At 41.9% G+C, this 144179-nt stretch overlaps 2 protein-coding genes and 1 long non-coding RNA gene across 3 annotated transcripts; 1 reads left to right on the top strand and 2 right to left on the bottom strand.

The window, feature by feature from the left end:
* Positions 1-10442: 10442 nt before the first annotated feature.
* On the bottom strand, positions 10443-66783 carry LOC121444297. The gene is made up of 7 exons (XR_005973776.1): positions 66718-66783; positions 63713-63801; positions 62361-62432; positions 14294-14379; positions 12341-12507; positions 11046-11093; positions 10443-10716 (listed from the first exon to the last, which is right to left on the bottom strand). It is a non-coding gene; the product is annotated as an uncharacterized LOC121444297 (long non-coding RNA).
* Positions 66784-66890: 107 nt separating this feature from the next.
* Mageh1 (MAGE family member H1) lies at positions 66891-68310 on the top strand. Its single transcript, XM_041646128.1, has one exon. It carries the CDS (start codon positions 67151-67153, stop codon positions 67802-67804), a length of 654 nt encoding a protein of 217 aa, XP_041502062.1. The 5' UTR covers positions 66891-67150; the 3' UTR covers positions 67805-68310.
* Positions 68311-91744: 23434 nt separating this feature from the next.
* Positions 91745-95162, bottom strand: Usp51 (ubiquitin specific peptidase 51). Its single transcript, XM_041646141.1, has 2 exons — positions 95112-95162; positions 91745-94382 (listed from the first exon to the last, which is right to left on the bottom strand). Exon 2 carries the CDS (start codon positions 94364-94366, stop codon positions 92267-92269), a length of 2100 nt encoding a protein of 699 aa, XP_041502075.1. The 5' UTR covers positions 94367-94382; positions 95112-95162; the 3' UTR covers positions 91745-92266.
* Positions 95163-144179: the final 49017 nt, after the last annotated feature.

The raw sequence follows: 144179 nt of genomic DNA on the forward strand, positions 1-144179 counted from the left end.
ATATTTTGGCAGCACAATTGGCCTTAATGGGAAAGAAAAGGACATGAAGTTGGATGAGAAGGGAAGGATGGATGGGTCTGAGAAGAGCTGGGGGAGGGAGGATGAATATGATCAAACACATTGTGGGAAATTCTCAAAGACCTAATAAAATGTGTTTCAAATATTTGTAAAAGGCCTTAAGCTCACCCAGATACAGGCCTTAAACGTACAGTGCTCCTACGGTAGCCTCCAGAATAGCTGGGATTGTAACCCTATACAGTCAGCACAACCAGGACTGGCTTTTTTTTTTTTTTTTTCAAGACAGGGTTTCTCAGACAGCCCTGGCTGTCCTGGAACTCACTTTGTAGACCAGGCTGATCTGAAATTCAGAGATCCACCTGCCTCTGTCTCCCAAGTGCTGGGATTAAAGGTGTGTGCCACCATCGCCTGGCTTGGTTTATTTCTTGTCCTTGTTGTTACTTCCTTTCTTTTTTGCTTCAGATTCAGTATTTGTTTTACTTAAACATGAATCAGTACACACAATATTAGGTTTCATTGTGACATTTTCAAGCAAAATTAGCATTTGTTGAGTCTCCCTTCTGTCTTCTTTTGCATCCTCCAGTTTTTCCCACTGTGCACTTCCACCCATTACACAGATGGCTTTCTTTCTGCTTTCATGGCACATGCGTCCTGTTGACCTCCTTATCATCCTCAACATGTTCCCAATCCTGTCATCTCCTTGCTCGTTTCATAGCCTATACCCACCCACACTCAGCCCCACTCCTACTATCCATAGAGATATTATATTCCAGGATCCATGTATGACAGACAACACGTGATTTTTCATCTTTCTAGGGCTTGGTTGCGTAGCTTAATACAGTACTTTTGACATCTATCCATTCTTACGCAAAAAGTTATTATTTAATTTTTCCTTACAGTTAAATAAATAAGTATACAGCTAAATTATATCTGTATGTATGTATGTATGTATGTATTCATCTGTTTATAGCTATCTAGAGCAACAATAAACATTATTGTGCTGTATTCTCTTTTCTTCATAGTAGCCTTTCTGAGTGGGGTGACAGACAAGCCCAAAGTAGTTTTAATGTACATTTTCCTGATGGCTCAAGACGTTGAACACTTTTTTACTTTGGTCATTTGTGTTTCTTCCTTTGAGAATTACTTCTTATCAGGAGCCTATTTTTCAACCAGCAGTTTGGGGATTTGGGTGCTTAATGGTTGGTGCTTTATGTTTTCTAGATATTTATTCCCTTTGTGAAGTAAATATTTTCTTCCGTGCTGTGGGCTGTGCCGTCATTTTGTGACTGGCTGGGTTCCTTTGCTGTGGAGAACATTCTTCTTTTATGTCTTTTCATTTGGTCATTCTCAGGGCTAATTGCAATGCTGTTGGAGTCCTGCTCAGAAAGTTGCAGCCTGTACCTAAACCTCCGAGTGTTTCCCTAGGTCTGCCTCTAGCAGTTTCAGTGTTTTCATTTGGAAATGAAAGCCTTTGACCCATTTTGAGTTTATTTTTATGAAGGCACAGATCTAATTTCTTTCTTCTACCGATAGATACTCAGCTTTGCCAACACCCAGAAAAACGAATTCCACATGTTCTCACTTGTTTGTGGATCCTAGCTTTGAGTCTTTAGATGGGAGCATAGAACCACGGATGACAGCAGAGGTCGGGAAAGTGCCAGTGGACTATGGAAGGTGGGTGAGGAGCGCTGGAGCAGGATGCAAATGATGGGAAGTGGGAACTGGGGATGGGGACGGGAGATCAGTACAGAAGGAAGAGGGAGGAGAGAAAAAGAACACAAAGGGTGGTTGAAAAAGCCATAAGGAATCACATTATTTTTTATTTACCTAGAATTACATTCACATAATACAATCTATAGTTTTTTTTTTGTTTTTTGTTTTTTGTTTTTTTTTTTTTTTGGTTTTTCGAGACAAGGTTTCTCTGTGGTTTTGGAGCCTGTCCTGGAACTAGCTCTTGTAGACCAGGCTGGTCTCGAACTCACAGAGATCCGCCTGCCTCTGCCTCCCGAGTGCTGGGATTAAAGGCGTGCGCCACCACAGCCCGGCCCAACCTATAGTTTTGTGCGAATGACAGTTTTACCTACATGTATTTCTGCACACCATATGCCTGCCTGATGCTGCAGACCAGAAAAGGGTGTCAGATTCTCTGGAGTTGGAGTCACAGATTATTGTGAGCTGCCATGTGGGTGCTGGGCATCAGATGTGCACCTCTGGAAGAACAGCCAGTATTCTTAAGTGCAAAGCCATTCCTCCCACCCCGCATTTTACACAGTTTCAAATGCTTACTCAGTTTTCTGGTCCTATGTGTTTCTGTAAACTCTTATGTAAATTCTAGATTGCTCATATAGGTATTTTTGTCCATGGATAGCCATTATATTGGTGATCAGGGTTGAAATCTGATAATTTTGCTGATAGTATTCTTTCATCGACTCGTAATTAGAATAGCTTTATACATGTGTATTTAAGTCAGGAAATGTGCTTCTTCCCATTTTTTCTTGTTTAATATTTCAAGATCACTTGTGATTCCATATCCATTTTAGGATGAATATTTTAAGATGTTATAAGGATCTTGGTGGTAATTCCATGAATATGTTATTTGCTTTGGGTAATACAGAGTCTTCCAATCCATGAAAATATGATGATGTTTTTCCATCTATGTCTGTTTTTCATTATTTTTAGTCACTGTTTGAGTGCTTGCTTCTGTGTACATTTCTTTGATCTCTTTTGGAAAAATTATTCCTAAATTATTTTTTGTTTTTGATGACATTGTCAATTGTTTTTGTTAGCTTGTTTTAGAGGCAGAGCCTCACTGTACAGCTCATGCTGTCCTAGACGTCATTGTGTAATTCTGGATGATCGCATTTTGTGATTTTTTTTTTATGCCTAAGCCTCATGGTACTGTGATTACAGGCATGTCCTCCATACTCAGCTTGCAAATGGAGGTGTGCTGGCAATGAGCACAGAGCTGCAACTGGCTTTTGCAGGCAGATATTTTGCTCATGACTTTGCTGTATTGCAGTATTTGTTCTAATATGTATTTTGTGGAATCTTCAGGATTTTATACTTAGAAAGTCATGCCATACATAAGCATATCATTTAATTTTTCAGTTTGAATGCTCTCTCATTAGATGTGTTTTCTAATTAGTCCAAATTGCTCTATATGAGCAATCTAGAATCTGGATAAGAGCTTACAGAAACACATAGGACCAGAACACTAAGCAAGCATTTGAAACTGTGTAAAATGCGGGGTGGGAGGAAAGGCTCTGCACTTAAGAATACTGGCTGTTCTTCCAGAGCTGCACATTTGATGCCCAGACTGATGTTACATACAAGTGGTGAAAGTAGGCATCCCTGCTTTGTTTCTCATGTTTCAAAGAAAGCTTGTCGCCTTTAGCCTTTGAGCATTAAGTTATATCTAGGTTTTTCATACGTGACTTTACTATGTAAGTAGCAGTAATAGTTGCTCACTGACCTTTTATTACAAAAACGTGTTGACTTTTATAAAGTATTTTCTGCATTAAGGCTTTGATTCTCCATTCCATTGATATGATGGTATAATTACTAAGTTTGTGTTTTATTTGACTGACCAAAGGGTGACAATATATTTGGCTAGCCTCATTCTGGATGTGTTTTTTTTTTTTTTTTTTTTGAGTATCTTTCTGGGTGAGATTAACTTTCGGATTAAGGACTAAATCCACTGAATAAAACTAAAGGCAGGACAAGTAAGACTCTGTCTTCTGGCTTACTGTCTTCACTGGTTCAGGCCTTCAAAGTTGGACTGAAGCTATGCCATCACCAATTTTCCTGAATCCCCAGCTTACTCATCACTGATCCTCTTTCTCCATAATTATGTGGCTTTATTCCTTATAACAAATCTTGCTCTTTCCTTTCCTCCCATCTTTCCCTCCCCCCCCCCCCCGATAGATATTTACCATTGGTTCTTATCATCTTAGGGACCCTGGTTTAGCTAGATACAATATATCACACTGTTTGGCTTTCATGAGTCATGAAAGAGAATATAAAACAAGTAGGCTTATTTGGCTTATTTGCTTATTTTTAGTTTCAACTCTGCCATAGGTTGTGTGTGTGTGTGTGTGTGTGTGTGTGTGTGTGTGTGTGTGTGTATTAGATAAGATCATAAAATTACAGTTGGTAGTGAAAGTACAGAACCCTGAGTGGAACTCCATGGCTTCAGAATGACTATTCTAATTGGATAAAGGTTCCACAAGATGCATAGTTTGGGACTGGACAAGTGTTTGTTTGAATAGTTTCTGTAATCTATCTGATGTTTTCCTAGGTGAGTTAATTATAGTAAAGTGACTTTAAGGGTCAAAACACTAAATCCTGCATTTTCAAAACAATAAAAATTAAATGGTTATGAAAATGGAGTCATAAGATTAATGACAAGCGATACTATACAACAAAATGAATGTAATTACTGCCACTGAACTTTGCGATAAAATGTGGCTTTAGTTTTAATTCAACATAATGTGTATGCTATACCTGTAATGGTTTAGAAAAAGAAAATTCTTAAAAGAATAACTACAGCCTTTCACGTATAATTAGGAGTTTTCTCTACATTTGTTTTTGTAAAGCACATAGATTTATTCCTCATACATTCAGTACTTGCTTTAATTTGTGTTTGGTTAGTTTTTCATTAGATGTTTTGATTTATTTTCATTTCTTTTTGTGCATAATCTAAATACTTTTATTTGTGTGTACGTGAAAACTTGCACGTGGAGTCAGTGAGTGCCACAAGGTGCCTTTCTTTGATCCCTTTGCACCACTGTCTTTTGAGATATGGTCTCACTGGAGATGAAGTTCATGGATTTGGTAAGAACGGCTGGCCATTGAACTTTAGAAATCCGCTTGTCTCCACCCCTTCTTTTTCCTGTCCCCCAGTTCCGGGGTTAGAGGCACTTTTTACATGGACACTGGAGATTCAAAGTCTCAGGTCCTCATGTTCGCACGATAAGCCCTCTAACGACTGAGCTATCTCTTCAGCCTTCTAGCTATTTTCTCTGTTAGCATAGGGATTGCATATAATAACCTGAGGTTATCGTAGACATGCTTTAATTAATTTGATCTCAACTTCAGTCTTATTATATTTCACATTGTTGATATAGACTGTATGTTTCCACCCATAATCTGTGCCCCATTGATCTGCAAATTGTATATTATCCAGTAACAAAGATTTATAATTATTTTTATATGTGTTTTCACTGCAATAGAAAATAAGAAGTGAAGTTAAAAACCAACATTACAATAATACCAATTTATATATTTGTCTCTACATTTACCAAAGTAATTCTTTTTTTTTAAGATTTATTTATCATCTATACAGTGTTCTGTCTGCATGTCTGTATTCCAGAAGAGGGCACCAGATCTCATTACAGATGGTTGTGAGCCACCATGTGGTTGCTGGGACTTGAACTCAGGACCTCCGAAAGAGCAGCCAGTGCTCTTAATTCTGAGCCATTTCTCCAGCCCCCACAGGTGTTCTTAATCTTCAAGTAGGTTTGGATTACAATGAAACAGCCTTTCATTCCATTGTTAAGCTTTCCCTTCACCATTTTTTAGGGTAGGCCTTGTGGCAATTAACTTCCCTAGCTTTCATTTATTTGAAAATATTCGTTTCTCTCTCATTATAAAAAGGGCCATTTTCAGTGATTTTAGAGTTCTTATTTTATTTCTTTTGAAAATCTCTTTCAGTGTTCAGTGTTCTCTCTCTCTCTCTCTCTCTGTGTGTTTGCACAGTTGCATGTGTGTGTGTATGTGTGATATTCTTTGCTTTCTGGTCTGTAAAGTTTCTTGCTGACAAACTGATAGTGTCAATTGAGTATCACTTTAATGTAATGAATATGTTTTTTTTTTGCTTTGAATTTTTCTCTTTCACTTTGTCTATCAACTATTTAAATAGAAGATGTCTCAACATGAGTGTCTGCTTTTCTTATTTGAGCTCACTGAGATTCTTGAGTGTTCAGATTCAGGTTTCTGTACAACTCTGGGGCATTTTTTGTCATTGTTTCTTTAGACAATCTTTCCCCTCTCCTCTGGAACCACCACAGTGTATACATGGGTCTACTTGATTATAGTCCATATATTCCTTCAAATTTGTCCACTTTCTCCATTTATTTATTTTTTTTGTTTCTTCTTTGACTCAATTTCAGATGCCTTGTTTTCAGGTTTCATTCTATTCCTTCTATCTGCTCAATTAAATTGCTTACTATCTCTTGAATTGCTGACTCAATGCCACAATACAGTTACTGTATGTTCAGGTCCCGGAATTTCTAGTGCTTTTATCATTTTTTGTTACTTTTTATAATTTTTATTTTTCTTCATTGATAAGCTCATTTTATCTTATTTTAATGAAAACCTTAGTAGTTTGGGCTTCTTTTTAGCCCTTTGAATATATTTAAGACACTGTGGGGGTGGTTAAGAACACTTGAGTCTCTTTCAGAGGACTAAAGTTTGGTTCCCTGCTCTTCTTGTTAGTACACAACTGCCTCAAACTCCATCTCCAGGAGATCTGATGAACTCCTAGAGCACCTACACTTGTGTGCTCATGTGCACACACACACACACACACACACACACACACACAAAGAGCTAAAAAGAAAATAAATCCTGACAAGGAAGATTGTTGTCTTAAGGTCTCAGACTAAGCCAGGCATTGTAGAATGAGCTTGAATGACCTGCACTCAAGAGTCTGAGGCATGAGAACTGTAAGTTTGAAATCATCCATCCCGGGTTATATAATACAGAAAAATATCTTGTATCAAAACCAAACCAAAGCAAAAAACCCCAATAGCTGGGAGTGGTACACATGCCTTTAATCCCAACACTTGAGAGGCAGAGGCAGGCAGATAGTTTGAGGCCAGCCTGGACTACAGAGCAAGTTCCAGGACAGCCAGAACTGTGACTCAGAGAAACCCTATCTGTAAAAACCAAAAAACTAAAACCAAAATCAAAACAAAATGAAAAACAAAGAACTGTTTAACTTGTTACTCCTTGGCCTATGTTCCTCTGTGGATGGTGTATAACTTTATTTTCTTTCTTTCTCTGAATGTGATAGATTTTAAAAAAAACTGTTGTTTTGTACACTTTATAGGGTTCTCTATTGACAAAAATTATGAATTTTAAAAACCAAACATTTCTTGCAGTTTTTTTCTTTTTAAATTGGTCTTGTGCCAAAATAGCCCTTCATCAGTTAATTGATTATATTCTGTATTCTTTCATCAGACTGTGGAAGAAGTCTGAAGTTTGTCATTATTTGTTTTTAGAACATGCATCTCTCAGTAGTGTTTTGTGTGGCTTGTATACACGCACACACACACACACACACACACACACACACACACACACACACACACACGCCTTCTTCAGTGCAGTCTCACTGGGTATACTAACCACACATCAGATTTCAGGGTATGTTCGGTAGTAGATGGCCAAAATAAAATGAACTTCATACTAATTTTGTAGACATTTGATCTCATAATACTTTGAACTTTTTTTTGTTTCACTGGTCTCTTGTTTGTGTATTTTGGTTTATGATTTTTTTTCTTGTGTGCCAGTTCCCTATTTCTGTTTGTTTTTTAGAGAGAAAGGAATCGGTGAGTGTGTGTGTGTGTGGGTATGGAGGATCTGGAAGGAGCTCGTGGAGGACAAAAGCATAATCAAAATATACCGTATGAAAGAATATTTTCAATAAAAACGGCAAAAATATCTACTCTACACACCGTGTGTGCATGTGTGCACTCTTTTAAATGTCTTAACTCTTGCAGAATTTTATTCTACACTGTATTTACACTTTTACCTTCATCTATAAACTGCGGCCCCATTTGTCTAAAAACGACTATTTCTCTGCGGCTGTCCTAGGCAGCGTCTACTGCATCTCTCCCCCTAAGCTCAGATGAGGTGAACTAATGGCCAGTCCTTCAGGAACCCCTTGGACAAGGTGGGCTGCTCCAACCAAGGTCTTTTAAACTCAGCCCTGTAATTGGTTGAGGGGAATGCGAAACTGTTCCTCCATCTGCGTGTTGTAAATGCTAGGAAGCAAATCCAGGTCCTCACCAAGAGCAGCCATTGCTCTTAACCACTGAACCATCCCCACCCACTCACCAGAAAGTTTTGTCATTTGATTTCTGACTGGGGTGAGATACAATCTTAATGTCGCTTCCATTTGCATCTCCCTTTTGAGTAAATACGTAAGTACTTTTCTGCACACTTACTGGCCATTGGCACCTTCTTCTGGAAAGCGTCTGCTGTCTGCATAGCTCACACTCACAGCGTTTAGTTCACACACACAGGTATTGACTGGATTAGCTGCTCTTCCAGTGTCTACTTTCTGCTGATACTAACACTGAAATTTTCTTTACTTCTTAGAAAATTGTGTTTAATCATTTGGTTCATCTGTTCAACTCACATTTGTTTTCAGTTGGTACTTTGTTTTTTATTTTTCTTTTCAACTATCTCTACTCTAACCACTGTTTTCTTTCTCATAGTAGTTATTTTCCCAGCACATTAATTCTTTTCCTTAGTTTGCTTTTTGTTCTAATAAAGATTATTGCCTGGATTGCTTTCCCTTTCTTTAAGGGAAATATTTATAAGTATAAATTTCCCCTTACCTCTCTTTTGGTAGCATCTTTTGGGGTTAGCATGGTGTATTTTTATTCATCTCAATATTTTCTGCTTTACTTCCTCATTTCTTCTGATTTGTTGCTCATTTAACCTAGTCTAGCCACCATGCTTTGTAGTAGTGACCTCTAGGCTACGGGCAGGGTCCCAAACCCAGGGTTCTGACTTAGTTTCATCATTTCCTCCTGTGCCATAGCCAACATCTAGGAAGGAACACAAGGAACCCTTTATGCTGCCCCCATCACCCCACTCCACAGGCTGATTTTCTACATCCCCCTCCAGTGTCTAGCCTGATAAACCACTGACTCCCAATCTTTAACACCATATAAACTGGGCATGGCTTTATCTCAGAACCCAGAAGATAGAAGGGGGGGGGGAGGGGATCAGAAGTTCAAGGTCATCCTCAGCCACATAGCAAGTTTTAGGCCAGCCTGAGATAGATGAGACCTTGTCTCAATTTCGTTTACTAGATTATTATTTGGCCAAGTTAGTGGTCTTATGAAGTTTTCTAATAAATCTCTTTAGTCAGACTGTAGAAACCATTTAAGAAAAAAGTTTAAACAGAATTATAGTAGTTATTTTCATATTCAATTTGTCATACGCATTATATTGACATACAATTTGACTTTGATGCAAACTGATACATTTCAGTGAATATTCCGAAATATCCTCCATCTTCTCCCGTGCATCTATACACACTGGGAAGGGCTTGCCCCTCTTTCAAGTAGGAAATGAAGAATGTTTGAGGAGGTGGTTAAAAGCTTCTTAAGGGACTGATTAAACTAAAACATGATGATCCTGAGCGCATGAAAAACTGGTGAGAGGGTTCAGCTGAAGCAGTAAGACTTGTGTTTATAAATGTAACGTACCATAAAAAAAATAAATGTAACGTACCAAAACTTCGTGAATTTGAAAGACATCGGGGAGGGGCATATGCGAAAGTTTGAAGGGAAGGAAGGGAAGGGGAAAGTGTTTTAATTACAGTATAATCTCAAAAATAAATAACAATTACACAAAGAAAAAAGACAGATCATCATTCTTTGGCTTACACGATGATGGCAGACTTTAATGGGATGAGTGAATTAAAAGTGTACACGATGGAATCATACAAAGATGGGAGAGGGTAGGCTACAAGGGTGGTCAGTATGCATTATGTACATTTGGACAATTACTAAAGAACAAATTTGGTAAAAATATTTGGAAATAGAAAGTATATTTTGTTGTGAAGAAAAAGAGAAAGAGGACAGCTATTGCTGGGCCTAAAACGTTGTGGAAGAGCATTGGTATTGGTTTGCAGCAAGAGTTTGGAAAACGTTGGCCAACCAAACTCAAGAAAGCCTATAATGCTGCAAGTGACTTCAGGGGTGACTCTGTGATGGTTCAATGGATTAGAATGCTGACCAATAACAGCCAGGCTGATGAGATTTCAGATAAAGATGAGCAATCTGACAGAAATTGTTCTACAGGCCACTCATGTTCCACTGTGGCCACTAATCTGGAGGCATCTTGTCCATTTCAGATATTTCTGTGGGAAGCCTAACTTAAAATTGACAGACTAGTTTATCTGCTAGAGGAAACTACAAAATATATTGCAGCATGTGGGTTTTACTGTCTGCTTCTAGTAGGACTGCCAGAGTCAGGGCAAAGACAATTCAGGGGGGAACGGTATTAAGACGTGTGGTTTACTGAAAAAATAAGCACAAATGAAGTATCAGTCTAAGAGGATGTCTTAGTTCCTTTTCTTGTGGCTCTGATAAAACACCCTGACAAAAGCAACTTCTGGGAGAAAGCATTTATTTTGGCAAACAGTGTGAAGGGACAGTCTCCTGTGGCAGGAATGCGGGTGGCAGGAACTTGTCTACACGTTACATCTGCAGTCAGGAAGCAGATTACGATGAGCTTGGGTGTGCAGCTGCCTCTTTCCTTCTTGAGCGGTTCAGGACACAAGGTCAGGGAATGGCACCATCACGATGAGGCTGGTTCTTCTCACCTCGGTTAACTTAACCACAGTACTCCCTCCCAGGCCTGCCCAGAGGCTTGTCTCTTAGTTGGTTCCAGATACTGTCAAATTGATAATCAACACTAACATCATAGATGGTACAGTTGTAATCATTAGTGCCATTGAAAGTTAAAAGTAAAAATAAATCAGCTTGGAAATTTAGAATACAGACTTCTGTACATTTAAATAACAGGTCACATGTTAGGAAAATCATTTGAGGAAACACAAATTAGATTCTGTGAGACACAGTTTGAGGTTAGTTCTTCATAATAACAGAAAGCAAGTGTTTTGCAATCACAATAGGAAATATTCCTCGAAAGTGTCTCAGGAATTAGTAGGTAAAAAAGGTACAAATTTAATTTTTTTTAAAAAAGAAATTATTTAGAATTACCTGGGGTGGAACTTTTTAGCTCACAAGATTGTCTTCTTCCTGGTTTTTCTTTGATAAAAAAATAACATAATTTGAAAACTGACTGTTGTTGAAGCATGCTTATTTGTCTGCATAACAATAAAATAGCTTTTATTCTGTAAAAAGTTGATACACTTATACAATCTCTATTGATCCTATCCTCTTAGGAATGATGGTTCTAAGAGTGTGAAAAACTGGCGTGAAGGTTCAGCTGAAGCAGCAAAACTTGTGCTTGTAAATGTATCATGCCAAAACTGTGTGAGTCTCTCCGGGGATTGGAGCAAAGCATTGTCAGAAGTACAAGGACATAGAGTGCTTGCTAATCTTTCATAAAAGATATTTCCATAGCCTTAGATATTGATGAATGATTAAGTAATAAGAAAAGTAACCTAGGATCAATTAATTGTCTGTTTTAAGGGGGATGGCCTCAAAGAAAATTAGATAAGAATGAACTAAAGACCATTTTCTGTAATGCGTAACTTCTGTATGAATTTATCCATAATTTACTCGATTGGGGAGGACACAGCAGGGAAAGTAGACAACATATTCACAATAAACAAGATGTGAAAACAATTTAAATATCTGGTGGATTAATGGATAAAGAAAATAAGGCAGGCACAGAAAGACAAATGTCACATAATATCACACATATGTAGACCCTAAAATAGTTGATCATATAGAAGGTGGTTATGAAGAGGTTACGGTGGTGAATGGTTGTGAGGTTGGTCAAGGGATACAAAATTTCAGTATTAAAATAGGGTGAGTAAGTTCATGAGATCAGCTATGCTATACAGTGTCTATAATTAACAATACATTATGTTCTTGAAAACACTAAGACAGTAAATGTTAGGTGTTCCTATTACAGAACGGCTAAATATAGGAAGTAATAAATACTAATTACTTAGAGTTAGTCATTTTATTATATATGTGTGAAATATAATGCATGTTTCAAAACATGCTGTACACATAAATGTAAAATTTTTAATTGTGGATTTGAAAAAATAAATGTGATTAAAGTGGCATGAGAATACCTAATTCCTGTGAAGGAGTATATTCTTATACTAATTATTAGCAGCTTAAAAGCAATGCATATTTATTACCTCACTTAATTTAAATCAGGCATCCAGGCAAGCCTTAATGGGTTCCTCTTCATCAAAGCTTTATCAGATACTAGTAAATTCATGACCAGATAATAAAACGTGATGTTTTTAGAAAGATTCAATTCGATGCAACCTGCTAGAGCCTCAGTTAGTTGTTGATTTTTGTCTAGACGATACCTGCATTTCCTTCTGAAGATGTGGGCCTCTCTATAGGACACAACATGGCAAAGTTCTTCGTCGGAATGAGCAAATGCGAGACCAGAAGTCTGATCGTGGCAGAAGGCACAGTCATATGATAATCTTGGAACTGGCATTTCATTATTTTTGACATTAGAAGCAAGTCACTAGGTCAAGCATTTATTGAAAGGGAGAAAAATTTATAGAATATCACTAACATGAAGTAGAATCCTTGAGAATGAACAAAGACATAAACACCATTGATTGGCCTACTTTCCAGAGCTTCACAGTGAAATGAAATATTAGATCTGTCCTAGATGAGTAATGATTGAGAAAATTCTACATTGGTACTTTGTCAGAAGTACTGGTACTAAAGCGTACTACTATGTTATCAATGAAAGAAGGCATTATCTGGAGATAGAACTATGTCTTCTCATGAATAAAACATTTACAAAAGGATAGAAGTCTCTTAATATATCAATTCTGATTGCTCTCTTCTGGAGTGAATCAACCTTAACACAGAAACAGAGAATCTTCTCCTGTCCCATGTCATGAAGTAGACTCCAACTTGAATATTCTAAGTATATAAGTGATACATCATTCAACTCAGAGACTACTTATATCCCCACAACAAATGATACTATGACAGGAAGGAACGTTGCTTCTCATAGTCATAGCATTTAAGTAGTGTCTTCTGAAATCTGTGTAGCATCTTTACTCAAAAAAAATTTTAGCAACTGTGCCAGGGACAGGGTCACAATGTGTCAGATAATAATAACATTTTATTGTGGATATATAAAAATTACCCGGAGCTGCAGGTAATTAAATGTAAAACAAACATTAATCAAAAATTAGGAATAAATGGGTAAATTAACTCGAGGCTGGAATAGCCTTTTGGGAACTTTGAAAACCATATATTAATTGTACAAAGCAACGAGCTTCACTCTGACATTGTCATCTACAAAAGTATATAGAATCTTAGAAAGCCAAAAACTCTAAATGAGTCGATAATCACGATTCATGTATTTTGCGGTAAATTTGAAAACATTTACACTGATGACATTTTAAAATAAAATCCCATTCTTTGTTAAGGTAAAATTATGTCATTTGCAGGGAAGTGGATGCAAGCGAAGTTATCATATGACATGAGTTTACTCAGACTCAGAAGGACAAATGTCACATTTTAAAAGTGTTTCTGTATCTAGATTTTATCTAGAAACATGACATAATGTATGTATATGTGATATTAAATTAGAAAGGGAACTGATGATGAATAAGAGGGACTGAAGGGAATAGGCAGGGCCAGAAAGGGGAATGGCATTGGATTAGGGAGAACACGGTTAAAGTCCATTTTATTGATTGGTTCGTCTCTGAAGCACTTGCTTTGCAAACATGGGGACCTGAGTTTGATTCCCCAAATTCACCATTAAAAAAAAGTATGGAAGCATGTGCTTGTAATCCTAGTGCTGGAGAGGCAGAGGCAGGAGGATTCTGGGCCTTTCCAGCCAGCCATTCTAGCTAATTTGTGAGCTTCAGGCCAATGAGAGAGCCTGTTACAAATGTGGTGGGTAACATTCTTGAGAATGACACCTGAGATTGTACTATGGTCTCCACATGCACATGGACATACAGACTCACACATGTGTGCAAAAGTATACACGCATATATAAACACACATGCACACAAATATGCACACAAGCATAAAAAGTACAATATCAAATAAACAAATGACAACATATCCTGGTATGGATGTGGGGAAAAGAAAACAACTTATACACTGCTTGGGGGAGTGCAAGCTGGCATGACCACTATGGAAATCAGTGAGGGGGTTCTCAAAAAATAGAAAATAGATCTACTACGTCATCCAGTTATACCACTCCTGGATTACTCAAAGGATCCTATATCCTATTACAGAGATACGCATTCATCTATATTCACTGCTGCTTTACTCACAATAGCCAGGAAATGGAAACAGCCACGACATCCATCAATTGATGATTTGATAATGAAAATGTGGTACACAATGGAATATTATTCAGCTGTTAAAAGAATGAAATTAACAAGTAAATGGATGGAGCTGAAAATAACCATTCTGAATGAGGCAACCCAGACACAGAAAGATAAACATGGCATGCTTCTTATCATTTCTAGATATTAGCTTTGAACGTTTAGATAGTGGTAGTTCATTTGGAATACCCACAGAGGTCAGGAATTTAGTAAGGAGTTATTAGGAGGAGGGTCTTTCAAGAGAAGGGGGTTAGAACACAGTGCTATAAAAAGTTAAAGATATATAATGGAACAAGAAGCATTACACTGCAGTGGAACATGGAAGGGGAGGGCAGATGATAGAATATGAGGAGGGATAGCTGACATGAAATGCCTTGTGAAAAAGCCATAAGGAAATCTATCATCATACAAGTATTATAAGATATAGCCATACAGATATATAAAGTCTTGTTAGAATTTTCCTACAATAGAGGTACAATACCCCAAAGAGACATCTCATGTTAGCAAACAAATCCCCAACACCAGGAATAGGTTACCTCTTTTTAAGTTGTTGGCCAATGGGGGTCACATAGTCCTCCCCCCAGAATAACAGACAATTCCAGTACTCTTGACTACCCTCCAGAACTTGCTGATTACGACCTGACTGTTACAGACACTGCACATTTGAGTCCCCAAACATGGAGAAATCACGGTGGTACTCACCTGGAACCTTCATCCCTATTGGCTGACTTTGATGGCGCTGGAAGGTGCTATGCCTACTGCTAGAAGAGAAAAGTAAACCCACAGTACCAGCCATCTGTGAAGCTACGAGGACTGGTCTAACCAGATATGACCTCTGGTGTGATGGTGGCGCAAATGTTAGGAGAGGATCTAAGTCCTGTTCCATGAAATGCTATCCATACCTGTCACCATTAAAAAGGCCAAAATCCTGAGTTAGATATGTCCTAGGGGAGAACCCCATACTATTATTCTGCTAAATGGACAATTCTTAGTGACTTTTCTTTCTTTTTTTTTTTTTTTTTGCTATTCCCATAGAGCAGAGCTTCTCTCAGCTCTCATCAGGGAAGCTTCTCCTTACAGTAGATGGCAGTTAACACAGACTCCCAGCTAGCCAGTGTGCAGAGAATAAGAGACTGTGTGGTGCTAAGCACTAAAGGGGTTTACATATTACACACACACACACACACACACACACACACACACACACACACACAAACGGCCAAGGCTCAGGGATCTTTGTGGAAGCAGCGGAAGGAATCGCCAGAGGTGGTTGATAACATCTGTTTTCCAGATACAACAGAGCAGTTGTACATACGGACTTACAACAATTGTGACCGACTGACTACTGCACAAGCTCCAGCCAAACAAAATTCTAGGACAAAGATGGGAAGGTGGGCACAAAATCCCACCAGTAGCTGAGGCGAGAGAGTCAGTTCTCTTGAATGAAGCAAGGTTGACCACATACCACTGTAGACCACACTCTGGAGACTAGCTAGGCTGCGCAGACTGACCTCGATGGAGAAAGATGAAGAAGAAAGAGAAGGAGGAGGAGAAGACTTCTCAAAATTGAGTGGGAAGGGATGGGATAGTTAAAGAGTGGTTATAGGAGGAGTTGGGGGCGGGTTAGGGTGAAATTGTCCAAACTACATTGTACAAAATTCTCAGATAATTATTAAAACTATTGTTTAAACAAGTACATTATATATTTGCATGCAAATGTCCTTATGGAGCTCAGTGGATGTGGAGTGTGTAAGAACACTCTCTCTGGAAGCATGAGTCCCCAAGTTCTAATATCACACAAATATACACATGGCCCTCACACCTGGAGCAGTAGCATTGAGGGACAGAAACAGGTGGGTCCCAGGAGCTTGCTAGCTAGCCACCTTAGATGAAACTGCATGTTGCTGGTTCAGTGAGAGACCCTGTCTTAAAAAATAAGGATGATCTAAAGGTCTTCCTCTGGCTTCCCCTCATGCATTCATGGGCATTTGTTCCTACCCTCATGTGGATGCACTGCACAAATGTACCCAGTCTCTCTCTCTCTCTCTCTCTCTCTCTCTCTCTCTCTCTCTCTCTCTCTCTCTCTCTCTCTCTCACACACACACACACACACACACACACAAACTTCATGAAACTCCATGCTGTGTACAATGAATATACACCAATAAAACATTAAATCTACTAAATATTAAAATTGAGCCTGGGGATATAGCTAAGTACTTCCCTAACATGCATGAAGCTCTGGGTTTGATCCCCAGCAACACAATGCGCAATAACAAAAATGACAACAATACCTCCCCCCTGCAAATGGCTGTGGTAGCCCTGCCTGTAATGCCATCACTAGGAGTGGAGGCAGGAGGATCAGAAGTTCAAGGTTGTCTTCAGATATATATTTTACAAAGTCAGCCCGGGATACATGAGAAGAAAGACAATGAGCAGAATATACATAATAAACTAAAATTAGTCCAAACCAAATGGGAAAAAATACATAAATCATTCCAAGAAACTGAAATGGTGGAAACCCTGTAAGTCTTATTAAAATTAGGAATGTTGTTCTCTGACAAAGATGTGCTGCCAATGACTAGCAAACTAACTACAAGGATTATCTATTGATTATATACTGGATGTATTGATCAAATAAGTTCATTCTAAACTGTATTTAAAAAAATTCCTAGTAATTAGTTTTGCCCGAAACACAGCAAAATCTATTCATTTTGTCCTATACCTGGAGACTGCATTCTTCTCAATACTTTATGTTGCACTCCTGCATTCATAGACACAAAAACACACATATTCACATGCACATACACACATGCACACATGAATATATATGTAAAATAGATTTTCACGAAATCTTTGCAAATTAAAAGCATAGAAGAGAAAGTTGTACACTACCCCTATACATACCATTCAAGCACCACACCTCAGCAGACTCTGGAAAGTAAACCTGAAGCTTACAGAGATACTGCTTTAAGAAGAAGTATGAAATTGTAAATACAAAATTATATATGTCAGTTAATTTTTATTCACAATGAAACTCATAATAATGCTTTACTTTTTTTTTCATTAAAAAAATTGAACTGGATGTGGTGGTGCATGCTTTTAATCCCAGCACTCAGGAGGCAGAGGCAGGTGGATCTCTGGCAGTTCAAGGCCAGCCTGATCTACAGCAAGTTCCAGAAGAGTGAGAACTACATAGTGAGATCCTGTCTCAAAAAATAGTAATTGAAATACAATTACATCACTTCCCCCTTCCCTTTCCTTCCTTTAACCCTTCCTATGTCTCCTCCTTCCAGTCTCTTCCATGTCCTCTCTTCACTCCCTCTCAAATAGATTGACTCTTTTTCTTTGAGTATTATTGTTACATATATATGCATAAATATATAAATATATGCATAAATATATAATATACCTTGCTGGCTAAAAACCAACATAAAATGTTAGAAAATCTACAAAAATACATATTAAATACATTTTCTGAAATCTCTTACTTTGTACTTGTGTGCTATTGCTCTTTGTTTCATATAAAAATTGCATAATATCAAATATCATTAACTTTTAGTTATTGATAATTGAGATATACAAATAATGAAAATTCATATTTGAGTACATGCTATAAATTAGGCACTACAATAAATTCTTTTCAATCAATTTCTATTTTTAAAAATACAAAAAATATAGCTCATGCATAATTAGTTTCAGAATCAGCTAGTAATATGACAGCCAAATCTAGGTAAAACGCCTGAATATCTACTCAGTCGCAAGTAACCATGCAACATAGAAAGTTGCATACAAAAAGCAGAATAATATTTTTGTGTAATTGAATAGTCTATGATATATAAAGAGGACATTCAACTTAACGTCATTTTTATTACATTACCTACTTTTCTTTTTGTTCATTCTTCTCTCATACAACACATCTTGACCACAGCCTCCTCTCCATCTACCCCTCCCAGTTGCTCCCACCTTCCCACTCCCCCAGTCACTTGCTCCTCTGTTTCCCTTAGAAAAGACCAGTTTTATTTTCTTTATAAATTAGTATACTTTGCTTAATTTTTGTTGTGTTTTGTTTTTGTTTTTCAAGACCAGGTTTCTCTGTGTGGATCTCTGTTCTGAATCTCACACTGTAGAGCTGACTTCCAACTCTCAGAGATCCATTTTCCTCTGTCTCCAGATGTACTGGAATTAAAGGCGCACACCACCAAGGCCTGACACTTTTCCTTAACTGTTTTTGTGACAGGGTTTTTCTGTAGCTTTGGAGCCTGTCCTGGAACTAGCTCTTGGTAGACCAGGCTGTCCTTGAACTCACAGAGATCCGCCTGCCTCTGCCTCTTGAGTACTGGGATTAAAGGTGTGTGCCACCACCGCCCAACTTTCTTAACTTTTAAATTATAAACTTGGTACTGGTATCATTTGGAATTCTTTTCTTTTTTCTTTTGGCGGGGGAGTGAGGAGTATCGAGACAGGGTTTCTCTGTGTAGCTTTGGAGCCTGTCCTGAAACTCACTCTGTAGAGCAGGCTGGCTTTGAACTCCCAGAGATCCATCTGCCTCTGCCTCCCGAGTGCTGGGATTAAAGGTATGAGCCACCACCGCTTGACTGGAATGTTTATACACATATGTTATTATACTTTGTGTTTTTTTTAAAAAAAGATTTATTTATTTATTATGAACACAATGCTCCTCTGCATGTATGCATGCCTGCAGGCCAGAAGGGAGCACCAGATCTCATTACAGATGGTTGTGAGCTACCATGTGGTTGTTGGGAATTGAACTCAAGCCCTTTGGAAGAACAGCCAGTGCTCTTAACAACTGAGGCGCCCTTCCAGACCCTGTACTTTGCTCTTGTTCACTGTTTCCTTAACTATCCTCTCCCATTCCTCTCGTTCTCCATGGTTAGTGGTCCTTTTCTTTCCCCAAGTCCCTTCTCCTTTCATGGCATATGCATTTCATTTCCCTTACCCTTTTAGGGTTCATTTTTACCTCCATGCCCCCATGCACAATTTGTAATCTTGGTGGTGTAATATGAGATAGATATGCAGTATCTGTCTTTTTGAGGCTGATATATTTCATTCAATATGATTTCTAATTTTTTCCTTATTCTTGAAAATGCCAGGATTTATTTAATTTTTCTTTATAGCTGAAACATTTTCTAGAGGTGCATATACTACATTTTCTTTAACCACAGAACAGTGGATAGACACCTAGGATGATTGGTATTCTTAGCTATTGTAAATAGAGTGGCAAAAAATGGATATGAAAATATCTTTGGATATATGCCCAGGAGTAGTGTAGCAGGGTAATATGATAGTTCTATTTCCAGATTTCTAAAGAATACTTTTTATGTGTATGAGTGCTTTGCCTGCAAATATATCAGAGCCCAGAAGAGGACATCAGCTCTCCCGAAACTGGAGTTACAGACAGTTGTGAGCTGCCATATGGGTGCTTAGGATTGAATCCTGGTCCACTAGAAGAGAAACCAGTGAGTGCTCTTAACTGGTGAGCCATCTCTCCAGCCTCTAATTTCTAGCTATTGAAAAACCCTTTCCACTTGCACTGGCATTGAGTATGGCTTCCTCTTTTTTCCACACCCACACTAGCATCTGTTGTTTTTTGTTTTCTTGAGATCTTCTGACTGGGATGAAATGAAATCCCTAAAGCAGTTCTAATTGGCTAAATTTTTTTATTGATACGTTTTAATTTCTAAAATTAAAATATATTTGATGGAGGAAGGTCATTGGCTAATAAAGGCACTGCCCTGGCCCATTTTATTGGTTAGAGGATAGGTGGGAGGAGTAAACAGATCAAAATGCTGGGAGGAAGAGGAAGTGAGCTCAGAGACTCTACCGCTTTCCTCTCGGGAGCAGACGCCTCAGAGAGAGACACCATGCCCCGCTCCCGGGATGAAGCTCCGACCCAGGATGGACTAGGCTAGAATCTTCCCGGTAAGACCGGTTCTCACAGATTATTAGAAATGGGCTAAATTAATATGTGAGAATTAGCCTAGAAGAGAATGGGCCAGGCAGTGTTTAAAAGAATACAGTGTCCGTGTAATTATTTCGGGGCATAAGCTAGCCGAGCAGGCAGCCGGGGTGCTGGGGACACAGCCCCGCCACCCTTATTACTTCATATGGCGCCCAACGTGATGGACTAAACCCACTTAAAAAACCTGAGAAGGCTTAAAAATAAGGGAGAGAGAGTTTAACACAGATTTTTGCTGTTTGTTGGTGGCATGCTGTAGAGAGATTTCCTGATTCGGCAACAGTAGCAGAAAAAACGCTGTGTCATTTTAAAGCGCGACTTCCTGGGGCTGTGCCGCCATTGTGATCTCTGTCTGGCTCCTGTGGGAGACAGAGCTTTTGAATAGAGCATTTGGAGTAAAGTGCTACGATTTGTTTGATGGCAACTAGACTCGCTGTGTTCTCTGGTCTGCTCTGCTTGCCAGAGGCAAGCAAGCGCCTCATCTAAGAGAGGCTTCCTGACTCAGCTTTAGCTGCAAAGCCTGCAGCTCATTAAGAGGTTCTGCCACGAAACACTTAAATGGTGTTGACGAAAAGCTGAACGCATGCTTTTCGGTTTTCAGTCGTAGCAGGAAAAAAGCTGCACCGTTTAAAAATGCCGGCTTTCTGGGCTGTCCTGCCAGGACAAACTCTGACTCTTTTACGCAGGCGGTTTGTGCGGTTTGCAAGCACAGGCTGCTGAAGCTCGCTTGCTGGCTACAGCCAGTACCTCAGCCATGAGGCTGGAAAGCTAAGGAATGGGCTGGATCCAGCCGGCAAAGCCACGCCTTTAATCCTACTGAGATTGCTTGGTAAATTAAAGATTCATGTGGTCAGAAAAAGAGAGATATACAGTAAAGAGAGATTCAAAGGCAGAGAAAATTTCTGAATGGTTTAAAGTGTGTTAAAAATATATGCAGACTAAAAGTTGAAGTTCTTAAAGTAACAAAAAAAAAAGGAAGAGAGTTGTGTGTGGTACACACCTTTAATCCCAACACTTGGTAGGCAGGGGGAGATAGACCTCTGTGACTTCAAGGTGTGGTAGCACACGCCTTTAATCCCAATGCCTGGGAGGCAGAGACAGGCGGATCTCTAAGAGTTCAAAGACAGCCTGGTCTACAGAGTTACTTCAGGTCAAAGATACAGAGAACCTGTCTCAAAAAGCAAAAAGTTAAAAGTAAAAATAAACGAAATAGAGGTTAAAACAAAGCTGTACAAAGATGGAAAATACACAGAAAATTTTGATACTGTATGCTATTGTGCTCTCTTTAAATTGTTTGAATGCTGAGGAAAGAGTAAAAGCTACTAAAAGATATTTATTTATAAATGCTGCTAAACTAATCCGACATAGATATTTTGATGCCTTGACTTTGAAATTTGGATCTAAGGACATGATGCTTTGGAAAGGAGTTTCTTATTTTGTTTTCACAGAGGATGAGACGCTGTTCATTTCTTCTATTCCGATTTGGTATGATGGACCACGTCCTCCTGAAGGGTTGCAGTGAACATCTTCAGAAAATTGCTTCGCTCAACTGCCAACTGAGATGAAACTAGCACACAGGTTATACCATGAAAGACCTAATTAACGACGCCCCCATTCAGCAGGAAGCAGTTTGGAGAGAAATAACTGCGCCCATATTCCCAAATATTGTTTATAAATGTTCTTTTACATTTAAAGGGGGATATGATAGAGATATGAATAATTTACATTGATATGGATTTTGTTTTAGTGATTTAAGGTCAATTTTGTTATATGTATATGTGTTTCTGATCTTGATTAAGGAACTGTGATTGTGTAGTTCATTTAAAAATTTAATGTATAATTAGAAATATAGATTGTTAATAGATAATCATAATAGTCAAGTTTGTAGTCATGTTAGTTAAGATTTTCTAGATGTACATAGATATATTTTAGATAGGCATTCTTCATATTTTTCAAAGATTATAGAATATGGCATTTTAAATGTTTTAATAATTTAGGACTTTTCATGACAATGAGACACTCTGCTCCTGGCAGCACCAATCTACTTCAAGAGGAAGATGGGCATCGAAGAGGATCCTTATGGAGTTTGATAGCCATTTGGGCAAGAAACTGCTCTTGCCTGGACTATTGCATAAACTGGACACAGAGAACCCGCAGAGAGAGGACTACTGAACTTGCCTAAGGTGAGATGATCTTTCGGGGTTCCTGATTCATGAAAGAGTCTGCGAGACATTCTGCAGGACACAACAGATAGAGACTGAACTGACTTTGAATTTTCCTGCTTTATGGAAATGTCTGCTGGATACCATGGGCCTGAAGGCTGAAGATGGATGCCCCAACGGTACAAAAGAACTTTGGGTGACTGTCCAGGCAGCGAGATGTCTTTGTCATTTCTAGAGTTTGAAGTTTCTTAGTTCTTGTTTACTTAGGTAATATATCTTTCTGGAGTCTTTGATGGAGTTAAGAATAATTAGTTATAGTTATAATTTTCCTTAGTTATGATAAAGATTATTGTAACTTTTACTTGATAACTGTTTTGTTATATGTAATTTTGCTATGTTAAAGCCTTTTTTTTGTTTAAACCGAAAAAGGGGAAATGATGGAGGAAGGTCATTGGCTAATAAAGGCACTGCCCTGGCCCATTTTATTGGTTAGAGGATAGGTGGGAGGAGTAAACAGAACAAAATGCTGGGAGGAAGAGGAAGTGAGCTCAGAGACTCGACCGCTTTCCTCTCGGGAGCAGACGCCTCAGAGAGAGACACCATGCCCCGCTCCCGGGATGAAGCTCCGACCCAGGATGGACTAGGCTAGAATCTTCCCGGTAAGACCGGTTCTCACAGATTATTAGAAATGGGCTAAATTAATATGTGAGAATTAGCCTAGAAGAGAATGGGCCAGGCAGTGTTTAAAAGAATACAGTGTCCGTGTAATTATTTCGGGGCATAAGCTAGCCGAGCAGGCAGCCGGGGTGCTGGGGACGCAGCCCCGCCGCCCTTATTACTTCATATATTTCCATAATTCCCCCTTTCCTTTCTACCCATGACACCTCAGCAATACAGATACCTAACCAAGACCTGAACAAGGACAATACTAGTAGATATATATATATATATATATATATATATATATATATATATATATATATACTGAAGAGTAAAGGGGAAATCTCACAGGCTTCCACTCCTAGACAAAGAACTAAAACAGCCAATGGCTGCTGAGGGAGGGAGAATTAGTCTTCCCTAGGGATGAGCCTCTTAAGTAGTCAGCCCTGAAATAATATACATTGAGAACTTTAAATTATTAATTATGGATGCTGAAAAACACTGTTTAGGCAGTTCTATCATCAACAGAAAAGAATGTATCTCCCAGTTCTATTTAACTGTGTTGCATGTGTAATTGGTGAAGAATCTCAGCACATAAGAATACATGTAATACATTAATTATAACATTCGGGTTAAACTATACCCTGCTTTTAAACAGGGAGTTCTTTCTTTCTTTCTTTCTTTCTTTCTTTCTTTCTTTCTTTCTTTATCTATCTATCTATCTATCTATCTATCTATCTATCTATCTATCTATCTATCTATCTATCTATCTATCTAAGGATTTCTGCCTCCTCCCCGCCACCGCCTCCCATTTCCCACCCCTTCCCCCGATCAAGTCCCCCTCTCTTATCATCTCGAAGAGTAATCAGGGTTCCCTGACCTGTGGGAAGTCCAAGGACCACCCACCTCCATCCAGGTCTGGTAAGGTGAGCATCCAAACTGCCTAGGCTCCCCCAAAGCCAGTACGTGCAGTAGGATCAAAACCCCACTGCCATTGTTCTTGAGTTTTCAGTAGTTCTCATTGTCCGCTATGTTCAGCTAGTCCGGTTTTATCCCATGCTTTTTCAGACCCAGGCCAGCTGGCCTTGGTGAGTTCCCGATAGAACATCCCCATTGTCTCAGTGTGTGGGTGCACCCCTCCCGGTCCTGAGTTCCTTGCTCGTGCTCCCTCTCCTTCTGCTCCTGATTTGGACCTTGAGATTTCTGTCCGGTGCTCCAATGTGGGTCTCTGTCTCTGTCTCATTTCATCGCCTGATGAAGGTTAATATTCAGGAGGATGACTATATGTTTGTCTTTGGATTCACCTTCTTATTTAGCTTCTCTAGGAACGTGAATTATAAGCTCAATGTTAAACAGGGAGTTCTAATTGGCTAACTCTTAAAAACTTTTTCAAATACTTTTTGATATTTTACTTCTTTTGAGAACTGTCAATTCAGTTCATTAATCCATTCAACAGTTGATAATTTGATTGTGTGTGTGTGTGTTTAATTCTCTAGTTTCTAAAAATGTATTCTACTAATCCCCTATTAGGGGTATTTGGATTGTAATTTTAGCTATTAATCCCATATCTGATATATTTCCCCCTAATGTCTTTCATGGCAAGTTAATTATGTATATATAGGAAAGCTACTGATAAGCATGCTTTGGTTTTGTATAGTGCTCATTTGCTGAAAGTAGTTGTCTGGTCCAAATTTTGTGACTGAGTCTTTAGGGTCTTTTAAGTACAGGATCATATCTTCTTTGGATATGCATAGTTTGACATCTCCATTTCCTATTTCTGTACCTTTTATTTCTTTTCTTATTATTTTTTGTTGTAGCTAAACCATCACAACCATATTCAATATAGTAAAGAGAGTGGACACCCTCGGCTCATTCTTGCCTTTAGAGGAAATACTTTCAGTTTCTCCCTATTTAGCACAGTATTTGCTATAAGTTTGTCATAGACAGTCTTTATTATGTTGAGATGTGTTTCTTGTATTTCATGGCTTTTGAAGGCTCTTGTTATAGAACAATGCTGAACTTTGTCAGTCTTGGTCTATTGACATGATCATGTAATTTCTCTCCTTGAGTCCATTTATGTACTGTGTTAAATTTATTGTTTGCATACATTGAGCCTACCATACAGCTCTGCGATGAAACCAACTTGGTCATGGGTTATCCTACCATAACCATGTTAATGAAGTCATGAATTCAATTTGCTAGGAGTTTATTGAGAATTTTGATTCTTGTGTTCACTGCTATTTGGAATTGGTATATAGCTTTCATTTTCTTATCTTTCTCTGGTTTTGAGTGCAGAGCAATACTGAGTTTACAGAGTGTGTTCCGTGTGTGCCTTCTGCTTCTACTATGTGAAGTAGTCTGAGGAATGTTGGTAATTAACTCCCTAAAGGTTTGAACGAAGTGGTACTTGGGCTGGCCACGGGTTTTTTTTTTTTTCCCCTAAGAAAACATTCAGTACTTCATTATCACAGTATTGTTTCATTTTCTGTTGCTGTGATGAAACAGCGATCAGAAACAATGTGGGGAGGACAGAGTTATTCCATCTTACAGCTTGCAGTCCATCATGAAGGGAAGTTGAAGCAGGAACTCAAGGCAGGAGCCTGGAGGGAGGAACTGAGCAGAAGCCACAGAGGAACACTGCTAACTGGCTGCCTCTCCATGGTTTGTTCAGCCTGCTTTTTTCTACAACCTAGAAGCACCTCCCCAGGAGTGGTACTGCCCATAATGTTCTGGGTTCTCCCACACCAAGGACTAATTAAGAAAATGTACCAGAGGCAGTTAAAATAAAGAAACAAACAAAACAAATAGGTAAAATAGGAAGAAAAAAAGCTAACAAATGTATTGGACAAATTTCTTTCTCAAACCTCAAAACTTGTCTACTGCCAATTATATGACCAATGGAGGAGAGTCAGTTGAATGTGTGAGCTTTTGTCTTTGCTATGGATTATGCTGCAGTTGAGCCTGTGATGTATGCACATTACAGCTATCTTCATCTCATATAGTTTCCCTTCTTTACATACCAGGGGTCAGTACCGCCCATCCTTAGCTCTCCAGTGTGTGGGCTAGGCAGGTTCTCTGACCCTCTCAAAGTTTCCTACATCATGTCTTCTTGTGTGGCTACTGTTCTGTCTGGGGGCACTGTCTCCTAAGTGTGTTGGAAATGTGAAAAGCAACCACAACAACTGAGATGATTTTTTTTTATGGGCCGAGGAGCTGGTTTCATAATTCAATATCTCCTAAGTACAAATACCCTGTTGCAGCATGTCCTCAGAGTTGTCAGACTCTGTTATCAGTGAAGAGTAGACACATGGCTCAAGAAGATGATGCACTTGCTGACCTCAGACTCAGGGCTACCGAATGGTCACTGTGTTTTTTTCAGTTTATGAGATCTGCTCCAGGCCACTGGGAGCAAGGCTACATACTTCACTGTTTAAGCTAAGCCACCTGCACCTTTGCATGATAATATTGGGCCCCCTGTCCCCCACTTCTCACAGCTACCACTCAGGTCTGTGTCATGCCCTGGGGTTTCCTGACTTGTGGTTGTTCCCTGTTCTCAGTACTGACCTCCCCCCCCCCGACTGGGGCGGGGAGCTCATTCTTAAATGATGGATTCTTTCTCAAGGTGGTATCTCAGCACTGTTGTATAGACTGGCAAAATGAGATCTCTATCCTTTGCTAACTCATCTGCTGGAGGAAACACTGTGTCACCAAACTCTCAGCATGACTTGAGGCTCCTGAGCTCTGTGGACTTGCTTCAAGCACAGTCCTGCCAATGGATGTGCACCAGGCTCATCTGCTTGCCTTCCAGAGCATCTGTTTCCTTTCTCCAGTTTGGCGAGTAGCCCAGCTGGAGTTGCATTCTGTTTGCCTTGCTGGGTTGCCCACCCTTTTCTCTGTGTTCTTTGGCTACCCTAATATTACCTCTGTGAGTTTCTGAAGCTCACCCACTTTGTGGAATAAAATCCTTTCTTATTCAGGCTTGTCCTTAGCCAGGCCATGCAGAATCAGGTTTTGGCCCTCCTTATTACTCCAAAGTCTAATAGCATTGTAATTGTATATGAAAAGTAAAAGGATTAAATGCTATATCATGTGAACATTTCTATTTGAAATCATTTATGGTGTGTTTGAGGAGTGATTTACATTGCTTTCAGTGGCAATGGTTTTGAGAAATAGTGAGATCGGTTAAGTTATAAGCCTGTAGAAATTAGATATACAGATAGCAAGAAAACACTATTCCTGTGCTAAAATACACACATACACAATCAAGAGAGACAGACACAGAAAGAGAGAGAGAGAGAGAGGGAGAGAGAGAGAGGGAGAGAGGGAGAGAGGGAGAGAGAGAGAGAGAGAGAGAGAGAGAGAGAGAGAGAGAGAGAGAGGTGTAAAAACAATCTCATTTGGTTAAGTAGATCCAAGAATTTGGAATGAGAAATGGCAGTTTGAGGAAGTGATAAAAGAAAATGAGAAATTAAAAAATGGCCTGATATTGTTGTTGAGACCAAAATTTCTGAATATATGCCTCACCCTTATTAGTCTCTGAATGAATAAATGTCTCTGCCTTACAAGAATATCCTAAAAAGGCTAAAGAAACCAGGCATGCTGGCGCAGGTGGATCTCTGTGAGTTGGAGGCTAGCCTGGTCTATAGAGTGGGTTTCAGGACAGCCAAGGATTCACAGAGAAACCCTCTCTCAAAAAGTGAAAAAAAAAAAAGCCTAAAGAAAGTCACCTTTGGCCGGGCGGTGGTGGCGCACGCCTTTAATCCCAGCACTCGGGAGGCAGAGGCAGGCGGATCTCTGTGAGTTCGAGTCGAGGCCAGCCTGGTCTGGAAGAGCTAGTTCCAGGACAGGAACCAAAAAAGAAAAAAAAGAAAGTCACCTTTACCATTCTCCTGAAGTCATTATTTAGGGACATGTGATATCTCAATTTCATCTGGACAAAAAGACAATAAATTCTGGGATGCCCATCAGTCGGAGGCAAATTCTACAGCTGTCCTTCAGTTTCACCATGCATCCGGTACGGGGACTCCTGAGTGCCAACCAAGTCTTTCTGTGAACAGTGTTAGGCTTAACTACTTCTCTGTTAGGATTAATTATTAACTAAACATGTTAAGTTTACTATTTTTCTCCAGGAAGCTGTGAATTTGTGACATAAATCACCAAAGAGCTATTGTCACTAGAAAAAGTAAAGATTCCTGTGCTCCTCTGCCTTGCCTGTTTCACATAGTCAGCCTCTAGTGTAGAAATGGCTTGTTGTTGCCTTCCTGAAGCTTTAGGAGCTTCAACACTCAAGCCTCAGCTCAGTGCAGAGAATTATGGATTCTAGAGGTTCTGCCTATATCACTTTTCTTTCTCATTTCTCTTCTCATTTTAGTTTCTTTGTGTGTGTGTGTGTGTGCATGTGTGTATGTGTGTGTGTAAGGTGGGACATGATCTCATTCTGTAGTCATGGCTGCCCTGGAGCTTACTATGCAAACCGAGTAATCTTGAGGTCAGAGAGAGCCTCCTCTCTTCTGGGTTAAAGGTGTGTGCTACTGTTAACATCATGCCCTATTCATATTTTCAAAGCAGTGTAATTCACGGCCTAGCCATAGATGAATGAGAAATGCCAAAATAGAACAACCAAATCAATGATGTGCACACAAGCCAGCATGAACTAAATTTTTATATTGACATCCCCCAAGTTGTTTTGATAGACTCAGTCAGCTTACAGAGTAGTTCTGAACATGGAAGGAATAATGGCATGTAAGAATTATAAAATCTAAAATGTTCTCACTTCATCTTGCCCAAAACAGCAGCATTTGGTAGGAGACAGAGTGGTAGACTACGCTAATAACCCTGGGATTGTCCCTGTGGTAAGATATGTAGTACCTATGTGATGAAGGTGCTTGTAAATTTATATTTGTCATGAGTTAAGATAATTTGGGTCCAATTAGGACACTAAAGGGCCTTTTCAGTTGCTTATTTGGATTTTGATTTTCATGGTTGTTATGTGTTTTGTTTAGGAGAAAGTCTTGCTTTGTTGCCCAGGCTGGCCTCAAACTGGAAATATTCCTGCCCCAGCCTTTTGAACACTGCAATCACAGGGTACACCATTGAGCCTGGCTCACTTATAATTTCAATTTGCTTTGAAAGGGCTGCTACTGTTTCAATGACTTGAGACTCCTGCTTCATTGGTTCAAATGGCTTTGCAACAGAACTGTTACAGTCAGAGTGCAACCAGATCCGCTTCCATCTGGAGAGCAAGTTTTATGAGGAGGTCTGCAACTTGAATGGAACTCCTGACAAGACTCTTGTAAAACAGACTAAAGCCCTAGTTACATCTGAAGAATGGATTACAGAAAGCAGGATAAGGATATGAGCAACTATTTTAACAGGAGCCCAGTTTCCTTTGATCCCTTTTAGAAAGGATGAGTGAAAGAGGGGATGGACCTCACACTGCTGCTAGAACGCATTTGAAGCTTGGCCATTGGAGTCCTTGGTTTCTCCTGACAATGTGAGGTAAGGTAAACATAGACTGTGTGTTCTGTAGGAATTGTTGCAGCAGGACTTGAGGCTGTGAGGGCCTCCTAGGAACAGCACGTAGTAATCAATCCCACTCATCTGACACAAGAGATTATGTGGATGATCAGAAGAGTGCTGTGTTTTTCTTCTTACACACACAACATTGCAGCTCTCCTGACATAAAGATATTAATGGACTTGCTGAATGACTCTGTATTGTCAAATGTCTGAGGATAGTGCTGCTGTTAGTATTGCCTTGTTTCTTCCATGTTAGTGGGGTTTCATAATCATTAGCTTTAATTGTCAAAATGACTCTTGGGAAAAGAGTCTCTGTGATGGGTTGTCTTTATTCGTTTGGCTTGTGGGCATGTTTGTAGGCAACTGTGTTTTAAAAATTGTTTATTGGTTCTTTGAGAGTTTCACTCAATGTGTTTTGGTCATATTCAATCTCCCCCAACACTTCCAGGATCTAGCCCACCATCCCTACCCACCCACCTTTGTATCTTTTGCCCTGTCAAAATCAATTTGTGCTGCCCAAATATTCTTGGATGTGTGGCTTTCCATTGAAGTGTGGGATACTTACCAGGACTACACTCTTAGAGAAAACTGAATTTCCCTCTTCTTGCCAATAGCTCCAAGGCTATTGCGCCCAATTCTCTTCTTAAATTAATTAGTTAATACATTAATTTTTAAAAGATCACAATGTAATTTATCCCTTTCCTTTCCTCCCTCTAAACCTTCCCATATACCTCACCCTACTCTCCCTCTTATTCATGGTCTATTTTTCAGTAATTGTTAGTGTATGCATATATGTGTATTATATTCATATAATATAATCTGCTCCATCAGTATAATGTTACTTTTATGCATATTTTCAGGGCTGACCATTTGGCACTGGACAACCAATTGGTGTGCTCTTTTCTTTTTTTTTAAAAGATTCTAGTTTTCATATGACTTTTTTGAAAGGTTTTTCGTGTTATTTATTTCTCCCCACATATTCTGTCCCCTAACTGTCTCCTCTCCCCCACTCCAATTTAACCCTTCCTGTTCCATTGTTCTGAAGTATTGTCTTACTTACTTTAATTGATGTAGGAAGACCTATCCTACTTTAGACAGGGGTATAGGCAGGGGTCCTGAACTGTATGAGTGGAGAAACTGAACTGAGGGCAGGCAAGCAAGCATGTGACCATACATGCCTTCATTTCTCTCTGCTCTTGATCATGGGTGTGATTGATGGAGGAAGGTCATTGGTTAAATAAAAAGAAACTGCTTGGCCCTCATTGGTTAGAAGATAGGTGGGAGGAGTAAACAGAACAGAACACTGGGAGGAAGAGGAAGTGAGCTCAGACTCCACAGCTCTCCTCTCGGGAGCAGAAGCCTCAGAGAGATGCCATGCTCCACTCTCCCGGGCAGACACACGCGATGAAGCAAGCCGCCAGGTTAGACATGCTGAACCTTTCCCCCGTTAAGACCGGTGCTCACAGATTATTAGAGATGGGTTGATCGGGATGTGAGAATTAGCCTGTAAGGGCTAGAGCTAAAGGGCCAAGCAGTGTTTAAATGAATACAGTTTGTGTGTCGTTATTTCAGAGCATAAGCTAGCCAGGCTGCCGGGGTGCTGGGGATGCAGCCCTGCCGCTCATATTACTACATGTGATATCACCAGTTTTCTTGAGTTTCTGTTGCCATGACTTCCCTCAGTAATGGACTTCCACTGGGAATGAGCTAAACCTGTTGTAAGGGTATTTTATTACAGCGATAGAAATAGGTCTCTAACAGAATGTCCTGTTTCATTCTCTCTCTCTCCCTTCTTTTCTTCCCCCTTTCCATCCTTTTTATCACTCACGAATTTTGTTAGATGCTTATCTATTTCATTGATTTTTTTTTAAAAAAATATTTATTTATTTATTTATTATGTATACAGTGTTCTGTCTGTCTGTCTGTATGCTTGTAGGCCAGAAGAGGGTATCGGTTCTCATTACAGATGGCTGTGAGCCACCATGTGGTTGCTGGGAATTGAACTTAGGACCTCTGTAAGAGCAGTCAGTGCTCTTAACCTCTGAGCCATCTCTCCAGTCCCCAATAATCTTTCTAAAAGCGAGTCTTTTACTTTTTTGATATTCCTTGGTCTTTTATTTTCAACCTACCTGTTTCTGATCCATTCTTTATCATGTCTCTCCTTCTTTATTCCTATTTATTTTGCTCCCTTAAAAAGGACACTTTAAATATAAGATTGTTATTGACTTAGGGCCTACATTTTTTTAGACAGGGTTTCTCTGTGTAGCTTTGGTGCCTGTCCTGGAACTAGCTCTTGCAGACTGGGCTGGCTTCGAACTCACAGAGATCCTCCTGTCTCTGTCTCCTGAGTCCTGGGATTGAAGGTGTATGCCACCACTGCCCAGCTAGGGCCTACATTTTTAACGAATATATATATACACATATATGTATACACACACATATATATAGAATATGCATATATATATATATATATAACTTTGTTACTTCATTTTTATCAGTGGATTATTTGGAAGGGTATTGTTTAGTGTCTAAGTGGCTGAATGTTTTCCTGTCATTTTTTCTTTTCTGTTGGGGCACTAAGGATTGAGCCTCAGCCCTTAAGCATATAAGGCAAACTTTCCATGAATTCAGGTTATATCCCCTGTCTCTTTTTTGTCATTTTCCATTTTTTTCCCTCTTAGTTTGATTTCATTATTACCAGATAGCATGGTTGAATTATTTTTAAAAGCATTGAGATTAATTTATGGCTTATAATATGTTCTTTTTAAGTGTAAGTTATGAATGTTCTTATGAATGGGTAGTTTAAAATAAGGACCAGTAAGAGGGAAAAGAATCTTTCAGAGATGTTACCTTGACTTAGGTGGCAGACTTAACAGAATTTGTCCTCAGATCTAAACTCATAAATGCCTCATTTGCCTGAGGGCTGATCTACACCTCTGTCTGGCTTTGGTCTAACTACCAATACTAACTGCAAAGGAGCCTTGGAGAAGTCTCATACATTAATGTTTCAGGAGGTAGCACCAATGCATTCAGTGTTGACCATAGAGTTTGGAATTAGCTTTTAACTCATATCTAGTTTGCTGATCTGTAATTTAAGATCAATATTGTTTGCCCAGAGTACCACAGGAGGATATACCCACATTCATTGCCAGGAAGGGTTTGCCATCCTAGGTACCACAGAAGATCCAAAATGGCCCAAATCTGGGCTCCAGTTCCACTCATTTGTAGACTAAGAGTGATCCTGCATCTGTAGGAGGCTTCTGGGAATCACAGCTGTCTGTCACTGGAACATGCTTGCTGTGGTAGTGTTGTCTGAATGAGAATGGCCTCCATAGGCTCACATACTTGATGACTTTGTACCCAGTTGGTGGAGCATTTTAGAAGGATTATATGTGTTGTTGTTGTTGGAGGAGCTGTGTCACTGGGGATGGGCCTTAAGGTTTCAAAAGACTCATACCATTCCTAGTGTTTGAAGGTGTCCTTCTGTCTCCTATTTACAGACCAAGATGTGAGCTCTCAGCAGTTTCTGCCACCATATTTTTGCTTCACAATAATAGTCTCTGAAACAATAAGCCAAAGAGGCTTCCTTTTTAAGTAGCCTTGGTCATTGCAATAGAAAAGTAACTAAAACAGGTAGTTTGAGTGAGATTGCCATAGTCTTGGATATTTGCATACTTGGTCCCTAGTCGAGAGCTCTTTGGAAGGAGGAACTATGTCACTGGGCATGGGATTGAGAATTTAAAACAGTGGTTCTCAGCGTTCCCAATGTTGTGACCCTTTAATACAGTTCCTCATGCTGTGGTAACCCCTAACCATAAAACTATTTCCCTGCTACTTCATAACTGTAATTTTCTGCTGGTATGAATCACAATGTAAATATCTGATATGCAGGCTATCTGATAAGTGCCCCAGAGGGGTCGGGACCCACAGGTTGAGAACTGCTGGCTTAAAGCATCACACATTTCCCAGTGTTCTGTCTCTGTTTCCTGCTTGTGGTTTCAGTTGCAAAATCTCAGCTTCTGCTCTGGCTACTATGCCTGCAATCTGCTCCCCCAGTTCTGTAGTGTAGATTCTAGCCCTCTGGAACCAGAAGCCCAAATAACTTCTTTCTCCTATAAATTGTCTTAGTCATGGAATTTCAGCATAGCAACAGACAAGTAACTAATACACTTGGTAACTTCAATAACCCAGCAAATATGCAATGGCTTCCAATCATCCTAAGGCCTTGTCAACCATGGTTTCAGATCATCCTGCCTATTTAAAGTCCAAGCTAGGAGATAGGTCTTAGTCCATGGGGCAGACATTCTATATCAGTATCAGAACAGATTGCAAATGGCAGTTAATCTGCTCCCTAACGTCTATCCATTGTTGTTTGACATACTTGCCCGCAGAGGAACGCAGAGGTGGCTACATTAATCAGTAACACCCCACAGGCTGACCTTCTACCCTTAGTATCTCTATAAGCCTTGACATGAGAAACAAACATCTTGACTGTGGTCTGGAAGCAGAACTGCTCAGGCAGGAGCCTACCAGGAGACACATCTGTCTGTGACTCTGAAGACAGAATAGAAGCCCTTTGTCTCGGTTATACATGCAAATAGCTGTGCTACTCAGTTTTAGCCCCTCTCAGTTGCATGACTGGATATGTCCCCAACCCCATGCAGTGACTCCATGCAACACTGTCAGGCACATGGAAGAAAGCATACCCATTTGTGCATGCAATAAGAGGCCCACTGACCCTTGTGTGAGTGCCAACACTGGGAACTAACCTGAAATTCCCAGAAAAAAAAGCCAATAAGAGCCGCACCTGTGTTAGAGAGTATACACAGTTAAACGACTAAGGAGAGTAAAAGTGCTGCAGACCAGAGCCACGTTGCTTTGAGCTACTTTAGACTTCTTTGAAGACTGTTCATTGCTCACTCCATGTCTGACCTAACACTTTTGTGACTACCAAACTTTAAAATGTATTCTGAGCAAACCACTAGCTTCCAGCTACACAAAAGCCAAGAATGTCACCAGCTATCACCTGAGGCCCACAGCAAGCAAGAACCTGTCTATCTGATGTGCCAATGTACATCAAGTGTCTTGAGATACAACTTCGTTCTGTTACCATAAAAAAAAAAAAACTTCATGAAACCATTAACGTAGTATACCATGGTATTTAGGGTAACAAGAATCTGTGTTTCCAGATTCGTATTTGGCTCCAGAATAAACTCTTATTTCCTTTGAGTTGAGTGTTATGATTTGTGTCAAGAGGTCCAAGGTATTCCTACAAGACAGTCCAACCCACTCTGATAACAGACACGATCCACATTTAGTAGATCAAGAAGTTATGTTAGTTTTCTCATTGCTGGAAAAATACATTGGGCAAAAAGTGTTTTGAGGAGGAAAGGTTGATTTTGGTTCACTGATAGGAAGGTATGTGATTGGGACTTCACATCTCCTTATAGATTCATCACTTCTGCAAAAAGGAAGGATGCAGAGAAAGGGGAGTGCCAGTTCTCAGCTGCCTTTCCCCTTCTCCCCTTGTAATTCAGTCCAGCCCCTGCCCGATCCCATGGGATGGTGAATTACACATTCAAGGTGTGATGTTTTGCTTTAGTTAATTCTCCCTCGGAACTCCCTCACAGATACATCCTAATGCATGCCTCACTAGTGTACTAGCAATTTTTAGATTCCAAATGGTTGCTAAAAAGAGGATTAATGATCATTCTAGCCCACTAACCTCAGCCCAAACTGTAAACTCAGCTGGAATATTGCCCATCATATAGTAGGACCAGGGTATTTCTCCTCTGTCTATTGGTCTGAGGTCCTTAATTCTGAGAGACTTCTTTCTATTTTCTGTGCATGGCCCTCTCTGCTTTCAAAACCAGCAAGTTTTGAATCATTCTCATGAGTTGTATTTCTTTCACTTACCCTTCTGCTGCTAAGACAATGAAACTACTTTGAAATGGCTATTCTGGTTCGGTCACACATTCCTGGGTAATCTTAAGGTCAGCTGACTCAGGTCTTAAGTTACATCTGTAAAAGTCTGCCCAGGGAAACCTACATTAATGTCTTATTGAGTAATCTGAGAACGGAAATTTTGTAGGGCAGCTTTAGCATCTTCCTTCTTAGCCTCAGAAATTCACATCCATAGAACATAGAAATTATAAGGCATCCTCATTTAAAGTCCTGAGTTTTTCTCCACAACATTATCAATTTAATGTTCAAAACCCATCAAAATCCATTTAGCTCTAATGTGCCGAATTGTACCATCTAAGTCATGGACATGAGATATTGTCGGAGGTCCGGATCCAGTCTCTGAAGCATACCTTTGAGAGCACGGTCCTTCTCTCTGTGTGGCCATGTGAAACTGAAGAGTTGTGTTTGCTACCAGCACTCTCAGCTTTCAGTGCTCAGGTGTGTGTGTGTGTGTGTGTGTGTGTGTGTGTGTGTGTGTGTAGGTTAGAGGACAACTTGCAGGATTTACCTCTCTCTATCATAGGGGGTTCTAGGAATTTCACTCATGTCGTTAGGTGGCAAGTGGCTTCATCCACTCATCTATCTCATCAGCCCCTATGTCCTTTTATTTAAGGATTTTTTTCACATAGCATAGTTTTGTGACATGTATTGCTATTCGTTCTGTAGCTAGCACATTTCTGTATCAAGTATTGCTATCTATTCTCAAATATCATGTCTCTTATTTGTAGTACATTTCTGTTTCCATTTAATTTAATTACAATTATTGATACCTTATAGCTTTAGTCTGAAATTTTACTTCTGCTATCTTTATTTCTCTGTTTTTTTCTGCCTTTCTATGGGTTCCATTTATATACAAATATGCTACTATTTCATTAATTCAAACATGATTTGTAAGAAAATATATGTTTCAATAGGAGTGTAATCCCTGGTCTTGGTACCAAATCATCATATATGCTTGCAATGAAAAAGCAACTTTCAAGTTAAATCATTTGTAACCAGCACTTTAATCAGGGGTTCTCCTAAACACTACAAATGACAGCATGAAGGGAGAGGAGACACTTGCATACTAACTCACAAACTCAGCTCCACAAGAACCTTTGAATTGGAAGGACAATAGTCTTTTGAAATCTCAAATTTCCAATGAAAGACTATTACAAGCAGCTATGTATATGTAGCAATCATATTAGGAACCTATGACCTAAACAATGGTGAAGTGTTATTCAATTTGTTGGATTCTATGCAATTTACAACTAGGCAACCATTGCACAGAGTGAATACTAATTGGATTTTTCAACAAAACTTGGCTGTAGTCAGTGGTCCAACTTTATTTCTTGGCTGTGTTCATAACAGCTTTTAAAGAGCACTTAGCCATCCACAACTGCATACTACATCCCAGCTATGAAAGAAATTAAATCTCTGTTCAATGGCTGCCATTTTGTTTCAGCATGTCACACTTTAGGCTGAGCAGGACTTAGAGGTTTAGTTCAGTCTGTGTGAAATTAAAGTTCATAGCAAATCCAAACTTCCTTAAGGAAACACTGTAAAGTAACAATATTTTAAATATTACATGCCTCATATACACAATTTAAAACCACAAGGAATTATATTCTATGTGGTTTCTGTTCCAAGAGACAAACCTGAGTAACTAAAATATCTGAAAATGAACTAAGCTTATGAAATTTCAAACAAAACTTAAGTTTTCTGTCTATACTCCTGTTGGATGAAGTTATTTTCTTTATACCAGCTCTCTTGAAAACTGTTCTATTACTTTTTATTTTACCTAGATGGGCTACCAGACCTAAAGTAGACTGTGGACGGCTGTGACTTTATCTCCCAAGGCAGTGACCTCTCTCTTCTATCTCTGGTTATAAGAGATGGAGAGAAAGTTCCCAGGTGAGAAGAAAACTAGAGGAAGAAGATCCCAAGCCCAGAGTAGCCACTCTCCCTTTCTCCCTCTCAGGGCCTGGCTCTATGATGTTGTATAACATTATTCTAAAATGCATTACATTTGTTTATGCTGTGGAACATTTGTTTAATGATGTAAAGATGTGTTGCATTCTTTTATGTCGCATTTGTTTAACTCTGTGAAGCTGGTCTAATAAAGAGATAATGGCCAAAAGCAAGGCAGGAGAAAGGATAGGTGGGGCTAGCAGGCAGAGAGAATAAAAAGGAGAAAAGATGACAGAATGAGAAAAGGAGGAGAGGAAGACGCAAGTAGCTGGCCACCCAGCAACACAGCCACAGGATAAGAAGGAAAGAAGAACTATACAAAAATAAAGGTAAAATCCCAGAAGCAAAAGATAGATGGGATAATTTAATTAAGAAAAGCTGGCTAGAAACAAGCTAGGCTAAGGCAGAACATTCATAAGTAAGAATAAGCATATCTCTCTCTCTCTCTCTCTCTCTCTCTCTCTCTCTCTCTCTCTCTCTCTCTGCGATTTATTTGGGAGCTGGGTGGCAGACCCCCAAAAGAGCAAAAAGTAAGAGTAAAAAACCCCCAACAACACTATGGACATCTCAGTAGCCTGCTGTGCTACATGTTTGATATTTAAATTAAAATGGTGCTTGTTTGGGAGAACTCAGCAGAAGACTTAAATTTGTTTTTATCATGGAATGTTTTTCTTTCTCCTAATGTGATTAATAGTTTTATTGAGTCTAGTAGTCTGGACTTGCATCTATAACAGTGTCTTAAAGCTTGTAGAACACACATCCCAGTCTTCTTGTTTTCAGTGTCTCGCCTGCCTTTCTATGGGACTTGGCCTTTTGCCTTGCCATTTTTAATATATTTTCTTTGTTCTAAATATTTAGTGTTTTGATTATGTGCCATGGGGAATTTGTGTTCTCAGACTATCTATTTGTTGTTCTGTATGCCTATTGTACCTTGATAGACGTCATTTTCTTTAGATTGGGGAAATTTTCTTCTATGATTTTTCTTAAAAACACTTTCTGTGTCTTTGTCCTGGGTTTCTTCTTCTTCCTCTGTACCTACTATTTGTACATTTGATATTTTCTTAGTGCCCCATATTTTATGAGTGTTTTGACTGACCTATCTATTTCTTCTACCTCGTCTTCAAGATATGTAGTTTGCTCTTTTACTTCATTCAATCTTATCTTTGAGCCTTTTGTTTGACTACCTGAGTTTTTCATTTTGAGTTTTATTTCAGCTTGAGTTTTCTTTAGAGATTCTATTTTTTTGTTAAATTCTACTTTCATAACTTGAATTTTTCATTACTTCATACAACTTTTTGTGTTTTAATGATCTTCATTGTAGCACTTCTTCATAGTCTCTTTAAGGTCCTTGAACATATCCATAATTGCTCTTTTGAAGTTCTTATTCCTTGCTTTAGTTAAATTTGCTTTCTTAGGGCATCTTACAATGGGGTGCTGATTTCTGGAGGAGGCATTTGTCTTGGTTGTTGATGTTTGTGTTTTTGCAATGGGATCTAGGTATCTTAAGTTATGACATTTGTATTTTTCTTGGTGTGAATATCTGATCTCACCTTTGTTGAATGAATGTTTGGTTCTTTGGTTGCTGTCACGCCAATCTGATGCATTGTGAATCGGCAGAATGAAGATTAGTTTTCCATCTTGTGGCCACTCTGGGTTTAAGGTTTCATACCCCCCAAGCAGTTTCAGATGGGTGCAGGGGGTTGGGTAGGTGATAAGATAGCATGCAGGGGAAGAGGACTGACTCTGGAGGTCTCTTAAACAGGGCTGAAGGTACAGCTTCATGAAGGGGAGCAGACACAGAAGTAGGTACACTCTGGATAAGGCCACAGATGGCAGGAGTCTCCAGGGAATGGAGATAGGCTGGAAAAGAGGGCTGATAGATGCAGTAGTAACTGACCTAGGGGGATGAATGAGAATGAATGATGAGAATGGAAGAGGAGAAGGGGGGTACAGGTAGCCAGCCTACCTAGGTGCCAGCCAAGTGTGGTGGCTATCCCTGGTAGAGAGTGGTCCTGTGTTTGGTGGGGAGTTATAGAAGACTGGAGATGGACGGGGGGGAAATGGCTGAGGCAGGTAGTGAAGAAAACCTAGGGAGACCCTAGATTCAAACCAGGAATAGTGGCTGAATGGTGGGGGAGGTCCTTCTGTCCATGTGCAGCTTTCATTGGTTAATGAATAAAGAAAATGCCCTGATCTGTTGATAGGGCAGAACTTAGGGAGGCAGGGAAGATGGAACTGAATTCTGGGAAGAAAGCAGAGTCAGAGAGATGCTATGGATCCGCCAGAGACAGACGCTGGGAATTTTACCCAGTAAGCTGCTGCCACATGGCGATACACAGATTAATAGAAATGGGTTAAATTAAGATGTAAGAATTAGCCAATAGCCGGGCGGTGGTGGCGCACGCCTTTAATCCCAGCACTCGGGAGGCAGAGGCAGGCGGATCTCTTTGAGTTCGAGGCCAGCCTGGTCTACAAGAGCTAGTTCCAGGACAGGAACCAAAAGCTACGGAGAAACCCTGTCTCGAAAAATCAAAAAAAAAAAAAAAGAATTAGCCAATAAGAAACTAGAGCTAATGGGCCAAGCAGTGATTTAATTAATACAGTTTCTGTGTGGTTATTTTGGGGCTGGGCAGCTGGGAACCAAACAAGCGGGCCTTCTCCTGCAAATCGGCGCCTAATGTAAAAGAATGTTGAACACTGAAGACATTCCACTTGGAGCTTGTTTTCTTCTTGGCAAAACTGGCCTTTGGGCAAGGAACTGACAATGCCTCAACCACTGACAAGTTACATAGTATCCAGAAATGGATAAGCAAGACCGTCAAATCTTGCCAAGACAGGGTAAAATAGTTTTGAAAAATTTCCTGCCTCTGAAAATGGTCTGTCAGTTACGCTAGGCCTTAGCCAAAGTTGGTTGCTTCAACATTGCAAAATGAGACTTTGTGTGATTGCTTAGATAGCTAATTGTCTCCATCATATATTGCTTACTTTGGAAGCTGCTTGATTTCACTTCCTGCCTGCTCAAGTAATATTATCTCCCTTCTCAGGCCTTTGATGGGGTTGAAGATTAGATAGTCGTAGTTGCTGTACTCTTATGATCTAGCCAAGTCATTTCCAATACAAGACTTAGACTCCATTGGATAGAATGTTTATTAAAACATTTAGCATATGTTTCTTGCTTAATATTGTTTATGCTGGTTGTAATTCTATTTGATATCTGTTCCTAGTGTATATAGTTTTGTATTGGGTTTGGGACTCTCTTATTTAAACAAAAGGGAAAGATTCTGTGGTAGTTCCTTTATCTCCTTCAGCCAATAGCCTTTAAGATACCAGTCCACTTGGGCATGGTCTCTTATACTGTAAAAGCAGCGGTAACCTTGTACCCGCTCTCTTGCTTCTGGCTCCTGCTTCCATCTGCTAGACTCTGTTCCTGTTTGTGCAGAGGACTGTTGTCTAGGACGGTGATCTGTAAGTTTTCCCCTTAAATAAATAACCCTTTAATTATTCATAATTCTGAACTGGTGTGGGATTGTTTTGTGACTTACATCATCATCTGAGTCCCAAGGGAACCTACTTTTATTTTTTAACATTCTGTCTGTGATCTGCCCTGAGGAGTTTCTTCTCTGATCATGCCTTTTTGTAGTTCTATATACTCCTTGTATTTAGATGTCTCCTTTATTCTCTAAGTTTGAGAAATGTTCTGCTATACTTTTACTACATTGTCAATCTATTACATATGATTTTACCTCTGCTCTTCTGCACCACTAATTGTACCTAGAGGTACATCTGCCTGAAGTTTAGCTATGGGGACTGACGAAACTTTGTGTTGATTGTCCAATGTGATCTTGTCAGTGTGCCAATAGGATCAAGGGTGGGGCTGGAGGCTGAGTTCTGAGAAAACATGGTATTGTCAAAACCTTTGTTATCTTTGGCTTCTGTGAACCTGCAGGGGGAGGGGAAAGATACCAAACATCAGATCCATCAAAGTCTGTCTACTATCATGGGGCTGTGGATAGAGCCATGAGCTCAAAGTAACCTCTGAGACCACAGTGATACAGACTCTGGATCCTGAAATGACCACTGGAATCTTAGACATCAGAAAGCCATATCCTCACTGATCTTAGAGACTACTGGAAAAGATCTAGTCTCTCAGGAAACCCTGGGCACACTGGGTGCAAAGGCTTAGATTCTGTATTGACCTCAGTTGTCACTGGGATGGAGAACTTATTGCAGGGTGCTTTCTGGTCTGACAGAAACCAAAGACCTGAAGGTCAGGTACTCTCTGGTCTTGCAAAAGCCAGAGGCCTGGTCACCCCTTGCTTTCTGGTCCTGAAGAAACCAGAGGCCTAGTCTTGCAGTACTCTCTGTTATGGCTAGAGCTAGATTCCTTGAAATTTGAAAAAAAAAACCCTAAATATGTAAAATGCAAATTACTAGATGAACAAGAGTTGAAATAACATAATTGAAGAATCACTTGCAAATTGCGCGGGCTATTTAAATTTTGTAAAAAAAAAAAAACCTTCAAGGTATTGGTGAGTTTATTCCATTAGAGTTTCACAACAGAAACTACCTTGGATAGACTTCCTCCTCATGTCTTTTTAGCTTCTATTCTTCCTGTCTTTCCTCTTTCTCCACATACTACTTCTCTTTTATCTGCCCCTCTGATGTCCTGTCAAAAGCCTATTATTACTTTACACTTTCCTGTATGGAAAAATTTAGTTTTGATCTAGCTAATTCTATTCTTATCTATTCTACCTAGCATTTACTATACAAGTCACAAATTAGGAAGATGTATTTTATAGTATTGAAGAAAGTTAGATAACATTGAAGATGGAAGGCTTACTTGTCAGGTGTGTGTGTGTGTGTGTGTGTGTGTGTGTGTGTGTGTGTGTGTGTAAAATAAGGACTCAAATCTATACAATAACTAAGGGATGTGCAGTGGAAAGGTTTCTGGTTCACCTCATTAATGAGATAAGGGACTGATTGTCTCTGCTTCTCATTAGAGAAGAGTTGGCAGCTCTGTTTTTATGAAGTTGAGAAGAATGTAAGTAAAGGCATAAAGTTGATAATGGTGAATGTAAATGATTTTATAAACAACAGATAATACACAAGCATTTTTAGTCTTTCAATTTTAAATTCTTAACAGTTCATATATTCCATGGTGCTCCTATTACCTTAATATTACCTTAGTTTTGTTATTTTTTCAAAAAAAGTCCAATCATAAAAATGATATGACTTTGATTTTTGAGAAGGTAATATAGGCACACATATCTATATTTTTGATGCTAACTACAACTAACACCCCAGATATTTTGTACAAAACAAATATAATAATACAATAAAATGTTGTAGAATAATCTTTTTGTACACTGTGAAGATGTGTCACTAGGATTGGTTTAATAAAAAGCAAAATGGCCAATAGCTTGGCAATATTTTCAGGGCTGAGAAAATGCTGGGAAGAAGGCCGAGATGCTTAAAGATGCAGAGGAAGCAGGACATGCTGGAGGAGAGGTAACAGCCACAAGCGAAGTGGCAGGATATAGATTAATAGAAATGGGTTTAATTTAAGTTATAAGAACTAGTTAGAAACAAGCCTAAGCTATAGGCCAAGCTTTCATAATTAATTAGAAGTCTCTGTGTCATGACTTGGGAACTGGCTGGCGAGACCTGATACAATGAAAGATACAAAGAAGAAGAACAGATATGATCTTAAGCAATAAGAAAAGACACAGTGATGAGTTCTATACATTTCTTTTTGTCAAATATATCCCAGTTGTGGTATTAGAAAAAGTAGCAAAACATAAAAGACATCTTATACAGATAATAGAGCCTTCTAAATTCTTGCTTACTCAGTCAAGGAACCTGGAAAAGAAAGGGCTAACATAATACTTTTAGATAGTAATTGCTTTCTTTTTAAAAGAAAAACAAACATCACTGAAAAACAATGGCTTCATTCTCCCCAGCAAGGCAAGGTATAAAATACAGTAAACTGAAAGTAGAAGTAGAATAAGGCATTAGAAGAGGAGAAGGGAGAGAAGAAAAAGATTTCTTGAAATTGGGGATAAATGAATAGAAATCAGAGGTAAAAATGACTGAACATGAAAAATAAATCTTTGGAAAACTGGAGGACCATAAAACAGAAAGAGGATGGGGCTTGAATGTATTTGAAAAAAAAACCCAACAATTCCTGATATTTCCCCAAGTTTGAGAGAGGTCATAAGCCCCTGTATTCAATAACAATTCCATATGAAATAAACACAAAGAATTATAGTCAAGAAATACCATAGTCAATATCTAAAAACCAAACAAAAATATCTTGAAATCACTAAGAAATAAAACATTACCTATACAGAACCTATACAGAACATTACCTATTCAGTGACAGCAGATGCTCTCAACTGAAGACACACAAGGGATAAAGAAGTGCTGTGCCAATTTCAAAAGGAAAGAGAAAAACATTGCGAACTTAGAAACCCATATCTGAGACAAATATCTGTGAGATATTAAGGGAAGAATTAGATGAGAGAAAACTAAGAAAATTATTCACTAACACCTCTACCCTAAACGAAAGATCTGCAATATGGCTCAGTGAGTAGGGGCATTTGCCACCAAGCCCAAAGACCTGAGCTTAAGCCACATTGTAGAAGGAGAGAATTGACTTCTGCAAATTTTCTATAACCTCCACATGTATGCCGTGTAACAAGTACACACACACACACACACACACACACACACACACACAAACACACACACACATGCACACACACACAGACATGCACATAAAAGTTTTTAAAGGCATGGTAGAAGGAAGTTTCTCACATACAAAGAAAGTGATAAAGCAAGGAAGAAAAGAATACTCTTTTTTAAAAAGGAAAGAAACTATGAACACAACAAACAGAAACATGACTAAACCAACAAACTCCTTCTCTTCTTGAGTTATTGCTATTGTGTTTAGTGGTTGAAGCAATTACAATTCTACCTGATGTTTTCCAGATGTGTGTAGAGGAAATATTGAGGTGGTGACTTTATAATCAAGGAGAATACAGCAATGCAAAGGGCAGAAAGATGTTTGCAATTGACTTGCATTGATAAAATTGTACCAGAACCTTAGGATAAGCTATGCTATGTATATATTTTAATGTCACTAAAACCATATAAATAGGTACATCCAAAATCACTAGATGGATCGAAATTGAATATGAGAATATACATGAGAGCATTTTGTGGATGCAAGGGAAGTGAGAGCCTGAGGCAGCTGAATCCACAGAGAGAAGATAGCCCTATCAGGGTGTGTGGGTTTGAGTCTCCATATTTACTTTCCTCTTTTTTATTAACTAATTTCCATGGCACAAACTAAGTACATATTTAACAGTTTGGGTTTATGTATACAGCACAGAGTCAAGTTCCTATTAAGTCAAATGACAAAGCACCTGAAAAGGAGATTCAAATGCATCCTGTGGGTAGCTTCATTCTTATCGCCCACCTCAGCAAAATGGTGTTTGGAAGCTTGACGTTCCATTTATTTACATTATTGGGTTTTTTCCCTATGGATGGGACTTTTGTAACCTCATCAGGAACTTGGAAAGTCATGGGAGCGGAAAGAAGGCCCTAGAGCAAACAGTCCTTTCAATCATTTCACGGAGTGCTTATTGCTGTTTCTTTCTCCCTGACAACTAAAGAGCAGGGATAGTGATGTCCTTGACAGGCACCAGATGCTCATGCCCTCTTTGCTATACACACTGACAAGAGTTTGCACTTGGCAGCTGGGGGCCTGATTAAATGGGGTCTGCATGGAAATTGCCACCTCTTGGACTAGGGAGAGACGGAGGTGGCACAATTGCCCCCCCCCCAGATCTCCCCATTTTACTCTGATCCATAATCTCTGGAAATGTACACACCAACACATAAAGCAGAAGCAGGTAGTCAGCATTTTGTCTTCACAAGAGACTCCGAGACTCTGCATTTCTTATTTAGGATATCAAAATGCAGTGTGATTCTTGTTCATTGACATGTAAGGTTAAGGGACCAAGGAGTGACAGAAAGAAGTGGGTCTAGAGAGGGAAAAGCAAGACATGGGCACTATAAAGGGGACATAGGGGAAACAGAGTGAGGGCTTTAACTGGGGATAGGGTAAGAGAGGGCAATACAGATGGAATGGGAGGAAGAGGGATAAATAACACCAAGGATGTTAAAAAAAAAACTGGAATTGTATTATTTTATGTCCTCCTAAGTAAGACCAAGACTGTGACATTGTCAGTTAACATGGAAGCATGTTTGGGGAAAACCTTACAAGGCCCCACCCCTAGATGAAAAGCTACAAACAATTAAGACTGCTGAAAGAGAAAGAATCAGTCTTCCCCAGGTAGGAGTCCCTAACTGCTTATCCAATACCAAATGTCCAACCCTACAAATATAGAAATGCAAGCAGCACTAAATGGACTAAATGGCTGTATTTATAATTTTTTGTTTTTTTATTTTATTTTACGTGTTGTATTTTATCTGCATTTATGTCTGTGTACCATGAATATGCCTGATGCCTTTGGAGGCTGGAAGATGATGTTGGATTCTCTGGAACTGGAGTTACTGATTATTGTGAAATATTTGTACATTGTGTGAAGGTGTATGGCTGTGATTGCTGTAATAAAAAGCTGAACAGCCAATTGCTAGGCAGTCAGTAGAGGCGGGATTTCCAGGGAGAGAAAGGAAGAGGAGGAGAATCTAGGTTCTAAGGAGATATCAAAAGACACAGAGAGGAAATAGGAGGTGCAGGATGGAAGAGAAGTAATGCCACGTGACAGAACATCAATTTATAAAAACATGGGTTAATTAAATTATAAGAGCTAGTTAAAAAAGAATGTAAATAGATCCATATCTATCTCCATGCACAAAACTAAAGTCCACATGGAACAAAGACCTCAACATAAACCAACCACACTGAACCTCACAGAAGAGAAAGTAGAAGTATACTTGAATGCATTGACACAGGAGACCACTTCCTAAATATAACCCTAGTAGCACAGACACTGAGAGAAACAATTAAGAAATGGGACCTCCTAAAACTGAAAAGCCTCTGTAAAGCAAAGGACACGGTCAACAAAACAAAAAAACAGCCTATAGAATGGGAAAATATCTTCACCAACCCCACATTGGACAGAGGGTTGATCTCCAAAATAAAGAACTCAAGAAATTGGTCATCAAAAGAACAAATAATCCAATAAAAAATGGGATACAGACCTAAACAGAGAACTCTCAACAGAGGAATCTAAAATGGCTGAAAGACACTTAAGGAAATGTTCAACATCCTTAGCCATCAGAGATGCAAATCAAAACAACTCTGAGATTCCATCTTACACCTGTAGAATGGCCAAGATCAAAAACACTGATGATGATAGATTATGCTGAAGAGGATGTGGGGTAAAGGGAACACTCCTGCATTGCTGGTGGAAGTGTAAGCTGGTGTAACCTCTTTGGATATCAGTATGATGATTTCTCAGAAAATTGGGAATCAATCTACCTCTAGACCCAGCAATACCATTTTTGGGTATATACCCAAAGGATGCTCAATCATACCACAAGGACATTTGCTCATCTGTGTTCATAGCAGCATTATTCATAATAACCAGAATCTGAAAACAACTCAGATGCCCCTCAACTGAAGAATAGATAAAGAAAATGTGGTACATTTATGCATTGGAGTATTACTCAGTGTTAAAAAAAATGACATCTTGAAATTTGTAGGCAAATGGATGGATCTAGAAAAAAAAAACACATTGAATGAGGTAACCCAGACCCAGAACGAGAAATATCATATGTATTCACTCATAAGTGGCTTTTAGACATAAAGCAAAGAAAAACTAGCCTATAGTCCACAACCCCAGAGAACCTAGACAGCAAAGAAATCCTACAAGAGACATACATGGGTCTACATTAGAAGTAGAAAAAGACAAAATCTCCTGAGTAAATCGGGAGCATGGGGGTCATGGTAGAAGGTAGAAGGAGAGAGGAAAGGTGGGGGGGAGAAAAATGTATAGTTCAATAAAAACAATAAAAAAGAGCTAGTTAAAAACAAGCCTAAGGAGCCAGGCGGTGGTGGCGCACGCCTTTAATCCCAGCACTCGGGAGGCAGAGGCAGGCGGATCTCTGTGAGTTCGAGACCAGCCTGGTCTACAAGCGCTAGTTCCAGGACAGGCTCCAAAACCACAGAGAAACCCTGTCTCAAAAAACAAAAACAAACAAACAAAAAAACCAAGCCTAAGTTAAAGGCCAAGCTTTCATAATTAATAAGTCTCTGTGTCATTATCTGGGAGCTGACTGGCTGAACAAAGACTTGTTACAATTGATGGTTGTAAACTGTGATGTAGGTGTTGGGAATTGAAGATGGGTCTTCTATATGAGCAGCCTATGCTCTTCTTACCTGCTAAGCTATTTCTCCAGCCCAAGGTTGTATTTATCTAATGCTTTCTAGGCCTCCTTTTTTCCCTAACCCCTTGGGACCTTAACTAATTTCTTAATGATAGCCATTCTTACTGGGGTGAGGTAATATAGGAAAGTAGTTTTAATTTACGTTTCCCTGATGGCTAGGGATACTGAACACTTCAAAATTTTGGCCATTTGTGGGTTTTTAAAAAACTATGTATTCAACTCATTGTCTCATTTGTTGATTGGCAGTTTATATTGTGTATAAATGTAGTATAATAAAGAAATTCAAAAGAAATAAAAATAGAAAAATTAAATAAAATTGGAGATAATAATGTAAAAGAAAAATCTGGCAAATTGTTGGAGAGACTGTAGGGAAAGATAAATCCATTATTCATTGCTGGTGGCAGTTCAAATTGATAAAGTCATTATGGAATGAGTTTGGAGGCTCTCCCCAAATAAGTAAAATAGAGTTACCATGTGACCCAACTATTGCATTCCTGGGCATGATATTTTCACCTTCATGTTTATTGTTGATTTTTTCACCATAACAAAGAAGTGAAATCAACTTAGTTATCCATCAGAATATGAATAAACAATGAAAATCTGGCACATATATAAGATAGAATACTACTCAGGTAAAAACAAAAATTAAACATTTAATTTTCAGAGAAATGAATAGATTTTAAATGTATAATATTAAGGTCACATAACCCTCAAAAGAAAAAGCCTGTATATTCTTCCTTACATGCAAATCCTAATTTATACTATATATATCTTATATATACATTATATATGATGCATAATATATTTATATATTACATTTATATGCGTTTGTAAACAAATGTCCATGTGTGTACAGTACACATGCATATAGAAAGGATATCAAGAAAGGATAAATGTTAGGTGATGAGGAAGGACAGCATGCAGGTAAAGGACACATGAGTTGTGAAAGAGGATATAAAGTTAATTGTGTATACAGTTTTAAGTCCTGTCATTAATTTTTTGTGGTGGGTGGATAGGTGCATAAAAATGTAACTAATGATGAAGTATAATTGATAGTGAAATTCCAAAACTTCACAATTCTAGCCATATAAAAGTTCCGTGAGACGTATAGATTTCAAGTCTAGCTAATTTCACTGCATATTGCTGGGCCTATTTGTAGAGGTTTAGGATGTGTGGCCTTGCTGGAGGAAGTACGTTACTGAGGATGGGCTTTGAGAATTAAAAGCCTTGCTCCACCTCTAGTTCTTTCTCTTTGCTTCATGCCTTTGTTTGAGATGTGGTTTCTCAGCTTCATGCTTCTGCTGTCATGCCCTCATGGATTCTGATCCCTTTGGAACCATAAATAAAAGCAAACTCCTTCTCCTTTAGCTCACTTTTTGTCATGGTGTTTTATCACATCAAAATTAAAGTAACTAATGTACTCACTGCTAAGTTCATCAGGTTCCAGTGGGTAGCACTAAATCCATGGTTACAAATCAGCCCTTTCAAATCTCAGTGGGACAAAAAAACCCAAGAAAATAGATATCCTTGAATGCGTGGGAGAGATTTGTGGAGAGGAGGAAGGGTTGACAGGTATGATGGGGAAGTGGGGAATGAAAGTCAGTCAGTATGCATTGTGTACATGTGCAAAGTCATCTAAGAAGGAATTTGATGAAAAATAAAATAAAACAAAATACATATCTGCATCCCTGTGTTTATTGCAGCCTTACTTACTGTAGCAAAAAACTTAAATGTCTATCAACTGATAAGGAATAATGAATGGATAATAAAATGTAGTATAGTTTCCACCATGAAAGGATGGCATTCCACAACTTGTGAGAACATGGATGAAAATGGAGAATAAACCATACACAGAAAGGCAAATCATACATAATTACACCATATGGGTAATGAAGCTACACTATATAGGAAGGGAGGTTATGAGTTATCTAAGCAAAGTTGAAGGTATCATGAGACCCACAAAGGAATTGAATAATGTACACAAAGGAAATGAAAAGGGGCTCAAAGTGGCACACAGATAAAACATAAATACTAAAGAAGGCATTGATAGCAGAAATTATGAACAAAAAGTGTATATGACACACAGAGGACAGCAAGATGGCTTATCATGCAAAGGCACCAGCTATCAAGCTTGTCAACCCAAATTTAATCCACAGAAACCACTCTTTGAAGGAGAGAACAAATCATGAAAATTGTCCTCTGGCTTCCACACACATGCCATGGCACATACATGCCCCCCCAATATAAATAAAGTATAATTAAAAAAAACTAAAGAAGCCACTTTGGCAGGAGAGATGGCTCAGCAATTAAGAACACTTAATACTCTTTCAGAGCACTGGAGTTCAGCTGCTAGCATCCACACTGGCACTACTGTCTATAACTCCAACTCCCTAAGATCTGTTGATCTCCATGGGCATCTGTACACATATGCATGTACATACTGACATACACATATGCGTACGATTTTAAAAAAGCCTTTTTAAAAAGACACAAAGAAAAAAGATGGATCACCATAATATCAGAGAAAATAATATTTAAGTTAGAGTAATTTACAGGAAACAGAAGGATTTCATGTGATAATAAAGTGATTAATTCATCAAGAAGATAAAACAGTCATAAACATATATTCACCAATCAAAAAGTCCCTGAAGTACTAAGCAGTAACTGCCAGAATACAAGAGAAAAATAGACAGTGATACAATAAGTACTTATGATTTAAGTACTCTGTTTTCAATAGTTGATATAACAGACACACAGAGAATTTGAACAAAATTATACAGCAACTATACTTCAGATATATGGAACATTGCGGTGATATTTTGTTTGTGATATAACAAATAAAATTTGCCCGAGGAGCAGAGTGTGGAGTGTGTCACTACTTAGCCATAGAGGCCAGGCAATGATGGCACACAACTTTAATCCCAGCATTCAGGAGGTAGAGGCAGGAGGATCTCTGTGAGTTCAGGGCCACCCTTGGCTACACAAGACTGAATCTGTCTAAAAGAGAAACAGCTCACACAAAGGTGATTTCAGCACTTGGGATCACAGGCCTTTAGTGCCAGTACTAGGAAGGTGGAGACAGAGGGATATAGCTGGGCAGAGAGAGGAATATAAGGCAGGAAGAGACAGGAGCTTAGGCATTCAGTCTGAGGATTCCTGGAGACAGGTTATTACCCACTTTGGTCTGAGGATTCAGTAGAGGTAAGAAGTAGTGACTGGCTGCTCTGCTTCTCTGATCTTTCAGCTTTCACGTTCTAATATCTTACTCCGGGTTTTCATTATTAAGATCAATTAGAATTTAAGCTACATCACATTCTCTGGGATAAACTTCTAAGTCACTAAATAAGTCTCAGTAAGGTTACAAACATTAGCACTATATGTGGTGTCTTTTCTAAGTATAGGAGAATGAAACTACATATTAATAATAAGAAGCTGGAAATTTTGCCAATCCATGGAATTTAAACAAACAAATAGCCAAGAGATCAAAAATGGAAATCACAATAAAATGAGAAATTATTTATGTGGTGGTTTGAATAATAATGACCCCCATAGGCTAATATATTTTTATACTCGGTCCTCAGTTGGTGAAACTGTTTGGGAAGGATTTGAAGTTGGGCCCTTGTCAGAGGAGGTGAGTCACGGGGGCAAAGGCTTTGAAGTTTCAAGAGGCTCATGCAGTTCCCAGTTAGCAACCCCTGCATCCTGCTTGTGGATTAAGATGAACTCTCAGCTACTACTCTAGAACTGTGCCTGTCCATATGCTTTCTTGTTTCCCACCATGATGGTCATGGACTCTACCCCTCTGAAACTGTGAGCCCCAAATCAACTCTTCTCTAAGTTGCCATGGTCATGGTGTTTTATGATAGGAATGGTAAGGTAACTAAGACACTTAGAGATGAATGGAAATGGAAACATAACATGCTAAAATTTATGAGATATACTGGAGCAATATTAGTGGAAAATTTATAGCAGAATATGCCAATATTTAAAAGCAGAAATATTTTTAAAATAACCTAACAATGCACCTCAAGAAATTCTAAAGATAAAATCAAACTAAAACCAAGGCTAGCAAGAAGAAAATAATGAACATTAGAGTGGTGTTAGATAAAATGGATAACACTAAAACATTAGAAATAATAAATGCCCAATTTATTTCTTTAAAGACAGAAGACCGACAGATTTGCTAAGGATACTAAAATTAAAATTTGGGATATTGTTACTGATATTACGGAAATAACATTGATGAAAGGAGAGTTATTACTACAATTCACTGTAGGCTCTACCCTCACTTTTAGATAATTTTTAGTAATATTACTCATCCCAATGGGTGAATTTCTGGAAATGCACCAGGTCTTTAAAAGAAGACACCCAACATCTAAATACACCCAGGATAAGGAGACTGAATTAGTAGTCAGGGACCCTGCATCAAAGACAAACTGGGGCTCATTTGGCATCACTGTTGAAATTTTCAAATCTTATCAAGACAGGCCCTTGTTTATAGACCAGGCTGACCAGGAACTCAAGATCCTCTGCCACTCAAGTGCTGGAACTGCAGGTGTGAATTGTACCTGGCTGAATTGTACCAAATGTTTAAAGAACTCAGACTCTTAATGATAAAAATCTATAAGTAGCACCCATGCTCAGAAGTAGAAACCAAAAATGATTTACCTTAACATTGGGAACAAAGAAAAGATCCATGCATAATACGAACATTATAGTGGAAGTACTAGGCAGATCAATCAGGTAAGAAAAATAGTAAATGGTGATTCAAATTGGAAAGGAAAAAATAAATCTATGTATAATCACAGAGCACAAAAATCTACTAAGTAGAAAATCATAAATAATTGTGCAAAATTTATTGATAGTAAGTTAATATATAAACTTATAACAATGTAAATACAGCTCTAAACGTATAGTCCAAGACTGGATTCCTTGCCAATGAACTAGAACACCATACTTCCTATCATTTGCAGATGCAATATGTTATGGCAGATAACTCCCCCAACTGAGACAAGATGGGGATGGACAAGCATTCTTTTAGCATTGTGATAATTTTACACAGCAAGAAATAGAATGAAGTAAGATTTCTAAAAACAACTTGGAATTATAAAGGTATCCACTAAACCCTTGCTGAAAAGTATACTTTCTGTTACATTCCCAGCTCCATCCAAGTAGTTAAATAAGTTTTACTATTGTGACCTCCCTGCTGTGACTGGCAAATCAATATTAGGAGTGTGTTGAGGGCATCTCTAACAGACTGACATTTATGAACTTTCAGATAATGCAAAATTTTAAAGTATAAGTGAACTAACATTTTCCTTGAAAATTATATCTTACAAATTTTAAGTATAATTTACCTTAAGGTATATCAAATACCTGTGGAAGATTATTAAAAACAAAAAATTATTTTAAGTATTGTTGCAAAAATTAAAAATAGGATAGAAAAGTTTCAAACAAAAGTTAAAAAAGCGTGTCTTCCCTTCCTTCTTTCCTTCCTTCCTTTCCTCCCTCCCTTCCTTCCTTTCCTCCCTCTCTCCCTCCCTCCCTTCCTTCCTTCCTTTTCTCCTTCCTTTTCTCTGACTCCTACAATCTTTCCACTCTGTCTTCCACAATGAGCCAAGCCTTGGGAGGAGGGGTATGATATAGATGTCTCATTTAGGACTGAGAATCCTGGAGTGTCTTATTCTCAGCACCCTGACTAGTTGTAGTTCCCTATTGGAAGAGCCAGAAGTGGTGATGACTACAAGAAAATAGTATTTTCTGGACACAGTAAGATAGTTTCACATATGAATTCAGAATGGTTGGTTACCCAATACCACGTGCTCAGACCTAAAATCATACACAAGTAATACAAAATTGACCCAGCAGGTTGTATTTATATGTCTATTCATATATACATAATGGTTTTTTTTCATTTTTTGAGACAGAGTTTTTCTGTGTAATCACCCTGACTGTCCTGGAACTTGCTCTGTTGACCAGGCTGACCTTGAACTCACAGAGATCCGCCTGCTTCTGCCTCCCAAGTGCTGGGATAAAAGGTGTGCACCACTATACCCAGCTTACACAATAATAAGTAAAGAAAAAGAGGTCATAAATTTTAGAGGGAGTCTGGAAAACATGGGGTTAGATAATATTTAATTAAAAATAAATTTTTAAAAATGTGTGGGTGCTGAACAAATATAACAAGTACTTTGACAGTGGTTTTAAAAATTAGTGAAATTTTGGAAGTTTTTCCTTAAGTATGAAGAAGTAGTAAAAGGTGAAAGATTTATACGATCTGAAGAATAACCAAAGTAGGAAATGAGCTACTTGAGGTTGAAATGAATCATAAGTAAATAGCCACATATTTAGAAGAAGCAGCTTCTAAGAATTTGAAGAGTACTTGGGATATACAGCACACACATATGTTACTTCTTAACATGCTTGCCATATGAGCTCTAAGTGGGACAGGATAATTTTCCTATCAATAGTACAATAAAAATAAAACAATCAATGAAACATTTGTAATGCCTGTCATATCCCAGACCACTCTTATAACTGGTTATTTAAACTATAAAATCATAGTTCTCATTCTTTAAATACTAAAAAATAAGTTTTTAAAGAGTATAACATAAGCCTATATATAAGCGCTGATCACTGTGTGAGTGAGGGACTCATTTAAAGAGAAGCCAGTTGAAAACAAACACGAAGAAACTAAGAGGGCTCAAGCCTTCCCTATATCTACAGAGCTCACCTGTCCTGACATTTCACTGATGACTGAAATGGTGCCCTTGACTACATCAGTATCACTGCCTGCTTGCCTGCCTGCCTGAGAAGCCTTCAGGGTTGCATTCAATGGGCCAGGAGCCGCCTTCTTGATGGGGAAGTAGAAGACTGACATGGAAGTGCACACGAACTCCAAGCGGAAGGCTCTAAAACAAGGGCACAGATGAAACACAAAAACCTCTACAAGGGGAACTGGAGAGATGGCTCAGAGGTTAGGAGCACTAACTGCACTTCCAGAGGTCCTGAGTTCAATTCCCAGCAACCCCATGGTGGCTCACAACCATCTATAATGAGATCTTGTGCCCACTTCTGGTATGCAAGCAGAACACTGTATATATAAAAAATGAATAAATCTTTAAAAAAAAAAACCCTCTACAAGGCTCAGGCAGTTAGGCTCACTGACAGCTAGTCACATAGCCAAGCAACATTTCCATATTGGTTCTAGGAGAAATGCAGGGCCCATCTTCCGTCCAATGACATATGAGCATAAGTGATGTGCATTATCTGTAGCATAAACAGTGTGAGACAGCCCATTGTGACTATTTCTCTCTTCATTTCTCAAGTACAGTTCAGTAAGGTCGAATGTAGTCATTGTATGGGTTGTAAGGAAACTAGGTAATGTTTTCTGTTAGAAGGAGAGATGTTCAGAAAAGCTTCTTGACGCGGAACATCCTTAGGAGTGTTTGTATGAGTAAAAACCACACAGCATCCAGGCTTCACTACTCTGACTAATGCATACTTCATAGGGTCCAAAAAAGACTAGGAGAGATGCAGCGGCCTATCTTTAATAATATACTGTATGTTATTATAAAGGATCAAATAAGGGTCACTGCTATTTTTCAAGCAAAGAACATGTCTCATCGTGAATACTGAGTGGTATGTTTGAAGTTCTGCTGAGTAAACAGATAGCTCTGAAATCTCTCAGGCTGGATATGAGCTCTTATCTCATTGTCAAGCAGCTGGGAAAACATGCAAACACATTAGCTGCACTAAAAACTGATGATGGCTGTGGCAGAACGGAAAGACAGGAGACTCCAGGAGCACGGACAGAAACAAAACGGAGAGACATTCAATAATGCTCTGAAGGGTAAGGAAGATTATTAACTGCTCTAAGGTAAGTGACACCTACCACTGAGCGTGTCATTTTAGTGAAATATTACCAGTATAGAGCCGGAATAGAGCCTGAAAAGAGCTGGGCCTTTTTCTTTTCTTTTCTTTTGTTTTTCTTTCACAACCTAGATGGGAGCCCTAGCTTTGCTACTTACTAATTTGCCACTTAGTTCCTTCCTTCCTTCCTTCCTTCCTTCCTTCCTTCCTTCCTTCCTTCCTTCCTTCCTTCCTTCCTTCCTTCCTTTTTTCCTTCCTTCTTTCTGTTTTTCGTTTTCAGGATTAAAAGCATGGGCCACCACCGCCTGGCTGCCACTTACTTTCTTAAATTCTTTCCTTCATTTCCTTATCTGAAAGAGGGATTTCAAGAACTACATTCAAAGTCTTAGGGAAATTAGAGGTACAAAAAGCCTTGTGCACAGATGACTATAAGTAAGGTACAACATTGTTTCTCTCAGATGTGGAATCCAGATCTAAGTGTGTGTGTTGAAACTAAAAAGGGGACTGTATTGTAGGAAGAAAGTATCTTAAAGGAGGCGATAGAGGAGTAGAGGAGGCATGGAGATGATAGTAAAATACATATAGCAAGAAAGCAAAGGGGGCCATTTAAGGGAAAGAGGTTCAGGAAGAGTAGGGTAAATTGAAATTCATATCTATATACCCATAGGTAGGTGTGGCTCTCAGAGCTCATCAGAGAAGTTTCTTTGTGCAGTGGACAGTGCTTAACAAAGAAGCTTACAATCAGTCAAAGTGCAGAGAATAAATGTGTGTACTGCAGAGCCACAGATCGGACAGCTCTATTACCACCCTGCTAAAAGCTCAGAGCTGGCCATGGAGGAAGAAAGTGGAAGGAAGATGATAAGAGCCGAAGCCAGGTAGGACTGGAATGACACAGTGTCCTCTGGACATGACAGGACGAATGCACTCAGGAACTCACACAGCTGTGACTGTCTGAACAAATCAAGGCAGTCAACATTCCAGCATGGGGCGCTGGGAGGATCCAGAGGGCCAACCCCTAACTAATGGGCTCTTGACAGCTGATGCCTTCTAGTGGGAGGGAGAATCAGTTTTCTTTAAGAGTGTAAGTTAACCACACTCGGCAGATGGCCCCCATCCATGAGTATACATGAAGCACAAATTGGACTCAGTGAGTTATTATTTTTAAAAAGAAGACATGAAGTGGGGGGTAGGGAGATGGGGATGGACCTGTTAAGAGCCATGAGGATGAGTGGGGAGTGAATATGGTTAAAATACATTATATGAAAATAATAATGATAATAATAATAATAATAAAGCCAGACAGTGGTAGCACACGCCTTTAATCTCAGTATTCGGGAGGCAGAGGCTGGTGCATATCTGTGAGTTCAAGGCCAGCTTGGTCTACCGAGTGAGTTCTAGGACAGCCAGAGCTACACAGAGAAACTTCTGTCTCAAAAACCACATACACAGACACACACATACACACACACACACACACACACACACACACACACACACACACAACAAAATACATTGTCTTAAATTCTCAAAACATTAATAAAAATGTTTTTAAAAGAAGTGGGAGGTAGAGACAAATAAGAACAAGGTATAATGACACACACATAAGAAAAAGTCCCAATGAAATTCATTATGTTGCATGCTAACTTAAAAGTTAATTTAAAATAAAAATAAAGAACATCATCAAGATGTCTACCTGTGTCGACAATGTGAAATTCTAAAAAGTAAGAACCGTTCATGGTTGTCTCTTTGATGGCCATTAGTTCTGCACAATTCCTGGCAACCAGTCAGTTTTAGTATTCATTAGAGTTTGTAGGGGAAATTGGAACCAAGCTTCAGCTACTTCCACTTAAAAATTGAAGGCATTTGACTTGGAGGTTTCTTGTCTCAGTGATATTCAGTATTTCTATAGAAACGGATTTACTTTTCTACAAATGTCCTTTATGTGGAAAGTTCCATTTCCTAGATTATGACCATTACCGTGGTACCTTTATATTTACACCCCCATCTCGTGTGTGTGTGTGTGTGTGTGTGTGTGTGTGTGTGTGTGTGTGTGTGTCTGCTTGTGTGGAAGTCGGAGGACAACCTGGGGAAATCAACCCCCTACTTTCACTATGTGGATCCTAGGGACCAAATTCAGGCCATCAGACTTGGCAGCAAGTGCCCCTATCTGCCATCCATAGTACCAACACAATTACTATATTTGTTATGTGCATCTTGGATATATATATGGGTTTGGACACCCATGGTCTGTTGTTCTCTGCATTTTGACCAGTTGTGGATCTTTGTAATAGTCTCTGTTGCAAAAAGAAACTTCTTTGATGATTGTGACAATAAGGATAAATATTTATAAAATATTTAGAAATTATATTGGTTTGTGTAAATGGCAGTAATAGGTCCGACTCTAAGATCTATGACCTTTCTAGCGAAGGGTAGACCTTAAACCAAGGTTACACCATCATACATGAGTTCCTTCCAGTTATTTTAATAACTAGTTTGAGGATAACTGACCATTTTTTGATTGGATTTGAGGTCTGCTCCACTGGAAGGAATTCATGTCTGATGCTGCAACCTGGCTTAAAGTCAATGGCTGTGGAGATCACAGGCCCTTAGGGAAAATCTATTACTATTGATTTGCTAAATTTGTGTTTCTTTAAGCTGCCTTCTAAATCATTATGTCTATACCCACAGATTAGTGCCACTCTTGGCCTTGGGCATAGAGTCTGTGTGTGATGGTGAATGCAGAGACTCACAACTGGTCAAAATAGTCAGAATAAGGCACTGTTGAGTGATCACCCTTTAAAAGGACATCTATCTAAACTCTTTCAAGGCCCAGGAAATACTGTGGAAGACAAGGTGGAAAATCTGTAAAATCTGGAAGATGCGGAGGAGTGCTATGAATGCTGTTTTCTACATAGGATATGGCTTTTGTCATCATGTACACAGTAGCTATGGTTACTTACACAAGGTGGAGCTCTTCAACATTCTGTCGTGGATAGGTGAAGGGCTTGGGAGGCCCTCACCTCTGACTGAGGACCTACTGACAGTTAATGGCTGCTTAGCCTCTAGTAAATTGTTCATGCTCCAGAAAATAACCTACCCATGCTATATGAATAGCCCTAATTAACCTCTCTCTCTCTCTCTCTCCCTCTCTCTCTCTCTCTCTCTCTCTCTCTCTCTCTCTCTCTGTCTCTCTCTCTCTCTCTCTCTCTCTCACACACACACACACACACATTCACATACACACATTCTCTCTCTCTCACACACACACACATTCACACACACACACATTCTCTCTCTCTCTCTCTGTCTCTCTCTCTCTCTCTCTCACACACACACACACACACACACACATTCACATACACACATTCTCTCTCTCTCACACACACACACACATTCACACACACACACATTCTCTCTCTCTCTCTCTCTCTCACACACACACACACACACACACACACGAGGGGGACTAGTTGAGAAGAGTGATCAGCAGCAGGAGTAGGAGGGAGATAAGTGAAGGGATCTTGAGAAGGGGAAAAAGGATTTTGTGAGTTTTACTTTGTTTGGGGTTCTTTTGGTTGTTTTTCTGGGGTTTTAAATGTTGACATTTATTTATTTTGTTTTGTGTGTGTTAGTGTACATGTGAGTATGCGGACATCAGAGGACAACCTGCGGGAGTCTGTTCTCTCCTTCCACCATGTGAGTCCCAGACTGTCAGGCTTGGCCTCAAGACCCTTTCTTCCATTGCCTGATGAAGGTTAATATTCATGAGGATGCCTATGTGTTTGTCTTTGGATTCACCTTCTTATTTAGCTTCTCTAGGAACATGAATTATATGCTCAATGTCCTTTATTTATGGCTAGAAACCAAATATGAGTGAGTACATCCCATGTTCCTCTTTTTGGGTCTGGCTTACCTCACTCAGGATAGTGTTTTCTATTTCCATCCATTTGTATGCAAAATTCAAGAAGTCCTTGTTTTTTACTGCTGAGTAATACTCTAATATGTATATATTCCATACTTTCTTCATCCATTCTTCCGTTGAAGGCGATGAAAGGAGACAGAGACAGAGACCCACATGGGAGCACCGGACAGAAATCTCAAGGTCCAAATCAGGAGCAGAAGGAGACGGAGCACGAGCAAGGAACTCAGGACCACGAGGGGTGCACCCACACACTAAGACAATGGGGATGTTCTATTGGGATCTCACCAAGGCCAGCTGGCCTAGGTCTGAAAAAGCATGGGATAAATCCGGACTAGCTGAACATAGCGGACAATGAGGAATACTGAGAATTCAAGAACAATTGCAGTGGGTTTTTGATCCTACTGCACTTACTGGCTTTGTGGGAGCCTAGGCAGTTTGGATGCTCACCTTACGAGACCTGGATAGAGGTGGGCAGTCCTTGGGCTTCCCACAGGTCAGGGAACCCTGATTGCTCTTCGAGCAGATGAGGGAGGGGGACTTGATCGGGGGAGGGGGAGGGAAATGGGAAGCGGTTGCGGGGACGAGGCAGAAATCCTTAATAAATAAATAAATTTAAATAATAAAAAAAGACCCTTTCTTAACAGAGGCATCTCATGGGTCTTTGTTTTGTTTTTGAGGTTTTCATGAAGCCCATGCTGGCCTTGAACTTGTGATCTTCCTGCCTTCCTCTCTTAAGGGCTGGAATTCCAATGTATCACCACATTTGACTGGAAGAAGATATTTTAAGGGAGGGAAGAAGAAGGAAAAAGAAAAGGTAATGGAATTTACATGGCTTAAAAGTAAGGGGTTAAAACTAAGAGGAAAGAAAGGGAACTAGTCAGAGGGAAGTGGCAGGACTGCAAAAGCATTAGGAGAAGGAGGTGGATAAAAAAAGTATGTATGAAAATGCCATAATGAACCCATCATGCTGTATACTAACTTACACTTTTAATTTAAAAAGGGCCAGAAAGATGGTTCAGTGAATAAAAACACTAGCTGTGAAAGTCTGATAACCCTAGTTTGATCCCTAGAGCCCACATAAAGGCAGAAGAAGAGAACTGACTGCACAAATTGTTCCCTGACCTCCTCATGTGTGCCATGGTATGAGTGTGCCTATACAAATCATACACACAACACACACTAGTAATAATAAATAAGATAAAGAGACATTCACAATTGTCAAAGAACAAAATACATTAATAAAATTAATAAATTAAAAAGAAAAATATTTTGTTTATTTAAAAGTAAAAGCATGCTGGTGCCCTTGTCACTTGGTTTTTATTACAGTGCCAAACTGCAAATAGTTAAAATGTTTATGCACGGGCGGCTGCTTAATCAAAGTGTACCTCATCTGTATATTGATGTGTCATTCAGGACAAAAACAAAAGAAAAATGATGAGTGAAATCATTCAAACAAGGAAAAAAGACTTATTATCAGTCTGGGTGTGGTAGTTAATGCCTTTAATCTCAGCAGTTTGGAGTCTGAGACAGAAAGAGCACCCCTTCAAAGCCAGGACTACTTAGCAAGACTAAGTCTTGTTTTGGGGTTTTTTGTTTGTTTGTTTTTTGTAAATCCCTATTTATTGGCCAAAGGAAGAAATACGTATGATGAGATTGTGAAAAAAGTGGAAGAAACCCTGGTGGAGGTATAAAGTGATGTAGATACTTTGCAAAGCAGTATGCAGGTTCCCCAAAAGAATCAAATTAGTCCTCCTGAACCTTAAGGACTCTACGTCCTGCCACAGATATACTCGCACATATTTATTGCTTATTTCATTACTTATTGTTGTTTGATATGCACCAGGAGAGGAGCAGATAAAGAAAATTTACTACTACTACTACTACTACTACTACTACTACTACTACTACTACACACACACACACAATGGAATTTTACTCAGCCATAAAGAAGAATAAAATGATATTTTCAAGAAAATGGTTGAAACTGAAGATCATCAGGTTAAACAAAATAAGAAAAAGAAAAATAAATACCACTTTAGTTTTCTGTCATATGCAAAACCTAAATTTAAATGTCTATGCAATATATACATACATACATACATATATATATATATATACACAAATGAAAGTAGAGAGAGGATTATGAGGAGAAAGGTGTATAAAGGGAGGGATGAGTATGGAACAAGAGGGGACAATATATAGCACAAAAGGAGGAAGAAGTATTTCAGGAGGACGGAGTGGAAAGCAAGAGTGAGGAAAGCAGTGGGTAACGGAGTGGGGGGCGTGCAATAATAATTAGTGAAAAAAGAGGCTATGGATTCAAAGACAAGCAGGGAGTGGTATATGGGAGGGTATGGAGGGAGTGGTATATGGGAGGAAAGGGAAGGGAGAAACATAATAATACTATAATATCAGAAATTTAAAAACAATTGAAATATTAAAAGAAAAAAGAACAAAATAAAATGGCATATATTTATAAAGCTATGCCAATGAAACTATGAACCCCATTACTTTGCATGATAAATCAAGACAATTTAAAAATTCTAAAAGCTAGGAAAGCACTTACTGTTTGAATTTATTTCCATAAATGACAGGAAATGTAATGTAATCTCTTGTGATAGAAAGCTGGTAACTGTGCCTAGGATGGAGGAAGGGTGGAGAAAAGCAACAAGGGATACAGTTATAACAAAGCATGAAGAAATTCGATGATGAACTATATAACGATTGGGCTGCTGAGATGGTTCAGCAGGTTGAATAAAGATGCTTGCTTCCAAGCCTGGGAACCAGAGTTCAATCCCCGTTGTCCCTCATAGTGGAGGGAAAAAAACCATTCCTGAGGGATGTTCTTTGGCCTCCATTAGCATGCTGCAACATGTGTGCACCCCCACTAAACAAATGTAATAAAAATATTCTAAAAGAATGCAATGATTATCTTAACTCTAGTAACAGTTACATGCATAAGTTAAAATGCATAAAATTGTGCAATTTTAGTATGTGTACTTTATTTATGCTAATTGCATATAAAATAACAAGAAGATGTTCTAGCTTACCCATGAGATTGCTAATGTATTATATATACATTTAATGTTTAGGGAAGGCAAAGATGTGGTGAAAAACATACTATCCATTCACTGCTGGTAATGCTTACTAAGAAAGGACACAACTATTCAAGGAATTAAGCCTGGATATTTGTACCATGATTTACATGTACAAAACCATCCAAACCACTAATTCTGGGACTAGAAATACAAATAAGTAGATAAGTGCATAAATGTGTACGGACTGTTGCTTTTAAAAGCAAGCAAATGCGTTTAAGCAGTGGGTTATAGTATAATAAATTATGATGTGACTATACAGTATATATAGTATTAGAAACTAAAAACTCTTGTGTGCCTCACGATCCTCATATCACACTGATAAAGGAACTAAAATTTGGCCCATAGACAGAATAGTTTCCAATCACTGAAACCACTAGGAGTCTGTTCATTTTGGCTTTCAGCTCTGCAAACATCTATTTGTATGCAACCTTTTTCCTTTTCCATTGCATAACGCCCACTAAGCATTAAGGTTTCAATGCAATGTTGACTCATTTATTTGGATATACTCTTCCTGATTACACCAAATTAATCTGATATGTCCTACTTCATGCCTGGATGCATCATCTATGGTTCTGCTAATCAGAGCCAGCATCCTTTACACAAAACTTTTTAAAATGCTAAGCTTTTAAACTGTGTTCACTAACAAGCTGTGGACTTGCTCTCAAACCTCCAATGACTTTGGATCAATGCCTAACACATATAGATGTTATGTAACTATGGCTCTTGCAAAAATAAAATTTCTGACCTAGAGTATCGTCACTAATATTTAATTCTGGACTACTTTATAACAACTAATTTAATCCCTCCCAAAGGAAATTACCTGACAAGTATAGTCTCCATGATTTCATAGATAGCAGTGGTTCAACAGCGTCCCAAGGATTTTAATCTCATATATGGTAGAATCTGGAACTGAGGCCAAGAAATCGCCATTTAGAGTCCATGCCTTTATAACCTGTATATGACTGTTTTCTCTAGATAAATAACTGGGAAGCAATATGGCAATCAGTTTTTGTGGCTTTGCAAAAAATCCCTAGAGCCTAAGCCCTGTTCCCACTTACTTCTCTGGGAAAACTAGCTGGCAGTTGAGGCCCTAGGCTGTACATTATTTGTCCGCTCTATCTATTGTGCTGAGCAAAGTTACATTGTCCTTGTGGAGAGAAACAATGGTTCATTTAAGTAAAGACGGGGGAAATGGTACCCGCTCCTCATTTCACTGGTGTGGCAGAAGGGAGTGCATCATTAAATATACCTGAAATTGCTTTACCAAATAGGAAGTATCAGTGAACTTTGCTTATAAAAGGAAACTCCAGTAAGAGTAAATTTGGGGAACTACATTCTCGTATATACCGTCAAAATTAGAAAGAAATTACCCAAAATTTCAGTCTATATACAGAATCACAAATATGGTAATAAATAAATAAATATATAATAAATACATCCTGAGTCAAGGGGGACCTTCTGTAATGGTACAGGGAGCATAGGGAAGATGAGGACATAAAGATTGTAAAAGTCAAAGGATCAAGGAATTTGCTGTGAGATTGTGTCTCTTAGTAATATCAGAAGCCGCACCCATAAAGCCTCACCAACATGACACCCCAGACACTGAAAAAGGATGACACCAATGAACATGGCAAACTGCACTGGGAAAAAAAAAATCCATGAAATCTCAACCCTACACAAAGAACTACAAGCAACTAAGAAAAGCTAAGAGCAGAAGAAATCATATTCCACAGGGAAGAGCCCACCAACTGGTTGCCCAGTGCCAAATAGTCAACTCTGAAAATATACATACAAGTAACATTATAGAGAATGAACAGGTCCTATTTAGAAATATATACCTACTATCAATATACATATATGCATGCAATAACAACTAGTGAAAAAAGAGTCCCGAATTGGAAGGACATATGAGACAGTTTGGACAGAGGGAAAGGAAGGGAGAAATATAATTATATTATTATCACAAAAATAAAACAAAGTAAAAGGCAAAACTCAAAAATGACTAGTGTGAAATGTTAACTTCCACAGAGACTGACAGCAAACTGGACAGACAATGCCAGAGAGATCAGCTTTTTCTCTACAGAACAAGTCAGAGGATTAGGATATTCAGTAAACTTATCAAGGGCCTCGAACCGATACAAACCGGCTACAAATTCATGTGCCCAGCTCTGATTTCAGTGACCGTTTCTCGCCAGCAGCCATCTCCTTGCTACACACACACACACACACACACACACACACACACACACATACAGGAGTCTCGGCCTCACTAGGTGAGCTTCTGCTGGCAATGCTGTTGCCACAGACACACTGTGCGCCACACCGAGTTCACTCACTAGATAAAGCCATATCCGATTCCACAGACTCCACCAAAAAGCTGGGAGATGTCAAAGTCTATGAGCCCCACAGGCTCATTTCCCCAGTAGGATTACAAACTGAGACTCTCTCAAGCTTACGTTCATCCCTTCTAGCCAAACAAGTACAAAGTACCCTTTTGCCTCTTAAGACATAAGAGCTCACGTGAGGGGCTGGAGCAATGGCTCAGCAGCTAGGAGCACTTGCTGCTCTTCCAGAGGAACCAAGTTTCCTTGCCAGCACCCACATCAGGCAGATCGCAACCACCTGTAACTCAGTTCCAGGGGATCCCACGCCCTCTGCTAGCCCCTCGTGTACAGCACACGTGGCATGCATGCGCGTACGCATGCACGCAAATTAAAACACATCTTAAAAAGGAACACATGTAAAAGCTTTTCCATCACATAATCCTCCAACATGCATTTATTAAATGCCACTCTCACCTGCTGCTGCTGCTTGAAACACACTTAGAGGCAAAGCCTGTCCTACACTATGCAGTGAAGGCTTTTCACTGAATTCACACAACCCTTTGAAGCCAGTACTTGAGTTACATCCATCCACTTTAAGGGGGTGGGGGTGGGGAGCCAGGCTCTGAGCAAGTTCACGCTTCAAATGACACAAGAAAAGCAGAATGCCTAACTATGGGGCCTTCCTTGGGGGAGTAAGGACCGACTCATTATTCTTTGGGGAAGGTCAAAATAAACTTAAACAAGGAAGATGCCCGTGAGCAAGCAGGTGGAGCTTAGCTAGTGCAAAATGGAGGGAAGACATTCAGGCAGAGGAATCTGAGCAGAGAGAAGGAGTGGACAAAGGTCAGAGTGTGCACGGGGGAGACAGGGCAAGGCATGCCTGCTGGCTCGCTGGCCTAGAAACCTAAGCTCCAACTGCACTCTACCATCTCCCTGCTCCCCATTCCCACCCATTGTCTGAAGCCTGCCAGTGGTCTCCCTTCAAATGCCTTTCTGTCTCTCAGTCCCCATGGCAACAGCCTTAAAGCTCACTTTCATCCAGCTGCTTCTTATTCTAATTGCTTCCTCTGTGGCCTGCCAGGAAGTATTCTGCCCCTCTGTGAGGCTGCGCAAATCTAAGTCTGATCTTCTCACCGCCCCGCTTAATTGCCCAGGCCAACACGTAGCCCTGTACAGGCTCTGCACCTCTTGAGCACTGCTAGCTGGCTTTGCACGCCCATCTCCTCCCCTCACCCACCGCTTTGGTCATTAAGTCTATTATTCAGCTCCCTCATGGGCCCACGAATTAATTAGCCACACACAAACGCCTTCTGAAAACCGGGCGGAAGAATGAATGTGCTGCGTAAGCCAGGACAGCCAAGGAGGGCTAGGGTCAGCTGACCCCTTGCAAGACTATGCTCCGCCGCCCCCCTCCCACACCCCCTCAGTCCGGCGCCTTTGGTGAGAATGGAAGGGCCTATTGCTTGCCAAAACCAATGAACCAATAGGATAACGTGTGCACCTGCCTAAAGAATACCGAGATTCTTCTCTCCTGCGCACAGGACAAATCCCCGCCAACCCTTAGCTGTCTTATCTACCCTTGGGGGGACCCAAAATGCAGCCCGCTCCTTTTCCTTTGGGCTAGCGGAAGTTCCTGTGCGGGAGCGTCCCACTTCCTCTTGGGTGCTTGGCGTGTGCGTGGCAGGAGAGGCGGGGCTAATGCTGCTCCGGTTTCTCGCGCGCTTGGCGCTGTGGCGAGTGCGGGCGGCGACTGCTTGCGCAAGTCTGATAGCCAGGGAAAGGGCTTTGTGGCCGAAAGACCGCTTCCTTGCTACAAAGACTCCCCTGGCGTTTGCGCTTTGGCGGCTCTCCCTGTGGAGGCTCGCCGCTTTACTCGGACGCTGTAGCGATCGTTCTCTAGAACTGCTGCGGGCTGTGAGTGCTTGGCCAGAGCCATGCCTCGGGGACGGAAGAGTCGGCGCCGCCGGAACGCAAAGGCAGCAGAAGAGAATCGCAACAATCGCAAGATCCAGGCCTCAGAGGCCTCTAAGACCCCGATGGCGGCTTCTGTGGTCCCCAGCACACCCGAAGACTACCTGAGCGGCCCTGAAGAAGACACAAGCACTCCGGAGAAGGCCTCCACTCCTGAAGAAGCTTCAAGCACTGCCCCAGTGCAAAAGCCTGTTAAGCGGAGCAGTTTTCAGGGCACCAAGAAAAGTCTCCTAATGTCCATATTAGCCCTCATCTTCATCATGGGCAACAGTGCCAAGGAGGCCCTGGTGTGGAAAGTGCTGGGGAAGTTAGGGATGCAGCCTGGGAGGCAGCACAGCATCTTTGGAGATCCGAAGAAGGTCGTAACGGAAGAGTTTGTTCGCAGAGGGTATCTGCTTTATAAGCCAGTGCCCCGCAGCAGTCCGGTGGAGTACGAGTTCTTCTGGGGCCCTCGAGCACACGTGGAATCCAGCAAACTGAAAGTCATGCATTTTGTGGCAAGAGTTCGGAACCGGTGCTCCAAAGACTGGCCATGTAACTATGACTGGGATTCGGATGATGATGCAGAGGTTGAGGCTATACTCAATTCAGGTGCTAGGGGTTATTCCACTCCATAGATCCCAGGCAGACACTTAGGAGTGGAAAAGAGAATCCAAAGTACTCCGTGGAGTAGATAGGCAGGGTCCTGAAATCAAAATGATGTGGAGGGTGGGGAGGGCACTGTATTTGGTATTTGTGATCAGTGCTAATTGTTAAATTGCAAAATAGTGTTTGCTTTAGATATTGTAATCTTGTATTCGTTTTATAACACTGTTGATTAAGAGTCACAATATGTTTAAATATATAATTGAGAAGATGTTTATGTTATTTCTCCCGTCATTGACATTTGCTACAACAGCTGTGCTACCTTATTGAATGAAGGCCATTTGTCATGTGGGATGTACAGGATTTGTACCACGGTGAGGGGCTGTTCTTTGAAAGTTTGGAATAACTAGTACATTGTGAGTGAGGGAAAATAACAGACTCATTCTGTCTTAACTTTGTGTCTGATGTCTTGTAATGAAGTCCGTCTGTGGATATGCTCACTGCGCAAATAGCATAAATAAAAGCATAGTAAATGGTATGTTTTCTTCATTTATTGTCCACCGGTTAAGATCAAATTTTGATTTTAGGGACAGTCCTTAACAGACAATACCTACTTTCCAAGAAACTTCTAGACTGTTTGGGAGGGGAGAAGGTGGAAATGCAGTAAGTGTTGGTGAGAAATGAGCATAGAAAAGTAAGGAGAAGGTAGACAGGCTAGGGGGACTGGAACAGGAAAGGAGGGCATTATAGGATGTGGGAAAAACCAAGAAACACTTGGAGAATGTAGACAAGCTTGGAAAAGGTCATCATAATAGAGTCTCTGCTATAGGAGTTTCACTGGACTCTTAACACACTTTGAGAGAAAAGCCATTGGCAAAGACTTGAAAACATTCCAGAGTACTATAAAAATAATAAATACGTGGGAATTATTATGAGAGACAGATAGCAGGAGAAATAGGTAGGTGTGGGGACACACAAAGTGACAGGGAGGAGACAACGAGAAAATACTTAAGGTTATATCAGTCTGAGTTCTCAAGGTAATATTGAGGTGTGGGAGTAAATTTGGAGTCACTGAAGGCAACATAGAAAGTTAGGGAATAAGAAATTCCTCAATGAACTACTCAGGTGCTGTTGGGGGAAGTAGAGGGTAAAAAAGAAGGAGGGGGGAGGAGAGCCAGTGCCCCACAGCTGGCTGTCACAGCAGTGGTAATAAAATCATCAATACCTGTGGTGACCCTGGGACACTGGGGACCAGGACTCTGAAACAGCTGGCATTCAGCATGTTGGGGGAACCTGAGAGAAGACTGAACTTGAAACTAGGAAACTTAAAGTTTCTCAGGTGCTGCACAGTGCTCAACTGGCTCAGTGTTTGCACACGCGCGCATGTGTGCATGGGTGTGCCCTGTGTATTGTTTTTTTAGGGTCAAGGTAATGTTGCCATTTCACTACCCTTTGAGGTGATGTGGGAACTACAGATGTGGAGATATAGGCGCCTCCTCACCATGCTCCTTAACTACCTGGCTGAGGACACTCAGGAGAGATCTCAGGCTCTAGAGCTGACCACATTTACCACAAGGAGAAGACTAAGAAAACACACTGCAGTCTCGTTCTAGGGAACATGAAGGACAGGTGGCTGACCCAGGCATGCAACACAAACCACAGAGACCCGTGTACTTTCTGCCCTTCTCCATCACAGTTTCATCTGGCTGGTGGCTGAGGACAAGGCCCAGCTGCAGGGTGCAGGGCAGGGTGGCAAATGATTGTATGCAAAGCCCAAAGGCACAGCCAGCAGTGTGCAGGCTAAGGAGGCTGAAACAGGAAGCAGAGCCCATGAAGCAAGCTTCAGCAGGTCCCAGCACATATGATGACCATCTTCTATGATTCAGGAAGTGCCAGAGAAGCCTGACAGACAAATACAAGGTTGTCACTTACCTCTGGAGGTACAGGTGACATCAAGTCTACACCAAGAGGTGGGCAGCCAGGGAATCCAAGGGAGGTCAGCAAGAGGCTTTCAGGGCCAGATCCACTGAAGTGACAAACTTGACACAATCCTAAGTCTTTCTCCACACTCCCAGAGCTCCTTTCTCTAGGCCTGCATCTGTTATGGCTGGCCAGTGCACACTCACGGAGTCTCTTCCTTCAAGGGAAAAATGAAGGTTCAGCCCTCTGCCATCAACCGCACACAAGGGAGATCCACTAGGTCTCCTCCTTGCCTTGAGCAGAGGTTCCTCTAAGCAGTCATTCAGCCCCAGTTAGGAAAGTCACGTAGGAAGTAGGAGAGGCTGTACCAGAGATTTTCTTAAACACTTCATGCGTGCCAGAAGAATGTCACATTTTGTCCCTGCCAGGCCATGGTGATCAATGGACAAGTACAGAAGTCCCAGCTAGCTCAGGGCTAGATGTAATTTATGTCCATCTGATGCCTGCCTGAGTCTGTGATGGCTCTCTTGGGCCTAAAGATCCAATGCGACTATCCCTGTGTACATGCCTAGAAGCTTCAAAAAGTCCCCAGAGCAGGAGAATCCCTACATGGGGGGAAAGAACAGGAATAAGCCTCCAGCTGCACTGTACCAGACATAGCAGCTGGAATCGCAACAGATTCAGCAGGAGGCACTGCCCAGCTTCATTGTGGAAACCAAGGCTTGGATGACCTGCATTGCCGGGGTGTGGGGGGAGGCCTTCAAGGGGCTAGGCTCATCTCCCTGAGGGTCCAAACCTCCCACGACACTGTTGAAGAACTGCAAGGCGACACTTTCTTCAGTGGATGAAGAGCAGAGAAAGGGAGAATTCCCAGTGGCTGTGAGATGAGTGACTGGGGGGTGGGGAGGGATGGGGATGGGGGGCAGTCAGGACAGGGGGCCTATGGAAGAGGGTGAGCTGAAGAGCATGCTCAGTAGTAACATTGATGCAACTTCTTTCAGCCTTCAGCTCTGTGGAGATGAGACAGCAAACAATGAGGCCTTGATTGAGTAACCCAGAAGGCTGAAAAGGTGTTTCCAAGAAATCAGTGGGGAAGCTGCAGTTTCAATTTGCAAGGACAAAGGAGCAAAAGTGAACACCTGGGTCCTGGACCGCTCCAGTATATGCGGGAACAAGACCTTGTCAAGGCAAGAGAGGGGTAGAGAGAGGGAGCGCCACAGTGAATAATATGGGGAAGGACAACCTGAGGGATCAGAAAAAAGGTCAAGGCACCCTGCCAAGTGCTCTATTGGGTGTGTGGCAGCAGCTGTGCCAGGCACCCCATCCACACTCCAGATGTTATCAGTGAGGCTCCTGTTTGCAGCTCTGCTCGACAGTCTTCTAAAATGAACTGGCTTTTATCAACTATCCTGACAGATGCCCTGAAGAATCATCCTTTCACACACTATATACTTGTGAGTTCAGTTATAGTCTGGTCCACATGTGTGATGCATGGGAGGATAAATCACAATTTCCCTTCTCACCATGAATGGTGCCTATGGTAGGGAAGGATGGGCATCTTTCCAGCTAGGAGTCAGAAAGTACAGAAGAAGGTGGTAGTTGCCTAGGCCCCAGGTGGTCGTGGTGATGAGGAGGGACTTCAGAGCTGGGGAAGACTGTGAGATTACTGGATATGCCGGTCCAGGGCATGAGGCTTTGAGTCAACAGTTTAGGATAGGAAGGTAGACTCCCTTGGAGTAGTGATATGTAGGAAAGGAAGGAAGAGGAGCAGGGCATTGCCCTTTCTGACACGTAAAGTTAAGTAGTGTTCTGAAATAAGGGACGAGGCTTTAATGCCAGAGGGTGTCCTACCCTACTGAGTTAATGGCAGAAAGGCCAACAGCTGTGAGGTGCACTGAGCTGAAAATGAAAGGACAGGACACATAAGCAGAGGCAGGAACAAGCCCCTAGGTTCCACTGAACTGGAGGAAGCTGCCTCATGTTTGCAAGGGAAATGTGATGGGGGTAAGACGGAGGCACTGTGGAGGTGGCGCAGTGTGACCCGGCCTGTCCTCCAGGAGAATCACTCATGACTAAATGTCTTCAGTGTAGAGCAAATGAGGCAAGGAGATTAGAGTACAGAGAGCAGGCACGAAGCCAGGCAGAGATGGGCACTGAGCCCTTCCTGAGCACACTCCATAGTGTAAGGTGGGAAGAACACAGGCTCTCTCTGCATTTCAAGGAATGCCTCCACAGACTTCCTGAGGGACTAGATGTGAATGGCAGGAGGAGCAAGTCTGAGCCCACGGTCTTCTCTCAACTATCTCACTTCCTCTCTCCCCCGGAGATTACGGACTAGTGGTCAGTATGGCCAAATATAGGGAGTTCTGCAAAGGAGAATGGGGGCTACAGACAGAGAGGTGATCAGATATTGTGAACAGCGCATGTTGGATCCAGATGACCCATGCGAGCTGAGTAAGAACTTGAAAGAGTAACTCTGGGATTGGGGTGAGGACCGTCCTTGCTAGGTTTATTAATGATGTGATGAGATAGCATGACCCAGGGAAGAAAACCGGTGTACTTCTCCACAGTGGCCCCTCACTGGAGAATGTCAGGACAGGAACGCTAACAGGGCCCAACCAGAGGCAGGAAGAGATGCAGAGGCCATGGAAGTGTTCTGCTCACTGGCTTGCTCTCCAAGGCTTTCACAGCCTGCTTTTGCACAGATCCAGATCAGGGGTGGCATCACCCACCACGGACTGGGCCCTCACACAGCAATTGCACATTAAGAGAATGACCTACAGGCTTACCTTCATTCTGATCTCATGGAGATATTTCTCCATTGAAATTCCCTCTTCTCCCTTAACAATTGGTTGCGTCTTGTTGATACACAACTAGCCAGCATAAATGGTCTGTGCAGCAGATATACAGGTAGCTTCCGGAGCTACAATTAGCCTGAGCTAAGCTGGGGTTGCATGTGGCTGTACATGGAGAAGGACAGTAGATAAGTAATAGAATCCAAGCATGACCATATGAAGGAGAAGGAACAATAGATACTTAGGAGCTGGAGAACAAGGAAAGTGAAGAGTAAGAACAAGGAAAGTGAAGAGTGCCCTCTGAGCCACAAGAAGGAAACTGTCATGAAAACCACACTGACCACAAACACAGAATGACAAAGGCAGTTGAAAAGGGGGCAGAAAACCAGCCATTGCCTCCAGCAATGCAGAAGTCTCTGGCAACATTCATCAGAGCAGCTTCCATGGCAGGATCGGATGACAAGCCTGGTCTGGAGAGGTTTCAGAGATAATGGAAGAAGCATGGACCAGATGAGTCTGTAAGCGTTTTCAGTGCTGTATTGCTGTAGTTGAGAAAAGAGAAAATGGTCAGAGTGGAGTAATGAGAAGGCCAGGAGAAGGCTGCCATCGGGCAATTTGGAGGGAGGGAAATGGTTGGCACAGGGGTGGTAGAAAGAAACTGGTAGCACTAGGCAGAGGTCACGAATCGAGCATAAATCAAGGGTTGTTCAATAGCAGGATCTGGAAAGGGTAGAGGTCTCTCAGGCATTCAAGGCCCAATTAACTCAGCTGCCTGTGGTCAGCCGGCAGCCTGTGTGTGGTGCCAGGCTCTGTTGAACATCACGTAACTGCCAAGCACACTTTAGGTACCCAACTGTTGTCTACTGCTCTAAATAACCCACACTATGAATGATATCAAAATGCCCATTTCTCAAGTGAGAGAGCTGCTCACAGGGGGAGGGAGAGAACTGGCAAGAGAGAAAACAGAGGGGAAAAGGGACTGGAGGCCTGAGTCCAGCATTCTGACTGGGTCTTTTTGTAAGCATAGTCTCAAACTTTCAGCAAAAACCAAAAAGGAGCATTCTCAAGCTGGCAGTCACTTGCAGTGGTAGGGACACCCTAGTTTATAAGCCTCGTTGCTTTCAGTAATGTCATAGAAGCCACAGCCTCTAGGCCTGGCACCATCCCCACTTTCCTAGAGAGCACAGCAACAGCAGAGTGTTGGAACTGCTGGGCACCTGAGGCTGAGGAGCCAAGTGACCTTTGTTCCTTGCGTCAACCACTCCCTACCTCTGACAGCTTGCCACTCAGACAGACACCACAGCACATCACCCAGAACTGTCCTCCACTGACATTTGACCCATAGGCCCTGGATTCAACTAACCCTGCTGGCCTACACATGAATCTCCCCCTTAGGGATTTGAATGTGTAAATGGCCATCATGGTGGGGCCGTGTCCCCTTCACTTTGTCACCTTCCAACTTCATATCAAACTGTGTCAAGGAGTGACCCCACCTGACATGACCCAGGAATTATCCCCATGGTAGAAACAGACCGTATCTCTGGGAAAATTCTGGCATCAAATAGAGGTTGGATAGCTGCGTTTAAGGAATGCAGGCCCTGGACAGAAACAACCAGTGTGCCTCTTTGAGCTGGTGAGGGTGTGATTAGAAGATACTAAAAACAAAAGAGAAGTGTCCATCAACATCAGATCCCCCGGGTTGAAAGAAGGTGTGTATATAAGAGAGATAGAGTGTGTGTGTGTGTGTGTGTGTGTGTGTGTGTGTGTGTGTGTCTGCATGCACGTGCGTTGTAGTTCCAGATCATCCTTTCCAAAGCACAGAACCACCATCTGTGTGAACTGGCGAATATCCTGGCTATGGAAATGAGAGTGAGGGTCTATGTGCAACCCCCTCCTCAGAAGAATGGACATTCCATGCCTTTTTACTCTGCTTTTCCCTTAGCAGTTATGACTGAACATGTCTCTCACTGTTCTCAGAGAAGGGCACTTGTAAGATGCTGCAGGGCCTGTCATAGCCTCTGGCCAAATGTTTCCTCAGGTGGCAAGAACTGTACCAGACTGTATTATGCTGGGCACTGGAGAGCAGCTTCCTTGTCCGATGATGGGCGCTTCAGATTCATGATGGTGCGAGAGCGTGCTAGCCTCGGACCAAGGTTTCTACTCCACAGAGGACATGGGGACATTCTTGAAATGGATTCCCACGTGTTCCTTCAGTCGACATGTCCCAGCCATGAGCAATGTTGGCTTAGTTGTGAACACATTGGGAATAACACCCCAGCAGACCTTCAGCAACTTAGAGCAGCGATTCTAAACCCTTGGACACCAAACACTTAGAGGTCTTATATTGCATATTTTGTAAATCAGATTTTTACATTACAACTCATAACATCGCAATTACACATACGAAGGAGCAAGGCATATGGTATTGAGATTCCGGACACCACACCATGGGGAACAATATTACGGGCCAGAGCATAAAGAAGGTTGAGAATCCTCACCTCAGACTGAGCTTTCTCACTGCGCTGTGAAGTAAAGCTGGCCCCTTTTCCTCACATCAGTCAAAGGCAGATCGGTACTTCTGCAGAACCAGTCAGAGGAAGTGTGAACTATTAGAACAAAGAGAACTGGCTACAGCATCCAAACCCCAGGTCCCCCTTTGATATTGTCTGCAGTAAGATTCTGGCTGGATGACACAGACCTTCCTAAATGTGTACTCCACCTCAGACCTGGATAGACATTGTGCAAGGCAGCAGTTTTCCACAGGAGGCATTTGCCTCCACACTGGGCTGCACTGGCCTTTAACCTAGATCAAGGAAGGCCTGAGCGGAATTGTCTTTGTAGCCCATGGGTGTTAGAGAAATTCACGACCATGGTAGAAATGTTTATGAGCTCCAAAAAAAATGGAGTTTGGAAAGACGTCCCTATTCCCACAAGCATGTGTTGTCTAGGCTGACATTTGAGCTAAGAGTTTCAAGACATAGACAGGAAGGTGATGACGATGCTAATTTAAAAAGCGGCCACACAAACACAGGCACTCTCCTTCCCTATGAGGTCACGACCATTTAAAGCCTCTACACATTTTCTGTAGTTGGGTGGGAGCCCTTCCTTAGTGTCAGCCCATGCTATTAGCATTGTTGACCTCCCTGATGGAGATTCCTCCACTTGTGTCTGGGACAGTCCCAAAGACTGACACAGACCCCTAAGTGTGTTATGTCTGTGCTAACTATCCAACAAATCATCTGAGAGATACATGAGAGAGCCTGGCTCAGTCTCTAATGGAGACAAAGAGGCTCACCGTGTTAGCTCTTCCTCAGGAGGATCAACCCCAGAGGCTGCCTCCCTCAACCCCCGCGCCTATCCCAAAGGACATGGTGTGTAAGGTAGCATTCCTCAGAGTGTTTGAATGGGAACCTCTGAATAAACTCTGTCAAAGCCATAATGTCCCCTATGAGGAAGGGTGTGCCCACAGTTTCCTCATTATACATTGTCTGTCACAATTTCATAAGAGCCACAGTTGTTACTTGAAGTATCACAGCCACCTTAGCATGACTTCAGAAAATGTCCATGTGAACGATTAGGGAGAAGCAATATGCAAGAGCCTCTATCATCAGAGAGGGGCGCTATGTGGCTCAACACTTTGCCATTTCAATTTCAGGAGTTGAGATGGATACACATGGGGGTTATCTCCCCCACTCACACCACAACTCTCTCTCTCTGTCCCTGTCTCTCTCTCTCTCTCTCTCTCTCTCTCTCTCTCTCTCTCTCTCTCTCTCTCTCTCTCTCTCAGACACACACACACACACTCACACACACACACAAACACACACACACAAACACACACAGTCATCAAGCAAATGCTCCCCATACACGCATAAAGTGACACACACAGTGTCCCACAGGTAAAGCACATGCTTCTTTTCTCATATGGACCCTATGAATAGGCTGCTGAAAATAGCTGAGGTGGATGGACGGCAGATATCAGAGCTGACCCAGCTGTCCTCACCTGAGGCTGTTCCAGCACTGATTTCGCCACCTGAGCTTGGGAAATTATGGATTCCCTTCTCAGACTCTGCAGGTGAAAAAGAACTATGTGCCTCTGGGGACGGTTCTGGGAGGGCAGAGATAAGCCAAATGATAATCAGAAGATTCTCTGGCCCTCAGCAGAGACAGGCTCATCTGCACAGAGGTCACGCCTGGAGCCTACCTGAGCATTGCCAGCTGCTGACTACTGTCTCTGGCCCACAGAAAGGGACTCATTCCATCCTCCTTTACCCATCATGAGGCTAAGATATGAGCAAGCTGGCACACAGTCCAGCCTGGCAGGGCACCCCTTTCCTCCAAACTCTTTCCTTTTTTTGCTCTGTGACAACACCTGCTTCCTCACAGGCATTCCCCCACATTTGGGCTGCAGCCCATCTGTCTGTTATCCATTACCAACCTCTGGCCTCTCACTGTGGGCCCTGAGGCACTGAGTAAGCCAGGGAGCCAGCTGCTTGTGGAGGAACTGCTTTGCTTTTGCACTGGACATGGCTGCCCTTGGCTTCCTGCCCTGCACCCTGTCTCCCTGCTCACATTTGACTATATGCTCTCTCTAACTTGGCTTTCCTCTGTCTCTCGATCCCACAAGAGATCTTCTCCACAGGTCTATGGCTGGCTAGTGCTCTCAGGCATGCTGGGCCCCGAAGTGAGAGAAGCAAGCTGACTTCCACATAAAACTCATACCCTAAATTGTCGTCCATGACAACCGTGGACATATAAACTGCTCCCTAAAAACACACATGTTCCCATAGCGACAGAGAGCCACTTCCCACAATTGAGGGTACTGGAAAGTACAGAATCATCAGAACGTATTTCCTTATGTGTGTCTGTGTGTGTCCCGACGTGGTGGTGGTTGTGAATCTCATGTGCTGGGTCACATACATTCAGGGATGCTGAGCACATTGGCCATCAAATTATGAGTTGCCATATATACGCACCGTAGAAACATACCACATGCTCTAGGTGCCCGCAAACAAATCTAAAATTCACAGGTGCCTTTGAGACGCAGATTGCGAGCATACACATTCAGTCTCTGTTACACAGGGACAGGAAGGACCACAGAGCCATGCAGGGCCCTCCAAGGGACTTGAAGGATTTATTGCACCTCCAGCTACTACCCTCCTCACAAGTATCTGAGGAAATCACACTGCAGTATTTGTCAATAACACACACAGAGAGACACCACAACGCACACGCACATGAAATCACACAGACAGCTGAAAAGAAGTTTGTTGAGAGTAACAAATGATTGCATTTGGAAGAAGAGAGAGAGCAAAAATGGGAATCTAAGCCTGGGCTGTTTCCTTTTGCTTCGGCCTGGAACACACAGTGGAGAGGCACAAGGGCTCACAGGTGTGACCTGGCCCCTCCAGGACACTGACTGTCACTCTGCTGATGTCGTGTTTCCATATCCGTGTCTGTATTCTTCCTGCTCCTGCTCTCTCTTTTGCTTATCTCTCCTGCCTCCCACTCCTTGTCTCCCTTCTGCTCTCTTTTTCTTTCCTCTCACCTCTGCCTACCCCTCTCTGAGTGGCAGGGAATGTGAGCGGAACGATAGTGGTGCTCTTCCTCAGGAGCAGATACTCTGAGATGGTAGCACATATAACTGGCTTGGAACACCAGGACACCAAAGACCCCACTTCCTAGTGCCCAAACTATACAGCTCCAGGGGTCAGAGGCATGGCCAGGGTCTCACTTCCTTGCATGACCAGTTTGAGACTGGCCTGCATAATGAAAGTATGTTGGAAAACAAGCTTCAGGATTCCAGCACAGAACGAGGCAGAGGATTATGCAGTCAGTCTCAAGGAGTATGCTGTACGTGCTATGGTAAGGAAGAGGAGAGCAATAGGCAAGGTAGGAGTCATTGATCTAGGTAGAGAGGAAGTGGACAGGACACTGTGCACCCCATCCATTCTTGCCCACTAGAGAGAGAGTTCCGCGCGTACTGTGGGCATACAGTGTGTGAGCTCTGCGGCACAGGGCACTTGTGCACTGGGAGAGTGAGCACTTTTCACACGGTGTGGTCCTCAGGAAGAGGTTGGCTGGTCAAGGGCAGGTGGTTACTCAGGCACACACATGCCCCAGAAAACAGTAGCAGCCCACTCTCCTGACACCTGGATATCTAACTTGATGGATTTGATTCACACCCACTACTCTCAACCTCTCTTCCTGATCTGGTTCACTGCTGATGGCCCCATCACCAATTAAGAACCACAAGGACCATCCTGGGGAAACCTACACTGAGGGGATCTGGCTCATGGACTCCACTGTGAAAGGGAGGACACCGAGGGTGTGATGGTGTATCACGTGGTTGGGAAACAGCCAGACTGGGAAGTCTTTCTACAGCCTACATGATAGTGTGCAGGAGAAGCTCAGAGTGTCTCGAACACTTCTTCACGTAGGCCTCCGTGAGATTCCATTACCTTCAAGATGAATCAATGCTAATGCCTGCTACACAGAACTGTTAGCAATTTTCTTAAACAACAAATTGAAATGGACCAACGTGTTAAGGAAGTAGGCTCTGTCATAACAAGCATTAGGGAAGTCATTGCATTTCAAGGATTGTCCTTTCTCCTGAGCTCCCAGGCAATGAAGACAGGACATAGTCCTGCTTTTGCTCCCACTGTGTACATCGTATTCCTTGGTTGTCTTCTTGCCTCTGTAGGTAAGCATATTAATTACTCAAAGAAGCTCAAAGCACAGAGACAAATCACGGTCTTGCATTTTGGATCATTTGAAATTTAAGGAAGAGCAGAGCCTATCCAGCTCAATTCTGAGAAGACAGTCAATCATCTGGGAGAGGGGTTCCTGTACATGCCTTCAGGAGCTCTTGTGTCCTGAGAGGCAGTTTACATCCCAAGTAATAAAAGTGACTTGCTTGACCACCTTGTAACAAGCATAATGGAGACAATGGGCACGCAGATAGTATCTTTGTATGAATTCTTCTTTACATACATACAATAAAGCTTTATTTATGCTTCAATAACTCGCTTAGTCTAAAAACTGAGAGGAATTTGAGCTGACAAAACAATTTAACTTTTGTGAGCATCTTCTAATATGTCCATTTCCCATCATGCATTAGAACAGAAACATATAAGCACCAGGAGACTACACATATGCCCATACACATGTATAAATATAGCTTTTAAACAAAAGCACAGACCTAAGGTACATAACAGAAGAATGGCCAACTGTATTTCTTGTATAAATGTGGTATCTACATCATCCAGCTTTTTCTTATGAAAATTGTCCAACCCTGGCAGCCATATCTGTGGAGATCTCATCATCACTCCTCCCTTTGTGACATCACAAGGCAGAGGCGGAGCATTCTTGAGGCCCAGTGGGCATTGGTATCCCACCTACTTGTCAAGGTCTCCTGCTCCACCCCAGTGAATATGTGATCTTCAGAGGCTGGGACAAGATTCTGGGATCCGTGGAATATCAAGTGAGTTTTAAGCTGTCTTTTAGTCTCTAGAACTGAGTTTAAAGTCCTTGCCCATCCCTTCATCCCCACACGCCATTCAAAATATTTACTCTCAGGTCTGTTAGTCTAGGAACTGAGAAGAATTTGAGCCGACGAAACAATTTAACTTTTCTTAGCATTTTCTAATATGCCGATTTCCTGTCATGCGTTAGAACAGAAACATATAAACACAAGGAGACTACACACATGCCCACACTCACGTATAAAGATAGATTTTAAACGAAAGCACAGATGAATTAACTCTAGTTTTGATGGTTACCCCACTCTCTAAGACAGACTGTTTCACAGCAACACTGGGTATTGCCATTGATCTTGGTTGCCCCCCTTAACTAGATGGTTAAGCTCCTGTTCCTGAATACACCACACATTTGGTTCGCAGGATACAGAGCAATCAATCTTGAATTGGAAAGGATTCTCTCCCTGCTGGGTAGCTCACACAGAAGCAGGAGGCGCTGTGCAGGTTGCTTGGGAGGCTGCAGTGGGAGTAAGAAGGCATCAGCAGTCTGCCCCAGCACTGCAGCCTGCCTCCAACTAGGTGACCTGCCAGGCCGAGGTTCCGACTGGTGCAACAGTGCTTACATCCTTTATGGGAGGAACTGACTGCACTCTTGACTGGGTTCTAGGCCTGCTCCACAGGAGGAAATCAGGCCTGGGACTGGGTGGAAACTAGGTCAAGAACTGTAGGCCAGGAGAGTTTAGGCCTTACGGGAGAACCTATTTATGTTTTCAAACCACGGCCTTATAGCCCTGTCCACTATGAATACACACGCATGCATCCCCAGGTTTGTGCTGCCCTCCACACTGTTGCAATGGTACTGCTTGATGTGTGGGCTCATCACTCTTCAAAGTGTTGACAATAAGAGACTGTGGGTGCTCAGTCACACCCAGAGGGGACCCCTACAGAAACCGTGCACTCCACACCACATGACTAAGCCCCAAGGCTCAGGGCACATCCTAGAGGAGGGCCCACAAAGCAGATTGAGCCCAAGCATAGGCAGGAGGGCTTTGAAGGGTTGTCCCCTGGATAGAACTTGGCCTTTGTCCACCTACATGGAACCAGCACAAGATCAACCAGTTAAGAATTCCAGCATGGAGGGGAGGGGCTCCATCCCTAGGCCAGCAGCTATTGGCAGTTGATTGCTGCTGGGGGAAGGGAGAGTTGGTTTTCTTTGGAATGTGGCCTTTGGAAGCTGTCAGTGACCCAGTGGATGACCCCAAGCCTCTGAGCATATGGCCAGCACGAACTGCACTCAATGGAAAAATAAATGAACGAATGATTAAATAAGCAAATGAGCATTAAGTCAATCAAGCGCTCATGAAACTGAGGTGGAGATGGGATGGCGTGGGTTTCCTTGCAGCCAAAGTTGCTCCTGGCTCATAAGCACTGTCACAGGGTAAGGCGCTCTGGGTTCTCAAATGATCAACCTGTGGAGGTCAGCATTTAATTGAACTCTCAAATACTAGAGTGTTATGGACACTACAACTCCAACAGTAGTTGGTACACAGAAATGAATTGAAGCCCACTGCTCACTCTTTTATTTGCAAGTGCACAAATATGAAGACACATGTTCATTCTCTATCCTGACTCTTGCTTTCAAGTTTACATTCCAGTGGGAATGAGGGGGGATCAGATACATGGGTAAACAGCCATCAGGCCCTTCCACTTTGACCCCTAAATTTGAAGTAACTGTATGAATTCTACAGTCTCTTTACATGGTTTTTTCTCTCTGTAGACATGATATCAGGAGCCCAGAGGAAGGTAGTGACATTCAGTAGGGGATTTCAGAGGCCCTTCCAGGCTGCGTGCTAGCTTTCAGGTATTGAGAATGTGTCTGTGTACCTTGGCTATTGCTTCTTCATTTGACTTTTCCTTTTCTGAAAATGTGGCTGGCTACCGCAGGGGAGGTCAGCATTAACTCGAGGCGGTCACCAGTGTGAGTGCCCAGGCTGAAATTTACTGTAACAACTGGCTCTAAGCTATTGCATCAGACGTTGTCTGTGGGATGAATAGTACTCAACCTTCAAACTTAGTGTTTCAATCTGCAAACCTACGTAGGTATCATTAGTAAAGATAAGGCCATCCAGCATTAGTGCATGCCCCAAAGTGCACGTGACTGGCTTCTTAATTGACAGCATGGAGGGCACACAATGACAGAGAAACCAAAGCAGGGAAGTGCACTGTGAAACACACACCGATCTCAGGGAGAAGCACCTTCCAGTTCCTGAGCACTAAGGATGACTGCTAAAACACAGGGTCTGTCTCTCTAGGGATGTTGGAGGAATCACAGTCCTGCCAACACTTTTCTAGTAAACACCCACTCCTACTACAGTGACAGAACACGGATCCAGTGTTTTCTTCCACTAACTCCACTTGCGAGCCATCCTTAGAACACTAGGGAGAAATGGACACAGCAGCACAGTGGATTTGGAAGCATGTCTATAGCTGAGGCAAAAGTACTTATTAGATTGTCTAGTGTATACCCATCACACTGTCTTCATATATAATCGCCATCATGATGCACACACACACACACACACACACACACACACACACACGTTCCTGTGTTCTTTGAAAGGATGTTATATCAAATAACAATGTTAGACTTTCTATGATTGCTGTCCCATTACCTTATGGCTTTATGCTGACCTCTCTGAATGTCTGTCCATCCTATTTGTAGACTGAGCTGGCCAAACTCTCTTCCAATTGATCGAAGTGACTAACCTGTGCTCATTAAAACTCTCAGATAACCCATGAACCCTGTCATGAGAAAACCGTCAAAACTTGGAGAATGCTTCTTTAGTGGTTGTTGTGGCTTTTGTTGTTTGGAGGGGGCGATGGGAGGAGAGTGTTCAAGAAGCCCAAACTGGCCTTGAAGTTACTATGCAGCCAAAATCCTGATCTTCCTGCCTTAGCTTCCCTGGAGCTGGGATTATAGGCGTTTGCCACCACCCCGTGTTTACAACATGCAAGGCAAGGTCTCTAGCAAGGGGGCTACATCCTGAGCTCCTCTCTGAGGAGCTAATCTCTTCTAACAGAGGACATGGGTCTTGAATGGGGTTTGGAGGTGCAGGTATGAGTTCATGTGGCATCTCTACATCTAAACTGCAGTATATTATCATCATGGCATTAACTCACAGGGCTCAATCTTGGGGGTTACAGCCCCACTCCTGCCAACCTTCCCCCACTTTCACTTACAACATTTTCATGAAGGCAGAGTGTGGTGACCTAACCAAATCTCTCTGTGTGCCCCTCTCTTTGTTCTGCATCCTGCCTCCACTTCTCCCAACTGGTCAAGGTCTCCTGTGACTCCCCAAGAACCTCAGACCTGTAGAGCACTGGGTCAATAATGAGTAGATTTGTGGACTTTTCCAGTGAGATTCAAGCTGCCTTTTTCGTCCCAATAATGGAGTTCAAAGTCCTCACCCAGGGATCCAGCATAGGACAAACTAGGCCCTCTGAAGTTGTGTGACAGTTGTGTGCCTGGGGCAGACTGTGGGGTCACTGCCAGTGGAACTAGGATTTATTCCTAGTGTTTGAGTTGGCTTTTTTGAGCCCATTGTCTTTGGAAGGATACCTTGCTTAGTCTAGATATATTGGGGGAGGGGCTTGCTCTTGCTTCAAAGCTTTGTGCTAGACTTTGTTGTCTCCCCATGTGAAGCCTTACCCTCTCTAGGTGGATGGGGGGAGGGCAATGGGAAGAAAGCAGAGGGAGCAGGACAAGGGGGAAGGACTGGGAGCGGGGATTGATATGTAAAATGAGAAAAGATAGGTTTTTTTTATTAAATAAATAATTTTTAAAAATTCCTTGCCCATCCCCTCATCCCCACACCCCACTCAAAATATTTACTCTGAATTCAGGGACAAGCAAAGTTCCCCAGTGATCCTGCTGAGATTTATCACAGTCCTGATACTCTGAAGGTTCAGAAGGAAGTAATCAACTCTGAGTCCTTAGAGCTGATTGTGCTTTCCAGAGAAATGTAAAGCATTCACTGGGGAAGGCAGAACCATACCACATGGCAGTAGAAGGCACGCGGGCCCTACTAAGCCCCTTTGTTTCTATTTGCTCACCTACTGAAAACAGGCTGGCTAAGGCAGCACAGTAAAGACACACTTTAGAGTAGACAGGAGAAGAAGTGGGCTTCCAGAAGCGTCCAGGGTCAACCAAGGGCTCAAGAGACACGGTGTCCTTAACTCCTCTCATCCCCCACGTGTCCATCTAGACCAAGATTCTATGCGATTTCCTTCAGCCCACACAACAGCTCATCTCTCTCCCAACAAAGGAACGCATGTGGTGTGGCTCTCACAGACAGAGCAAGCACGGGAATAGGCACGGACCTCCACATCCCCTGAAAACCTTCCCTGGGACAACCGGGGGCTAGACAGAGGACTGGACTGGGTGCTGTTGGGTCACTCCTGCTTATCGTCTTGACTATACTATGGTTCAGAGCGTATGTTTAAAATGTCCTTATCTGTTTATTCCCAGAGGAAAGGACTTGATGTGTGTACTTGGCTCCTCAGCAGGGCCCAGGAGGCGAGGATGATGATGAAGGAAAGATGAAACAGGATTTGAAAAAAGTTAATGATTGTTGAAGCTGATGACTCTTGAGCTTAATGGGTACATGGAGTGCACTGATTACATTGTAGCACACTTTCTGCTTTCATGTGCTTCAAAGTTTCCATAATAAAGTTTCAAAAAAAATTAAAAACAGTCAAATGCTTGGACTAGTGAGGAGCAAGGTGGGGACTCATGTTTAAAAATATCCTGAGGACAGGTCTCTAGGCTTTCTTCCAAGCACAGATGCTAGCAGATAAAGGAAGCCACCCTCAGCAACTCAGAAGCCACCAAGAGGGAAGGAAAGAATGTCTCCCTAATCTTTAATTGAGAGCTTTTTATTTTAATCGTGCCACTGTTTGCAATTGCCTTTGAAGAACAAACAAATTATATATAGCATAATATACATCTCAGGGTAAGGTGATTGGCTGTGCTGTACTTTAACACACACATACACATTCACACAGACACAAAAACATAAAGTCACACACACACTGCAGAGTTTGGGATAGGTCCCAAAGGCAGCCTCCTTTTCAGATGAAGACATTTTATATTTTTTATTATTCCACAAATATGATCACCTTGAATTTCAATTGTTGACCATCATCAAGTTTTACCTGTTTGAGCCATAGACATAACAGAATGTGACTGTCGCTTTACACATTGTGCAGCTTTTGTACGGGACATTCACATCACTTGAATACAGAGAGCAATTCTTTTTAGTAAGTGAGCTTCCTGTGTCTCTTTGGGATCCCTTTCCATTCTACTGAGCCATGGCTGTGTTTGTTTTTTGTTGTTGTTTTGTTAACTCTGGATTTGAAACTGACTTGGAATTTAGTTCCCTCTTGGACCCATCTAGGATCTACCCCTCAGGCCTTAGGTGACTCCCACATCAATGAGGAGGGATGAAGGGTCCACACAGGGACACGGCCGGTGGTCCATCCCTCCCAACCTAGCAAGCAGCAGACTTTCAGCAGAAAGCCCTTGCTGTGAGTCGTTTCTGGGGATGTTTGGTTGGCATAGACACGTCATCTTGGAAAGAGGTTGTATAAATATTTCCCCAGCAGCCCTGGTTGCAGGATGGAAGGTGGTTCGATATGCTGTCCTCCCTGTCTTCTGAGAGAGCCCCCCTCTCCTGACTTCTGTGTTCCGAGAAGGCTGACTGGAGAGTAAATCATTGTATCTAGGGAGAAGGAGGGGGGATCTCAGAGGGAAGCCAGAATCTTGGAAAAGCCTGAGCTGTAGTATGAGTCCCCAAAGGTGTGGATTCCAGTTGATAATGCTGTCCCCACAGTCCTAGTCAGGACAGGCAGAGGCTGCAATCTCCCCTTTGGGATACTGGCTGAAGGGTGTTGAGATAAGTGCAGAACAGGCCCAGGCTGGGAGACTGAACTGGGTTAGGTTTCAACAGGGAAGGTATTTCTCAGATAAAATTGTTAGATAAATACTTAGCTCTGACCCGGATTCATTTCACCTGCATGCAGCCATTCATGTGCAGGTTGCTTGGTGAAATCAGTGCAACCAGAGATCTCCAGAATTCCTAAACCACCCAAACCCCCAGACCTGTTTGTGTAATTTTGTAAAAGTTGTCCAATGTGCCTGCCTATGGTTTTCATATATGGATCCATAAAATGACATTTGTCTTCTGGTGATATATTGTGGGCCAAATCCAGGATTAATTTTCTTTCAAACAGTTGCTTGCCAACATTTTTAAAACAATGTAGCAATCACACCTTCTACATACTGAGTCATAGATTACAACTGGTCCTTCTCCACTTATTACCTAACATTCATCTTTAGGTTATTTTACTGTGGGTTTCTTGAGGCCCTCTCAAGTCCCATGACCAATTTGCTGTGTGGATAGGGATTTTGTTTTGTATTTCCAGTCCCCGGCATAGTAATGTGCATTTTTTCTATGTGGTGGATAAATGACTCTGGGGGCCTAGTGTCTTAGTTGGGGTTTCTATTGCTGTGATAAAATACCATACTAAAAACAACCAAGGGAGGAAGGTTTTGTGTCTGCTTACAGCTCAAGGGTCACTCTCTCTCCCTGAGTGAATTCAGGTCAGGAACTCAAAGGCATAACCCAGAAAGAGGCGCTGAAGCAGATGCCATAGATAAATGCTGTTTTTTAGCCTCTTGTACCCCTTGGCTTGCTCAGTTTGCTTTCTCTTATACCCAGGACCATCTGCCCAGGAATGGCTCTGTCCACAGTGAGCTGGATTCTCCTAGATGAATTATTCGTCACGAAAACGCTCCTACTGACTTCCTATTTTTTCAGCTGGGGTTTTCTCTTCCAAGATAACTCTAAGTTATGGCAAATTAACAAACACCTAGCATTCCTATTGTTCTGACTGTACTCATAAACCCTGTTGTGTCTTTTTGAGTTTGCATGAAAGATTAAAGCAGTGGCCGGATAAAGCGCTCTCTCTCTCTCTCTCTCTCTCTCTCTCTCTCTCTCTCTATATATATATATATATATATATATATATATATATATATATACACATATACTGGTTTTCTCCATAACTTGAATTCAAATGTCAGTACCTACACCAGGCAGCTCGCCACCAGTTGTAATTTCACCTCCAGAGGATCTGACATTTCTGTTCTCTGCAGCACCTGTACTCCAATGTGTACACACACACACACACACACACACACACACACACACACACACACCCATCCACACACACTCTTAAAATAACAAAAATAAATTTCTTTTCAGAGGAATGTTAGTCCCTGAAGGATGAGGACCCAAGCTACAGGCTGTACAACTGGCCAATGACTGAATCATAATTTCCTTTTATATTTGCTAACTCAGAAATGAAAGATGCTTTTATTAGCAGTGGCTAAGGAAATAAATATTCTTACATCGAACAGAAAAAAAGCACATTTTCCTTCAGAATTTATTCTAGAATTTGAATTACTCTTTCTGCAGCAGCTCCTGTGTAACTGGGATTTAGAGGTCTCTTGTGACCACTTTCCTCCTCTGTGAGTGGCTCTATGTGAACTTCCCTGAGCTGCCAAAGGCTGCTCCGAGTAAGACATGAGAAGGAAGTACTGGGGTCCAGTCTCAGGCAGGATCCATGGAGGCTATCTAGACCGAACTATTGTGCATGGGTTCTGTGGATGAAGAATCTGTTTCCCCTCTCTGGTGCAATGTCTCTGGGCTCTACTGCCAGGTAAACATAAGAATCACCAATGGCTGAGTGACTCACACTAGTATATATGGGGAGTAACTGGGTAATTTTTTATTTACTTATTTATTTATTTATTTATTATGTATACAATATTCTGTCTGTGTGTATGTCAACTGGGTAATTTTTAATTGAGGTGACACCACTGGGACTTCCATGACCATGGGAATGTCCTTATATTCTTCAATTTTTTCTGCTAATAAAGAAAAACCCAATGCAGGGAGTAGTTTCTTTTTTAAAAAAAATATTTATTTATTATGTATACAATATTCTGTCTGTGTGTATTTCTGCAGGCCAGAAGAGGGCACCAGACCTCATTACAGATCTTTGTGAGGCACCACGTGGTTGCCGGGAATTGAACTTAGGACATTTGGAATAGCAAGCAATGCTTTTAACCTCTGAGCCATCTCTCCAGCCCCAGGGAGTAGTTTCAATGGCAACAGGAGGAACTGCCTCCTGGCCACCAGTGATCTACACAAAACCTTTTGCCACCTACCCATACACTTAACCATCAATTGCAGGGCAGTTTTCTTTCTTTTTTCTTCTCTCCTTTCCCTTTTCCCTGTGCCTCTGCCCCTTTCTCTGCCCTCTCCAGAATCCTCCAGGGCACCCAGCAGAGTGGCTCCACTCCTTTCTCTACTTATCTTTCTGCAGCTTTGGATGTGTGCTCTTCTGCTTCCTGATGCGTAAGTTCCCAATCTAAGGACTAAATCCCTCAAATGTTCAAAGGTCCAAGTCCCAAGTCCCAAAGCATGGGGCTTCTGTCCTGTCAGTCATTCTTTAAAAAAACAAAATCTAAATTGTAGGGAAGACTAGGGCAGTGCTCTCAACCTTCCTAATGCTGCGACTCTTTAACACAGTTTCTCATGTGGTGACCCCCAGCCACTAATTTATTTTTGCTGCTAGTACTTCAAAACTGAAGTTTTGCTACTGTTGTGAATCGTAATGTAAAGATCTGATATGCAGACTATCTGATATGGGACTGCTGTGAAAGGGTTGTTCAACCTCCAGAGAGGTCGCAACCCACAGACTGAGAGCTGCTGTTCTAGGTGAAAACAAACTAATATAACAAAGTGGCAACCATTCAAGAGAACACGGAATGGCTTGGTGCTCCTTCCCAATGCATCTGGAACTAGAGCTTTGTCTGTGTTCACAGAATTTAAAGATGCTCATTTGAAACCAGCAAGCCTTCCACCTCTGTTGTTGGCTGTGGCAGTTAGAACCATGACCTTTCTCGACACTTTATACCAACAGTACATAGCTTGAGGCCTGCTACTGTCTGGATCTCAAAAAATTCATACATTGAAAATTAATCATCAATTCAACAGTATTAAGGAAAAGGGTCCTTTGGAGAATAAGTCAAAATGTTCAGCTATCCCCTGTGAATTAGTGCTCTTACAAAAAGCCTGGCTGGGGCTCTGCTCGGTCCTCATTGGCTTTCCTGCCCTGTCCACCAATTGAGAACAGCACGTTCTTGTCTTTGGAAAAAGTTACCAAGATGCCATCACGATAAAAAGCAGAGCCCTCACCCAGACACCAACCCTAATGACACCTTGTTCTTGGATTTTTTCAACTTCTAGAACCGTGAGAGCAAAGTTCTGGTTTTTAAAATTGCTCAGGCTTAGGTATCTTATTACAACAGAACAAGCAGCCTAAGACACAGGCCAAAGTATCTGCAAGCTGGAAACGTCATTAGGATTCTTGCTAGTTGCCACATTACCTTAAGATAGTAACTGCTAACAGGTTGCTGTGGTTTGGAGGTTAACCGTCCCCCTTTCCCCCCGCCAAGTACAAGCATGTTAAAGTCATTGGCCACTAGTCTGTAGTTGCTGGGAAGTTGTGAAACCTTTAGGAGGTGAGGTGTAGGACATTATACCACTGGGGCATATCCTTAAAGGAGATATTGGGCTCCCGACGCCTGCTGCTTTTCACTTTGCTTCCCAACTACTAGGAACCAAACAGCTTTGCTCCTGTGTGAAGGGTCTGGGAAGACTGCAAGCTAACAAGGCCTATGTGGAGTGATGGGTGGGCTATGCACAGGGAGAGACAGGGCAAAGCGATTCATCCCCTCCTCTAGACCACAAAGAATAGTGGAAGAAACAAAGTACTAACTGGACAAACTACAGCCACCAGACCTCACTTTTCTGCTACCCAGTTACGACACAGAGGGTGATATACAAAACTGCAGGGGAGTGGTGAGGCACACTGCCTCATTGGGGACTTAAGTATAGCATAATTACACACACCCTGGGAACCTGAGGGAAACTGCGATGGGGCCGTTGTCATATACATACCAGAGAGCTCAGCTTCTCCTGCAGCTGCTGGTCCCCACTGTCCATCCAGTCTTCCACGGCTGTGTGCTTTCCCCTCTATTATTCCTGGCTTTCCTTCCACACTTCTGACTAGTCCCCTAGTGGGTATAACCTAGTTAAGCTACTTCCCAAAACTTAGGAGCATTTCATATACTGTCTCTGGGGGGAAGCTAGAACCTTCATCATATTGTATTTACAGCACTGGGCTCTTAGTGAGAGGTCGGTGAATGAGTCAACACATGAAAACACATCCATAACAGGGGGAACAGAGAAAATAATGAAACTCACTTTTGCATTCAACAAGTATTTATTAACACAAAAGCGAATAAGGCTTGTCCCTCTGCTCGCAGGACCTGGTGCAGAGAGGCAGACAATCACAAGGCTACAGTAGAATCACAGTTGAAGTACTATTCATCGAGGTGTAGACAAAGTAGTTTGGAGGCACAATAGGAGAGACGGGGGCGATTATCTAATCTATGCCTGCATAGGGGATCCAGGGAAGGCTCCAGAGAAGTCATCTGTGAGTTGGTCTCGAAGGAATGACGTCCCCAGGTGTATAAGAAAGGATCCTTGCAGGCTGGGATTATATCGATCTAGGTGAGGCTAGGCAAGTGAGGGACTCAGGAAATCAGGAATGGGGATGGGGTGGGTGTGACGAGGAAGGAGTTAGCAGGGCTGCTCAAACACAAAGCCACAGTTCTGCTGTAGAAATTAAGGATCGTGTTTCCCCATGAGGCAAAAGACTGGAAGCAGAGAGGGTAGGTGTTTCTCAGACACGGGTCTCTGCCACTTTCTCAGTCAGAGCATGGGGCTGAAACATCAAAAGCCAGAACTTCACAGTTATGATCTAATTTCTCTAAGCCAGAAAATTACTAAAAGCTTCCTTTCAGAAGCTAAGGATATATATGAATAATTACTTCTAAATGGGAAAAATCTTGATGTCATCACTTTTTCCAATATAGTTAATTCTGCATTCACAAAAAACTAAAAAAATACATATGTTCACAAACCATTTTTGTCTTATCATTACTCTCTTTCATTTATATATTTTATATCCATCTATATTTCAATATTCTCAAGTACAAAATAAAAATTTCAACTTTCAAGTAATTCTTATTTACATGTCTTTCAGTTGTCAATTTGTTTGCGAATATTCTTTTTAAACTTAAAATTTGTTTCTATAATTAAATCTCTGTAGTTGAATTTATATAAGGTTCTCTTTTAATATTTGAAATGTTTAGTTTTTGAAATCTTTAAAACCAAATTTCTGTTTCCCTGAATTGTTCTAAACTTTCTTCTTTTAAATCACTTTATCTGTTTTGAACTTGAAATTTCATTTCATTCTATATTTTGACATTTTGAAACTATTATAGGCATGCTTCTGTAAATTTTCGTTGTCCAATGCATATATTTTATGCTTTACATTTTTAGAATCTATGCATTTTTCACTTTAAACATTGAGTTTTTAAAAAGTTTTTTTACTATTTTTAAATTATAGTGTTTCAATAACTACCTTATAAATTTTCATATTTCATCTTAAATTGTAAGAATTTCTAAATACTCTATTTTCACATACTAACAATTTGGAATCATTTTAAATTAAAAACATTTAAAAATATTTCTTCTAAAATACTTAACTTATATTTTGACATTTAAAATGTTCTCTTAAAACTCTCAAAAGTGTTTTTAACGTTTCTCTTTTAAAGCTTTAAAGTTTTTCTTTAAAATATTTGGTTTTTCAGACTATTTGTGCATTCATAACTAGAACTACAATCAATTAAAAACCCCTTTTCTAAAAGACACCCCCACACTTAACACATTATCTTTGAAGAAACAAGAAGCACATAAAAATTTCAGATTATCTGCACCTCCCTCCACCTCGAGACTTCATTTAATCTGCTTTGTGACCCCTTTCAACCTTTCCTCCCCTCCTCCCAGTTCTTAAGGCGAAATGGTCACTGCTCAACGGTTTCTTTCCATAGACCTATGGAACAGGGTAAAATAGTTCCTTTACGCCAAAGTGTTACTTGTCATATAGGTGTTATGGTCACTGTCTACTCCAGGTAGATTTGTGTGTTTCTTTTAGAGGTGCTTGCTGTTGTGAAAGCATTCCAATTGTCCATTCCAGGTAGGCTTGTCTATCGCTGCAGGATTCTTGCTCTTAGTTTTTCTGAAAAGCATTCTGGATGAGATCATTCTTTCTCTATATCCTGCCTCTGATAGAACAGTAAATACCCTTCACTATAGAGTAACTCTTCCATTGTGGCCTTGGTGACAACGGCATCATTACAGCTAAACCACTCGTCTTTCTGCTGACGTATGAAGCTGGTATAATGGCCACTTTCCAGAGTTCCATGGTGGTTAATCACTGCAAACAAAGAATACTTATTCTCACTGGGCACAGACTCTGCTAATGGCTGGCCTTTCATTATGCTTTCTTTAGTAGAAGCCAGAAAGGGTGTCATGTCCAGCTCCAAAGGAAATGAGATAAAAGTATTAATCTTGCGTCTCTGTTTGCCTAAATGTTCAAATCGTTTCAGATGAAAACAGGCCACGATCGGTAATTTCTTCATTGTAAGCTGTTTGGTAGATTCCTGGTAGCTTTGGCAGTGACTACATTTGATTTTGGCACTGCTTCCCAGGTCCTCTTGCCTTGTAAACCACTGTAGGCAATCTGTAAGAGAGGGAACTCCTGGTTTGGGGCCATTCCTACTCGCTGTGCTACTAGCCCTCTCTGAGGTATAAGAGCCAGGCAAATCCAAACTGATGTCCCAACATGGGTCGATAGTTGTAGAGACACCATGACAAACTTGACATGTTAAATCTGACTGCAAGCCACCTGTAAAGATTTGATCTATGATGCAATTACAGCAGTTGGCGTTACCTTCCTGCTCGACGCTATCATCTTTGCTGTGTCTATGCAGCACGTCTAACATTGCAATAAGAAACTCATGGGCATCCTGCTGTCTGTACCCAGCTAGATGTTCAGCGTGAATCCAGATCAGGTGCAGCAGTTTATACGGAATATGAGGACTCTGGCTCCCCGAGTACATCGCTTGAAAAAGCGAGCACATTTCACACACCAAGCATAAGCTGGGGCTTGTCATTGTACACTTGTGCTTGTCAGAAAGGAAGAAATCTTTCAGTAGTGGAGTATGGGTAAGCGCCTGGACAATACAATTCATAAAGCAAGTGTTCCCAAGATTAATTAACCCTCTGAGGCCTACGGAATAATATTCTGTCTTTTTCCTCCTCTTTTTCTTGGGTTTTACCACTGTGGTCTCCTGATCTTTCGACTCACAGGGTGATTGATTTTCTTCAGCCTCCGAGGTCACACTCTGTTGAGAGGAAACATCTACCGCGGTGGAAGTTAGCAGTCCCAGAATTTTCTCCTTTGTTTCTTTGGCAATCTGCTCTATGTCACTGTCATATACATAATCCTTACACATAAAGCAATATATAACGCCATGATAGAGGTCGACTGCTAAATTGTGTTGCTTTGTCTCTGCGTGGATATGGATATGCTTCTCAGTAAAGCATCCAAAATACACACAGGAGAGACAGGAGTGAAGTCTGTTCTTATGAGTATTACACACACGACATATGCAGGACTTTGCCTTACGTTTTCTAGTCTCCGGTGTCCCGCTCCAAATGAAACGCTGATAGATCATTCGCAGGTTCTTCCGCCAGTTTTTAGCTACTTTTAAGCTTTCTATATGTGGGCAGCCTGTGGGACCCTTATCAGACCCCACCTCCAGCAACCTGTTCTCTGAGCCCTCTGGATCCCCAGAACAGCCTTGGCCATTAGAGCAGGTTTTGCGTGTTTGGGGTCTAGGTCTGGGCCTGGACGTACGCCTGGATTTGCGCCAGGCCACCGGCCGCGACGGGGGCGGGGGTGGAGGTGGCGGCGCTGGCGGGGGAGGCGGAGGTTTGGCGGGAGGCGGGGGTGGGGCCTTGAGCCCACGCCCTCCCCGGGAGCGGGACCTGGGCTGGGACCGAGGGCGGGGCTTGCGGCGCGGGCAAACCGAGCTGGAGTGACAAGCAGCCTGGCTGCTGGAAGGGAGCACCTTCTCCTCGCTGCCACTGCCCCTCCTTGTTAAGTTCTCCGACAAGGGCTTGGGCTCCGGCCACGGCTCCGGCTGCATCTCCTGGGCTCCCTGTGTACCCCGCATCGTCTGCTCCATTCTCGCTGCTTTCTCTGCCTCCTGCTCCAAACAGGCTCCTCGACCTGCTCCCGAACTCCAACTGGCGACGGAGCGGGAGGACCGGGACGCCTCTCGAACGTGGGCCATCGGCTCAATCCCAAGCCTGGGAAGAAACGCGTCTGGAAATGAGCTCTGATTGTGGGTGGAGGGAGACAGGAACTCGTGTGGACGGCCAGCCAGGCGTCATGGCTGCGGCGCCTTTAGCCTCAGCCCCTCCCCCTGCCGCGAGCCCCGCGGGCGGCCGCGGCTCCGCCCCTGCACCCGGACTCCCGTGGCGTGCTGAGCCCGCGGCTACCTGCTCCAAAGGCCGCCAGAACTGCGGGTACCGGGGAGGGGGAAGGGGGACTGGCCTGAGCTTTAGGGTGGAAAGGATGGCAACTCTTTATAAAAGGCATAACCCTCTGTCTTTTTCGGCGCTCTGTGCAGCCTCGCTTTGGTGCACCTTTCCCTATGTTCTTTCCTTGCATCTTTAAAACCCTTGAGTCAACAATATATGTTAAATATGGCTGAAAGGAGGTTATCTTTTGAAAAACTGACTCAGTAGAAGAAAGTGTCCCCTGGCTCCTTTCTTACCTATGCTTCAGCCTCTACTCCTAAGCGCACTTGCTGTATGCCACACTCTAGCGCCCTCTCTTGCTCTTTCGTTCCTGTGCCCTCACACCCCATTTCTTGCTCCTGTCCTCTCATTTCCTAGGGTTTCCCCTAGAATTCAGACTCCCTTCACGCATGACCACCCCCATCCACAGTGCGCGACCCCCAAAATGCCTGCTCCCTCCCCCAACCTCAGTAGCTTCCCCAGCCCGCCGATTTGTAAAAAGGTTTGGGTTGTTACCTGGGGCCCCAAGGCGCTTGATGTAGAAAGTCAGCTGCTGCTGCTGCTGTCCAGGCGCTTCTCTGCCAGTCTTCTGTCTGACCTCTCCTCAGGGCTGGTCACAAGGGGGCCGCCCCCTGGCCCCTCCCATCTCCACGTAAGGGCCCCCAGCCCCGGATTCAGGCCTCCAGCAGTGATGAATGGCACCGCTGTCCCCCTAGGCAGAAAAACCCCTTCCTGAAAGGGATTCTACCAGAGGTAACAACAGCCGCAGATTTTAGAGAAAGATCTTGGACCTGGCTATGGCAATCTCTACAGGAAAAAAAAAAAAGAAAAAAAAAAAAGAAAAAAACTAAAACAACAACAATAAAAAACTAACCAAGGTGGGGTTAAGGATTTACCAAGATGGCAAATTCTACAGTATTCCTTCCGGAATCTTTAAGATTCAGATCTCAAGAGTAAAGTGGAGAGGTTATTATTCCTGAGAGTGGAGGAGAGGAAAAAAAATAAGCACATGATTCAGGCTGAAATAGACCTCAGCCCAGCAACTTGCTGCTTCTACAGGGAAAAATCATAAACACTTTGAGCCTCAGTTCATTGGTCAAAGACAGAATGATCCTAACGTGTTTTCACAGAGTGGCAGCGTAGCCGTTCTTCCTGTCATCCTTACCATTTGCAATCCTAGTATTCGGTGTTCAGGTTAAACCAGTAGATACACAGTGCCTGGCGTCAGCACACTTGAAAACACTGCAGCGGGTGAATGTGTAAAGAACCCCCTGAACAGGGTGCTCTGCCTGGTTAGATCCAGACAGCTTTCCCGCAGAGCTGATCCCAGAAATATTTTATCTATCTGCCTTCATTGTATTTCCACATACAGTGGTGCAACAAGTATCTTAGATGTATGCTGATAAAGGAAGCACTGGAATCAAGAAAATGTCTGTCTAGCTATTTGCTACATTGTTTCAGAATCTGTAAAATACCTTCCCTGTTGAAACCTAACCCAGTTCAGTCTCCCAGCCTGGGCCTGTTCTGCACTTATCTCAACACCCTTCAGCCAGTATCCCAAAGGGGAGATTGCAGCCTCTGCCTGTCCTGACTAGGACTGTGGGGACAGCATTATCAACTGGAATCCACACCTTTGGGGACTCATACTACAGCTCAGGCTTTTCCAAGATTCTGGCTTCCCTCTGAGATCCCCCCTCCTTCTCCCTAGATACAATGATTTACTCTCCAGTCAGCCTTCTCGGAACACAGAAGTCAGGAGAGGGGGGCTCTCTCAGAAGACAGGGAGGACAGCATATCGAACCACCTTCCATCCTGCAACCAGGGCTGCTGGGGAAATATTTATACAACCTCTTTCCAAGATGACGTGTCTATGCCAACCAAACATCCCCAGAAACGACTCACAGCAAGGGCTTTCTGCTGAAAGTCTGCTGCTTGCTAGGTTGGGAGGGATGGACCACCGGCCGTGTCCCTGTGTGGACCCTTCATCCCTCCTCATTGATGTGGGAGTCACCTAAGGCCTGAGGGGTAGATCCTAGATGGGTCCAAGAGGGAACTAAATTCCAAGTCAGTTTCAAATCCAGAGTTAACAAAACAACAACAAAAAACAAACACAGCCATGGCTCAGTAGAATGGAAAGGGATCCCAAAGAGACACAGGAAGCTCACTTACTAAAAAGAATTGCTCTCTGTATTCAAGTGATGTGAATGTCCCGTACAAAAGCTGCACAATGTGTAAAGCGACAGTCACATTCTGTTATGTCTATGGCTCAAACAGGTAAAACTTGATGATGGTCAACAATTGAAATTCAAGGTGATCATATTTGTGGAATAATAAAAAATATAAAATGTCTTCATCTGAAAAGGAGGCTGCCTTTGGGACCTATCCCAAACTCTGCAGTGTGTGTGTGACTTTATGTTTTTGTGTCTGTGTGAATGTGTATGTGTGTGTTAAAGTACAGCACAGCCAATCACCTTACCCTGAGATGTATATTATGCTATATATAATTTGTTTGTTCTTCAAAGGCAATTGCAAACAGTGGCGCGATTAAAATAAAAAGCTCTCAATTAAAGATTAGGGAGACATTCTTTCCTTCCCTCTTGGTGGCTTCTGAGTTGCTGAGGGTGGCTTCCTTTATCTGCTAGCATCTGTGCTTGGAAGAAAGCCTAGAGACCTGTCCTCAGGATATTTTTAAACATGAGTCCCCACCTTGCTCCTCACTAGTCCAAGCATTTGACTGTTTTTAATTTTTTTTGAAACTTTATTATGGAAACTTTGAAGCACATGAAAGCAGAAAGTGTGCTACAATGTAATCAGTGCACTCCATGTACCCATTAAGCTCAAGAGTCATCAGCTTCAACAATCATTAACTTTTTTCAAATCCTGTTTCATCTTTCCTTCATCATCATCCTCGCCTCCTGGGCCCTGCTGAGGAGCCAAGTACACACATCAAGTCCTTTCCTCTGGGAATAAACAGATAAGGACATTTTAAACATACGCTCTGAACCATAGTATAGTCAAGACGATAAGCAGGAGTGACCCAACAGCACCCAGTCCAGTCCTCTGTCTAGCCCCCGGTTGTCCCAGGGAAGGTTTTCAGGGGATGTGGAGGTCCGTGCCTATTCCCGTGCTTGCTCTGTCTGTGAGAGCCACACCACATGCGTTCCTTTGTTGGGAGAGAGATGAGCTGTTGTGTGGGCTGAAGGAAATCGCATAGAATCTTGGTCTAGATGGACACGTGGGGGATGAGAGGAGTTAAGGACACCGTGTCTCTTGAGCCCTTGGTTGACCCTGGACGCTTCTGGAAGCCCACTTCTTCTCCTGTCTACTCTAAAGTGTGTCTTTACTGTGCTGCCTTAGCCAGCCTGTTTTCAGTAGGTGAGCAAATAGAAACAAAGGGGCTTAGTAGGGCCCGCGTGCCTTCTACTGCCATGTGGTATGGTTCTGCCTTCCCCAGTGAATGCTTTACATTTCTCTGGAAAGCACAATCAGCTCTAAGGACTCAGAGTTGATTACTTCCTTCTGAACCTTCAGAGTATCAGGACTGTGATAAATCTCAGCAGGATCACTGGGGAACTTTGCTTGTCCCTGAATTCAGAGTAAATATTTTGAGTGGGGTGTGGGGATGAGGGGATGGGCAAGGAATTTTTAAAAATTATTTATTTAATAAAAAAAACCTATCTTTTCTCATTTTACATATCAATCCCCGCTCCCAGTCCTTCCCCCTTGTCCTGCTCCCTCTGCTTTCTTCCCATTGCCCTCCCCCCATCCACCTAGAGAGGGTAAGGCTTCACATGGGGAGACAACAAAGTCTAGCACAAAGCTTTGAAGCAAGAGCAAGCCCCTCCCCCAATATATCTAGACTAAGCAAGGTATCCTTCCAAAGACAATGGGCTCAAAAAAGCCAACTCAAACACTAGGAATAAATCCTAGTTCCACTGGCAGTGACCCCACAGTCTGCCCCAGGCACACAACTGTCACACAACTTCAGAGGGCCTAGTTTGTCCTATGCTGGATCCCTGGGTGAGGACTTTGAACTCCATTATTGGGACGAAAAAGGCAGCTTGAATCTCACTGGAAAAGTCCACAAATCTACTCATTATTGACCCAGTGCTCTACAGGTCTGAGGTTCTTGGGGAGTCACAGGAGACCTTGACCAGTTGGGAGAAGTGGAGGCAGGATGCAGAACAAAGAGAGGGGCACACAGAGAGATTTGGTTAGGTCACCACACTCTGCCTTCATGAAAATGTTGTAAGTGAAAGTGGGGGAAGGTTGGCAGGAGTGGGGCTGTAACCCCCAAGATTGAGCCCTGTGAGTTAATGCCATGATGATAATATACTGCAGTTTAGATGTAGAGATGCCACATGAACTCATACCTGCACCTCCAAACCCCATTCAAGACCCATGTCCTCTGTTAGAAGAGATTAGCTCCTCAGAGAGGAGCTCAGGATGTAGCCCCCTTGCTAGAGACCTTGCCTTGCATGTTGTAAACACGGGGTGGTGGCAAACGCCTATAATCCCAGCTCCAGGGAAGCTAAGGCAGGAAGATCAGGATTTTGGCTGCATAGTAACTTCAAGGCCAGTTTGGGCTTCTTGAACACTCTCCTCCCATCGCCCCCTCCAAACAACAAAAGCCACAACAACCACTAAAGAAGCATTCTCCAAGTTTTGACGGTTTTCTCATGACAGGGTTCATGGGTTATCTGAGAGTTTTAATGAGCACAGGTTAGTCACTTCGATCAATTGGAAGAGAGTTTGGCCAGCTCAGTCTACAAATAGGATGGACAGACATTCAGAGAGGTCAGCATAAAGCCATAAGGTAATGGGACAGCAATCATAGAAAGTCTAACATTGTTATTTGATATAACATCCTTTCAAAGAACACAGGAACGTGTGTGTGTGTGTGTGTGTGTGTGTGTGTGTGTGTGCATCATGATGGCGATTATATATGAAGACAGTGTGATGGGTATACACTAGACAATCTAATAAGTACTTTTGCCTCAGCTATAGACATGCTTCCAAATCCACTGTGCTGCTGTGTCCATTTCTCCCTAGTGTTCTAAGGATGGCTCGCAAGTGGAGTTAGTGGAAGAAAACACTGGATCCGTGTTCTGTCACTGTAGTAGGAGTGGGTGTTTACTAGAAAAGTGTTGGCAGGACTGTGATTCCTCCAACATCCCTAGAGAGACAGACCCTGTGTTTTAGCAGTCATCCTTAGTGCTCAGGAACTGGAAGGTGCTTCTCCCTGAGATCGGTGTGTGTTTCACAGTGCACTTCCCTGCTTTGGTTTCTCTGTCATTGTGTGCCCTCCATGCTGTCAATTAAGAAGCCAGTCACGTGCACTTTGGGGCATGCACTAATGCTGGATGGCCTTATCTTTACTAATGATACCTACGTAGGTTTGCAGATTGAAACACTAAGTTTGAAGGTTGAGTACTATTCATCCCACAGACAACGTCTGATGCAATAGCTTAGAGCCAGTTGTTACAGTAAATTTCAGCCTGGGCACTCACACTGGTGACCGCCTCGAGTTAATGCTGACCTCCCCTGCGGTAGCCAGCCACATTTTCAGAAAAGGAAAAGTCAAATGAAGAAGCAATAGCCAAGGTACACAGACACATTCTCAATACCTGAAAGCTAGCACGCAGCCTGGAAGGGCCTCTGAAATCCCCTACTGAATGTCACTACCTTCCTCTGGGCTCCTGATATCATGTCTACAGAGAGAAAAAACCATGTAAAGAGACTGTAGAATTCATACAGTTACTTCAAATTTAGGGGTCAAAGTGGAAGGGCCTGATGGCTGTTTACCCATGTATCTGATCCCCCCTCATTCCCACTGGAATGTAAACTTGAAAGCAAGAGTCAGGATAGAGAATGAACATGTGTCTTCATATTTGTGCACTTGCAAATAAAAGAGTGAGCAGTGGGCTTCAATTCATTTCTGTGTACCAACTACTGTTGGAGTTGTAGTGTCCATAACACTCTAGTATTTGAGAGTTCAATTAAATGCTGACCTCCACAGGTTGATCATTTGAGAACCCAGAGCGCCTTACCCTGTGACAGTGCTTATGAGCCAGGAGCAACTTTGGCTGCAAGGAAACCCACGCCATCCCATCTCCACCTCAGTTTCATGAGCGCTTGATTGACTTAATGCTCATTTGCTTATTTAATCATTCGTTCATTTATTTTTCCATTGAGTGCAGTTCGTGCTGGCCATATGCTCAGAGGCTTGGGGTCATCCACTGGGTCACTGACAGCTTCCAAAGGCCACATTCCAAAGAAAACCAACTCTCCCTTCCCCCAGCAGCAATCAACTGCCAATAGCTGCTGGCCTAGGGATGGAGCCCCTCCCCTCCATGCTGGAATTCTTAACTGGTTGATCTTGTGCTGGTTCCATGTAGGTGGACAAAGGCCAAGTTCTATCCAGGGGACAACCCTTCAAAGCCCTCCTGCCTATGCTTGGGCTCAATCTGCTTTGTGGGCCCTCCTCTAGGATGTGCCCTGAGCCTTGGGGCTTAGTCATGTGGTGTGGAGTGCACGGTTTCTGTAGGGGTCCCCTCTGGGTGTGACTGAGCACCCACAGTCTCTTATTGTCAACACTTTGAAGAGTGATGAGCCCACACATCAAGCAGTACCATTGCAACAGTGTGGAGGGCAGCACAAACCTGGGGATGCATGCGTGTGTATTCATAGTGGACAGGGCTATAAGGCCGTGGTTTGAAAACATAAATAGGTTCTCCCGTAAGGCCTAAACTCTCCTGGCCTACAGTTCTTGACCTAGTTTCCACCCAGTCCCAGGCCTGATTTCCTCCTGTGGAGCAGGCCTAGAACCCAGTCAAGAGTGCAGTCAGTTCCTCCCATAAAGGATGTAAGCACTGTTGCACCAGTCGGAACCTCGGCCTGGCAGGTCACCTAGTTGGAGGCAGGCTGCAGTGCTGGGGCAGACTGCTGATGCCTTCTTACTCCCACTGCAGCCTCCCAAGCAACCTGCACAGCGCCTCCTGCTTCTGTGTGAGCTACCCAGCAGGGAGAGAATCCTTTCCAATTCAAGATTGATTGCTCTGTATCCTGCGAACCAAATGTGTGGTGTATTCAGGAACAGGAGCTTAACCATCTAGTTAAGGGGGGCAACCAAGATCAATGGCAATACCCAGTGTTGCTGTGAAACAGTCTGTCTTAGAGAGTGGGGTAACCATCAAAACTAGAGTTAATTCATCTGTGCTTTCGTTTAAAATCTATCTTTATACGTGAGTGTGGGCATGTGTGTAGTCTCCTTGTGTTTATATGTTTCTGTTCTAACGCATGACAGGAAATCGGCATATTAGAAAATGCTAAGAAAAGTTAAATTGTTTCGTCGGCTCAAATTCTTCTCAGTTCCTAGACTAACAGACCTGAGAGTAAATATTTTGAATGGCGTGTGGGGATGAAGGGATGGGCAAGGACTTTAAACTCAGTTCTAGAGACTAAAAGACAGCTTAAAACTCACTTGATATTCCACGGATCCCAGAATCTTGTCCCAGCCTCTGAAGATCACATATTCACTGGGGTGGAGCAGGAGACCTTGACAAGTAGGTGGGATACCAATGCCCACTGGGCCTCAAGAATGCTCCGCCTCTGCCTTGTGATGTCACAAAGGGAGGAGTGATGATGAGATCTCCACAGATATGGCTGCCAGGGTTGGACAATTTTCATAAGAAAAAGCTGGATGATGTAGATACCACATTTATACAAGAAATACAGTTGGCCATTCTTCTGTTATGTACCTTAGGTCTGTGCTTTTGTTTAAAAGCTATATTTATACATGTGTATGGGCATATGTGTAGTCTCCTGGTGCTTATATGTTTCTGTTCTAATGCATGATGGGAAATGGACATATTAGAAGATGCTCACAAAAGTTAAATTGTTTTGTCAGCTCAAATTCCTCTCAGTTTTTAGACTAAGCGAGTTATTGAAGCATAAATAAAGCTTTATTGTATGTATGTAAAGAAGAATTCATACAAAGATACTATCTGCGTGCCCATTGTCTCCATTATGCTTGTTACAAGGTGGTCAAGCAAGTCACTTTTATTACTTGGGATGTAAACTGCCTCTCAGGACACAAGAGCTCCTGAAGGCATGTACAGGAACCCCTCTCCCAGATGATTGACTGTCTTCTCAGAATTGAGCTGGATAGGCTCTGCTCTTCCTTAAATTTCAAATGATCCAAAATGCAAGACCGTGATTTGTCTCTGTGCTTTGAGCTTCTTTGAGTAATTAATATGCTTACCTACAGAGGCAAGAAGACAACCAAGGAATACGATGTACACAGTGGGAGCAAAAGCAGGACTATGTCCTGTCTTCATTGCCTGGGAGCTCAGGAGAAAGGACAATCCTTGAAATGCAATGACTTCCCTAATGCTTGTTATGACAGAGCCTACTTCCTTAACACGTTGGTCCATTTCAATTTGTTGTTTAAGAAAATTGCTAACAGTTCTGTGTAGCAGGCATTAGCATTGATTCATCTTGAAGGTAATGGAATCTCACGGAGGCCTACGTGAAGAAGTGTTCGAGACACTCTGAGCTTCTCCTGCACACTATCATGTAGGCTGTAGAAAGACTTCCCAGTCTGGCTGTTTCCCAACCACGTGATACACCATCACACCCTCGGTGTCCTCCCTTTCACAGTGGAGTCCATGAGCCAGATCCCCTCAGTGTAGGTTTCCCCAGGATGGTCCTTGTGGTTCTTAATTGGTGATGGGGCCATCAGCAGTGAACCAGATCAGGAAGAGAGGTTGAGAGTAGTGGGTGTGAATCAAATCCATCAAGTTAGATATCCAGGTGTCAGGAGAGTGGGCTGCTACTGTTTTCTGGGGCATGTGTGTGCCTGAGTAACCACCTGCCCTTGACCAGCCAACCTCTTCCTGAGGACCACACCGTGTGAAAAGTGCTCACTCTCCCAGTGCACAAGTGCCCTGTGCCGCAGAGCTCACACACTGTATGCCCACAGTACGCGCGGAACTCTCTCTCTAGTGGGCAAGAATGGATGGGGTGCACAGTGTCCTGTCCACTTCCTCTCTACCTAGATCAATGACTCCTACCTTGCCTATTGCTCTCCTCTTCCTTACCATAGCACGTACAGCATACTCCTTGAGACTGACTGCATAATCCTCTGCCTCGTTCTGTGCTGGAATCCTGAAGCTTGTTTTCCAACATACTTTCATTATGCAGGCCAGTCTCAAACTGGTCATGCAAGGAAGTGAGACCCTGGCCATGCCTCTGACCCCTGGAGCTGTATAGTTTGGGCACTAGGAAGTGGGGTCTTTGGTGTCCTGGTGTTCCAAGCCAGTTATATGTGCTACCATCTCAGAGTATCTGCTCCTGAGGAAGAGCACCACTATCGTTCCGCTCACATTCCCTGCCACTCAGAGAGGGGTAGGCAGAGGTGAGAGGAAAGAAAAAGAGAGCAGAAGGGAGACAAGGAGTGGGAGGCAGGAGAGATAAGCAAAAGAGAGAGCAGGAGCAGGAAGAATACAGACACGGATATGGAAACACGACATCAGCAGAGTGACAGTCAGTGTCCTGGAGGGGCCAGGTCACACCTGTGAGCCCTTGTGCCTCTCCACTGTGTGTTCCAGGCCGAAGCAAAAGGAAACAGCCCAGGCTTAGATTCCCATTTTTGCTCTCTCTCTTCTTCCAAATGCAATCATTTGTTACTCTCAACAAACTTCTTTTCAGCTGTCTGTGTGATTTCATGTGCGTGTGCGTTGTGGTGTCTCTCTGTGTGTGTTATTGACAAATACTGCAGTGTGATTTCCTCAGATACTTGTGAGGAGGGTAGTAGCTGGAGGTGCAATAAATCCTTCAAGTCCCTTGGAGGGCCCTGCATGGCTCTGTGGTCCTTCCTGTCCCTGTGTAACAGAGACTGAATGTGTATGCTCGCAATCTGCGTCTCAAAGGCACCTGTGAATTTTAGATTTGTTTGCGGGCACCTAGAGCATGTGGTATGTTTCTACGGTGCGTATATATGGCAACTCATAATTTGATGGCCAATGTGCTCAGCATCCCTGAATGTATGTGACCCAGCACATGAGATTCACAACCACCACCACGTCGGGACACACACAGACACACATAAGGAAATACGTTCTGATGATTCTGTACTTTCCAGTACCCTCAATTGTGGGAAGTGGCTCTCTGTCGCTATGGGAACATGTGTGTTTTTAGGGAGCAGTTTATATGTCCACGGTTGTCATGGACGACAATTTAGGGTATGAGTTTTATGTGGAAGTCAGCTTGCTTCTCTCACTTCGGGGCCCAGCATGCCTGAGAGCACTAGCCAGCCATAGACCTGTGGAGAAGATCTCTTGTGGGATCGAGAGACAGAGGAAAGCCAAGTTAGAGAGAGCATATAGTCAAATGTGAGCAGGGAGACAGGGTGCAGGGCAGGAAGCCAAGGGCAGCCATGTCCAGTGCAAAAGCAAAGCAGTTCCTCCACAAGCAGCTGGCTCCCTGGCTTACTCAGTGCCTCAGGGCCCACAGTGAGAGGCCAGAGGTTGGTAATGGATAACAGACAGATGGGCTGCAGCCCAAATGTGGGGGAATGCCTGTGAGGAAGCAGGTGTTGTCACAGAGCAAAAAAAGGAAAGAGTTTGGAGGAAAGGGGTGCCCTGCCAGGCTGGACTGTGTGCCAGCTTGCTCATATCTTAGCCTCATGATGGGTAAAGGAGGATGGAATGAGTCCCTTTCTGTGGGCCAGAGACAGTAGTCAGCAGCTGGCAATGCTCAGGTAGGCTCCAGGCGTGACCTCTGTGCAGATGAGCCTGTCTCTGCTGAGGGCCAGAGAATCTTCTGATTATCATTTGGCTTATCTCTGCCCTCCCAGAACCGTCCCCAGAGGCACATAGTTCTTTTTCACCTGCAGAGTCTGAGAAGGGAATCCATAATTTCCCAAGCTCAGGTGGCGAAATCAGTGCTGGAACAGCCTCAGGTGAGGACAGCTGGGTCAGCTCTGATATCTGCCGTCCATCCACCTCAGCTATTTTCAGCAGCCTATTCATAGGGTCCATATGAGAAAAGAAGCATGTGCTTTACCTGTGGGACACTGTGTGTGTCACTTTATGCGTGTATGGGGAGCATTTGCTTGATGACTGTGTGTGTTTGTGTGTGTGTGTTTGTGTGTGTGTGTGAGTGTGTGTGTGTGTGTCTGAGAGAGAGAGAGAGAGAGAGAGAGAGAGAGAGAGAGAGAGAGAGAGAGAGAGAGAGAGAGAGAGAGAGACAGGGACAGAGAGAGAGAGTTGTGGTGTGAGTGGGGGAGATAACCCCCATGTGTATCCATCTCAACTCCTGAAATTGAAATGGCAAAGTGTTGAGCCACATAGCGCCCCTCTCTGATGATAGAGGCTCTTGCATATTGCTTCTCCCTAATCGTTCACATGGACATTTTCTGAAGTCATGCTAAGGTGGCTGTGATACTTCAAGTAACAACTGTGGCTCTTATGAAATTGTGACAGACAATGTATAATGAGGAAACTGTGGGCACACCCTTCCTCATAGGGGACATTATGGCTTTGACAGAGTTTATTCAGAGGTTCCCATTCAAACACTCTGAGGAATGCTACCTTACACACCATGTCCTTTGGGATAGGCGCGGGGGTTGAGGGAGGCAGCCTCTGGGGTTGATCCTCCTGAGGAAGAGCTAACACGGTGAGCCTCTTTGTCTCCATTAGAGACTGAGCCAGGCTCTCTCATGTATCTCTCAGATGATTTGTTGGATAGTTAGCACAGACATAACACACTTAGGGGTCTGTGTCAGTCTTTGGGACTGTCCCAGACACAAGTGGAGGAATCTCCATCAGGGAGGTCAACAATGCTAATAGCATGGGCTGACACTAAGGAAGGGCTCCCACCCAACTACAGAAAATGTGTAGAGGCTTTAAATGGTCGTGACCTCATAGGGAAGGAGAGTGCCTGTGTTTGTGTGGCCGCTTTTTAAATTAGCATCGTCATCACCTTCCTGTCTATGTCTTGAAACTCTTAGCTCAAATGTCAGCCTAGACAACACATGCTTGTGGGAATAGGGACGTCTTTCCAAACTCCATTTTTTTTGGAGCTCATAAACATTTCTACCATGGTCGTGAATTTCTCTAACACCCATGGGCTACAAAGACAATTCCGCTCAGGCCTTCCTTGATCTAGGTTAAAGGCCAGTGCAGCCCAGTGTGGAGGCAAATGCCTCCTGTGGAAAACTGCTGCCTTGCACAATGTCTATCCAGGTCTGAGGTGGAGTACACATTTAGGAAGGTCTGTGTCATCCAGCCAGAATCTTACTGCAGACAATATCAAAGGGGGACCTGGGGTTTGGATGCTGTAGCCAGTTCTCTTTGTTCTAATAGTTCACACTTCCTCTGACTGGTTCTGCAGAAGTACCGATCTGCCTTTGACTGATGTGAGGAAAAGGGGCCAGCTTTACTTCACAGCGCAGTGAGAAAGCTCAGTCTGAGGTGAGGATTCTCAACCTTCTTTATGCTCTGGCCCGTAATATTGTTCCCCATGGTGTGGTGTCCGGAATCTCAATACCATATGCCTTGCTCCTTCGTATGTGTAATTGCGATGTTATGAGTTGTAATGTAAAAATCTGATTTACAAAATATGCAATATAAGACCTCTAAGTGTTTGGTGTCCAAGGGTTTAGAATCGCTGCTCTAAGTTGCTGAAGGTCTGCTGGGGTGTTATTCCCAATGTGTTCACAACTAAGCCAACATTGCTCGTGGCTGGGACATGTCGACTGAAGGAACACGTGGGAATCCATTTCAAGAATGTCCCCATGTCCTCTGTGGAGTAGAAACCTTGGTCCGAGGCTAGCACGCTCTCGCACCATTATGAATCTGAAGCGCCCATCATCGGACAAGGAAGCTGCTCTCCAGTGCCCAGCATAATACAGTCTGGTACAGTTCTTGCCACCTGAGGAAACATTTGGCCAGAGGCTATGACAGGCCCTGCAGCATCTTACAAGTGCCCTTCTCTGAGAACAGTGAGAGACATGTTCAGTCATAACTGCTAAGGGAAAAGCAGAGTAAAAAGGCATGGAATGTCCATTCTTCTGAGGAGGGGGTTGCACATAGACCCTCACTCTCATTTCCATAGCCAGGATATTCGCCAGTTCACACAGATGGTGGTTCTGTGCTTTGGAAAGGATGATCTGGAACTACAACGCACGTGCATGCAGACACACACACACACACACACACACACACACACACACACACACACACACACACACTCTATCTCTCTTATATACACACCTTCTTTCAACCCGGGGGATCTGATGTTGATGGACACTTCTCTTTTGTTTTTAGTATCTTCTAATCACACCCTCACCAGCTCAAAGAGGCACACTGGTTGTTTCTGTCCAGGGCCTGCATTCCTTAAACGCAGCTATCCAACCTCTATTTGATGCCAGAATTTTCCCAGAGATACGGTCTGTTTCTACCATGGGGATAATTCCTGGGTCATGTCAGGTGGGGTCACTCCTTGACACAGTTTGATATGAAGTTGGAAGGTGACAAAGTGAAGGGGACACGGCCCCACCATGATGGCCATTTACACATTCAAATCCCTAAGGGGGAGATTCATGTGTAGGCCAGCAGGGTTAGTTGAATCCAGGGCCTATGGGTCAAATGTCAGTGGAGGACAGTTCTGGGTGATGTGCTGTGGTGTCTGTCTGAGTGGCAAGCTGTCAGAGGTAGGGAGTGGTTGACGCAAGGAACAAAGGTCACTTGGCTCCTCAGCCTCAGGTGCCCAGCAGTTCCAACACTCTGCTGTTGCTGTGCTCTCTAGGAAAGTGGGGATGGTGCCAGGCCTAGAGGCTGTGGCTTCTATGACATTACTGAAAGCAACGAGGCTTATAAACTAGGGTGTCCCTACCACTGCAAGTGACTGCCAGCTTGAGAATGCTCCTTTTTGGTTTTTGCTGAAAGTTTGAGACTATGCTTACAAAAAGACCCAGTCAGAATGCTGGACTCAGGCCTCCAGTCCCTTTTCCCCTCTGTTTTCTCTCTTGCCAGTTCTCTCCCTCCCCCTGTGAGCAGCTCTCTCACTTGAGAAATGGGCATTTTGATATCATTCATAGTGTGGGTTATTTAGAGCAGTAGACAACAGTTGGGTACCTAAAGTGTGCTTGGCAGTTACGTGATGTTCAACAGAGCCTGGCACCACACACAGGCTGCCGGCTGACCACAGGCAGCTGAGTTAATTGGGCCTTGAATGCCTGAGAGACCTCTACCCTTTCCAGATCCTGCTATTGAACAACCCTTGATTTATGCTCGATTCGTGACCTCTGCCTAGTGCTACCAGTTTCTTTCTACCACCCCTGTGCCAACCATTTCCCTCCCTCCAAATTGCCCGATGGCAGCCTTCTCCTGGCCTTCTCATTACTCCACTCTGACCATTTTCTCTTTTCTCAACTACAGCAATACAGCACTGAAAACGCTTACAGACTCATCTGGTCCATGCTTCTTCCATTATCTCTGAAACCTCTCCAGACCAGGCTTGTCATCCGATCCTGCCATGGAAGCTGCTCTGATGAATGTTGCCAGAGACTTCTGCATTGCTGGAGGCAATGGCTGGTTTTCTGCCCCCTTTTCAACTGCCTTTGTCATTCTGTGTTTGTGGTCAGTGTGGTTTTCATGACAGTTTCCTTCTTGTGGCTCAGAGGGCACTCTTCACTTTCCTTGTTCTTACTCTTCACTTTCCTTGTTCTCCAGCTCCTAAGTATCTATTGTTCCTTCTCCTTCATATGGTCATGCTTGGATTCTATTACTTATCTACTGTCCTTCTCCATGTACAGCCACATGCAACCCCAGCTTAGCTCAGGCTAATTGTAGCTCCGGAAGCTACCTGTATATCTGCTGCACAGACCATTTATGCTGGCTAGTTGTGTATCAACAAGACGCAACCAATTGTTAAGGGAGAAGAGGGAATTTCAATGGAGAAATATCTCCATGAGATCAGAATGAAGGTAAGCCTGTAGGTCATTCTCTTAATGTGCAATTGCTGTGTGAGGGCCCAGTCCGTGGTGGGTGATGCCACCCCTGATCTGGATCTGTGCAAAAGCAGGCTGTGAAAGCCTTGGAGAGCAAGCCAGTGAGCAGAACACTTCCATGGCCTCTGCATCTCTTCCTGCCTCTGGTTGGGCCCTGTTAGCGTTCCTGTCCTGACATTCTCCAGTGAGGGGCCACTGTGGAGAAGTACACCGGTTTTCTTCCCTGGGTCATGCTATCTCATCACATCATTAATAAACCTAGCAAGGACGGTCCTCACCCCAATCCCAGAGTTACTCTTTCAAGTTCTTACTCAGCTCGCATGGGTCATCTGGATCCAACATGCGCTGTTCACAATATCTGATCACCTCTCTGTCTGTAGCCCCCATTCTCCTTTGCAGAACTCCCTATATTTGGCCATACTGACCACTAGTCCGTAATCTCCGGGGGAGAGAGGAAGTGAGATAGTTGAGAGAAGACCGTGGGCTCAGACTTGCTCCTCCTGCCATTCACATCTAGTCCCTCAGGAAGTCTGTGGAGGCATTCCTTGAAATGCAGAGAGAGCCTGTGTTCTTCCCACCTTACACTATGGAGTGTGCTCAGGAAGGGCTCAGTGCCCATCTCTGCCTGGCTTCGTGCCTGCTCTCTGTACTCTAATCTCCTTGCCTCATTTGCTCTACACTGAAGACATTTAGTCATGAGTGATTCTCCTGGAGGACAGGCCGGGTCACACTGCGCCACCTCCACAGTGCCTCCGTCTTACCCCCATCACATTTCCCTTGCAAACATGAGGCAGCTTCCTCCAGTTCAGTGGAACCTAGGGGCTTGTTCCTGCCTCTGCTTATGTGTCCTGTCCTTTCATTTTCAGCTCAGTGCACCTCACAGCTGTTGGCCTTTCTGCCATTAACTCAGTAGGGTAGGACACCCTCTGGCATTAAAGCCTCGTCCCTTATTTCAGAACACTACTTAACTTTACGTGTCAGAAAGGGCAATGCCCTGCTCCTCTTCCTTCCTTTCCTACATATCACTACTCCAAGGGAGTCTACCTTCCTATCCTAAACTGTTGACTCAAAGCCTCATGCCCTGGACCGGCATATCCAGTAATCTCACAGTCTTCCCCAGCTCTGAAGTCCCTCCTCATCACCACGACCACCTGGGGCCTAGGCAACTACCACCTTCTTCTGTACTTTCTGACTCCTAGCTGGAAAGATGCCCATCCTTCCCTACCATAGGCACCATTCATGGTGAGAAGGGAAATTGTGATTTATCCTCCCATGCATCACACATGTGGACCAGACTATAACTGAACTCACAAGTATATAGTGTGTGAAAGGATGATTCTTCAGGGCATCTGTCAGGATAGTTGATAAAAGCCAGTTCATTTTAGAAGACTGTCGAGCAGAGCTGCAAACAGGAGCCTCACTGATAACATCTGGAGTGTGGATGGGGTGCCTGGCACAGCTGCTGCCACACACCCAATAGAGCACTTGGCAGGGTGCCTTGACCTTTTTTCTGATCCCTCAGGTTGTCCTTCCCCATATTATTCACTGTGGCGCTCCCTCTCTCTACCCCTCTCTTGCCTTGACAAGGTCTTGTTCCCGCATATACTGGAGCGGTCCAGGACCCAGGTGTTCACTTTTGCTCCTTTGTCCTTGCAAATTGAAACTGCAGCTTCCCCACTGATTTCTTGGAAACACCTTTTCAGCCTTCTGGGTTACTCAATCAAGGCCTCATTGTTTGCTGTCTCATCTCCACAGAGCTGAAGGCTGAAAGAAGTTGCATCAATGTTACTACTGAGCATGCTCTTCAGCTCACCCTCTTCCATAGGCCCCCTGTCCTGACTGCCCCCCATCCCCATCCCTCCCCACCCCCCAGTCACTCATCTCACAGCCACTGGGAATTCTCCCTTTCTCTGCTCTTCATCCACTGAAGAAAGTGTCGCCTTGCAGTTCTTCAACAGTGTCGTGGGAGGTTTGGACCCTCAGGGAGATGAGCCTAGCCCCTTGAAGGCCTCCCCCCACACCCCGGCAATGCAGGTCATCCAAGCCTTGGTTTCCACAATGAAGCTGGGCAGTGCCTCCTGCTGAATCTGTTGCGATTCCAGCTGCTATGTCTGGTACAGTGCAGCTGGAGGCTTATTCCTGTTCTTTCCCCCCATGTAGGGATTCTCCTGCTCTGGGGACTTTTTGAAGCTTCTAGGCATGTACACAGGGATAGTCGCATTGGATCTTTAGGCCCAAGAGAGCCATCACAGACTCAGGCAGGCATCAGATGGACATAAATTACATCTAGCCCTGAGCTAGCTGGGACTTCTGTACTTGTCCATTGATCACCATGGCCTGGCAGGGACAAAATGTGACATTCTTCTGGCACGCATGAAGTGTTTAAGAAAATCTCTGGTACAGCCTCTCCTACTTCCTACGTGACTTTCCTAACTGGGGCTGAATGACTGCTTAGAGGAACCTCTGCTCAAGGCAAGGAGGAGACCTAGTGGATCTCCCTTGTGTGCGGTTGATGGCAGAGGGCTGAACCTTCATTTTTCCCTTGAAGGAAGAGACTCCGTGAGTGTGCACTGGCCAGCCATAACAGATGCAGGCCTAGAGAAAGGAGCTCTGGGAGTGTGGAGAAAGACTTAGGATTGTGTCAAGTTTGTCACTTCAGTGGATCTGGCCCTGAAAGCCTCTTGCTGACCTCCCTTGGATTCCCTGGCTGCCCACCTCTTGGTGTAAACTTGATGTCACCTGTACCTCCAGAGGTAAGTGACAACCTTGTGTTTGTCTGTCAGGCTTCTCTGGCACTTCCTGAATCATAGAAGATGGTCATCATATGTGCTGGGACCTGCTGAAGCTTGCTTCATGGGCTCTGCTTCCTGTTTCAGCCTCCTTAGCCTGCACACTGCTGGCTGTGCCTTTGGGCTTTGCATACAATCATTTGCCACCCTGCCCTGCACCCTGCAGCTGGGCCTTGTCCTCAGCCACCAGCCAGATGAAACTGTGATGGAGAAGGGCAGAAAGTACACGGGTCTCTGTGGTTTGTGTGGCATGCCTGGGTCAGCCACCTGTCCTTCATGTTCCCTAGAACGAGACTGCAGTGTGTTTTCTTAGTCTTCTCCTTGTGGTAAATGTGGTCAGCTCTAGAGCCTGAGATCTCTCCTGAGTGTCCTCAGCCAGGTAGTTAAGGAGCATGGTGAGGAGGCGCCTATATCTCCACATCTGTAGTTCCCACATCACCTCAAAGGGTAGTGAAATGGCAACATTACCTTGACCCTAAAAAAACAATACACAGGGCACACCCATGCACACATGCGCGCGTGTGCAAACACTGAGCCAGTTGAGCACTGTGCAGCACCTGAGAAACTTTAAGTTTCCTAGTTTCAAGTTCAGTCTTCTCTCAGGTTCCCCCAACATGCTGAATGCCAGCTGTTTCAGAGTCCTGGTCCCCAGTGTCCCAGGGTCACCACAGGTATTGATGATTTTATTACCACTGCTGTGACAGCCAGCTGTGGGGCACTGGCTCTCCTCCCCCCTCCTTCTTTTTTACCCTCTACTTCCCCCAACAGCACCTGAGTAGTTCATTGAGGAATTTCTTATTCCCTAACTTTCTATGTTGCCTTCAGTAACTCCAGATTTACTCCCACACGCCAGTATTACTTTGAGAAAATAAATTGACATAGCCTCCATAATTTTAACATCGTCTCCCACTGTTGATTTTGTGGGTCCCCTCAGCTGCCTATTTTTTCTCACAGTTCTGTTACAATTGCAGAGTAGAAACAATTCTGAATGAAGAGATTCCATTTAGTAATTAGTGAAAATAGGCATTTTTATTTTCAGGCCATATGCAACCTCCAATGAATAAGTGATTCCGATTAGGAATTCATGAGAGCAGGGATATTTGAAGTTCACTCCATCTACAACTCTGTATCAATCAGATCAACAGACCTACAGTCCTCGCCTCCTGTCAGCACACATAGCGCGTTCGCCATCTGCCCAGAATTCCTGCTGAATGTTGAGCTAAAGCAGCTGCAGTTGCCAAACAGGTGCCTTCCCCCTGGAAGGCTGCCGTGAAAGACTCAAATCGGGACGTTTCTAAAATTGGCTCTAGGATGGATTCCATGAGAAGCTGCTCTCAGGCTCCCCATCAGTGTTCTGACCGAGAAAGTCAAATCTCCGGGGGCTAAGCACAAGCTCTGTCCGCTTTGGGCAAAGTACTTCTCCGGACCTTTTGGGAAGGCAGCAAGAACAGCCATGTGGAGTTTGCTAGCTCCCTACAGCCCAGTTAGCACAGTTTTAAACATGCCATATCCAATGGGAGACGGTAGCCCTCATGGCAAGAACAGGACTATGTAAAATGAACGTGGAACAGGACCTAGACCAAGACCTGGAAGAGAAAGTAGTTCGTCAGCCAAGGAGAGGAAATCAACATTCAAGCCAGTGATGTCATTTTCTTATGTTTTCATTCGGTGCTTCCTCCCCACTACAGCTGCTCTTTTGCTGCCTCTGATTCCATTGTCTTAGTTCCCCAGCCTGCTCTCCTCCTTGCCCTATATGTATTTATCTCTATAGTATAGAAGGGCCTTGGAGCAGGCCAACACTGTCCCCTACTGTTCATGCCTTTTACTGTTTTATCTTTCATTTTCTATTTTCCTTTTTCTTCATTTCTGTTTCCCTGTATTCATTTTTTTTTTATTATCACATCACCCAAAGCCCAGCGACTTACTTGGTTCATTATTTGGAGGTTCATGTCTTTACCACCTCTATTTAGTCTTCCACTAACCACAACTCCCACATTTTGACCGCATTTGTTCCTTTGTTTCAATTATCCTCATGCCCACGTATGACCCTTTACTCCCCAACTAACAACCTAATACTCATCACGTGACAGTCTTACCATGACTGCTTACCTCCTTTTCTTTTCCTTTGCATTTTGAGGGTCCCTTTTCTCCCTAAACTAACTGGTATCTCTTTTATAGTAACTTGCAACTATGTTATTAGAGTGAATTATAACATTGGTCTACCAGACAAACTCATCTCCTGACGACTGAAAGAACATTCACTGAAGCAAGAGAGGCAACTTCAGTTAAAGAACCTTTAATCCCAGCACTCGGGAGGCAGAGGCAGGTGGATCTCTGTGAGTTCGAGACCAGCCTGGTCTACAAGAGCTAGTTCCAGGACAGGCTCCAAAACTACAGAGAAACCCTGTCTCGGAAAAAAAAAAATCTAAAAACAAACAAACAAACAAAAAAAAAAAAAACAAAACCAACAAATCTTTACCAACAAGCCAACACCATGGGGTGGTTTGAATGAGCTGTCCCTGTAATCCCTGACATTTGAACACTTGACCCTTTGGATAGCACTGTTTGGGCAAGTTTGGGAAGTGTGGCCTTGCTGGAGGAATTATGTCACAGGGAATGGGCTTCAAGAACTTAAAACCTTGGCTTTCTTTCAGTTTTGTTTCTTTCAGTTTTCTTTCTTTCTTTCCTTCTTTTTTCTTTCTTTTATTTTTGCTTTATTCTTTTTTTAATTTTTTTTGCTTTTTTTTTCTTTATTCTTTTGGTTCAAAAATGTGAGCCCTCAGCTTCCTGTTTCTGCCACCACACTATTGCTTGCTGCCATGCCTCATTGCCACGATGGACCCTTATCCCTCTGGAACTGTTAGTCCAAGCAAACTATTTCTTTATAAGTTGGTTTGGTTATCACATTATTTCACAGCAACAGAAACGTAACCAATAGACCCTAGGTTTGCAGATCCAAGTTCAAAGGCACAAATAACACGAAGAAACATGACAGTTTGTCTCCTCCAAAAATTACCAACCCCTTACTAGTGACCTCTGATCACAAAGATTTAGATGAAATTCCACATGCAGACTTCAAAAGGACAATTATAAAACACAGTTAAAAACTATTCAAAGAAAAGTATACTATTTTTCAGGAGAATACAAACAAATGCCTAAATGATATAAAAATAGACGTTAATAAAAAGCAACAAGTAAACCCCAAATGAAGTGAGGACAGAAGTGAAAGGCACAATAGGGCAAATAAAAAAGTTTATTGGAAACCATCAATAATATGGTTCCTGTGGAAGATAGAATATCAGGGTATAAAGACATCAGATCAGCCAAATATCAGGGTATAAAGGCATCAGATCAGCCAAACATCAATAATCATTTTTAATGAATGGACGGAATATATAAGAAACCTGGGACTCCATGAAAGGCAAAGTGTATTATTATAGACTTGAGAGAAGGAGGACAATTTCATGCAAATGACATAGAAAATATTTTTAATAGGATCTTGGAAGAAATTTCCCCAAATCTACAGAAAGAGAAACCCATCTAAATATAAGAGTCACGCAGAACAGACCAGGTCAGAAAACAAACTCCTCTTGCCATATAGTTAAAGCACTAAATGTACAGAACAAGGAGGCATAGTAGAAACTGCAAAGAGAAGGGCCGGATCGCATAGAAAGGCATAGGAACAACTGCTGACTTGTCATTTCACACCAAGAAAGAGGAAGGGGTAGTACCGACGTCTTTGAAACCATGAAAGATCATAATTGCTAACTCAGTCAATATACTGAGCAAAACTATCTGTCATAATTTTCAGCAACAGAAAAGTTTTCTAAGGTAAAAGCAGGCCAAAGGAATTCATGACCACTGAGGCAGTTCTCCAGAGGACACTGGAAGGAATATTTCATTCACAATGAAGAGAAAGATAAAGTACTACAATAGGAAAAAAAAGAAATGATTCTATAAGCTTAATTAAACAAAAGATTAAGAAAGTTTCAAACACTACAAAATCAACAAAATAAAAGGAGAACACATTACTTTTCAGTAACAGTCCTATCAATGGTTTCAATTCACTTGTCAAAACACACGGACTAGAAGATTGGATTAGAAAATAGAATACTTTCTTCTGCCTCTATGAGATATACATTAGTACCAAAGATAAGCACTATTGTAGGATAAAGAGAATGGAAAAGAGTACTCTAAACAAATGGAATCACATGCAGGCACTGATATTCTTCTATTTGACAAAATAAACTTCAAACTAATTCTTTCAGAAGAGTTTAACAGGCTTATTTCAAACTGGTCAAGTGATGAATCTATCAAGAGGAAATTGTAATTCTTAATCTATATGCACTAAATATATCTTCATCCAATTTTATAAAGCAAACGCTAATATATTTAAAATCACAGAACAACTCCAACATAGAAATAGTGGGTTACTTCAGTTGCCACTTGTACTTTTGGGCAGATTAATTGTACAAAAAAAATGAAGAAATACTGAAACTAAATGGCATCATACGGTAAAATGTAGCTAAGAGCTATCTACAGAACATTCCTCCCAAATACCAAAAGAATATACATTCTTCTTGGTACCAAATGGGATCTTCTCTAAAACAGAGAACATATTGGTGCACAAAGCATGCTTCAACAAATGTAGGAATTGAAACAACATCCTGTATCCTATCTGACCATAGTAGGATAACACTAGACATCCACAGTGAGAGAAACTAAAGAAAATATACAAAGTTATGGAGATTAAACACACCAATGAAAGTAGTTCTAAGAAGGAAGTTTATAGCTTTAAGAGCCTTTACATTACAACAGAGACCCTTGCTCAACCATGTTCATTGTTGCTCTATTCATAATAGTCAGAAATTTGAAACAGCCTAGATGCCTGTCAGTGGATAAATGGATAAAGAAAATGGATAATATTATAATAATGGATAATATTATGTTGTGTAAATTTACATGATGTAATATTATTCATATTAAAAATGTTAAAAACGAACTAATTAAATACACATTTAAATGAATGGAATTAGAAAAAAAATTATCCTGAGTGAAGTAACCCAGACCCCAAAAGACAAATATGAATGTACTTGCTTATATGTGGGTGCTCACTATTAAGTCTTCGATAAGCAGGCTACAATCCATATAACCATAGAGGTTAGGTATAGAGTAAGGGACTAGGGGAGAGAGTTGAATCACCATAGGAAGGGCAAATAGAATAGATAGCTATGGATAGGTGGATGGGCATACTGAAATGGGGTAATCAAATGGGGGGAGATAAAAGGAGAGTAAAGGTGGCAATATAAACAGGGACAAGTAAAACCAAGAGATATTTAAGGGATGATATGGAAACCTAATAGTGTAGAAGCTTCCTAAAATATATTCACATATGAAGATGGCCTAAATGGAATCACCAAATAATGGGGAAGACAGAACCCCAACTGGGTATCTTTCATCACCAAATGAAATCCTCCAGTTCTGGGAATGGGCTACATCAAATTCTGCTGCTGATCAACAGGCCCCATGGACACCCCCAAACAACTCAGGCTATTGACAAGGCTATTGATTGCTCTCCATAAACTGATGGTAAGGCCCCATTGCTGAATATAACACCTACATAACTCATTGAACATGGAGAAATCAAGTTGGTGCCTACAGAGAATCTTCACTTCTACTGACTAGTGTTCATGTTACTGGAAGATATTTTGTGTGCTACCAGAGGAGAAAGGTAAACATCAACCTAGCTACAAACCTTTGATCTATAATGGTGACCTGTCTGCAAGATATGCTGGTATGATGGTGGCACCTTGTGAAAGTACCCAACAATCTAATTGGACAATTGAATTTAAGGTCCAATCCATGAGTGTAACCCATACTCAATACTGATCAGATAGTCAAAAACCTGAGACTAGATAGGCCAGGAACCTAGGCAAAAATCCAAATATTTCTGTTCTGTTAAAGGAACATAACATAATGACATTCTGCTATATCAGTACCTTGCTTAGCTGTCATCAGAGAAGCTTCCTCCTGCAGTAGATGGGAACAAAAGCAGCAAGCCATAAGGGACAATGTAGTGCTATTTCATTTTTATTTTAATAAATAAAGCTTGCCTGAAGTTCAGGGAGTAAAACAGCCGCACTGACCAGCCTTACAGACCAGACAGTGGTGACACACACCTTTAATCCCAGTAGCCACACTAGTTTGCCATAGAAACCAGGAGGTAGTGGTATATGCCTTTAATCCCAGCACTAGAGAGGATTATAAAATAGCAGGAGATATCTCTCAAACACAGTCTCATTCTTAGATTCCTGGAGGCAGGACTGCCATTTCAGACTGAGGTAGAAGTAAAAGCCAGTGACTGGCCGCTTTGCTTTTCTGACCTTCAGATTGAACCTAAAGGTGCTACAGGACAATGTACAGAGAGTGAGAAACCTTGGAACCCTCAGTCCTAAATGGATTGTTTCTCCAACTCCCTTCCCTCAAGATTCAGGGATCTATGCAGAAGAGGAGGGAGAAAGATGGTAAGAGTCTAAGGTGATTGATGACTCCAAGGAAACAGTGTCTTCCAGACACCTAAGACTCACACACGTATGAGCTAACAGAGACTGCGGCAGTATATACAGTACCTGCACAGACAGAAGCCAAATGGGGTCCATTGCTGAGAGAAGTGGAAAGCAGCTCCCATTCCTGACGCAGAAGCTATCTCCAAGTGTCAACCACTTGCAAAGGAAAAAAGAGTTTTCACCAACAGAGTCTCATGGGTTTACAAACCCCTGCTTGAGGGAAGGCTTCATGCCCAGCAATAGATGGCCCCCACAAAACAAACTCAACACTAGTTTTGGAGGTTCCTTTTCTCATAGGGCTCTGTCTGGAGATTGATTTTCCTTTCCTTACAGGGCTTTGCATCATGGTTTCTGGTGCTGTGTTTTTACATGGGATTTTTGTGTATGTGAATACGTGTCTCTGCCTCTGTATGCAATGCTTGTGTTTCTTCTTTGACACTTTTTATTCTGGTAGTTTTTGCTTCATTCTATTCCAGTTTGTTTGTTTTTATTTTATCTTATTTTATTTTTTAGACTCCTGTTTGCATTCTAAAATGAGATAGAGATAGATAGATAGATAGATAGATAGATAGATAGATAGATAGATAGATGGTATGGATTTGGGTGGGGGTGGAGTGAGAAAATCTGGGAGGAGTTGGGGTTGGGGAAACCATACTCAGAATCTATTTTATGAAAAAAATCTATTTCTAATTAAATAAATCAAAGAGACTTCAAATAAACAACCTGCTGATTATTTTTTAAGTCATTGGACAAACAAAAACAATCTAATCCCCAAAGCAGTAAATGGAGAGAAATAATAAAGATCTAGTTAATTAATAAAGAAATTAATGAAATTGAAATGAAGAAAACAATAAAAAGAATCAATGAAACAAAGTCTTTGCTTTTTGTGGGGAGAAGATAAACAAAATTGAGAAGCAAGTAGCAAAATCAGTCAAAAGAAAGCAAGAAAAGTCCCAAATTAACAAAATTAAAGATGAAAAGGTAGAGATTACAATAGACACTGAGTATACTCAAAGAACCATAGGAGATACTTTAAAAATCTATATTCCAGCCTACTGAAAAATTTGAGAGAAATAGATGAATTTTTAGGTATACATGAGATAAATTTCTAGATATATATGACCTAACAATATTAAATCAAGATGAAGTAAATAATTTAAATAGAGCTATATATCCAATGAGATAGAAGCAGTAATTTAAAATCCCTCAACAACAACAACAAAATCCCAGGGTCAGATAGATTCCGTGAATCTACATGGACCTTCAAATAATTAATACCCATACTACTGAAATTATTGTATAATGGAAAAGGAAAGAACACGTTCAAACTCTTTATAAAACTAGTATTACCCTGACATTTAAACTAGATGAAAATTCAACAACGAAGAGAGAATTGTAGGTCAATCTCCCTGGCAAACATAGACTCCAAAATTTTCAATAAGAAACTAGCAAGTCATATTCAATACCACATCCACGAGATTATTCACTGTCATCTGTTGTAAGGAGCTGCAGGCTCCGTTCCTGACACCCCAGCTCCCAGTCGTCTGGCTAGCTTATGCCCTGAAATAATTACACGGAAACTGTATTCTTTTAAACACTGCTTGGCCCATTAGCTCTAGCTTCTTACTGGCTAATTCTCACATCTTGATTAACCCATCTCTAATAATGTGTGTAGCACCACGAGGTGGTAGCTTACCAGGAAAGACCTTAACCTGCGTCTGTCTCAGAGAGGAGAATCATGGCGTCTGCCTGACTTGGCTTTCTTTCTCCCAGAATTCTGTTCTGTCTACTCCACCCACCTAAGGGCTGGCCTATCAAAGGCCAAGCAGTTTCTTTATTAATTAATCAATGAAGGCAACAGATAGATGACACTCCCACATCAGTCATCAAACTGGCTTCATTCCAGGGATATGACGATGTTCAATATATGTAAATCAGTAAGCATAATTGACCACATAAATGGACTCAAGGGCAGAGATCATGTGACCATTTCAATTGATTCAAGAAAGGCTTTTCACAAAATCCAACAACCCTTCATGAAAAAACTCTGGAGAGTCTAGGAGTGGATGGCATATATCTCAAAATAATGAAATTTTTCTATGACAAATCACTAGTCACCATATTGTTACATGGAGAAAAGCTCACAGCATTTCAACTAAGAGCAATAACTTGACAATGGTGTCTACTTTCTTCACCTTATTTAATATAATGCTTGAAGTCCAAGCAGGAGTAATAAGATAAGAAATGGAACTAAAAAGGGATACAAGTAGAAAAGAAAGAAGTCAAAGTATCCCTATTTGCAGATGACATGATTTTATACTCTAGAGACTCCACTGGGAAACTCCTAGAGTTGATAAACACTTTCAGCAAAGTGGCAGGTTACAAAATTTACATACCCAAATCAGCAGCCTTCTTAAATACCAAAGACAAACAGATGGAAAAAGAAACCAGAGAAACAATTTTACTAGCAGCAGCCAAAAAAAAAAAAAAAAAAAAAAAAAAAATCTTGGAATAAGCCTAACCAACGAAGTGAAAGCCTCATACAATGAAACATTTGAAAGAATGAATAATTTTTTAAAAAAGATACCAGAAGATGGAGCGCCTTCCCATGCACATAGATCGGTGGGATTAATAGTGTGGAAAATGACTATTCTACTAAAAGCAGTCTAGTGATTTAATGTAATCACTCTCAAAATTCCATCGCAATTTTTCATAGAGATTAAAAAAACAGTATTAAAATTCTTAGGGAAGCACAAAAGACCCTGGATTGCCAAAAGGAACCACCATTCTTGGTCTTGTTATACTACAGTTCCACAGTAGTAAAACTAGCATGGTATTGACAGGAAATTGAAGCATTGATCAATGGCGTAGAATCAAGGACCCATTTCCAAGCCCATACATCTAAAGGCAGGTGATTTTTTTTTGACAGAGATACCAAATATATATATATATATATGAGAGAGAGAGAGAATTTAGTATCTTTGACAAATGGTGCTGGGAAATGAGATATCTACATATAAATACATAAATTCGATCTTAACTCTCATCCTAAAGACAATTAATTCCAAAGAGATCTAAGATTTCAGTGTTAGACCTGAAACTCTGACACTTCTAGAAGAAAGAGCAGGAAATACACTTTTGGATACAAGCTAGAGTTGAAAACTTTTTGAATAGGTCTTTGTTCACCCAGGAAATAAGAATAACAATCAGCAAAAGACCTTCGTGAAATTAAAGTTTCCGTGCTGCTAGGAAAACTGTCAATTGGCTGAAGAGGCAGCTTACGGAGTGGGAAAATTGTCAGCTAAATGCTTCACAGAGGATTAGTGTCTAGAATATACAAGGAACTGGGGGGGGGGGACACTAAATACCAAAAAAAAGCCAATTAAAATTATGCTAACGATATTTAGAAACAAAGCAGAGGTCTCCGAAGAATGAATACAAATGGGTAAGAAATATTTTAAAATTTGTCACCAGCCTTCTGGAAAAGAAAATTAAAGCTATTTTGAGATTTCATCTTAGAGTCAGAATGGCTAAAGTTAAGAAAACAAAAGACAAGAACTGGTGGTGGTGGTGGTGGTGAAGATGCTAGAATAGAGAACCGTCATGCGTTGTTGGTGGGAGTCCAAGTTGGATCAATCTAGTGAAAATCAGGGTGGCAGTATCCAGAAAACTAGAACTAGACCTAACATATGATCTAACTATACAGCTTCTGGGTATATGCCCCAAAGGACTCTACATCTTACTACAGAGACACTTGTTCATTCATGTTGATAGCTGCTGTATTCACAATAGCTAGGACAAGAAAATATGTCTATATGTCAATCACCTGATGAATGGATAATAAAAATGTGATACAGTGGAAAGTTATTTAGCTGTAAAGAAAAATGAAATTATCAAAACAAATACAGATGGAACTGAAAAATATTAAATGAGCTCAGAAAAACATTAAATTATGTTAAATAAGTTCAGAAAGACAAACATGGCATGCTCTTTCTCATATATGGATTCTAGGTTTGAATTTATATATATGTGCATGTACTTGGGAGTGAGTTTATGTAGAACCCAGTAAAGCAGAAAGTTTATATACAGCAAACACAAGTAATATATGAGGATCGTATATAAATGAGTTTTGTTTTATCTCATGTTGTTCCCCATGTTTTATCTCATGTTGTTCCCCATGTATGACTCAGCTGGTTAATCCATTCAAATATATATAGAACACAGTTGCTTGAAGCCACACACATATGATACACATAATATTGTATAGTATGATGAACTGTTCAAACACTTGCTAAAATATCTACACCAATAAGAAAACTAAAATTAAAAAATTACTAAACTTATGACTTTGATTCTTTACTAAAGTTGAACGGATGAATATAAATTGTGAACCTCAAATATGTAAAAATGGTTAAAATTACAATATTTAATGAGACTTAAATCTTAAAGTCACCTACACAATATTAAACACCAATACCAAATACTTGGTTTTCTTTTCTGTTTCCCCCTCCATATCAGCAACACTAGCCCCCTTGGGGTTCTTCTGATTTTCTGTTTGACTGTCCTCACCAAGTAATGCTTATGGCTGCAGGCTCTCTAGTTCACAGCATTGCTAGAAGTACTGATGAAACTGGAAGTGGATTTGTATAGACACCTATAGAAATTTGAACTTTGGCATGCACATGGACACAGGGGCAGATACAAGTTAGTGCTTTGGTTTGCTCTGGTCTGGCCTTTACTTCTATCATAGCCCCATTGTATTGAGCCTCTGTTACAGGCTTACTCTAATTTTTCTTTTTAAAATTGATTTGATTATTTTCCTGGTTCGCCTTGATCTCCTAAAGAATACACCCTCCAGTGTACTAGCATCAGTCACCCAGTTCACAGTCTGTGCTTCTTTCCAAGCCACACCCCTACTTTCTGCAGGATCTTGAAGATGAGCCCTTCTTTAGCATAGGTGCCCGTCATCAAAATAATGTCTAACTTCGTGACTGGGAGAAAGTTTCTGAAGTTCTTCCATTTGATGATGATTAGGAATCTTAGGCTTTTAGGCCTCCTCAAGTCACACCCATGCCTTTAAAATTGTTTCTGACAGATATGTGACACCTCTAAGGAGCTAGGAACTCTGAAGTTCTGGGTTGTTCTGTGCTTCCAGAAACTTTTGAAGTGCTATCAGATTCAGACACGACAGACCAGGGAATTCAAAGTGAGAGGGGACTTGAAGGTGAAGGTGTTTGGATCCTTCAAAGTATTTCAGGCTTTCAATATGCTTGGGGTCTCTGAAGAGCAGTGGACTTTTTAAGTGTAAGGCCCCTCACACAGTTCAGGCTTTTAAAGACAGTACAAGACTTTGAAGCATTTGCTATCTCTGAGATGCTTAATAGTTTCAGGGCATTTGCTATTTCTGAGAGAGGTTCAAGATGCACGGGGATACTTGGCTCCTGAGAGGAACAGGTGACCTTCAAAGTACTTGAAGCCTTGGAGATTCTGGGACCCTTTGAAGTTATGTGGGCCTTAATTATGTTGGGAGACTAAAGTTTCTGTGGCCTTGGAGCTGCTCAGATGTTCTATGGTACTGGGGGTCTCACAGGTGCTTAGAAACTCTTGAGTTTTCAAGATGCTGGGATCCTTTGACATGAATTGAGCATTCAAAGTGCTTGAGATCTCAGAAGTGCCGACTTCAAGTTTGCTAGGGTCACTTAGTATACTTAGATGCTTGGATATGCTTTGATCTCTGAAACAGTGTAGTCTGTGGATGTACCTGTACCATTGAACTGGGGCCTCCCATTTGCTCCAGCCTTGGACAAAGGGGTTTGGAGTCTCTGAAGTATTTGGGTGAGATGGAAGTTTTTAGTATGTTCTGGCTTTATAGATTATCATAGCTTCTGGGATATAAAGGAAGCCTAGTCAAGTGTTTGCACCTTGCTTCAGCCTGCTCAGTTGCTAAGGCCTGCCAGGTGCTAGGGCCCTACTGGGCATTCTGAATCTATGATGTATTAAGACCCATGCAGATACTCAGGCCTCCAAATCCTCACATCCAGTGAAATATTTAAATCCTGCTACACAACGGGGTCCTACCAGGTGGATGCATCCTTGTAGTATATCAGGGTTCCCCAAGTGATTGGTCTCTGCAAAGCTGTGGAACTCTCTCAAGATGGTTGACTCCATGAAGGAGGTGCTCCACGCTTGGAAAAAACTCAGTGTCCATATGCCACGATCCCACCTTGTGTTTCTAAAGGTCCTGGAGAGAAACTATTTGAATTGAAACTCAGTACCTCTAGGTTGTTTGACATCTTCAAGCTTCTTGGGCCAAGGAAGGCAATAAAGGTTCTAGGAAGCCATTGGACCGTTTGAAACCGTCAGAACCCATGTATTGTTGGAAGCACCTCAGTTTGCTTCTGTGACTTTCAGTAAGGGCCCACTTTTTTATTCTTGTAGCTTGTATCCAGTCCTAGGTTGGGAAAGGGGGATAGAATTCACACACTCAAGTCAGGGGTTACATCAGACTGGAAGGCACAGGGAAACAGCGTGGCACAGTGTACAATAAAGCAGCCTCGACGACTTGTGGCTTCAAGCACCAATATCTCTACCACTTCTACCGGTGCCCTTCCTCCGGATGATGCTCCAGCTGAGGCCACCATTGCAGCTATCTCCACAGAGGATCCGAACAACAAGGTCCCTGTCACTGGCAGCAAAATAGCACCTTTGGCTAGTGTGTGCTTATCTCTCATGCAGCAGTTTTTCAGCTAGCTGTGCATGCCCCAAGCCCCCCCCTGACTTCCTTTCTGGCAGCCTACATCCCGCAACTCTGCTAGGAAAAACCTGCCCCGCCCCTCTTGTAGCACTGCGGCTCTGGCTCCCATAGAGGATGTGTGGGCAGTTTTCATTTACCAGCTTCCCTTGGCAGGCGAAGAGAGTGGGAGGCTGGCAGGCAAAGAAGAGTCCAGGGAAAGAGTAGGGGAGGCAGATTGAACAAGAGGGAGAGGGATGGAGACCAATCTTTTCATTTTGTATTTTTTCCCCCTTAGGTTTTGACAAGCCCTAGACCCTTCCTTTCTCACCAAAGGCGGGCTGAGGGGGTGGGGGAGGGGGCGGCGGAGCATAGTCTTGCAAGGGGTCAGCTGACCCTAGCCCTCCTTGGCTGTCCTGGCTTACGCAACACATTCATTCTCCCGCCCGGTTTTCAGAAGGCGTTTATGTGTGGCTAATTAATTCGTGGGCCCATGAGGGAGCTGAATAATAGACTTAATGACCAAAGCGGTGGGTGAGGGGAGGAGATGGGCGTGCAAAGCCAGCTAGCAGTGCTCAAGAGGTGCAGAGCCTGTACAGGGCTACGTGTTGGCCTGGGCAATTAAGCGGGGCGGTGAGAAGATCAGACTTAGATTTGCGCAGCCTCACAGAGGGGCAGAATACTTCCTGGCAGGCCACAGAGGAAGCAATTAGAATAAGAAGCAGCTGGATGAAAGTGAGCTTTAAGGCTGTTGCCATGGGGACTGAGAGACAGAAAGGCATTTGAAGGGAGACCACTGGCAGGCTTCAGACAATGGGTGGGAATGGGGAGCAGGGAGATGGTAGAGTGCAGTTGGAGCTTAGGTTTCTAGGCCAGCGAGCCAGCAGGCATGCCTTGCCCTGTCTCCCCCGTGCACACTCTGACCTTTGTCCACTCCTTCTCTCTGCTCAGATTCCTCTGCCTGAATGTCTTCCCTCCATTTTGCACTAGCTAAGCTCCACCTGCTTGCTCACGGGCATCTTCCTTGTTTAAGTTTATTTTGACCTTCCCCAAAGAATAATGAGTCGGTCCTTACTCCCCCAAGGAAGGCCCCATAGTTAGGCATTCTGCTTTTCTTGTGTCATTTGAAGCGTGAACTTGCTCAGAGCCTGGCTCCCCACCCCCACCCCCTTAAAGTGGATGGATGTAACTCAAGTACTGGCTTCAAAGGGTTGTGTGAATTCAGTGAAAAGCCTTCACTGCATAGTGTAGGACAGGCTTTGCCTCTAAGTGTGTTTCAAGCAGCAGCAGCAGGTGAGAGTGGCATTTAATAAATGCATGTTGGAGGATTATGTGATGGAAAAGCTTTTACATGTGTTCCTTTTTAAGATGTGTTTTAATTTGCGTGCATGCGTACGCGCATGCATGCCACGTGTGCTGTACACGAGGGGCTAGCAGAGGGCGTGGGATCCCCTGGAACTGAGTTACAGGTGGTTGCGATCTGCCTGATGTGGGTGCTGGCAAGGAAACTTGGTTCCTCTGGAAGAGCAGCAAGTGCTCCTAGCTGCTGAGCCATTGCTCCAGCCCCTCACGTGAGCTCTTATGTCTTAAGAGGCAAAAGGGTACTTTGTACTTGTTTGGCTAGAAGGGATGAACGTAAGCTTGAGAGAGTCTCAGTTTGTAATCCTACTGGGGAAATGAGCCTGTGGGGCTCATAGACTTTGACATCTCCCAGCTTTTTGGTGGAGTCTGTGGAATCGGATATGGCTTTATCTAGTGAGTGAACTCGGTGTGGCGCACAGTGTGTCTGTGGCAACAGCATTGCCAGCAGAAGCTCACCTAGTGAGGCCGAGACTCCTGTATGTGTGTGTGTGTGTGTGTAGCAAGGAGATGGCTGCTGGCGAGAAACGGTCACTGAAATCAGAGCTGGGCACGAGTTTAGAGCCGGTTTGTATCAGTTCGAGGCCCTTGATAAGTTTACTGAATATCCTAATCCTCTGACTTGTTCTGTAGAGAAAAGGCTGATCTCTCTGGCATTGTCTGTCCAGTTTGCTGTCAGTCTCTGTGGAGAGAATCTATTCAGAGTGTCTTCCAGATATGATCTGTTCAGAGAAGGGACTCTCATTAAAAGAGAATAGCAAGATATTATATTTTGCTTTACAATATGACTTTGTTATTTGTTTGGTAGTGGTTTTATTTGAAACAGGACCTCAATCTTTTATCTAGGCTGGCCCTCAATCCATTAGCCCATGCTGGCCTACAACTCACAGCACTTTTCTGGGACTCAGCCTCTCAGGTACTGGTGGTGTGTGTGTATGTGTGTGTGTGCCACCTTGCTTGGTTCCAGGAGTGAATTTAATATTATAGCCTTCCCTGAGCATTTTGCAATGAGCTAAATATACAGTATAAATGAAACACATTCTCAGCACAAACTGAATAAACCCATTGCTGTCCGGCTGATTATAATGATTAAATTTGTTTAGGGTAGAGGGAGAAGGGTCAGCAAAGCTATGGCTGGCCAAGAGTGAATGACAGTGTGTGGGAGTCCTGATTAACCTAGCACTCTTTTCCTGTAGACACGTTGAACACCTGCTCCATGGAAAACGGCATCTGAACTAGAATTATGCCTGTCCTAGAGCACTTTCCTCTATGTTGAAACATTCCATGCTGGAATGAGGCTTCTTAAGGGTTAGGAAGTGTGGTAGCTAGTGCCAGCTATCAGTTTGGCAGGATTTGGAATCAGCTGAGAAGGGAATCTCAGTGAAGGATTGTCTAGATAAGGTTGGCCTGTGGGCATGCCTATGAGGGACCTTTAAAATGTGTTTGAGATGGAAAAACCCACCCTGAGTGTGGGCAGCATAATTTTGTGAGCCGTGGAGCCGTGCAATGAGCTCAATGAAAAGGAGAGATGGAGCTGAGTACAAGCATCCATTGCCCTCTGCTTCTTGATTATGAATGCAGTGTGATCAGCTGTCTCAACCTCTCGCTGCTGTAACTCCTCTTCTATGATGGCAGACTGTGGCCTAGAACTATGAGCCAGAATAAACCTCTTCTTTCCCCTAAGACACTTTTGTCATGATAGTTTATCCCAGTAACAGAAAAGCAACTATGTCAGGGAGTAAACAACTCATAAGTTTCATAAAGTTCCTGAAATATAACTATTCATAAGGCTCCCTTCCCAAGGCTGTATTAGCACAAACAATTGTAGGTTATTAGATGAACTGCCTACAAGTTATATAGGGAGCTCTAGCCATGCAAATTTGGGGAATCACCAATGCTAAGGTGGGCTCTTTGGTGATGCAGCTGTCTATGTTTCTTTAAGTAATGCCATGTGGTGGTTTGAAAGAAAATGGTTTCCAAAGGGAGTGGCACTATTAGGAGGTGTGGCCTTGTTGGAGTAGGTGCAGTCTTGTTAGGATAAGTGTATTACTGTGGAGGTGGGCTTTGAGGTCTCATATATGCTCAAGCCATGCCCAGTGAGACACACCACTTCCTGTTGCCTGCGGGGCCAAGATGTAGGACACTTGGCTACTTCTCCTGTACCACATTGATGTGGAATTCCTCTCTGTATGCTGCAAATACCATTGGTAAATAAGAAGCTTCTTTGGGCCTATTGCAGCACAGATTAGGGCAAGGCAGGAATTTCAAGCAGATAGTGGAGGAGAAAGAAGACAGAGTCAGGGAGAAGCCATGTAACTGCTAGGGGAGACAGATACCAGAACTTTGCCTGGTAAGCCACAGCCGCATGGCGATACACAGAATAATAGAAATGGGTTAATTTAAGATATAAGAGTTAGCTAGAAACATATTTAATCTATTGGCCAAACAGTATTACAATTAATATAATTTCTGTGTGTTTATTTCGGGTCTGGGCAGCCAGGAAACGAATGTGTGCCCTCTGAGTACAGATTGGCATGCTAATGTGGGGCTGGCTATATCCAGATAAAACCTGAGAAAGCTTGGAAAGGAATTCTAAACAAAAAAGAACAGAGTTTGTAGTGTACCATGTCCTTCTATGCTCTATGTGCTACCATACAGTTTGTGAACTGGGCAAGGGGCTTGAGAGTGAAACACACAAAGACTCACAGACAGAGACACAGGTAATCCTTGATGCCAAAATGTCCCCAAGAATGCCCCTTTATTGTGTATCAGAGTCACTTATATAGAGATCCTTAACTGATAGCCATGCGCCAGCCAAACCCAGAAACCACTCTCCAGCCATCAGGAACTTCTGAGGGTCTCATGCTCAGAGAAGCTGCAAGCATTGCAAGTTGTTTACCAGAAATTCAGGATCTGAGGGTGTTCACAGTTCCCAACAGAGTTAAGCAGGACTTCTTGGTAACCAATATTTTTTTTCCAGATGGGCTCTGTTTGCTGACAATGAGCAGGGATGCCACAGCTCTTTTAAGAAAAGGCTTACTGACTCAGAATAAGAAATGGTGGCTTCCTGGTTCATGCTGCCAGCACAAACACAGGCTCCTTCAGGAGGCTGAGCACTTGAATGGGGTTTGTGAGGAGCATGTTACAAACTGCTTAATGATGCAACATAGACTCACTGCATACCTGGAACTGGGGCGGTGAACATGCCTCTGCCATGTTGGACTAGGAGAGCCAAAAGGCAAAGCAGCCTTAGTCCTAGCCTGCCACTTAGCATTTTAAGAAGCGGCCTTGGAAAAGGATTACAGATAAACAATAAAGACAGATTCAGATGAAATAGACCTCTAAATGGGTCACAGTGTTAAGTAAATATACATAGGCTTGAGAGAGAGAGCGAGAGAGAGAGAGAGAGAGATTATAAAAAATAATAAAACAAAGTCTTAAAGAGACAGAGTAAGACAGTCATAGATTAAAAGAGTAAAAAAATAAGCCACTTAAAAATGGAAAATACACAGAGAGTCTGGATTATGTATATTATTGTGTTTTCTTTGAATTTTTTTTTTTACTGTGAATGACCTAACTACAGAGAGACATTTTATTGTATGGGCTGCTAAGCTAAACCAACATATATACTTTAAAGGTATCTTGACTTCAGCATAAGAAATGGTGGCTTAAGGATATATTATTTTGAAAAAGAGTTTCTTTTTTGTTTCCACAGAGGATGAGAACCTGTGGATTCCTTCCAGACTAATGTGGTTTGAAGGAATAAGACCCCCTGAAAGGTCTTCGTAAACCCATAAAAATACTTCACCCCCCCAAAACCAGGAAGTAGTAGTAATTCCCAAATATTGTTTATAAATGTTTGTTTACATTTAAAGGGGGATATGATATACAGATGTATACTTTGCATTTGTATGGATCTTTGTTTATTGATAAAATTTAAGATCAGTTTTGTTATATGTTTATTTCTGCTCTTGAAGGTATTGTGTTTGTGCAGTTCATTTAAAAATGTAATGTATGATTAAGAAATATAGGTTAATAAATAGTCATCTATAATAGTCAAGCTTGTAGTCATGTTAGTTAGGTTTTCTAGATATATAGAGATATATTTCAGTTAGATAATTTTCAAACCTTTCAGAGACCTTCAGAATATGGCATTTAAAATGCTTTAAGAACTTAGGACTTTTCATGACAATCAGACTAATCTGCTCCTGGCAGCACCAATCTACTTCAAGAGAATGATGGGCACCAAAGAGGCTCTTTATGGAGTTGGTTATCCATTTGGGAAAAACAAACTGCTCTTGCCTGAACTGCTTGATGCTATGCTGCATGAATAGGATATGCAGGACCCACAGAAAATGACTGGTGAACTTGCCTAAAGGTGAGACAGTCCTTCAGGCTTCCTGCTTCATGAGAGAACTGCCAGGTATTCTGCAGGACACAGAAGAAAGTGAATGACAAACTGCCAATATAGGTGGAACTGTCTTTGAAATTTCCTGCTTCATGGAAAAGTCTGACAGATCCTATGGGCCAGTAGCCTGAAGATGGGTGCCTGCAAAGTTAAAGAAGATATTTGGATGACTGTTCAGGCAGCAAGATGTCTCTGTCAATTCCAGAGTTTTGGAAGTTGCTTACAATGTATTTCCTGTTAACTTAGGTAATATTATATCCTTGTGGAGTCTTTGATGGAGTTGAAGAATTTATAGTTATAGTTTTCTTAAGTTATGATAAGTGGTAGATATATTGTCACTATAATTCTTGCTTGATAACCATTTTGGTCTATGTGATCTTGCTATGTTAAAGTTAAAACCTTTCTTTTTATGTAGACAGAAAAGGGGAGGTGATGTGGGATTCCCCTCTGTATGCCATGAATACCATTGGTTAATAAAAAAGCTGTTTTGGGCCTATTGCAGTACAGAATAGGGCAAGGTGAAAATTCTGAGCAGATAGAGGAGGAGAGAGTAGACAGAGTCAAGGAGAAGCCATGTAGCCGCCAGAGGAGACAGATGCCAGAACTGTGTCTGGTAAGCCACAGCCACATGGTGATACACAGAATAATAGAAATGGGTTAATTTAAGATGTAAGACATAGCTAGAAATATGCTTAAGCTATTGGCCAAACAGTATTACAATTAATATAGTTTCTATGTGTTTATTTCGGGTGTGGGCAGCTGACTGCAGTCTCTGCCAACACCATGTCTGCCTACATGACACCTTGTCATGTCATGATGATAATGAACTAAATCTCTGAAATTTTAAGCCAACCCAATTAAATGTTTTCTTTATAAGAGTTGCTGTGGTCATGGTGTCTCTTCATAGTAATAGAAACACTGACTAAGATATCCCTCATCCATACTCCTATAAATAATTCCAATAAAGCCATGGCTCACTAAGCTTAACTTGGGTAGGATTGTTTTGTTGGTCTGTTATTGATATGCTATCTGAGGTGAATAGATGTATGCATGCTTCCTCAGAAAAAGTCATACAGCATGTCTTCATACTTCTAGAGATAGTCTTGATGCCATTGCTTCTAGTCTTTATTGGGTAAATAAAGGATAATCATCTAAAGGGTGTTTACTGACTTCCAACCTGCAGGTCATGTCTCCTTGAGAGACAAATGACCCTTTCATAGGAGTTGCATATCAGAGATCCTGCATATCAGGTATTTACATTTACAATACAATTTATATTACAATTATAACTCATAACAGTAGCAAAATTACAGTTATGAAGTCACAATGAAAATAATTTTATGATGGGGGTTACCACATGGGGAACTGTATTAAAGGGTCACAGCATTAGGAATGCTGAGAACCATGTGTATATATATATATATATATATATATATATATATATATATATATATTCCTAATCCAACAGGAATTCCCATGAAACCTGAGGTTGGGACTGAAGTGAATAGAATAGTTCTTACTGACAGGAGTTCAGAAACAGATCAGAAGTCCTAAGCTTCGGTTTTAACAGTAATTGTGTGAAAAACAGCCTTTCCGTGTAATTGCTCCCCGCGTTTTCAAGTTCTTAGGAAAAGGTTCATTGGATCGTGGGGAAATAGTCTATCTTCATTTACTACTTGGTGATGCAAGGCAAGGCATCCTCTGGGTCCCACTCTTTAGTTTCATGCTTTCTCCTTTCCTTCAAACTGGTCAGATCTATAAGAAAACTTGAAAAGAGGTTTTTTTTTTTTCTCATATTTTGGGATGTGCGTAGTGAAGAGAAAGGCTAAGATCTTGGCCTGACATCAGGAGAAGTAGTCATGGCCACTCAGGCAACTCCTATGGTTGCCTGAGTGGCCATGACAGGCGTTATGGTCAGCAAATGATTACTAAACAGCACATACTGTCTGCATTCCAATCCCGATAGTGCAGTACTCCAGGCTTCCTTGCTTAAGGCTGAACTTAGTTTTGTGTATTGAGTTAAGTCAGATCGTACATATATATGTACAGTAGTAGTTACTCCAGAGTAGAGCTCATGCGTTTGAGCCCACCAGCTCTTTGATAGTTTGACATTCTATGTGCCTAGAGCACTGAAAATTTGCCCTTATTATTTTGAACTGCATCTCCATTCTGATGTAATTTCATAGCAGTTCAATATGATAAATTCATTTTCTTTTCAATAGTCACTTTCAAACTGAAATTTTCTTTAAGAGCAAACCTACCAAAGACTCTGGCTAGGTAAGTCTAGCTATAATCCAATTTGACACAGAAAAGCAATCATCTCTCCGGGGCACAGAGCATTCTTGCAACCAGTTCCCTATTTGAAGTAATCTTTGTTCTCATCAGGGGCAAGGATTTCCTTGGTTTACCAGAACAAGTGGTCCTGGCCCCATCTCCTGCCCCACATCTGAGGACTTCTCGCAGTTCTCAACCACTGATAATTTCTCTGAATTGTTCTGTAGTGCAGGTATGGGCTTATTCATTTTACCATTTTCAACCATTTGAGTCTTGTAAAGAAGTGGTGAGATTTCTTTTGCAGTTTGTTTGATTGCTTTTTAGATAGAATATTCTTATTGTCAGACCATCTGAAATGCAAAATCAAGAATAGAAATTCATATTATAAACCCTCACATAATCATTGTGAAGCAGTAGAAAAATCAAACATTAAACCCTGCTTACACTGCTTTTCATGCTGAATTCAGTATCTAATACGGGAATGGTAGAAGATAAATCTGCTGTTGGTTTGTAAATAGTTCCACCATTAAAAATAAGGAAGCACTGATTGTTTTTTAGATTTGATTCCATTATTTTCCTGTAAAATAAAAAAACTGTCACATAACATTTGAGGCACTAGTGGGGATAAAGCAACTCCTCTCCCTTCCACATAGTTAACCAGCATGTAGATGTTGCTGACTGGTTAGTTCTTACTCTGATTTTTCCTGCTGTACCAGGCTATTTCTTTTAGGCCACCAACCAACTCCCAAATCATGCTCAGCCTAGCTTAGGCTTGCTTCTAGTTAGCTTGTTTAACTTACCCTGTTTCTCATTATCTACCTTTTGCCTTGGGGCTTTTTACTTTTTTTCTGTCTGTATATCTTATTTCATCGTTTCTTGGGTCTTTCTGTCTGGTAGCAGCCTGGCTTCTTGCCCTGGGTGTGTCTTTTGTTCTCACCTCCTTCTTATCTCTTGTTCTCTGCCTAGCAGTCCTGCCTATCCTTTCTTCTGCCTAGTTATTGGCCATTCAGCTCTTTATTAGAACATTCAGGTACCTTAGGCAGGCAAGGTGATACAAATGCAACACATCTTTACATAATTAAATACACATCCTTACATCATGAAACAAATACAGCATAAAAAAGTTACACACCTTATACAGTTAAAATAATATTCTGCAGCATAAACAAATGTAATGTGTCTTTGCCTAGTTAAAGTAATATTCTGGTTTGTGTTAAATAGGTTATTTACATGCTGGTACTTGGTGTTGTATAAATGCCATCATCGGTCATTTTAGTTATGTCTTTGTGTAGTTTCAAAAAGCTGTGTACTTATTTCCTCACATTTAAATTTCTTTTTATTGTTTGCATTTATTTAGTTTCTCTCTCTCTCTCTCTCTCTCTCTCTCTCTCTCTCTCTCTCTCTCTCTCTCTCTCTCTCTCTCTCTCTCTCTCTGTGTTGCATAAAGTTACATTCCAGAACCTGTTTGTGATAGAACAGTAAATAGCCTTCATTGTTCAGCACATCTTTAATACGGGCCTTGGTGATGACGGCATCATCACACTTGAACCACTCACTGGTGGTCCCTGTGGTGCCAAATGAAGCTTGTGTAGTGGCCACTCTCCACGTTTCCCTGGTGATTAACCACAGCAAACAAGGAATACTTATTCTCCTTGTTCCCACCGTTGGTTGGCAGCTGCAACTGTCCATTCATTCGGGTTTCTTTACTTGATGCCATAAATGGTGCCGTATACAGCTCCAGAGGAAAGGAAATGTATGTAGTGATCTTGCGCCTCTGTTTGGCTGAGTGTTCAAATCATTTGAAATGAAAGCAGGCAACAACTGGCAACTTCTTCATTGTGAGCTGTTTGATAGATTCTTGGTAGCTTTCTGACTCACCCCTGTGCCTCTATGTCAGTGGTTCTCAACCTTCCTAATGCCGTGACCCTTCAATACAGTTCCTCATATTGTGGTGACCCCCAGCCTTAAAATTATTTTTGTTGCTACTTCATAACTGTATTTTTGCTACTGTTATGAATCATAATGTAAAAATCTGATATGCAGGATATCTGATAGGTGATCCCTGGGAAAGCATCCTTTGACTCCAAGGGGTCAAGACCCACAGGTTGAGAACGTGCTGCTTTAAAGATATTATTGTAACTTGCTGCCTTTCCATTCATCTTCCCAGCTTCCATTCCAGCTCTAAGAAAGTCTTCAGTTTCCTGCATCTTTCCCTTCACCACCTCCACAAGGTCTCTGCTTCTTTGTTTATTGAAAGGTCTAGGTAACGTGGGCTCCAATTATTCCTTTGCTAGTCTTCTTCCTTGACCACTTCATAAGTCTTGACACAAGGGGCACATGCTGGCCTGATGTCCACATTAAAAAAATTTTTTTCATCGATGTTAGGTGGTATAGGAATTTAGAGAAATAGAAATTCTTTTCACATCAATCTCTACAGGACCAATTAGAGGCTAACCCTGGGAGCTGAAGTGAAGAGAGGGTTATTATTCTTAAGAGGAGGGAGAGGGAGCGTAAATAATGTAATCCGGCTTTGATAGACCTGAGCTCAGATCAAACACTTAGCCTCTGTGAGCCTTTGCAGTGTCTTTTGTTAATTGAAAACTAAAAGTCCTGTCTGTGTTGCACGCGGAACCACAGGAAAGACTGTTCCTAACGTAACAAATTGGCTAATCATTTTTAACTCTACAGAGGTGTGAAAGCCATACTCATTCAGTGGGAGCAAAACTTCAAACCTTGGACTTTGCCTTTTATTGTCATAGAGTTTGGAGTTATAATACCGAAGATGCCGAACAGCTGTGATCTGTAGCTTGCAGCCCGCTACACAGTCACAAGCCACCATTACTTCACAGTGTATTTGGTGTCTAAGCTACAATGTGTGTATTAAGGAAGTTTCTACATATGATATTTTCAATATGTGATGGGCTTGTCTGTACATAAACCTAGGTACACAGATGAGCATCCACATGCATAAAAAGGTCCTTATAGCACACATAAACTGTCACTTCTTGTGCTTGCTACCTACCTCAGAATCAGAAGATGGGACAATGCCTGATACATAGATTGCAGGAAAAGTGGCCAACTTTGTACTTCAGAGTTCTTTCAGAGTTACTGTTCAGTTCACCTAGCATCCCTCCTTGGCAGTTCATATGTAGGAGCATGCACTCAAGAAATACAAAGCAACACTTTTCACTAATATTCTTGTGCCAGGATATGTTATAAGGAGCACAAAGGAGCCAGGTGGTGGCGATGCACACCTATAATCCCAGCACTGGGGAGGAGGCACAGAGGTAGGTGGATCTCTTGAGTTTGTGGTCAGCCTAGTCTAGAGAACTAGTTCCAGGACAGCCAAAGCTACACAGAGAACTCCGGTCTCAAAAAAGAACACACACACAAAAGAAAGAAAGAAAGAAAGAAAGAAAGAAAGAAAGAAAGAAAGAAAGAAAGAAAAGGAAAGAAAAAAAAAGAACAAGGGACAGTACTTTGTGTAATAAAAGAATTCATAGCCCAGAAGAAGTTCCCTTCCATTTGACAGAAATAAAGCGCAAGGTTACAGTCCCCAGAAAAACTGCTAAGCTTGGGGATTGCTGCCCTTTTGGTCAGCTCTCGAGAATATTATTTACCAACAAATATGTCGACTGCAACATTAATTTCTCTGGGAAAGTTACTATCTCCACTGCAACTTCATGATGAAGATTCAGCTGTGCCAGAGTTTCAAGTAGCACCCGATAGTTGCCTCCCCAACATTAAAGTCAGTGACTTTAGAACAATGGTTCTCAAGTTGTGAGTCTCGACCCATACAGAGGTTGTATATCAGGTATTTACATCACGATTCATAACAGTAGCAAAATTACAGTTATGAAGTAGCAACGAAATCATTTAATGGTTAAGGGTCATCACAACATGAGGAACTGGATTAAAGGGTCACAGCATTAGAAAGGTCGAGAACCAACCACTACGCTGGAGCTTCAGATAAATTGATCAGTTTGAATTTTCCACCTGAGCACAAACTGGTGTGGTGTGGGAAGGAGAAACATCATGCTTCTCCAGTTGCCTTATGGTGACTGCGAGGTGAGAAGTTGAAATGAGTCCGTTTCCCTCAGAGGAAACTGGTTAGCAGGACTATTTCCCTGGGTACCAAGAGAAAAGTTTTTGCATATTTTACTATCATTAACTCTGTAACTGTGGACAAGGTATGTATCATCTATGAGGCATGGTTTGTCCCAATAAGAGAAGTGGTTTTTCCATCACAGTAGCGAAGACCCGAGAGAAATCAACTTGGACGCTGAGGCTCTCTGAGTCCTGTTTCAGAGGTTTTGCTGCACGTTCCTCGGGCTCCACTGCTTTGGGGTTTGTAGAGAAGCAGTCCACATTGTAGGAGCGTGTGGGATAACAAGCCTGTTCATTTCACAGGAAATGGGCCAGAGCAGGAGGATCGTGTGAAATTTGGGGTGGGGGTGGGGGGCTGGCAGTTTTAAAAATCACAAGGAACAAACACGACAGAGGTATGCTGTCTTGTTTTTACCCTTTTCCTTGCATATCTCTGATGCAGAATCCCTAAAGGCAGACTGTGGACTTTGCCTCCCTGGACTAAGACTGCCCAAAGAGTTTATCTTTCCTTGCCTTGTGAATATGGACAAGTAATAATTGTAACTTTGCTACTGTTACGAATCGTGATGTAAATACCTGCTCCTTTCTGGCTTTCCTATACTCCCTACTGATAAGAGAGGTGCATAAGGCCTGATAAGGTATATTGGTGGGTAAGAGCACAGCTGGAAGAAGCTGTACAATGCAAGAGAATGTAGTTTGTACTTCGCAATTTCTTGCGATGGATTCTTAACTATTGTTCTGGAAACTGACATATCAAAATTACAGGAAAAGCCCCAAGGAGATTTAGCTCTTTTTAAAACAAACCAACATTCCAGGACCAACACAACAGATGATGCCCATTGTCTCAAATCTCCACAATTTGCAACACTATCATTTGTGTTCCGTTTGGGGCAACTGAATAAAACTGGGTTTCTACATTTCTTCAGTCCTATGTTCTTCCGAAATAAAAACATAGAAAATAAAATTATGATGAATTGACTTTCAGACAAAGTAGAAACTACCTTGAGTGGTGTTGTTTTGGTAAAAAAATGACATGTCCCCAACCAACCACCTGTCATCTAGATGAGTTACACCATTGGAAAAAGCAGCATAAGGAGATGGAGAAATAATTGCTGTACAGGCTGACTTGCTTGCTTTACATGGTCTTATCCCAGATGATCTCATTCTGACTTCCCTAAGAATGTTGACTTTTTTAACATTTGGAAATATCAAATAAAAGTGGATACACAAATACAGACCATCTGAATGCTTCAAGAGAAAATGAAAAAGATGCTTAAAATGCCATCAGCAATATGAAGAACTTTTACCTACTATGTAATAGGTAATCATTTGGGGCCATGAAATGCTGAGTAGCTCAGAAGTAGTCAAAATGAGTGATACACTGGCAATTTAGACTCAGGGTCTCTCATGTTAAACCATTTGCTGAAGTAGGAAGACATTGTAGAAATCTTACAGATCAGAAAATAAAGTTCAAGATCACCATTTTTTTTTGTTTATTTCCTTCTTTCTTCTCCAGTCAGTGTCTCACTCTGTAGCCTTGGCTGTCCTGTTGCACTTGAATTTCCTTACAGTGATCAGCCTGCCTCTGCCTCCTAAGCGCAGGGATTACCCGACTCACGATGACCAATTGTTTTCAGAGCATCAACTCTTAACCCAGTCACAGGGGGCAAAAGAGCACAGATAGTTGGCAACATATATATGTACTATATACACTATGCCACTTTAACATGAAGTATAAATATAGGTATTTATTTCAACTAATTATTATTTTGTATTTCTTTCTTTGGTTATCTAAATGTTATTGCTTCAACAAAATAATGAGAATAACAGTATATATATGAGACAAGAAAATATAATAGATTAAGTAGTGATACACATATACATTATTACTTGAAAAGCCTAAGTTCCCAGACAAAAAGAGCCTCGGCTCTATTATGGATTTGTAAGGATGGTTGACTGATTAGGGCTTTTATGATTGTGGGGAGTAGAAATGTTACAGCTCTGCAGCCGAATTATCTTGGATATGTAGCCCTTTATTAGCCATCATTACTTACCTCTGTGCATGATCTTTGTGATGATTAGGTAAACCCTAGCAGGTCTCTAGCTTCTCCCAAAGCAAAGGCTAAGAATATCATTAGTTGGCATCTAAGCCCTATGGCATAGATTTCCCTGCTTTAGCTACCTACCTGAAAATACCACTAATGTATATTAAAGTGCCTTCATCTATTTCTTTCTTTTATCTTTAATTGGTTTTAGAGATGAAGTCTTACTGCACAGGCCTGGCTGGCCCAGAACTCCCTCTGTAGACCAGGCTGGCCTCTATCTCACAGAGACTCACCTGACTCTGCCTCCTGAGTGCTTGGATTAAAGGTGTGAGCCACCATGCTCAGCTGTTCTTTAATGTCTAAAAACTTCAAGAAACTGTTGCCATTGGAATATGGATTTTGAGGCAACTTTAATCTGTGTTCTTGGGTCATGGTCATTCATATTTAGCTCCAGAATATCTTTTACCCCTGTGAGGTGAGAGCTGTGTTTTTGCATCAACAACATAGAATATGAAGCGTAAAGATTCCTATGAAATTATTTATTATTTTCTGTTCACCTACACAAATGACGTTTTCTAACAAAGCAACAATATGAGTCATAAATAATAGCAAATAATAATAATAGTGATGATAATTAAGTAGTATATATGAAAAGTTTAATGACACTTTTACAATGCTTTCTGTTGCCTGATCTAGAAACATTTGCAGTTCTGGGTTATGTGCCTGGTGGGATAGTATTCTGCCACTAGACTACATCCCTAATCCCCCTAGTTATTTGCTTTAATTCCAATTTATATAAAAATGTAAATGTTATTTATGGCTACACTGTCACTGTGTGTACCTCTGGACTACAACACCATGTTTGATACAGGTATGCATCATGTCAAATAAGTGTAATTGCTCTGACTAGTTTTATGTCAACTTGACACAAGCAAGAGTCATTTTGGAAGCGGGAACTATAATTGAGAAGATGCCTCCACCAGATTGCCCTATAGGCAAGCCTGTGGTGCATTTTCTTGATTGATGATTGATGTGGAAGGGCCCAGCTCACCATGGACTTTGCCACCCCTGGGCTAGTTGTCCTGGGGTTGTTGTGTATAAGAAAACAGGCTGAACAAATCATGAGAAGCAAGCCAGTAAACAACATTCCTTCATGTCATCTGCTTCAGTTCCTGCATCCTTCTATGATGTGGAAGTGTAAGTTTGAAATAAACCCCTTTCTCCCCAAGTAGATTTTGGTTGTGGTGTTTTATCACAGCAGTAGAAATACTAAGACATGACTAATATGTCCATACCTGAAATATTTATCATATATTGTTCTTTGGCAGTTTCATACATGTGTACAGTATATTTTGATTCCTACTGTCCTCATCATCTTATCTCTCTCTCTCTCACCCCCATTACCCATCTCCTCCTCCCTACAAGTTCCTTTCCATATTCACCATTTGCTGGGCAGGGATTAGTGTCTCACTATGCAGCTTTAGCTGACCTGAAACTTGTTATTCAGACAAAGCTGGTCTTAACCACATAGGGATCTGCCTTCCTCTGTCTCCTGAGTTCTGGAATTAAGGGCATGGAACACCATGCCCAGTCTGTCTGTTTATTTTTTTAAAAAATTAGCGTAATATAAGATATTAGAAATCATTATGATACTTTGAACAAAGTATGCATTAGTGATTTTCTCTCATTCCCATCCCCCAAGCCCGACTCCCACAGCCCTCCTTGTTGCCTCCTCAGTTTCCTTTCCCTTTTTTCTTTTTAATGTCCCAAGTGTCCTTTTGCCCATAATAAGGTAATGGAACCAATCTAGATGCCCATTAACTGATGAATGTATAATAAAAGTGTGCTACATATTGACAATGGAATTTTATTCAGCTATAAAGAAAAATAAAATAATAAAATTGACAAAAAATAGACGGATCTAAGTGAGGTGACCCAAACTCAGAAAGGCAAAAACTACATGTTCTCTCTCATACGTGGATCCTAGATGTAATGTGTACATGGTTAGGTATAAACATATTTAGAGTACGAGTGAAGCCAACATCATCATGTCTTTTAAAAGAGAATGTTCAGAATTTCCTCTTTCTGATATTTTGAAAATATAAAACATACCAGTTCTAATTCTAAACATCCCATGATGTAAGAGAACAGCAGAGAGTTTTCCTTCTATACAGGTGTTAGTTTTAACTCCTTGGCTAATCAAAGAGATTTTCTCCCACCATCTTACACACTTTCCTCTTTGGTAACCACTATAAAACTAGCAGAAAAACTTCATGAAAAGTATCTATGATGGATAAAAAGTTTTAGGATAAATATCAAAGGTGTGAGAAACAAAAGCAAATATAGAAAAATTGATTTGTATCAAACGCAGCAGAGGTACCAAGCAAAAGACTGATGAGACAATCTACACACCGGGAGAAAGTATTTGTCACTAGACATATGCTAAAAGATTAATATTTAAATTATATAAAGGAACTTTTAATACCAAACAGCCAAAATACAAAGATATTAATAAATATGGGCAATAGGCCTACATAAACATTTTTCAAAAGAAGACATGCAAATGGCTAACCAGTGCTTTATAGAAAATAGTCAGCTTCACTCACCACCCGACAATGTGAATTCTAAGCATAATGAAGTAAATCATTTAAACAAATCCATATCAGATGAGATAGAAGCAGTAAATAAAAATCTTCCATCTGAAAAAAATCTCGGGGCCAGATGGATTCATCAAAATGCTCTACAAGACCTTTGAAGTAGAACTCACACAAATACCCCTCAAACTATTACATGAAACAGAAAAGGAAGGAACATTTCCAAATCCCCTTAACAAAGCCAGGATTACCCTTATACAAAAACCAGGCAAAGACTGGGTGAAAAAGAGAAAATTAGGGCTGGAAAAATGGCTTAGCGGATAAGAGCACTGGCTGCTGCCCCACATGTCCCGAGTTCAATTCCCAGCAACCATAAACATCTATAATGAGATCTGGTGCCCCCTTCTGACTTAAAGTCATTCATGCAGATAAAGCACTCATAAACATAAATAAGTAAATCTTTTTTAAAAAGAGAGAGAAAATTATAGGTCAATATCTTTGATGAACATAGATGCAAAAAAATCTCAACAAAGCATTTGAAAAACTGAATTCAAGAACACACCATAAAGAATATCCACCATGATCAAATAGGCTTCATCTTAGCCATGCATAGATGGTTCAAAATACATAAATCAATAAACATAACCCACCACATAAATATACTAAAGGACAGGAACTACATGATCATCTTATTAGATGTGGAAGCAGGTTCTGACAAATTCCAATATCCCTTCATGATAAAAGTTCTGGAGAATTTAGGGTTACAAGGGATACCTCTCAACATAATAAAGGTAATATACAGGAAACTCACAGCATCTTCCTAAAGGAACAAACACCAAAGCATTTCCATCAAAATCAAGAACACAGAAATACCTCCTGCAATTATGGGTTTGTATGGTTAATACTGTGGATATGGCCATCCTATCAAAAGCAATCTACAGATTCAATGTAATTTCCATCAAAATTCCAATCCAATTCTCACAGAAAGTAAAAAAACTAATATTAAATTTCATGCAGAAATATATAAGATCAAGAATATCCAAAACAATCTTGAATAATGATAACATAAATTGTGGAGGTATCACCATCCCAGAGTTCAAGTTACACCACTGAGCTACAATAATAAAAACAGAATGATAGAGAGAGAGAGAGAGAGAGAGAGAGAGAAACACACAAAATAAAACAGAATAATTGATCAATAGAATAGAATTGAGGACCTAAATAAAGAGCTACACTCCTTATATGTAGGTCCTCAGTTCTATTCTATTGATTCTACCTATAGTCACCTGTTTTTTTTATATGAAGAGAATAAATAATATGTAGAGAATAAATACATGTAGAAGAATGACATTAGATCCTTCTCTCTCATCCTGGAAAAAATCGCTCAATTTCAAATGGATAAAGAACCTCAACAGAATTGAAATATTTCCCTCTAGAGGGAAGAGTGAGCCTAAGTAGAGTCAGGGCAAGGTTGGGTAGCTCCAGTAAACTGATGAAACATATCAGATTATGGATATATATAATATGATAATTGTAAGACCCAAGAAACTCAGAAATCTGTTCTTCACTAGTAGCCTCCACAAGGTTATATAAGAGGCACATGACTGCTTTGAAGTTGAAGCCTCTTCAGTAGTGCTGCCTCTTGTGTAAGGCATCCAGGGCTCATCCTATATTCATTGCCATCGATGCTGATGTG

The sequence above is a fragment of the Microtus oregoni genome, unplaced genomic scaffold (genome assembly GCF_018167655.1).
Source record: "Microtus oregoni isolate MIOR12 unplaced genomic scaffold, Mior012 000121F_000, whole genome shotgun sequence".
Taxonomy (NCBI): domain Eukaryota; kingdom Metazoa; phylum Chordata; class Mammalia; order Rodentia; family Cricetidae; genus Microtus; species Microtus oregoni.

Bases quoted from the DNA above. Each gene is read 5' to 3' on its own strand.
- Mageh1 (XM_041646128.1), top strand. From the start codon at position 67,151: ATGCCTCGGGGACGGAAGAGTCGGCGCCGCCGGAACGCAAAGGCAGCA.
- Usp51 (XM_041646141.1), bottom strand. From the start codon at position 94,366: ATGGCCCACGTTCGAGAGGCGTCCCGGTCCTCCCGCTCCGTCGCCAGT.